Here is a 144,179-nt window from a genome sequence, read left to right as displayed (position 1 = left end):
TCCTTTTAATATGCTTAGGTCTGTTATATAAGCCGTAGAAGTAAACACAGGTATAATATAATGTTGGAAAAGGTTTTCTAAGTGAGTTATCAGAACACAATATATCTCCTATCATTTGCCGCTTTATTTTATTCTAGAAAAGATAAAAGTTACTGTATATCTGAAATTTAAATTTGTTATAATAGTCTTAAAACTGCAGTCGGACATGAATTTAAATATGTTATGTATATGAAATAAATTACATTTATATATACTAGAAATACATATTTCATTTGTAGATTCTATTTGGTTGGTGATCAAATATAATATTATAATTTACACTATTTCCAAAGAAATTAAGCAATAATAATATTAGTAGATATGCCCGCATTTATCTCTAGTATGCGATACGTTTAAAGATATTTTAAGAGAAAGCCGAGTTATAGAATGAAATTGTTTATCTTATTATTTATTGTATTTTACTTTAACAAAGAAACAATGTAATGCGTCATATGCGTGATATCTGAAGTTATTGTATAATTTAGCTGTCCCTATTAGTTTAATCAAGAAGCAGAGTGAATGGAAATTTTAGATTCCCCATGTCTCTATTAACATCTTTATCATCGTCTGGCCATGCCTTGCAATTTCTAGAAGGCTCCAGATTAAAGCAGAAATCTGAATTTGTTTCGAAACTATCTTACCGATTTTTCTATCAGATGTCGCTATTGCGTCCATAACGAAGCCATGTTATTGTTGCTTCCTAATAAGACAGAGAAGATTAATTTTCACGTTAAGAACGGCTATGAATAACTATTGTGATGAGACTTATTAATTCGAAATACGTATCAATAGATACATAGACGCTTTGAACGTGAAATCAAATCTTTTCTGTCATTTTCATTTTACAATAGAATTTATTTTTTATCAGAAATAAACTTCAAATTTTGATAATTGAGTTTCGTTCTGTTTTGTACTTCTTTCCAATAAACATGTTTTAGTATGTTCTTAGACGACATTATGTACATACAGAGCAAACAAGCATATGTGGTTGCTAGTACTCTTTTCATTAACAGACTCAATAATTGAATATCATTCTTAAATAAAAAGAATATATTAATTTGGGTATTTTACATCTTTAGGTATATAGTATATACATCGTCTTGCGCTCACATGATTAGTCGACAAATTATTAATGTAAATAAAAACTTATTTTATAAACTAGATCTAATGTATTATTTTGATTATAAGCGAAAATATAATATTTTATTGTTACAATGTAAAGTGGACAGCAAGATAACATACTTTTTAACGCGTCGCCAATGATCGAATTGAAAATTTCCTAGAATTCATGATGAGCACGTGATTTCTACTATATTTCACCACTTAGGGCTCGTGATTTCGGATGACTAATTTCATTTAATATTTGACATGCATCAGGTAAAGATACACCACCAACAGACATTAGCATCAAAAATTTCCCCACCCAGTCCGTCCTAATTGGTGAACGCGAACTCGCTCTTACTTTGAAGATAACTTTAATGACATTTCATTTTCCTTATGTCATATTAATACTAGCTATTTAATTATATTTCACGACTTACTGTAATAGAGAAGGTAAAAAAACTGCCAGCAAAAGAAAAAATGAAACGTAGGACAAAAAATGTAAAAAAATAAACAGATATGTGAGTGGAACTTAAGTATCTAAAGCATGAAAGTTTATAGAAAACCTCAAAAAGGTTTAAAAAGGAATAAAGAGATTAAACCTCATAAGTATGTTGGAATGGGAAGAATATTACAAATCCCTATTGACGGAAACAAGGCCACATTGGAAAATAAATTACAGAGATTTTAGAACAGATCCTATAGACGAAGACGAAGTATAACCAATCAGTTTGAACGAGATAAGACAATTCTTAAATCAAATAGAAAACGGGAAAGCCACAACACTTGGAACTATCCCATTTCTAGTAGAGTCTTTCCTCTTCTCACAATTTTTTAAAACTACACATTTTCTTTTTTACTTGTGTTTAACAGAGCCACCTACAAAAATTCTACTTTTGCAGTTCTTACATATCCTGTCAATATACAACAATAGTTTATTAACTTTATCTACCCAACTTAATCTCATGAACTTATAACTTATTCTTTTATATTTATCATGTACCTAGTGTTGTTTTATAACAGATAGGGTTTTTCTTCTTAAGTTATAAGCTGAGTAATGTATGATTAACATATTACAAAACCATGTTTTAACCATCAATTTTTTGTTCGTCTCATATATTTGTTAACATACAAAAATAACTAACCAACTTTATTCGGTAACACATAATCAGTTACGTATGTTCATGAACTTGTAACTTATTTTTTTATATTTACCAAGTACCAAATGTTGTTTTTAACATATAGGGCCTTCTATGCCTAAGTTATAAGTTAAATACCACATGAACACTACATTACAAAAGTGTTTTATTGTATTCATGTAATAGCACTTTCAAAAATATTATTTCCTATTTCACCCCTCAACAATAAAGTTTCAAGAATCCAACTTCCCACATATGTCTATTTTATATTTTCCAAATACCAAATGTTGCAAAACATAAAGGGCCTTTTATTAGAATTCGTATCTCATACCAATTTATTAGACCTATGTATAGTTGGTTGCCTGGTTGTCCTAAATTCAGGACAAATTCACAATTTAAAACCACATCATTGATGGTTGCTACTGTTATATAATTTTAATTGTAACTTATTCAATTTTTAAATATTGCTGACTTCTGTCATATGTAGACACAAACATTAAGTTACACTGACTGCTTTGTTCGAACTTCCGTCTTAACATGTCAATTTTGTCATTTCAATCTGCTGCTATCATCAAGTCCTCGTAGGCACTTTGTCTCAGGACCAGCAATTCATGTGAAGTCGTACGTTGCCATGTTATCTAATCCACTGGTAACTTTAACATCCTAATATACAAGATTAAATAATGTAAACAAAATTGTAACCCATAACTTTTAACGAGCTTTTACCCAGATATTTAGTGGCTCTAAACATGTACATCTAGTAAGTATTAACCACCTTTTGTATTAAAATTGGTCAAAATTTAACTTTACGTTCTTTTTAATTAAAGTGGTTATATACTTTTTAGGACACAAAGGTTTTTTAATTAAAGTGGTTATATACTTTTTAGACACAATAACAAATTTTTTTTATCCCATTGAATTAATAAAGCTCGGACCGCCAAGATTAATAGAATTGTTGGCGGAGATGTTTATTAAATGTCTAAATGAACAAGAAAATATTCCAGGATAAAAGAACAAATCAAAAACCAATATGAAGAAATAGAAGATCAAAGTAGATTCCGTGCTGGCAAAAGAAAATTAAGGACTTACCATTAACATAACATAACATAACAAAACACAATAACTAAGAATAAAAGACGAAGAAAGAGACCCCTTATCTATCGATTAGGGATACAAAAGAATGCAAAAAATTTAAATACCTAGGAACAGTGATAACTAAGAAAGGAACATAAACGGAATATGCAGCAAAAAATGTATCAGGGCCAAAATTTGGTATAAACACTAAACTCATCACTTTGGTATCCTAAAATTAATTTACGAACGAACATGGCAATCTACAAGTCGGTTGAAGAACCAATTTTGACGTACGGATCTGAATGTTGACCAATAACGATAAAAGAAAAGAAAAAACTGACAGTGGTAGTATATAAAAAGAGCGTGTCGGATATTCAAAAACGATCACACCCCAAATAAAGAAATAAAAAGAAGAACAGGAAGGATTTACAATACCAGTACAATAGAATCTAGACAACTGTTATGGTAAGGGTATGTAAAGGGAATGAAATATGAACGATGACCAAAACAGGCCTTAAACTATGTTTCATGGAATAAAAAGAAGAAAAGGAAGGTTAAGATTAGAATGCAGAGAAGGAATCAGAGGAATAATGAGAGATAGAGCCATAAATAAGGATGAATGTACTGACTGAAAAAGGTGGAGATTGAAATGCGGGATGCCGCAGAAGCTCTAGGACCATAAATTATAAAATCAAATAAATTAAAACCTACACATACATTTGACTGTATGACTACAATAAGTATAATTACGTATATAATATTTTTCTCTTATATTTTGTGATATTCTGATACATCAAAATATGTCGTAATGTGCATTTATAAAAAATGAAAATAACATGCAGCATATTATATCTATATGCATTACATATATAATTCAGTATTTCATTAATTTTTCTTGCAATATAATGTCTCAATTTATTCGTAAATTCCATTTTTTTCTGTAAAACAAATATATGAGACGTGATAATTCGTTGTGACTATAATATTATAATATAAGTTTATAGAATTAAGTTCTTTGTACGGTATGCATCGATTATATGGAATTGTTTAGCAATTGCAACAAAACGAATCAACAAAAGTATCCCATTATCCAATTTATTAAATTCAATAGATGTTTACTTCGCGAAATGTAAGAGGCTCACTATAAACCGATCATCTTCCACTGTATTTTCGAACATTTTCCTATTACCAGAACTATATCGCTACACTACGATCAAATATCGTTTCCATTAGTGTAGTTCGCTTTTTAAAAAGGCCTATAATTTGTATATTATAATGTCAATTATATTTTTGTTAACTTTGTGCGCGTTTGTGACGTGTATTTATGGTGAAACTAATGATATCGATCCAATGGCAACTACAGGTATTGCAATTTATTAATAAAAAGTCTACTACAAATTATTTAAGATTTTCGCTTAGCTATATGTTATGGTGATCGGAAGTCACATCAACTTTTGTTCTATATTTAAATATTAGGTACATGGAACTAAAAACTTTTTTCCAAAAGGCTTAGTCTGCCATCAATCAGTTTTCCAGAGGAATCTTCATATTTTGAAGATCTAAGTAGATGTTGGCTTTTCATCGAATTATGGGACGCCCAATTTGTCCTAACCAGTTTTACAAGTTTTTGCTTACTAAGTATATTTACGTGCCCTGCTCATTTTAGACTTTTATGTCTTTTACCGACAGGATATAGTTGCCAATGAGATTGATGTCATCCCCGTATGCTAACACCAAGTTAAAACATTAAGCCGTTAGTAGTTTAATATTCATTTCAGCTGTTATAACAACCTTTTATACCATGAAATTTAAATTTAAAATTTGATTATCTGCGTCAGTTTCTTGACTGTTGAGACATCAGCGATCGTATTCGATCGACCATAAGGTTATATATATAAGTCTGTTAAATTTCCAGCCTACCTTTAGAATCTCTACCAATATAAATATTTGCCGATTATTGATCTATTTGTCGTAAAACTAGCCTGGTATTCTCCCGAAATATTTTTAGCACAAGTGGATAATCTGGTAAAAGAAATATTTTAGAGGATGTTGTGAGTGATCTTAAATAATAACATTCTTCTTTTGTTTAAAACATTTCGTTTTGTCTCCGTTTTTGTGCTTTTATCTTGTTAAGAGTACATTTACATTTGACAATAGTAAGTACCTGTTATATTTTCATGTACAGAGTTTTTCATTAAAAATAGTACAAAGAATAACCAAAGTGTTCTGCTTTAAAATAAAATATTTTAACACAAAATTTATTAGGCAAAATCTAGTTTGTTTTTAAGGTATGGAGTTTTTGATTTGAAAATGAAAAAAATAATATTAATTATACTCTTTTTATTTTTCTTAATTTGGTAACTATCTTTTACATAGGACATGCCGGTTAGTGACAAATCTTTTCAATTTGACTTCACCAGTGGCGTCACTATAGTACACAATAGTTTTAAACATATTATAAATAATAATAACATACATACATACATAATCGTTTCTTTTCTACCGGTAGGTATCGAAAGAAATATTAATTATATCATCATCATCATCATTCTCAGCTTAGTCTACCGATTATGGTACAGCCTACCTTATATATCCGTTCTTCATTTCTACCCACGATTTTCTAATATTAGCTTTTCTGTACCATGCTGTACCGGCTTGCTTCCTTGTGCCGAGTCCCATATTAAATTTGTACGGCTTCTTGGTCTCTTAACGTCTCTGGATACCATAGTGTAATTCTAGTGGACCATATTCTCAATTGATTAAAAAAATTCTAACCCTGAAACTGCCATACAACCACAAATCATCATTCCTTTAGGAAATTTTACGATCTGTTTAATACAGTCCTTATAAAAAACCTCATGCTTAGGTACTCTAATTTTAATTCGTCATTAAAAATTATTTGGGGCCAATTTTCAACAGACCAAAACAGTTTAACTCTTTTAAACATGAGCTTGTCTTGCTTTTATTGTGGTGTTTACAGTGGTTTTCTCATTGCCTATAAAAAAATAAAAATTTTTAAACTACGAGTACACTTTTAAATCATTACCTGTAGAGAAACTTTAATCCAGATTTATGTATCCACTTGCGATAACATTCCCTTGAATAATTTAGAGCAGTTTTACGATTTTAGTTATCTGTAACTTGCGTTAGTGTTACTTGTTTGTTTCGCCCTTTTTTTTAAGCTGTTACTAATATTCTCCTATCCTGTTAGAATCTTTGAACGACCTGGTTTTTTCATTAACATACTTTATGGTTCCGCATTATGTTTACAGTAAAACCTCCCTTAACCGAAACCTTGTTAACCGAAACCTCGTTTAACCGAAACGGCTGAGTTTCAATAAAAAGTAAATTTTTATTACAAAACGTAAACAGTTCCATTAATTTCACTCACCGATTGGTACCTATGTGTGTTGGGAAATGAAAAAAAAAAACCAAGAGCTCTAAAAGATATTTCCGAAAAAGCACTTCCAGCTTTTTATAGAGGCCAAAAAAGCTCATGGATGTCGAGCACTTTGTTTTTAGAATGGTTCGAATATGAATTCGCCCCAAGTGTAAAATCCTTTTTAAAATCAAAAACCTTCCATCAAAGCATTGTTGCTTGTTGAAAATGCGCCCACTAACTCTCAAAATCTACAAAATGGTCAGATATTTGTCACGAGCTTAATTCAGCCGTTAGACCAGGGAGTAATAGAGACATTCAACAAATATCATAGAGGAACATTCTTAAGACATCTGTTATTACAGAAGACAAATGAATCCAAAAGTGTTGATTCTCAATCTTTAACAATGAAACATGTTGTTTATTGGTGTGCTGAGTCGTGGGCCAAGATCACATCCTCAAATGCTGGAATAACCTTTTTGATGGGATTTTGATTGACGATCCTGAAAAACGAAATGGTAAATAAATGACAGAAAAAATTTAAAATTTAATAAAAAATTTTGCCGGGATGTGAAGAAATTAACCAAGAAGAGATACTTGAGTGGTTAGCAGCCAATGACTCAGAAAGTGAATTCATCGACCAGGACATCATTGATATGGTTCTTCATTCAGACAACCTGAGCGTATCAGACGACGAAGATGACGACCCAACAGACAATAGGCAGCACGAGACCGCCGACTCGCGCTGCTTTCAATGATTTTCAATACCGTAGAGGTAAGAACTTTATACAGTAGGCCTAATTAGTTAGGTACACGATTAGGTTATTAATTTTTGTTGTCTTTGCATAAAGTTTTGTCCTTTTCAGATTGCTTTATGTTTCGTCGAACAATCGAATGAGGCAAACTCATGACGTTCTGCAAATGAACGATGAAGAAGCCGATAAAGATAGCTGTAAAACATCGTTGTCAAACAAAAACGCAAAAGAAAATAAAAGATTTCTTTAAAAAAGCATGTTAAACTTGTTTATTTTCCTTAATTTTATTACTTTATTCTGTATTTACTTATTAGAAAACATTACGAAATCTTCTCATAGTATTTTTTAATACTAATACTTTGACCAAGAATACTATAAAAAACAATTTTATTTTTAACCGAAATTCTTGTTATCCGAAACGGCCTCTTCCCAAATATTTTGGTTAACGGAGGTTTTACTTTAATTGTTTTTGAACTAAAAGTTTACCTTCACACTTCATAGATAGTTTTTTTTTTGTTTATTACGGCAATAATTCCGAATCGCCAATTTATGAATTTTTAAATTTGTAGAGATACCACGCATCAATTTATTGAAATAATGCAGCCGTTCATTCAATTTTACAAGAAATCAACTGTAGGATATAGTGGCGTTTGCTGGAGTGTCCTGCTGTATTGTTTTCGCAGCCTTTTTACCTTATCTTGCGATAACATTCCTTTGAAAAATTTAGTGCAGTTTTACGATTTGAGTTATCTGTAACTTGCGTTAGTGTTATTTGTTTGTTTTGTCCTTTTTTTAAGCTGTTACTAATATTCTCCTATCCTATCAGAATCTTTGAACGACCTGGTCTTTTATCTTTTTCCATCAACATACTTTATGGTTCCTCATTATGTTTAATTGTATTTTACATTGTAGTTTTTGAACTAAAAGTTTATCTTCACACTTCATAGATAGTTTTTTTTTTGTTTATTACGGCAATAATTTTGGATCGCCAATTTATGAATTTTAAATTTGTAGAGCACGCATCTATTTATTAAAATGATGCAGCCGTTCACTCAATTTTACGAGAAATCAACTGTAGGATATAGTGGCGTTTGCGGGAGTGTCCTGCTGTATTGGTTTTTAGCAGTTACTTCTTACTGTCCCACTAATTAATAATAAAAATAATAAATTAGCACTTTAAGCCAAATAAGCTCATGGCTTTGTTTACAATCTTCATCCATTCATGTTTGTTCTTCGCTTTTTCTTTACAATTATTGAGATACCTCAGGTCGTCAATAACTTCATGACTCTATCTGGTTCGAGGCTTTCCTTTTCTCATTTTACCAGCTATCGTAAAGCTTAACAAAATTTTTGGCAGTTTATCTTGAGTGATTCTTTGGACCATTAGAGAAATAACGTTAAACGACATAAATTTAGAAACAGTAAGCGAATATATCTAGCTGGGACAGATAATGAAGGTTAACAAAGTAAATCAAACTGCCGAAATTACCAGAAGAATAAGGTTAGCGTGGGCAGGATTTGGAGAACTGAGTTGGATCTTGAAAGGCACTCAAATAAAACAATTTTTGAAAACCAGAATATACGATCAGTGTAACCTCCCTATACTCACGTATGATTCACACACGTGGGCATTCACCAAGTCTAATATGGATAAAATAGTAAAGGTACAAAGAGCGATAAAAAATATCAATGCTCGGGGTGAGACCTATAAATAAAAAAAAGTAAACAAATGGATTAGAAGCAAAAACAAAATAAAAGACGTAGGAGAACATGCTGCCAAATTAAAATGGAGCTTTGCAGGACACAATGCCCGACTGAAGGATAAAAGGTGAAACCAGGAAATATAACAGTGGAGACCATGGTTAGGAACGAGAAGCAGAGGAAGACCACAAGTGAGATGGGCTGATGACATTAAGAAGATCTAAGGACACAATTGGAAGCAAGTGGAGCAAAATAGAAAACACTGGATTGATTTGGGAAAGACTTATGTCCAAAGTTGGATTCCTTAAGGCTGAGAAGAAAAAGAAGAATAGGAATGTTTGGACATATCTTACCATCTAAGTATTTGTGCTCTTACTACTGCAATTACGTTAGGTCCTTATATAATTTTCCTAACTCTTTGTTTGTTCTTCTTGTCCACTGATTGTTTTTTCCCAACTATTCTTCAAAGTGAAATAGTCAGTTCAGGTTTGATTTCGTTACAGCGTACCACCATTTGCTGATATGCATATTTCTACCTCTTGGCTTTATCAGAGCAAACTCATGGCAATCTCTTGCTCAAATAAGACCTTTCTCTGACTATAAAAGTAAATATTTAAAAAATATTTACAAACAAAAGCTGCAGCGACATCCACTAATGAGAATATACATCGGAAATCAAATTCAGGATTTAGCCTAAAACTGTGTTTTCGTATCGTTGCAAAACAAGCAGACGACAAATGCACTGGCACGGGGATTTATAATTGTATCCACGTCATGTCAATTTATCTCGACAGAAATCCCTTCGTGAAAACGATTTTCTAGTACTTTATACTAGAGTAAAATAATAAAACTAAAATAGATGGTTTGGGTTTGAGCTCTTGCTATTCTAGTTTTGAGTGGATATTTCCTTTGATGAATATTATGCTAAAAAATAAATTTCTTTAACATTTTGTGCCTGAGCAGAAATCAAGTATGATAGTATGGAAAAATACTTTGGGAGGCACAGTTGTAAGCAGTTTATAAGAGAAAAGTCCATACGTTTTGGGTACAAAATGTGGTTTTTGAACACTAAGGCAGAATATCTCATAAACTTTGATTTGTATCAAGGCAAAAATTCTAATATTACGGACAATGATGAAATGTTGTATGAAAAGGCGACTGCTCCGTTAGTGTAAATATTGAGACAATTCCTCGAGGGTAAAAAAAAACTTTCCTATAAAATATATACTGACAACTTATTTATAAGTCTATTGTTACTTTGCTATATAAGAGATCAAGGCATCATCAATCAGCCAATCCCGTCCACTGCTGGACATAGGCCTCCCTTAGTTCAGATCAAGGCATATGGTGTATTAAATCTATCAGAGATAATCGTTGCCGCGAGATATTCCATTGACAGACAAAAAAGCATTGAAAAAATATTCAAGAGGCGAATATTTCTCAATATTAGATCGCCAAAATGGAATCATTTTCGCCCGTTGCCTTATCAACACTATCGTTACAGTGGCGTCAATGTGTCATGGAGTTGCTCCAATAAGTAATGTAAAACGGTTTTCTCAGGCTAAGACAAAACTTATTTAGGTACCATGTCCACATTTGATTGGAAAATATAATTCGTCAATGGGAGGAACTCATCTTACAAACCAAAATATAGCTAGATACCGAGTAGTAATTTGCTCTAAAAAATGGTAGTGTTGTCTATTTATACGGATGCTGGATATAACTATTCAAAATTTTTGGTCTCTTTGTAACAGATCCCATGATCCTATCCCACAACTAGAATTTCGAAGGGTTAACAATTTTTTTACAATTGGTAGTTAATTTGATTATCTTTTCATCTACTTCAGATAACGATACAGTGTTTTGACACTAAAAAAGTCGAAAACGGTGAACTCAATTATAGATATATCTTAGTTTCACAAAAAATTGAGACTAAACCCTCGACAATTACATTATATCTAAGTGGTATCTCCGTACTAAAAAATTAAATGTATTTATGAACTCAGCAAAAATATTGTCGTTCCACCCCTGAAATGAGCAATGAATTTCAGAGACTACAGAAACACATTACCCGCTATGGTCTCAATGATGATTGTTTCCTGGGTATATTTAGATTTCGTTGTACAGAACTTCAAAATTGCTTTAGTGTTTTATATGAGAGTTAAAGTGGAACTTTCGTTGCTATGACGAATTTTACGTTTTGCTCCCAACTTTTATATATGCAAATCAGAGCAAAAGAGAAAATGAAATAATATCAGCGGAGCTTTTCTAAAGCATGTACTGCGAGTTTGAAAAATGTACAAGTTTAATTTTAAACAACTGGGGAATTTTAACTGTGAGATAAAAGTTTTGGCATTTTTATTTGGATTTTTTATCAAAACTAAATACTAATTTGAACTGGTAAATTTATGTAATTTTTTTGTAAAGGCTTTACTAGAATTCTATTAATAGCAAAGATAAAGCGAGAATATTCATTTTAAATTTGTTTTGACATGTTTATAAGTTTAAAGTAATTTTGTAGTTGGCCATATTCGTTCATTTTCCGCAAAAGCTGTAATGTTTGATTTATTTTTTTATACTGGTTTTCTCTGCACTAATTTGTTTATGAAAAAATGATGTGTCTGGCCAATATATGGTAAGTTCATTATTTATAATTTATTTCCTGAACTTCTAGTCTAGCAGCAAAGTAGCTTTCTTTTCTATGCTGGGAGGAAGGATAGGTGAAAACTGTTCTATCTTATGTATCCCATTTGTGTCCCATATTAAAAGGTGGTACCATTTATTTTTTTATACTGGTTTTCTCTGCAATAATTTGTTTATGTAAATAATGATGTGTCTGGCCAATATATGGTAAGTTTATTATTTATAATTTATTTCCTGAACTTCTAGTCTAGCAGCAAAGTAGCTTTCTTTTCTATGCTGGGAGGAAGGATAGGTGAAAACTGTTCTATCTTATGTATCCCATTGGTGTCACATATTAACCTTTCGCTACCGAAGGGTCAAGTTGTTTTGTAGTTGACGGAGGGGGTAGATTATGTACCCCATACATTTTTATAGATTAAATATTAACATAATGCAATAATTTTAGTTAAAACATAATTAAAACAAATGCAAGTATTTTTTATTGAATATAAGTAACAATAAAAAAATATATGGTGTCTTGAAAAAATTAATTGTTGTGGTTGTTTGATGTTCAGCACAAACAAAGAATTTACAAGAATTGCACGTTTTTCTGCTTTTACGGTCCTTCTTGCGTGGACAAAGTAAACATCGCCCTGAGGATGTTAAGATGGTGGCGTCGTTTTCGCGATTCTCCCTTGGTGGGGGTGGGCATAATTCGTACATCGCGTTTATAATTCGCTTATGGAATTTTTGTGGACTTTGTAGTCGCCTATCGACATGGAACTTTATAAGTTCTTGACCCAGGTTTAGTAAAAATTCTCTGCGTCTGTGAGAAGCTGCATACACACGAATGGAATTCTTTGTCGTCCACAGTACGTATGCATTCAGACCTGCAATGTCTAGAAGATTTTGAAACAGAACAAATGGCCATCTCTTAGAGGCTCTTTTACAAGAATATTCATTTACCATCTTATCCATAGTATCTACGGCACCTTTTGTAGAATTGTAATGCAATATTATGTCTGGCTTATAGTCCGTCTCTTCTCCGCTAATTTTATCGTCGTTATGTTCTGTACTCAATAAAATTACTGCCCTATTCTTTTTAGGAACGTAAGACGCCAGTGTTATTTCCTCAGTGAAGTCAAAAACTGAGAACTTTTCTTGTCTAGAAATATTGGGTGGTAGGGCTGGAGGGATATCCTGCTTGTTTTTTCGAAGTGTTCCACATAATGTTATTTGTCGATCTAGGAGTTGTTTTGCCAAGGGAACACTGGTAAAGAAATTATCAGTAGTGATGCCATAACCAGTTTTTAGAAATGAGACCAAATCAAGTACTACTCTTTTGCCCTGGTCTTTTTCTGGTTTGTTACCATCTTTTCCAGTATAAATCTGAAGGTTAGCAGCATAGGTGATTGTTGCATCAACTAGAGCCCATATTTTGATGCCATACTTGGCTGGTTTTGATTTAATGTAGACTCTAAATTGACACTTACCTCTAAAACTTACAAGTTGTTCATCAGCAGTTAGATGAGAGTGGCACTTAAAACTTTCTTTACAGTGTTCTACAAACTTTGTAAACACTTCCCTAAAAGCTGCTAGTTTGTCAGAACTTCTACGTTCTTCTCTAGTGTTCAAATCATCGAATCGCATAAGTGAAATTAAATCTAGAAATCGGTTGCGTGACATGGCAGCCGGAAAAATAGATCGACTGTACAAAGGGTTTCGACACCACAAAAAGTGCACTGGTTCCCTATTGGCTTTTAGCACACCCGCCGTAATCAAGAGTCCCAAGACCGCATAAATTTCCACTGAATCAGTGGGCAACCAGGTTCTTGTTTTATTAGGATTTTTCCCATTCCAATCCTGAAAGTATTTCTCCGCTTTCTGGTTTGTACATTTGACGATGATGTCTACAATTTTCTCATCTACAAATAATTTGAAGCAATCACTAATTTTAGCGACATTTTTAGATTTTTCTATAAGCCCTGGTTTTTCGAGTTTTTTGTGCGACATCTAGTTTGTCGTAAAGGACGATTTTTCCAAACTGTACCATTCTTGGAAATAAATGTGGAATCTACTGCCCCCAAAACTGGTTTATCAGAATCATTACTGTCGCTCTCAGATGGCTAAAATATAATAAACTCAAGATAGAAATATCGTACATAAAACAAAAATAAAAATGACCTGCAGAATTTCAGGCTCATATTCCGCTACTTCTTAATTGTCATCTAATTCTGAATCATCCGATAAACTATCTCTTTCAGAAAGGTAATCATCATCACTTTCCTCTAACCACTGCACTGCAGTTTCACGATCCTGTTCTTTCCGAAGGTCTAACTTTATTTTTTTCGACATATCGGTAAATCGTGTAATCACAAATGGATAAACTAAAACGGTATGTTAGCACTAAGTCATCCACAGAACTGATTTGTGTGTTATTGCAAACAACAGGTTTGGTGCGCAAAATGTCTGGTTTAGTCAGTGGCGTCGACCGCAATGAACTGTACCGCGGTTGACGGAAGGGGTACAACTTGTACCCCAAGCACAGTGCTGCACTTTTTATAGGTAAAAATATGTCAAATTGAAAACAAATGGTTGGATATGCTTTTACACATCCCAATGAAGAAGTAACTAGAACAGTTAAACAAAATTCCAACATTTTTAAAAATTAGTCATGAAAAATCGAATTCGGGGTACAATCTGTACCCCCCTCCGGTAGCGGAAGGTTAAAAGGTGGTACCAATTTTTATAAACTATTTTTTTATAAATAAATTTAAATATTTTAAAACCAAAAACATGAGTTTTTTTTTCTGGTAAAAACTCAATTTTACCAGTTCCTCTCCTACAAAGTGATGTAGTGCCAATAAGTGCCCCCTTTGAAATTTAATGTCTGTTTTGTCCTTTTAATTGTATTCTGCTTGTCCCTAATTGTCCTTGTTTTAGTTTTAATAATTTTAATATATCTGAAATCACAATTTTCTGCCAAAACCGAAATAAAATGCACTTTATCAAAAATTTGATAATTACAAGTTGAAGAAATTGCACACCTACAAAATTGTACATCTAATTTCATTCACTGTCATACAACATGTCTGTTTTGTCCTTTTAATTGTGTTCTGTTTGTCCCTAGTTGTCCTTGTTTTAGATTTAATAATTGTAATATATCTGACATCACAATTTTCTGCCAAAACAGAAATCAAATGCATTTTATCAAAAATTTGATAATTACAAGTTAAAAAAATTGCACACCTACAAAATTGTACATCTAATTTCATTCACTGTCATACAACTATCCTTTTGTTGTAAAAAATTTCAATAAATTAACACACATTTCTAAAATATATCTCTTGAATAAATATAAATAACTGTTAATAATTTAAATGATATAAAACATCACTTTCATTTAACACACAATCACATATACCTTATTTCTATTTTATTTGTTAACATATCTCCCCTTAAGAAACTTCCCCGCTAATTGTCAGACAGTTACAATATTAACCGTAGATCACTCATCATCATCATTAGATTTACTAATTTATTACAATTCACTAGATTATCTCTTATCAAATTGTGGGGTTTTACTTTGTCTGCTTAATCAATTTTATTCATATTAATAAACACAGACATGTAATATTGGCATAATTACTGTAATTTTTTATCTTTATCTTTATAAGACAGCACCCTAATATAGATTTTATTTTGTACCGTTTGACCTGAAGATACTTTGCAAAGTGTAGATAGCGAAACCGGTCGTTTTGGTAGTAAAATTAAATTGATTGTGAGTAAGTCTTATTTTATTTCTTTAACCTATTTGAAATGGACTCACATAAGCAACACATTCATGATTTTAAAAAGTGAAAATTTACGAAGAAAACAAAATATGCAATATAAAAAAATACGAAAGGTATCAAAAATATCTTACCCTTTGACCGGGGTCTCCAAAAACACACTAGTCGAACCAATTCATTTTATTTCATATTTTCGGCACTACTTTTGAGAGACTATATGTAGCAGCACGTAAACGGTAACTTATTTTCAAAGATACTTTAAAGGTAGCTAAACATATTTACGGTTGTTTTATTGGGAAGTACTATCGGCCTATAATAATTTTTTGGGAACTTTTACAGAGATTAAAATGGATGTACGGGTCATTCTTTAAAATTTCATAAAAAGACGAAAATTGGACAAGATATAAAAACCGTATTGTTGACACATTACATTATATCAGTGTTTTGCCTTCTAAATATCATTAAAAATTTAGTTTTTTTTGTAATGAAAATCTTTCTTTTTTCTGAGATACTCAATATTTCGCTATTTATTTAATAGCTTCCTCAGGAGTAAACTAAAACAATTTGAACATTACAAAAAATGGCGTACAAATACATTTTAAAACACTCACAGAAATTAAAAGATTTCGCAAATAAAAATTGACATTAAAGTATTCGAAATATTGAATGTCAAGATTAAATTGTCTTAAGCACGTTCGTTGCAGCTATACGATAAAAAATTAAAATTATGTCAAATGTAAAAATAAAAATAACAATAAAAGAAACGTTAGAAGAATGATATTTCTTTGATGAATTAATAAGGTTAGTTGTTATTAAGATGAATGTTGGCTATTTTGAATATTATTTATAAATTTTGTTCAATATGTTACAATATATGTAATATAAAAAAAAATAATTGCGCAGTGGTTAAGCACTATGAAAACACTGGTCATATGCTAGACTATAACAAAGCTCACATTTTGGCACAGACTGATACTACAAAAGTAGATTATTTCTTGAGATGTATTACATTAACAAAAATAAAAACACTTTAAATTATAAATCGGACACTGGACAGTTAAGTATATTGTAACATATTGAAAAAAATTTATAAATATTTAAAATAGCCAACATTTATCTTAATAACAACTCACCTTAATAATTCATCAAAGAAATATCCTTCTTCTAACGTTTCTTTTATTGTTATTTTTATTTTTACATTTGAAATAATTTTAATTTTTTATCGTATAGCTGTAACGAACGTGCTTAAGACAATTTAATCTTGACATTTAATATTTCGAATACTTCAATGTAAATTTTTATTTGCGAAATCTTTTAATTTCTGTGTTTTAAAATGTATTTGTACGCCATTTTTTGTAATGTTCAAATTGTTTTAGTTCACTCCTGAGGAAGCTATTAAATAAATAGCGAAATATTGAGTATCTCAGAAAAAAGAAAGATTTTCATTACAGACCACTTTACCCGATAGTTCGAACGTATTTATATATATATATATATATATATATATATATATATATATATATATATATATATATATATATATATATATATATATATAGGAATATTTTGGGTTTTGTAGTCAAATACTGGCCTTTAAATAAAACTCTTTAAGGTTTGTTAAGATTTAGATTTTATTTAACTCTTTCTCAAAAGATACTAAAAATTAAAACAAAAAATCGGTTGCCTGTAAAGTCGGTTTTACGGGCGAAGATTTTACATGACAACGTCTTTTTCTCGGTAGAATATTTATTGATATGAACATTATTAAATTGCACAATAGGAACAAGGAATTGAATGAAAATAAGAATTGCACAAATTTTAACTATAGAAATATATTTTGTTTACTAAAACCTTGTACATGTAAACTTAAACTTAACTAATTTCTATTTGAGTGATTTTGTTGAGGATAGGACGATGATAGGAGAAATATGAAATAAAAGGAAGTGTTTCTGCTGTAATGTGTCTTGAACGCCAAGAACGCTCGAGAAAGACAGAGACACAAGCACGGAAGCACGCACCGATTCAACGCGCCTAATTCTCTAGTGCTGCGCGCGCAGCGGACCGATCATGTTTGAGTGGGAGAGAGACGCAAGGCATTCGCAGGTCCGGCGGGCCTCTCTCTCATTCGGTGACTCACTGTAACAGACGTGAGCGGGCGTTACACTTTTTCATGAATGACTCCGAGCCACAACCTAATTTAAGACGTTGTCACGTCAAAAACTACATTAGACAACGAAGTTGTTGTATCTTTAAGAGGCTTACCCTTGTGAGGATTGTACTAAAAAATTAACAGAATTACTTAACATTTGACATTAGGTATACTATTTAATTTTCTTTTGCTTTCAGTTAAAACTTAATACAATGGTTACCATGTCTCTTCTATTTTTTAAATTCATTTTAGGTTAGTTTGACAGAGGAAATGTCTATGTTTATGCAAAACTTCATTGCAAATTTTGACATAATAATATTACATTTGACATATTATGTAAAAATATTGTATTTGCATTTATTAAACAAACAACAGAGTTTATGTTATTAAGTAATTAAGAAGGAAAGAAAAAACAAAACACAAATAAACAATAAATTTTATCTTATTTGAACTTGGAATAATCCCTTTTTTCTTATTTTTATTTTATTTTTTTTACATTTTTATTTATTTTTTATAATCATTTAAAGAACTGTTATATAGTAGTTGTTTTTTATTTAAAAGAAGTTGATTGTGTATAGCACTAAGGTTTTCAATGTCTTCTCTTTTGTTTAGTACATTCTCCACAACGGTAAGCCTGTTAAAGATATAACAACTTCATTGTATAATGTAGTTTTTTTTTTTAATTTTTAGCATGTTTTGAGAAAGGGTTAAATAAACTAGAAAGCTTAACAAACCTTAAAGAGTTTTACTTAAATGCCAGTATTTGATTACAAAACTCAAAATATCCATATATATTAATACTCACCTAGTCACTAAAGCCCTTTTCAAGAGAATATATATATATATATATATATATATATATATATATATATATATATATATATATATATATATATATATATATATATATATATATATATATATATATATATATATCGTTGTGGTAAACGCCAAATATTTGTGAATAATAATAAAGCAAAGATATCTGAAATCTTTCCTATTTGCTCTAGCTTGTGAATTATTAAAAAATATTCTGACGCTGTGTATTTCTCGCCGGATAAAAGCAAAGAGGTAAGTAGGTTCAATCGAGGCAATAGCCTTAAAAAGCCCAACCCAATTTTCCCAAACGGGATAACTGGGATGAGAGCGCAATGTCTTTATCTGACGGGCCATCTTCGATTCGAAGGAAAACGTCTTTTACGTGACCGGTTTACCATCGTGGTATTTCAACTTTAATATCGGGACAACATTAGCTCTGACAATGCAACCGATGGAGAATGTTATTTCTTTTATGGGGACTGTTTTCATTCACCTTAGCCTTAACGCGGAAAGGCGGAACGTTTACTGAAATACATAATAATAAAAGATGTATATTATATTTAAACGTCATTAAAAAGATTTTAAAAAACTGTGTTATTCAAGAAAGTTTTGACACAAGTAAATTCTTTCATTGACAGATACCTGAAAAATACTTTTGTATTCAAAAAGATATTTAATTTCATAATAATAGAACCTCCTAAAACATTTAATTAAAGGTCTCTGTATAAATATATACACAGAGTTACTAATGTTGAGGTACTTCGTCGCATGTGTAAACAAAAAAATTACTACGAATAATCAAAGAGAGGAAAATGCAATACTTGGGTCATGTGTTGAGAGGCGAAAGATATGAATTACTTCAAGTTATACTGGAAGGAAAAGTACAGGACAAAAGATCAGTAGGAAGACGCCAGAACTCGTGGCTGAAAGACCTGAGGAGATGGTTCGACCGCTCATCCGCAGAGATCTTTCGCGCAGCAGTTTCCAAAACTACAATTGCCATTTGGATGGCCAACCTTCAAAAGGAGACGGCGCAATGAGAAGAAGAAGTATAAATATATGTCAGTAGCACTGGAAAGATGCAGTAATCACACCAAATTAAATCTTTCCTTATGTGAAAATCATCTTGAATGATGCAAGAAATAGAAAAGACCAAGTAATAATTAACCGACTAAAAATTTGGCATTTTGGACTAACCTATAAATTCCAAATAAAAAAAAAATCTTTGTCAACTTGCAGAAGGTGTTCTTTTCCTTTGACTGTGAATCATACTCTAATTGATTGGCAGGTTTTTTTAATTGATCTGCGGTTATGTATTATTTGCTTGATAATTTGTCAAGAACTAGAATATTTTTTTGATCTGTTTTTTTATAGAGTATAGTAATCGTATCTTAAATGTTTCTCTCCTTATCATCTTAACTGCGAATAAAGTCTTTGTCACTAATGTTACTATTTTGATTAGCCTGTTTCAGTAGCAATTTTTGGTACGGGAAATTATTAAAGTAAATATGTATTTTTGTAATGGTCTCTCGAAATATGAATATACTTTATAATTAACAATTTAAAAACCTAATGGGTTTTGTTCTCTCTTTTTCAACCATTTTCCATCCACTCCTGAATGTAGGTCTCTCCCAATTGCTTCCATCTTTCTCTATCTTGCGCCAATCTAATCCACTGTTTGCCTGCCACTGTTCTTATGTCATCTACCCATCTTTTTTGAGGTCTTCCCGTGCTTCTTGTTGTCGTCCTTGGTCTCCATTCTAGAATTCTCCGTGTCCACCTGTTGTCATTATATCGGGCTACGTGACCTGCCCAGCGCCATTTCATTTTTGCAATTTCTTCCACAATATCCCTAATTTTCGTTCTACGTCTTATCTCGGTGTTTCTAATCTTGTCTCTTAGTGATATTCCAAGCATGATTCGTTCCATTGCTCTTTGCGTTGTTTCTAATTTTTTAGCAGATTTTTTGGTAAGGGCTACTGTCTCCAAGCCGTAAGTACAAACTGGTAGTATGCATGTGTTATACACCTTTTTCTTTAGGTTTACAGGAATGGAGGTATTTTTTAAGATATATGCTAATTTGCCGAAAGCGCCCCATGCCAGTTGTGTTCTTCTTTTAATTTCAGCATCTTGATTTGGTTTTCCTAGTTTGATAACATGACCTAGATATACATAATGTTCAACATTTTCTATGGTATGATTTTGTATTGTTATATTTGTCTGGTCTCGGCTCAGTATTTTTGTTTTGTTGTAGTTCATTTTTAAGCCTACCGCTCCTGAAACTGCATTTAATTGTTGTAACATATCATTTAGTTCTTGGATATTATCGGCTATTAAAACTATGTCATCTGCGAATCGCAAGTGGTTTAAATATGATCCGTCGACGTTGATACCCTTATTGTTCTATTCTAGTTTCTTAAAAATGTCTTCTAGAGCAAGGGTAAATAGTTTGGGAGAGATGGTGTCTCCTTGTCTTACTCCCCGTTGTAGTCTTGGGGTTTTGTTACTTCTAGGAAATGTTTCACTTTTAAAGACCTGACGTCTTACAGATACTTTAAATTAAATAAAAGTAAATGAAGGATTGCGTTTGCATTTTAAATGTATTGCAATATGGTTGATACCTGGTCTAATAAAAATACAACATCATCGTCATTATTATCAAACTGTATGCGTCCACTGCAGGAAATTGTTCTCAATTAGCTCTTTTTATCTGTCTCTATCTTGTGCGGCTTGGATACCGTTACTGCTAACAAGCTTCAGGGTTGTCAGTCCATCTGGTTGGTGTGCGTCCTCTGCTCCATGATGCTTCTTGTCTTGGTCTTCACTCTACAATACGTTTTGTCCATCGGTTGTCTAATATACTGGTGACGTATGCTGCGCAATTACATTTTAGCAACGAAATTTTTCCGATAACATCTGTTGTTTTCGTTCTTGGACGTATATCTTCGTTTAAGATTGGGTCTCTCAGAGAAACACCCAACATCTGGTGGTTCATATCCCTCTGAGTCATGCGAATCTTATTCACTACCTTTTTTGTGAGTGTTAATTTTTCCGCTTCATAAGTAAGTACAGGTAACACACATTGGTCAAAGATTTTCTTTTTGAGGCATATGGGCAGGTCGGATTTAAATGCATATTTTAATTAACCAAACGCTGTCCAGTCTAATCCTATGCGACGTGGGGGCTCACATTTCTAGTTATCCTTGTCCAACCGAATTTCATGTCTTAAGTAGGTACTTATACAAACGTCACAGTCTACACGATATCCCTTCCATGAACAGCAATATTTCGATTTAGCACCAAATTAGTCATTATTTGCGTCTTGTTTCTATTAATCTTCACTTTGACCCCCAAGGAAGCTTGATATAATTGTTTAAACAATATTTTTACATCATCCATACGATCGGCTATAACGACAATGTCCTCTGAAAATCTCAAATGACTGAGTTTCTCTCAGAACCGTCTCTTTGAAGAGACGGTTACTCCTTGTCGTACACCCTTGCTGTATACAGAATTTATTTTTTGTTTCTTGTTCAGATAGTCTTAATCTAGCTGCGGCATTTTGGTAGATATATTTGATTATGTTATTGAGCGATAGTCTATTCGGCATTCTGTCAATGCTTTTAACATTTTTTGATGGCTTATGATATCGAATGGTTTCTCGTAGTCCACGAATATCAGTGCCAATGATTTGTTGTATTCTACAGACATCTTTATCAGGTTCTTTAGTGCTAGAAAGTGGTCGTTAGTGCTGTATAGCGATCTAAATCCAGCTTGTTCTCTAGGTTAATAGAAGTCCTAATAACTATGAATGTATTGTGTAATACAATCTGTTTGGGTATGTATCGCTGCTTTTAGGTCCTCGTAAATATCTTCAATTTCTTAATCCAAGTGGGTAGTCGTTAGAGAATATGTCTGGATTAACTTAATATGCTGATACTTATAACTATATTTTGTGTATGCTTTCTATGTATATTGAATCCTACTTCACTAATTTAGAATTCTCCTCTTCGTCTTATTTCGTTGAAGCGGATGATGTCCCGTCTCCAGTTCCATTATCTTTTGGTATAATATAAAAGTTTTAACACGGTATGAAGTAATATGCATTTGCCGCTCTTTGTGGTACCCTAAGGGATTCTTAGCACCCTCTACTCTAAACCTGTTCCAACCGCTACCTTGATTGGGGGTGTTTTAGTACGCCGCCGGAGACTGGGGGCCGTTTAATAGTTTCATATTTCATGGAAAATAACTTTTGAGGTTTAAGGCCACTAAAACGCCACACTAGGCTAATGCGTATTGGCGAGTGAGTTCGGAAGTGTGGGGAGGAAAGGGTGAAGATAGAAATGCTTTTGGTTTGGGCATGGTTTCCCTGTGAATGGGAGGCTGGGGAAATCCATGAGTTCGCGTGGGCAGGTGTGCTACTAATAATAAAGGAACAAAAGGTTACAAATACATAGTTATAACTGGTGTTGATATGAACAAAAGTGCGACTTGTCTTTTCGGCTAAGAAATGCCATATCGATGGTTACGGGTTAAATACTTGCTGCAGAAACAATAGTTAAATTTAACTTTTATTTATAATAGTATATTACTTTATGAGGCGGAGAAGCATGACTTTTCTTGACGCGCCCGATATTACGCGCCGAACGAAGTAAGGCGCGTAATAGAGGGCAAGTCAAGAAAAGTCGCTTCTTTGCCGAATAAAGTATACTATTTTTTCTTCAAACGTAGCAATTTTCAACCATAAATAGTACAATTCATACGCTATTTTTACTCGAAATTAACTGTGACAACTATCAAAGTCGTCTAGATGTTAGAAATTAAAATAATTAAGTCGTCGGTGGGATTTGCGTCTCCCTGGTTACAGTTGTTTGACAGTTGTTTGCAATTATTAAAGACAGCTTATTGTTGTTGCAACCGCAAGCGCAAATTTAGTACGAAAATGGAAAACTTAAACGAAATTGAGTCTGCGGCTAATGATGCAGTAGCACGTTTGGGGCCCTCCAAGTCCGGAATAAAGTATCGGTTAGCGTACAAGCACTTCCAAGAGTGGTGCGATACAAGAGGAGTACGGCAAGTTACCGAAGACGTTTTACTGGCATATTTTAATATAATGGAAAATGAAAATAAATGGAAATCTTCTACAATGTGGTCACGATACTCTATGATAAAATCCGAGTTAGTTATTAGAAAAAATGTGGATATAAGCAAATTTTTAAAGTTACGTGCCCTTCTGAAAAAAACAAGCGAATGATATACTGCAAAGAAGTCTAAAGTTTTCACTAAAGACGAGTTTGATAAATTTTTGTTTGAAGCGCCAGATAAGTTGTATTAAGGATTAAAGGTAAAAAAAATTATATTGTAAAGCATGTAGTATACTCTACTAAATTATAAAAATATTTCAGATTGTTTTGTTAATTGAAGTTACCGGCGCCTGTCGATGCGACGAAATGGTAAAAATGAAGACTGTGGACATTGAGGATAAAGAAAATGTAATAATTATCAAAATCCCAGACAGTAAAACACGACAAATTAGATCTTTTACGATAATTGGTCAAAACTACATTAAGCTGTATAAAAAGTATGCATCACTGCGGCCTGAAAATTTCACAGAAAACCGATTTTTTATCAAGTACCAAAATGGAAAGTGTTACCGAAGCGTCATGGGAATACATTCGATCAGCGCAGTAGCCCAAAAAGTAGCTAGTTATTTAAATTTAAACGATGCAAGCGCATATACGGGTCACTCTTTACGACGAACTTCAGCAACACTTTTAATTGATGGAGGCGGAAATCTAGAATGCCTCAAACGACATGGGGGCTGGAAATCAAGCACGGTTGCCGAAGGATATATAGAGGATTCAATAAGAAATAAGAACGATAATGCTCAAAAAATTTTAAACCCTCATGATTCGCCAACATCGGGAATGATTGCTGAAAGTTGTTCTTGACCATCAGTATCATCAACAATTACCAATGCGTATCAAGAGTTGGGAACATTTTGCACGGTTTCAATTTTGAACATGCCTTATTAACTAATTGTACTTTTAATATTACTATAAATAAAAATGATGTTTAATTGTTGTTAATGACATTTGTATTGTTGCTTTGTGACATGTTTCATATTGTTGCCATGACAACATTTTTCCCTCCGCCGTAAAGAATTGGGAAAAAAAAACTGCTGCCGGCGAAGACATCAAACTTTGACAGGATCAAGTTAGATAAGTAATGTCGTCATTATTTGACGTTTGAAGAAAATAAGTATTTATTATTTATGCACATTCAGTATTCTTTCATACATAAAGATAGCTTATAAAAAACAGTTGGAAACTACATTCCCACACAAATAAACGCAAAGAGAACAATAACAACGATTATATTCACTAAATACTAAAAACGCATTCCTTTGCTTTCCCATTTTCATTTACTAAACGAGCTTTAGTAAGGATGTATTAAAATTTATTACCGACAATAACTATACGTAAGAAAATTTAATAGTGTCATCTAAAACGAGATTTAACGGTCGACAATTCGGCCAAAATCTTACAAATGGATTCAGTATTCCGGCAAGCTTCCGATTTTACCCTAAATTATTAGCAAACTTCCGTACGTGATAACTTCAATTTCCGTTGGACATCTAAATGGATTTACGATCTATCCGCACAAATATGTAATATTCTCTGGCTTATTTTTTTGCTATAAATATTCCGGATAAGATTTTGACGACAACATCATTGAGTTTTAGGAAATCAATAACCAAACTGAAACCAAATACTACTACTAAATGGTAGTATTAATTATGAAATAACGTTAATATATTTTTGTGTTTAGAAAACAGTCTACCTGGCAACTGGAGAAAAGTAATAGTTACTTTGGTTTAAATGGTTATTGCATAATAACACACTATATAAACTGTTAAAAATGTTTAACCAGTCATCTCTAAGCTAAAATAATTATACAGGGTGTCCCATAATTAATTGGACATTAGCTAATGGTTGACAGCTGACATCAAAATAAAGCGTTTGAGCTCAAATTGCTTAGGAAAAATGTTGCTAGTTTTCGTTCTACAGGGAGTTTCGTTCTACATTTTTAGGGATATATTGAAAACTATTTAACCGATTTAAGTGAAATTTAATATCTTGCTATTATTTAGTATGCTTAATAAGAAAATGATATTAGTTTTACCATTGACACTAGGTGGCGCCACCTACTGCAACATTGGTGCATTAATGGGGCCATAATTTTTTTGTCCGCCCTGTATAAACATTCTAGGAAAAAAATGAAATAACATTAAATTCTACACAAAAAAGATATTCTTGTTTCAAATCAAAAAAGTACACCGTTTTCGAAATAAACGTATTTTGTTTTTCGCAAAACAAGCAGGTACCTAGGTATGCTGTGAACTTAATGGCAAAGTCAAGGCGTAAGTACGAATTTGTTTACTATTTGTTGTCAAAGTGCAGTGCGAGTCTATTATTAAAAAAGAATATGTGTGTACTTTGTACGCAGGTAAGAAGTTATACTTCTATTATATGACTTCAACGAAATTAATATATTTTAAACAGTTTATTTGTGTTTTATTTAAATATTAAACTAATTTTAATACTTACAAGTTTCCTAAAAATTTTCTTAAATAATACCGAAAATAAAAAAAAGTAAGCAAGGCTTTATCCCAATAGGAGGCAACCAAACCATAAAACTTTTGGGTCATTGTTCGACAGATTAGGCGAAACAGGGTCATTTCATCCCAAAAACCGGAATGCTGGAAGGCCGAGAGTAATTGATGCGGATATGGAGGATGAAATTGTTGTGCGTGTTGCGGAAGATCCAGAAACCAGTACAAGGCTTGTTTCTGCGGCCACTGGTATAAGCAAATCTACGGTGTCAAGAATAATACGGACAGAAAATCTGTATCCGTATCGTTTTACTCCAGTACAGAATCTTTTACCACAGGATTTTCCAGCAAGGCTCCGATTTAGTCAGTTTTTGATGGAGCGGCATTTAGACGATCCAATGTTTTATAATAAAATTTTATTTACCGATGAACCCACATTTACTAGAAGGGGTGTACTTGAATGGCGCAATAGCCATACCTACGCGACAGAAAATCCTCATGCATTTCAAGAACATCATTTTCAACACGAGTTTTCCATAAATATCTGGTGTGGCATATTTGGGGATTGTATTGTAGGACCATTCGAATTACCAACTAGGCTTGACGGAGTAACGTATCTTAATTTTTTGAGAAAAGATTTACCAACTCTTTTAGAAGACATACCTCTAAATTTGAGACGGAACTCTTGGTACACGCATATGGTGCACCACTATATTATAGCCTAGAAGTTAGAAATTATCTAGATGAAATTTATCCTCAAAGGTGGATTGGTAGAGGTAGTGTATACTCATGGCCAGCACGCAGTCCCGAACTAAATTCCCTAGACTTTCACTTGTGGGGCTACCTAAAGTCACTTGTTTATAAAAAAAAATAAAGAGTTATGGCAAAATATTGTAGAGGGAGTTAACGTAATTAGGACCCAAAGAAACTCATTATTTAAAATAAGACAAAACTTACACAAAATATTTAGATTATGTAGTTTATCTAATGGTGCACATTTTGAACACTTATTGTAATTTTTTTTCGTTTCGTTTTGACTTATTCACTTTGTTAATTGTTTTATATTCACTTCATTGTTTAATTTAATTTCTGATTTTTTTAAAATTTGTTACTGAGTCAAAGGTATAATAAAAATAATTGTTTCAATCATATGCATTTTGTTTGCAAAAATTATCTACCACTAATACATTTAATATTCACTTTTATTTAAGACCTTTTGAATAATGTTTAAATTTACATAAGTTTTTGTAAAATTTTTTTTATTTTATGCACGTCTCTAAAAAATACGTTTATTTCGAAAACGGTGTATTTTTTTGATTTGATATAAGAATACCTTTTTTGTGTAGAATTGAATGTTATTTCATGTTTTTTTCCTAGAATGTTTATACAGGGCGGGAAAAAAATTATGGCCACATTATTGAACCAATGTTATAGTAGGTGGCGCCACCCAGTGTCATCGGTAAAACTAATATCATTTTCATATTAAGCATACTAAATTATAGCAAGATACCAAATTTTACTTAAATCGGTTGAATAGTTTTCAATATATCCCTAAAAATAATATAAAAAAATATTATTGAATCACCCTGTAGAACGAAAACTAGCAACATTTTGCCTAAGCAATTTAAGCTCAAACGCTTTATTTTGATGTCAGCTAACAGCCATTAGCTAATGTCCAATTAATTATGGGACACCCTGTATATGTAGCGCACAGATTAAAGTTGGTTGTGTCATTGCGATGTGCGTAAAGAAAAAACTTCCCTTCAATAGTTGTGTCTGTTGGTTATAGGAGTCAGTGGGACGAATATAATAATTCTCAAGACAAGTATCTACTGTACCAAAAAAAATTTAAAGTATCATCTATAACATTCGAACGACCCATAAGAAACGGTATGTAACAATATATATACCTGTAACAAAATTTGTAGAACTGGGCTTTGTGATATGCTTAATGTAATAAAAATATGGATTTGGCTGATATCGTGGCCATTGTGATAAAACAAGAAAAAATGTAATAAGAATTAGGAATATTTTCACAACACAAAATATGTGAGATTTAATGAGGCTTGACTAGCAGGCTATGCCACAGAATGACCACTTGACACTCAAGGAAGGATTCGGTCAATTTTCATGTAAGTAAAATGCAGTTGACTAAAAATTAATGTAAAAAATAAATAAAAATACATATATAAATATGAGTAAAATTACTGAAATAAGGAATTTACTAAAAAAATGTTGTGGGTGCCAAGAAAGTATCAACGTATACGTTTAAGGTATCTTATAATGCAGCACGAGATGATGTAAACCAATTTCTGAAAATGGAAAAAAGACCATATTTTATGTACAACCCAATTTAACCCCAACTTAGTTTTAGCCAAGATATAGTTACCAATTAAATTTAACTTATGTTGCCCTTCACCTGTTATGTACAGTCTAAACCTAACTTTAAATATATTGAAACACCCAATTATAAACTATAAATCCTAATCTTAATTATTCTTAGTATCAAATTGTAACAATATTACAAGAAAAATAAAGCCCTAGCTATGAAAAAATAATCTACTCGCCTACCATAATGAAGTATGTATACACTTTGGCTATTTGATAAAAAATATATCGCAAGTGAGATGGAAAAGTAATTTGACAGATTAATTCCCAGCCATATATCTATATATTTTTATTAAAAAAAATAACTCTCTGGTTAGATGTGTACACAAATACCTTATAAATGGGTATTACAGCATCCCCTGGTAAATAGTTATGATTATTTAAAATTGTACTTTTATTATTATTAATTATGAATTATGAACATTATTTATGTTCATAATTCATGAATTATGAGTATTATTATCCAGATTTAGCCATACGGCTCACACTCCCTCTAAGGAGTAGAAAATTCACTCTAAGGGGAAAATTTACTCATCCCAAATACCCACGGTATCAAAAGGATTAAGCTCTGGTGGGATTCTTTCCGTGTTATCGAGCCGTAGGTGGCTTGGTTTGCTGGAGTATCTTCCAAAAATTGTCGTACACATCTGAACGTCGCGAAGAGTACGGCTTTCTGCATGGCCTTATAAAAATTTTCATTTAGACCCAGCTGTTTTATGTTCGCTAGGAGGTTTTTGGGAATAACACCAGTAGTAAACAGAATAATAGAATATTAATAATTTCCATTCTCCATTGTCTCCTGATTTTTATGTCTAGATCTCTATAGTTGGCGATCTTTTCATTGTATTTAACATATTATTGGTGTTAAGTATCGCCACATTAATAAGTGTTGTTTACTTGGTAAGTTTATTAACTAGTATAACTTGGACTTGAGGATCTTTAACAATATATTTCAGGTAATTTTTAGTTGGAATAACTTGATCCTAAATGGCAAGTAGAAAATTCTCAGTCTCGTGAAACATCTTTCCTGACGTCAACCAATAGTTCGACGCTGTGTTTTCGACATATTCTTGGCTGATCTCATTAAGATGTCGTCCAAGCAAGGGTTTACTCATCCAGGTGCGCATTTTTTCTTGCTTAGTCAGATGGATTAAGCGCATTTCTTGTTCTCTCAGTTTAAGCGGCGTTGTATCATCTACTGCGCAGATTGCTTGATGTAAAGTAGATGTCTCAGCCTGAACTCGTAAGTTGTTTTTGGCAGCCCATGGAGCCCTTAGCGCATCCTTTTTGTTGAGGCTCTATGATATTGTTCAGGGCACAGTGTTAATAGATATGCTGGGATGTGACTATGCCACACAGGATGTGACCAATTTATACAAAGTGGGAAGACAAGTAATTGGGCGGTACTTGGCTGCATCTTGGGTGTTGTTTTGACCTTTCGGTATTAGATAAGTGGTTCTCTGAGTAAGAAATGACGGTATTTCCTGTGAATAAAAAATAATATTATTAATAAATACTGTTAAAAGCTCATGAACACTCCAAAACTTCTTTAGCTAGAAGTTTTGAACTCCGTCTGGTCCAGGAGATTTCCAGTTATGAAACTCTTTGGTAATGTTCGAGACTTCTTCAGTGTGATAGGTTCATAAGACATTTTAGTTGTAGTTTTGACAGTTGTTTGTCGTGTCTTCAATCCATCCAAAAATTTTTGTTGACACTCATGAATGACATTGAAAACTCATGAATTTCTTCTTGGCTTGGGTGGGATTTATTTACATTTTCAACAGTGGAATTCAGTTTCCTATAGAAAGCCTTCTCTGCATGCTTAAAAAGTATATTGTCGCATTTACGGTTGTTACCAACTTTGTATCTCCTTAGGCTACCTGAATAAACGGAGAGTTTTTGTTTTAATGCATCTAGGCAGTGTTGGGCTGTTTTGTTTTCTGGATCATGTTGTGAGTGTATTGGAGTGTTCAGAATTATTTCTTCAGCTCTTTTAATCACATTTCGACTTCTTACTCCTCGGATGTGTTTCGTAATTTGTCCAATATTCCTGTGCAATAATTTAATTTTGTTACACCCAGGGTGCAATTCTGTTTTCAGTCCTTCCGATATTAGTTCCCCATCGTGTTCTGATCTTAATGCCCATAACATTAACAATTGCTGTTGCTGCACAGTACATCAGCATATGCAAATATTCTAATGTATGTGCTTCCAGGATATAATTGGGTAGGACTTCAGTATTTATAATTTATAACAGCCCTAGTTTCTTACAAGAGTTTATTTTTGGTAGCGGTGGTCTGCTAAGTGGGTTTGTACCATTTAACTCTTGTACGACACGTGCCATTTCTCTTACCAAGCTCTCGTGCAACTCGTTGTCCTGCTGCGTATGACCAGGTTAAGTTTCTTGTATGAGGGGCTCAGGAATGAATAAGTATTATTATTATTACAAAATTTAAATGAGTATATATGACAAAAAACAATATTATATGACAAAACCAAACATGTTGATACATGGTCATACAGTCTATTCCGCATCCCTAGCAGGGACGGCACTAAAGGGAAGGAAGGGAAGTTTTTTCATTCAAACCAATATTTGATTGAAAGGAAAAAACCAACTTCTTGTTACAGCAAAACCAAAACCCAAACTAAAAATGATTATTTCTTCTCCCCATTTGACTTCCGATAAATTTGTCTAATTAATGTAGCATTCGGTGGTGGGTGGCGAAAGGAACCGACTGTTGGCTACCTCCATTATAGGTCTTATACTTAATAGTGTATATTGAAATGGTTGATAAATAGAAAGATATGTTGACTGTATATTTTTAAGAAACTATTTTATTAAAATACTACACTAAAAAAGATTAGTAAGATTTAGATTAGTTAGTAAACAGTAAAATCTAATTAAAATCATCCCAAGTGCACATCCTATATTCTTAGCGCACTATATAAGGATATTATCGTATTTTCATTACCAACTAAGACGAAACTTAGTCATTATCCCGCAGCAGCAGTTCACCGTATGATTTAGAGCAGAAACCAAATACGAGTACGCAGATTTCAGTTTACTTACCATATTTACCTGAATGGGCTAGGTATAGAGGATATAATGAAATAGGAAGATGCACCGTTGTTCTTAGATCAAATACTGTGAGAGAATTCGATGCTTTAGCTGCATTATTGCAAGGCGTTATATATTCCCTCTTATCTCGTCCTAAATGAGTTCACTCCCGTACTTTAGAATCATGTAGAATTTATGCTTAAGCAAGCTTTTCAAGAGCTGAAGCTCGCACTCGGAAAATAAAAGATGTGAAATGTGCTAATACCGCGTCGATTTTAAATATTTTATTTAAATCCATATTCCAAATTTAGAAGACATTATTACTCGTTATAAATAATAAAGCCCGTACTTAAACTGACACCGCTTTGCTCTTGAATATCAATTATATAATTTTGCCTAGAATATTTCGCCTTGCCCAGTCTGTCAATGGTTATGCTTATAAAAATAAATATAAGGAAGTTTAGTTTATGTATTTATAGCGTACATTAATTATCTTATTCGTGGTCATAAAATTTGATGAGCTTAAATTACTGCACTTTTAAATACACTGCTTTACAAAGACAGAAACAATATATACCGTGAATATACATTAAAAATCTACTATGCTTATTCTGGTTTTATAGCATCTTAATGACTTTTAGGATCAGTCAATGAGTGTCACCGAAGTGTAAGATTTCTTGTACTATGATGTACTGATGATGATGTAGAAAACAGAAACGGACACAGAATATAAGACATCAATGAACAGTTAAAATAATGGGAAAACTACATTTCTGAATTATTTGAAGATAAGAGAGTAGAACACTGTACACCGATTGCTATATCAGGTCCATCTATAACAGAAAGTGAGGTTACAAGTTCAATACAAAAAGCAAAAAATGGAAAAGCACTTGGCCCTGATGAAGTAAGTGCTGAAATACTAAAGTTTTTGGGAGAAAATGGAATTAAAGCTCTGTGTAATATCTTTAACAGAATTTATGACACTGGGATATTACCAACTGATTGGTTAAAGTCGACATTTGTCACAATATCTAAGAAACATCGTCCAAAGACATGCGGTGATTATCGGACAATAAGTCTGATGAGTCACGTTTTGAAGATCTTCCTGCGAGTAATACACAGCAATTTACACGCTGTTAGAGGACAGAATTAGCAATACTCAATTTGGGTTTAGGAGTGGCTTGGGTACAAGAGAAGCCTTGTTTAGTATACAGGTGCTAGTACAGAGATGCAGACATATAAATCAAAATGTGTACATTTGTGCAATTGATTTTGAAAAGGCTTTTGACAAAGTCCGACATAACAAAATGTTACAAATATTGGAAACAGCTGGATTGGACGATAAAGATCTACGAATAATTACAAATCTATACTGAACAAGAACTGTCGGATGAAATAAATATAAAAAGAGAAGTGAGCCAAGGCTGTATATGGTCGCCTTTACTTTTTAACTTATATTCGGAAGAAATATTTAGGGAAGCTTTAATGGAGACAACCGAAGGTATTATTGTGAATGGAGTAACAGTCAACAATATTAGATATGCCGACGATACTTTAGTGCTTGCTAATTGCGGAGAAGACCTTCAAAATCTAATGAACAAAATAAAACAGACTTGTAATCAATATGGATTAAAACTCAACGTTAAGAAAACTAAATATATGATAGTTAGCAAACAAGATTATATACAGGATGACGGTATAAAAGTCGGAGATGCCACACTGGACAGAGTAGAGAAACTCGTGTATCTCGGCAGTAATATCAATGAGAGCTGGGATCCAACAGCAGAAATTAAAAGCCGAATAGAACAAACCCGAGCTGCCTTTGTAAAAATGAGAAACGTACTTTGCATTCACGATCTTGGCATTAACCTTAGAGTTCGAATGACATCTTGCTACATCTTTCCTCTCCTGCTGTATGGAGTGGAAGCGTGGACTCTAACTGAGGCTATCCCTAGACGCTTGACAGCCTTTGAGATGTGGGTATACAGACGACTACTGAAAATAAGCTGGGTCGACAGAGTTAGAAATGAGGAGGTTCTTAGATAGCTGAACCAAACAACACAACTGGTCAATATAATAAAGAAACGCAAGCTGGAATACTTCGGTCACATTATGAGACACCCTGAAAAATATGATCTTTTATATGTGATAATTCAGGGAAAGATCCAAGGTAATCGTGGTCCTGGTAGAAGAAGAACATCATGGCTGAAAAATCTAAGGCAATGGTATGGAAAATCAACTACATCGTTATTTAGAGCTGCTGTCAATAAAGTCACGATGGCGAATATGGTAGCCAACATGATATCCAACGATCAATAACGGTCATGGAACTAGAAGAAGATGATGTACTACTTATCCATCAGCTGCCTCGATGCACTCGGAAACTAAAATTTAAAGCTGCTTATTTACAAGAGATCTTAACAAACAAAAGCATTTACAAATACTGAATGGACACCTAGTAACAAGGGAATGGGAAACGGCATATATTTATTCTATCCACAAGAAAGGAGGAAAGACTAAAAATCATAGAGGAATTTCATTAGACAGCATGTTCAATAGACTGTATAGAAAAGGAATAGGAGACCTCATAGAGTCCGAATATACTCAATATAAAAATAAAGAACAAAGTGGATTTAGAGCTGGCCGCTTTTGAAGAGATAATGGATTTTGCCCCATACAAATAATAGACTTCCGAAAAATTCCAAAAGATCTTATGATACTGCACCTCTAAATAAAAAAGTTTTACAGGCATCAGTAATAAATAACACTTTTACCAAGAATTTAAAAAAATCTTTGTGTAGGCTAACAGTTACAAACAAAAATTGGAAATTTCCTTACTAACAAGTTTGTTATATTCAAAAGGAACTGTTGCGAATAATAAGGATAGTATGTTTAAGTACCTGGGAATTTTATTTAATTAAACTGAAACTGACGACAACGATATTAACTCCAGAATTCAATAAGGTAAAAACAGCAATACAATATTGTAATAATATTTTATGGAGTAAAAAAATCGAATAAACTATCTTTCAATAAAGTCGTTCCAGAAACGCAACTCAGCAACATTGGCAATATAATTTTAAAGTCGTCTACTTTAAAATGTATAATATATGTCTGAATTGTCAATATAAATGAGTCAGATAAAATTAAAATATAAGAAGTTTTCACCAAGTAACAAAAACGAAATTTGTTTAATTTATTTATATTTGCATTTTGAGAACGATTTCCGAAGTGGAAATTGAAACGTCAATAAACTTATTTTAAACTTCATTTGTGGCTTATTTCCATTTAAATGGTAATTATAAAAGAAAAGTTTACAATTTTTCGGATTCATTGAAAACTACAAAAGTAACTAAGGTATAAAGGAATTAAAAAGGATGATAAGAATAAGCAGATAAAATTGGGGAAAATAAAATGAATTGGCTTTGGGAAGACAAAACCATTTATTATAAAATTCCAGTAGAGAGTCAATGAAGAGACTGATTTTATAGCTGTTAACTGTATGAAGCAGCTGCCTGGAAGAACACCTCAGAGCTAGATATTGTCAAAATTGACAAAATACTTTTGAGTGACTATGATAATTGAGTTACTATGGAAATGATATCTAGATCAGTGACTAGCAAGTTTATCATTTAGTCATAAATATCATTTAGTTGTTATTTTTATGTATTTTTTGTTTAATTTTTATGCAAAATACATTTATTTCGTATCTATTATATCTTCTTAAATTAATGTTTAAGAAATTACCCGTATTTCTTTAATAAAAACCAATAACTTTGCCCGACGCATGCGACTTTGCAATCAATTGTCATCTAGTCAGCTACAGTCAGTCATTAAATTTTTAAAATAATAAACTTTTTGCATATAATCCAAGTAAATATAAAGTATAATCTGGTGCACTTCTGACCTGACATCATGTTTTTTACTATACCCTAGATATAATATTATATATATATATATGTATATATATATATATATATTGATGGCACGCTATATAAATTATAATGTACTGTATGTATCAGTTCGTTTGATTTGATGTGTCATACTGGTATTAGGCTAGCTTTGTAATCAATCAAAGGCCTTTTTTAGGTCAATAAAGCAAATTTACCTTATATTTACCCTATGCTGTATATATAAAGCAAATATGTCTATTATCATCCATAGTGTCACGTGATATATCGTATGTCGCTAAACGTTCATTAATAACGAAGACGATGTATAGTATACCTTTTCGGTAGTCTCTTTGTTTGTTTTTTCTATCTGAATATATTCGTTATATCCTCCATTTTTATTTCCTATGTCGCATGTTAGGATCCGATTATTTGTTTATTTTGTATTCAGCCAGAGGCCTTCTTTAAGTCATTTAACCAAAAAATTGTCTTATGCTAAATCTATTTGTATTCATAGTACCCTATGCGATCTCGTATGTGGCTATACGTTCATTATTAATGAAGATACTGCGTAGTACCCTTTTGTTAGTCGCATTGATTGTTTTTTCTTACTTGATATATTCTTTATTTCGTCCCTTTTCATTTGTTATTCGCAAGTTAGGATTCGTTAAGTTGTTAATTTTGTACTCATCCAGAGGCCTTCTTTTAGTAAATAAATCAAAATTTGTGTTTTAGTTAAACTGTGTTTTTCCATAGTACCCTATGACATCTCGTATGTTACTATACGTTCATTAATAATGAAGACACTGTCTAGATCCTTTTTACTAGTCACCTTTTTTGATTTTTCTATCTTAATATATTCGTAATATACTTCCCTTTTACTTACTGTATCACACGCTCCAATTGGACCAATACCAAAGAAGATATGATGTAATGCCCTCTTAGCAATCCATATTAGCAACCCCCTTTCGTTTCCAATGATGTTTCATACGTCACGATCCGATGAACTATTTTACTCCCACCACAAAATGTTCAATAAATAAGAGGAGTGAACCTTTGCTAGCATCTTTTTATGGGATTTTACATGGGAAATAAATTAGAAACCGTATAGGAGCGTAGAGATTTTATTTAATTTTACTTAATTTTATTTAATTGTTATTTAATTTTACGTAATTCTGTTTAACTTGATTTCTTCTTCTTCTTTTTCCTACTTTATAAATAGACTTAATGCCTGTTTTACTTCGGTTTTTAGCCTTAATTGACGTTGTCTGACCATCTTTTCCTCGGTCGTCCCAATGATCTTCTTCGATTTGACGATTTGTCTCTTGCTATTCGTACTATTCTATTTTCTGTCATTCTTTCGATGTGTTGATTCCATTCCACTTTTCTTCTTTTGGTCCAAGCATTTATTTCCTCTATACCACATCTCGCTCCTATTTCCGCACTTTTTACTCTGTCTCTTAGATTTTGGTTTGTTATTTTTCGTAAGACTTTCATTTCTGTTGTTACCAGAAGTCTTTGTGTTTTCTCCGTATCTGCTCTTGTTTCCGCTGTGTACGTCTTATGTGGGTCTTATTGTTGATTTATATATCCTGGTTTTCGTTTCCGTTGTGAGGTATTTGTTTCTCCAGATTGTGTTGTTGAGACATCCTGCTTCTTTGTTTGCCATGTTCACTTGTTTTTGTACTTCTTCTCCCACTTTTCCGTAGCTTGACAGTTTTATTCCCAGGTATTCAGTTTCCATCACTTGTTCTATTATTTTGTTATTTACGACTAGTTTACATCGTCTCGGTTCCGCTGATATCACTATCGTTTTAGTTCTCTCTGTTGAGATCTCCATGTTGTACAGAAGCGCCGTATCTTCGAATTCTTTAATTAATCTTAGTAGGTCATCTTTATTTTCGGCTTTTATTATGGCATTGTCGACGTAGCATATTATCCTTATTTCCTTTTCTCCTATTCTATATCCTCTTCTCTTTTAAACTTTCTTTGTGATGTCATATATAATCAGATTAAATATTAATGGGCTCAGCGAATCTCCTTGTCTAATGCCAGTTTCATATTTGATAGGTTCCGATAGTTTTCCTTTACATCTTACCATAGCTATGTTATCTTTATATATATTCTCAATGGTTTTTACTAAATCCAGTGATATTCTCTTTTCATATAATAAATGTATCGCGTCCCAAATTCTCACTGTATCAAACGCTTTCTTCAAATCTATTAGACACATATAATATGTTGGTTTGTTGTATTTCAGCGACTTTGATATAGTTCAGATTTATTCAGTAATATTGATATAAATATGTGAAATTTAAAAAAAAACTATTTAAATATAAAATATATATGATTCCAAAAAATGCACATAAAAACACTACGAACTTAATAATTATGATAACTTGATTGGATTTTAAAATTTTATTTGATCTTTTTGTACTATTACTTACACTTTAACTCTAATGTTCTTAAGACTATCTAAATGTTACTTGTCCCACTTTTTCTCTCAGCCCTTGATATGGTTTAAAAATTATAAATGAAAGAGAAGAACGTTAATTAACTTACATAAAAGAGCGAAACCGGTTTTGTATGAACACATTTTTTAATAAACTAGATAATAGAAGTTTGACCTGGAGAAGCGCAGAAGGAAAAACCAAAAACCAAATTGATTACATATTAGCCAACCGGAGACATATAGTAAAAGATGTATCGGTAGTCAATAGATTTAGTCTCTGAAGTGATTATATAATAATAAGAGCAATAGTAGTAATGAATAAAGAAATTAGAAAGAAACAAATTATGACAAAAATTAACCCTAACTACTAAAGAACTTATGCAAAGCAATATAAATTACCATATACATCTTGAACCTAACCTAAAACCAATAAATCAATTAAGATTAAAATAGACGTTAATGATTTAGAAGAAACGATAATAACAAAAGTTGCATGGGTCGAAATGCACTAGAATATAAGAAAAATAAGGCAATCAGAAAGACAAGACATCAGCGACATGATTGCCGAAAAGATCTAACGTATTTAGAAAAATGAGAGCACAAAAAACAAGTGTTAAAAACTCTAAATAACAATCAGATAAAGGCGAAAATACACCATTTAAATCGGTTGAACAATGTGGATGATTCAATTACATTGTTCAATCAAATCGAAAAGCACGCATACATATACACGCTTTAATTTCTTCTTCATTCAATTCCGTTGATCGATGTGGTTGATTCGAAACGTACGTACCAAACTTATTATATCACAAGTCAAAATGAACTAAACGGTTGAATCGAATAAACGGTTAAATTTGGTTGAACGCTTTTATTGAATTGCAAAATACATCGTTCGTTTTGGTTTAATCATCCACATTGTTCAACCGAATTGAATTTGTATTTGTATTCATACTGTTGAAGAATTCTATACAGAAATATACTCCTCCAGCAAAACTTGAAAACCACGATGTTGTAGTTTCGCAACTGTATATAAATATTGTCTATTTATTAACAGGCTATTTGTTAGCTTTGATTCTCCCCGTGTAGTTAGCCAAGATTTTGCTTACACAAACACAGATACTATTGAACAATTGACGATTCTCAATAAATTGTTGGAATCAAAAGAGTGTTGTTTTATACATTGTATGTTAACAAAGAAGCATAGAAACATTAGTGGATTTCGTTAAAATTGCGATCGCTTTGATAATTTTCGCCCGTACGTACAGAGCGTCAACTTGTAAAAAACATTTTTTGAACTAACCGTGGTTTTTACAGTCAGACGAGAAACGAGTTTCATCTGCCAAACATGACAGTCGTGTCTTGGTTAAGAGATAACGACCTTCTGCGCTATCGCCTATTCTTTTGTGGTTCTTATATATCGTAGAAGACGTCGTTTTCTATTGCGGATGGTGCTATCATTCCATTGGGGTAAAGTACAACCTACAGAAAATAGAAATAAAAATAAATGAAGAAATAGAAATTTTAAATACAATTAAAAACAAGAAAAATGGAATATCTAGGATATATTACACGTAGAGATTTACACCTATCTCCAACTGATTATGCAGGGAAAGATCCAAGGAAAAACAAGCACAGGAAGGCGTAGAATGTCATGACTGCGCAATCTGAGAGAGTGGTACGGATGTACATCAAATGAACTTTTCAGAGCAGCCGTCTCAAAAGTCCGCCGCGGAGATGGCAGTTGAAGAAGACAACCTACACAATTTGTTACCAAAACTGTGTGCTGCTACATCGAGTACCGTGTACTGGTAAATGCATTATTGTTGATGTTATATTTAAATACGTTTATTTCCTATAAATTCAATTTTTCAGTTTATTTAGAATATTTATCTTTAATTTTCAATGGAATATTTTACGTTTATTTAAACACGTATTTCCTATACTGTATAATAACTGTAGTTTTATTTTACCATTTGTATTTGTATCTATATATAGTTTATAATATAATATTATTTGTCTTATATACAAAATCACCCTATTTGCGTACACTGATATTTATGTAACAAATAATATTTAGTTTTCAAAAACAGCTACGTTTTTTACGGTAATTCGTTAACTTTTTATAAAGCAATATGGGTATAAATAACTGCTTCAATTTTGTACCATTATCACGCATATTCTAGTTTGTAAATATTAGGGATTTATATAATTGGTACATATGCATATATATATATATATATATATATATATATATATATATATATATATATATATATATATATATATATAATTTGCTTATTGATTTTGCCTTTTTGCCTTTTAAATATAGTTTTATATAGTCCCCTTGCTTTTATTTTCGATGGTAATATACATACCCAATGCGAAAGGAAGAAATATATATATATATATATATATATATATATATATATATATATATATATATGTACATTCTCCCTTTTTAATTACTATATATGTTATATAAAGGTTATCGCATGTTCAGAAAGCAACAAACGATAAAGAATATTACACCTTGGATCTAAAACATTACCACAGAATATTAGCGAGCAATTTAAATATGCTAAAAATTCCTTGACCATGCGTTCGGTATAATTCCGAACTGTTGAAAACAACGGCATGTTTAATAGGTTAAATAGGTTAAAAGTTAAACATATATAATACAAAACATAAGGCATATACAAAAATAAGCCATATATAGGTTTAAAGTTAAACATCTATAATACAAAATATAAGCAAAATATAATACAAAATATAAGGCATAAACTTGATCAAAATACTACCAAGATAACCAACTACTATATATAGCATTGTGTGAATTTTTTTTAACAAAAACAGGTAAGCTTTTCTACATGAGCTTTACAATTAAGCGGATTGGTTATATATCTAACATTTAATAGGATAGATTATGACTAACTGATGCTTTTCTCTTTTAGCCCCGAATAAGTGAATAAACATTTATAAAAACTTTGTGCCGTATAAGTGATACAAATTGAGAATTTTATTGCGAAATTCTGCCATATTTAAATTAAACTTTACGTTTTAATGTACAAAAATACCTTTAGTTTTTTTGACTTCATCTGATAAAGCTCGCCTTGCAGACGAGATAGAAAATATATCCATTCGTATATCGCTAGTTAATACACAACCTTCCAGTGTGAGTAGTGCAATGTATATCAAATAGAAGCGAAACTAATAATTCTGACATTATGTTCCTTTTCTTAAAAAAGCACTAGATAGCGCACTAGATGTTAGTAGCATAGGGTATTTTTTATTTTTCTTGGCATATCTTAAACTTATAAGTTATGTAGAAATATAAAATTTTAAAACTCAATATCTAACTTTATAAAAAATATTTGATATTTTCTCTCATCGCTTTTGTATAACGTTTTTTTGACAAATTTTAAGAAAAGAAGTAATTTCATTTTATAAAAAACAACATAAGAATTCCATGTATCTCCCGCACCTCCTTTCATTATCTTTCTGTATATTTCTCATCGTCCTGTATAAAACTATTATATAAAAACTTTTTTAATATCTACAGTAATTTTTAAAAATTTTATTATTAAAACTTATTAAAGTTTTCTCTTTGTTATTTCAGAAGCCGACTACACGCTGGATGAATCTTACTGGATTGCGGAAAGCCCTGCGGGTAAGTCTTTTTTAATGATTTTTATATAAATATATTACAATTACAATAACCGTTTAGAGATATTAGTATTACAGTTAGTTACAGTTATTCATTATCATCATTAACGTGGTGCCACAGTTCTTAAAGGGCCTCGACCTTCTTAAACTTGGATATTTTAGTTGGCAAAATCGATCTTCTCAGCATTCGGTGTTACCCCGTCTATTCACTTAAGCTTGGTCTACTCCATCTTCCTATTCTTACCGGTTGCGCTGTTAGAATCTTTTCTATAATATGGTAATATCTTTTCCATTAACGGAAACTTATGGCGATCCAGGTATAACCATGAACTCTATCAACTGTTCAAAGAGGCACCGATCTCAGAATTTGTTTAACTTCAGATACTTCGATGGCCTGGTTATGTAGTGAGAATGGAGACCAGAAGATTGCCCTAGATAGTAAAATTCAGGGCGTAAGACCAAAAAGAAGGACACAAAAAAGGCGGTAGGACAAAGTGGCAACAGACGTGCAAAATTTGCTAGACGTGAGAACCTGGAGAAGATCAACGCGAGACCTGCAGGGTTGAAGGCATAGCTTGGAGAAAGCCAAGGCTTGATTTCTGCTGTAGTGCCATTGAAAAAACAGAATAGCTTTTTCACCAAACTTATACTTGTAGATATTCTGCAGTTCAAAGTTATATCTACGCCTCCCTATTCCGTTCTCACAGATCGCTTCTAATATCTTAAGTAGTACCTTTTTTTCAAAAATCATCAGTTGTCCTTATTCTTTAGGATATTGGCAATCATCACAGCTAATTTTACTCCATCTGCAGCAGTTCTTAAGAGTTTTATTTTTATTTTTCCACTCCACTACTTAAAATTTTTCGACCAGGATGTGCGTCGCCCCCCGGTATTCTCTTTTCTTTCGTTTTCTCTTTTTTAATCGTATGACGATATTGTGATATTTTCCACATTCTTCGATAACACCACATCTCAAAACTGGAAAGTCTTTTTTCAATTTCGTAAGTAAATTCAGTCTAAAATTTTTTTTCTCAATGCTCAGGCTAAAAATCTCAATGTTCATTTAGCTCACATCGCACAAAAAAATTGTATATGGGCCCATTCTCCAAAGCTTTTTTTTAGCGTAGATTGTTTCGTCTTTAATCTTGTTCTTACGGACAATCATGATTTCTGTTTTTTTTGTGTTTAGAGCCATTCCATACCTCTCGCAGTACTGTGTAGTGCGATGAACCAATATTTGCATCCACTCTCTACTGTCCGAAAGAAGTATTGTATCACCAGGTTATACCATCATCGAGTATTACAATAATTAGCCAAGCGAACCAGGTGGCCGAATCGCATTCGTTTTACTGTGAATGATCTAGTGGTCGATGTTTGAGACCCTGACCAGAAAACAAAAAGGCTAGTATGGGGGCTTACGGCTTAGTATATTTTACTTCATATATCCTCACCGGATGAGCGTGTATGTTTAAGAAAACAAAACATAAAAAGAGTAGTACAATAACCGTTTATGTCTTATATTCCGAAGCAGAAGAACGACGCATCAACTACCACGTTTTCATTTCTAAAAATGACGAGCCTTTCACCTTTCTTCGGAGGACACGTAAAGCCATCAGTCTCCCTGGGCTAACGTGCTTCTACACTATATACTTAAAATAGGGTTAAAAATGTAACTGGCGCCGAATCAATCCAAAAGGTTCTCTCTGGCAAAAATGCCATACGATATTTTAGGAGGATAACCAGCCACATAACCTCACTTGTTATTTTAGGAGTTTCCCTTTCGGTTCCCTTTCCGACTTTCTCATCAAAGAAATCTTCTTCTTAGATATGCTTTAGTTTCAAAAGTTTTCTGATATTCTGTTTATTTATTAGCTTATCGTTATTTATATGAATTTGTCGTCATATATTTATCGTCGTTTATCATAGTCGGTTATAACCCGTATAACACAAAACCCTATTGGATCAAAATACAACGTAAATTTAATTATTTTTCTTATAACAAGTTCACCTTCCATATTTCCATTAAACTAGTTTTCATTTTTATGATATTTAACAAACAATGTCTAAAATGACTTAAAACAATATCTGCCAGTGTGGATTATCTGAGGAACAAAATATTGACACCACCATCCCGTATAACATATTTATTAGCAATGCGTTTATGGTAAGTTATGAAAATAGACGTGGATAGAGAGAAATATTCTATATATTATTTAAATAATATTCAATAAGAAAAAGTGTTCTTCTTTTAAAATATTTGTATTTTATTTTAGAGCATAGGTATAGTACCCATGTTCCTGAAAGCAGAAAAACTCGTTAAAAACTGTTCTTTAAGCAAATAGTTGCAGCATTAGTCATTTTCTTGAATTCTCGTATAAATTTTGTATATAACCTGCCTCGTAAAGCCATAGTAAGATTAGTCAACCTCTTTATTGTTGTATTTAGATTGAGATTTGTTCAACATTGCTGAAAAATAGTGGAGATTATAATGAAATCTATTCGTAAAAACCAATATCACTTTTACCAGTAAAATCATTAAAACATTAGAAAAAGTGATTCCATATGACCAATTTGGCTTAAGTAATAAACATTCTACGATTGATAAGGTATACATAATAACTAAAATAATTGAGAAATCATTAGAAGAAAAGAACGTCTTTTCTATAATCTTTTTATAGGCCTATGGATTCCAACGAGGAATTTGTGACGTAATTGATCCCAATTAGCATAATTAGAGCCGCTTCTTTGATTTTTCTCTTTTTACAATTTGTTTCTTCTGGGACTATACTTGAATCGTTCCATTAAACTTTATGTTTATTTTCTCATTCGTGTTTACATATTCTATCTATCCAATTCTCTATTTTTAATATATGATTGATGTTCACTTATTCTAACATTCAATAGTTTTGATGTTTCACCTAAATAAAAATGAAGGTGTTTAATAAACACAATTCATTTTTAATTTTTGTTAAACCTTTGTAAACGGACTTTTTTTTATTATATAAAATGGTGAATAATTTATTTTTAGGACATATGAGGGCAATAGATAAATAAATCAAAGGTTTTTTATATTGTATTTTTAAAATTATTTAAAAAAAGGTGTTATAGTACATCCACTAATAATTTTCCAACATAAACATGTCTTATTCTGGTATCAAAGAGACCGCCTTTCAAATCAAGGTTGTCAGACATATTTCCTAAAATTCCTAAGGTTATATTTAAAAAATATTCTCTATTTTCTATTCGTTATTATTCAATTGCTAGTCAACGAACGACACTCTTAAAAAATAATATGAACTTATTCTCAAAAATATATATAAATTAATTAACTAGGTACTAATATTTCCATGGACTCTTCACTAATGAATTAAAGCAACCGTGAACTTTGTATATATTACTTATATTCTAAGTAATTTTCGAATATTGGCAACATTGTAGTCTGGAGAGAATTTGAACGTTCGACGTTGCCCTGTTGGTGAATTTAGCGGTAATACTTTTATAGATATAATGATCGACTTTTAAGAAATCAGACAACTTTTAAGAATCCAAGTTCTCAAAAACGGTTTCAAGAATTGTATTATTTTTTTCCAAATTTCATTGATTTTATACCTTACCTGGAAACATGAAAAATTGCAGATATATTAATAATGGTATTAAGGTTATATTCACTAATTTTAAACTCATGCATTATGGCAACAGCGCGAAGCGCAAACCAATAAATTCTAATGAACACCTGTTGTCTGCTATGCGATACCCTAAAATATTTCCTATTGCAGAGGCGGGGGCTTATAAGGTATAGGTAATATAAGTTATAAGTAATATTATATTTTTCTAGGATGGCATTTTTTAAGATGCATCAACTTCTGTGTTATCAATAAATAATGACAATTATGTTAATGACAGCTCTGAATTAAAAAATAAAGATTTGCACGTACAATCCCAAAGAATAGTTTTAAATATGTATGAGTGTTTGAAAAAAGAAAATATTGGGATGGCTGATAATGCAATTGTTTCGAGAATTCATGTATTAAAAAAATCGGGTATAAGACGATATATACAATTATTAAATTAGGCACAGTTACAGATCATTCCTTAAAACGAAAGCGACCAAATAAAAAATTGGGTAGGATTGACACTGCTGCAAAAGACGTTATTCAGCGAACAGTTTACAATTTTACAGGCACACTGACGATTCTTTTCAGTCCTTCTAATTAATTTCTTTACAGCTATCGCGATGCATCTTGAACACTAGTATTCATTATTATACAGTGTGTCGCATTTAAGATGAAGACAACTCTATATATCAGCTACTAAAATACATACAGATTTGACATTTTGCACAGTCATACATGTTGTTAGTGCACATTTTTTTAAGATGGTCATCTGAAATTTAAATTTTAAACGCGGCTTACTGCGAATCCACAAACAGGGTAAATTTTCGATATTTTGCTTCGCGTTGGAGAAATCGGAAAAACTTATTTGGAAAAGTTGTTCCACTTATTGTAAACGCACATACCAAATTTCATGACAAAATTCGCAATTTTAGTTTTTCAGTATTATTTGTAATCTCGATCCTAAATCTACAATTGGCTGTCTAAAGATGCATCTCGGGACAGCCAACTGTCCGTTTTAGAATCCTGACTACAATTGAAGAGCTTATTTCCAAAGTGTCTTACATCCATATAATGAAATCCATGAAATTACAGATTTTCATACAAATTTAACATACAAATTATACAATTTTACAATTTTCATATGCACTTTTAAATGGTAAATAAGAAGTTGTTTTGGTACATATAACTTTATTCTAGACTTGAAGAAATCTATAAAGTTTAAAAAAAGAAAATTTAAAAAATCGAAATTTTGGATTTAAGACACTGGAAATAAGCTCTTCAATTAATGAAAAAAGTAAAAGTGCGAATTTTGACATAAAACTTTGTTATGTGGGGTTAAAATAATATTTGGAACATCTTTTCCAAATAACTTTTTCAGATATCTCTAACTCGAAGCAAAATATTGAAGATTCACCCTGTTTGTGCATTAACAGTAGGCCGTGTTTAAAAATTAAATTTCAGTTGACTATCTTAATTGCTGGATAGACAATGTTTTAAAATTTTCTGACAGAATGAGCCATTATTTACAGATAATTGTAAAAAAATATTATGGTTTATGTAAAAACTAAATAATAAGTCCAATATTCTTATAAATCACTAAAATTAACAAGCTTTAATTTGAAAGAATTAATTTGTTATTTATTCGGTGTTGTGAGCCCGCTCCCATTTGAAAAAAAAACTGATTCTGTCCTTTGAAGAGTCCTATTCAAAAATGCCCCGTTTAAACAAATCGAAGGTTGAAGGGTGCCGGACATTTTTGCCGGAAACAATTCAAATTCAAAAGATCACCTTTTTCTGCTACGGAAAATATTGCTCCGATTTCTCACCAAAATCAATGTTGATACTTTAGTTTAGATACTCTTGAATCTCAAAAATACTCATTTACATATTTTTCAAGCCTCGAAAATGCATATTAGGTATCGCATTTTTCGGATTTTAAATCGCTTATATCTCCAAAACTATTAACTTTTGAGAAAAATGACATAGATCTTATTTAGAGTCACCCAAAAACCTAAAAAATATTTTTTGGAGCACAAAAGGTGATATTTTGAATTTGTTTAAAAAATTGTTTAAACAATTTCTGCCCAAAAATTGAGAAATTTTCCTGAATATAATTATGTAAAAATTAATAAAAATTATATGATTTTTCTTGAAATATGCGTTTGATAACTGATCCCTTTTCTTAATTTCCACGCCAATGGTCGGCATCGACATCAAAGAACCTCAAAAGCCGACGCTTGGCAAATTGACAATGGAAAAAGTATACCATGTGGAACCAGTAGGTCACAAATGAAAAAATTATTTAGCGTGAAATGGAATAAAACAATTTTTTTTTCAGATAGACATAAACGTACTTTATATGTAATACAGTGCCATCTTGTATGATGAGGAGTTGCCTTTGTACTGCAGTATGTACAACGTACTTTGGCTCTATGTTGAGGCATATGGGCTAATTTGTCAGTTCTTATTTCTAGAGGAACTTGTTTTTTGAACCTGTTATTGGTGCTTGGTTCGTCCATGGTTCTTCTTTCAAATTTTGGCCTTTGGGGACCTGTTCTGATCAAGAACATCCTACGGCAATTTTGAATTTTGTCAAAGACGCTCTCGTACCTTATTAATTGTTTAAAAATTATATATGTAAAAAATGGAAAAAAATTCTATGCCACCACTTTGTGGATTTTCTTTTTAATTCGTAACAAGATACAATAACAATACAATACCTATCAGACTTGTCTACGAAGCCCATATATTTGTTGTATATTCTTGTGTATGTAATTACTGATGTCCAATTCGTTTTTCTTCACGGTCATATTTTCTTCAGGTTTGTGAAAATTGCTTAGAAAACGAATGAGTTTCTTATCCATCCATTGCAAAGCTAGCATGCCTTCTCCACTCATTCACCAGTTTGAGCTACCCCTTTCTATTTTTTTATTTATTTTAAGTTCATTTGAAAAAACTTTTCTATCTTTTCAAGTTGCTCCACATGCGTAGATTTTGTCTTTTATCATTGTCACAGTGCAATGAAACAGAATTAAAATAGTTATCGGAATAAACTTCATAATTTTTTTCCAACTAAACCTCTTGTAAGATCTTTTATTACTCTTGCCCCGAGGTTTTGCTCCCTTACATCTTTTACTTTTCCGGTATATATTTGGAATTGTAAAACATATACTAACTGATCAGCACGTACCCATACCTTATATTTCCTGTTTATGGATTTATATACATTGGCACATATATTGGCGTAAACTACTTCGTCCCTTGAACACTATCATCGATTCGTCTATCGATTGTTGCCTGCTGGGATAAAATGAGCTTTTATAAGTAGTTAAATATTCCTCTAGCAATGGCCGCAGTTTATAGAGATTATCATAATTGCCATTACCTTTCCTTGGTTGTAATAAATTGTCATTTTTGCAAAGATGAGTAAGCGACCATCCTAATCTGTCACGCGACATATATGAAGAAATAAATTGATCCCTGGTAACAAAATTTGCAGACCAGAAATCTCTATTACTGGGTAACTTTTTACACCCATTAAAAGGTTTATTCCCAAAAAACACTTTATTTCTTCAACTGTTGTGGGAGTGTTGTTTTTGTTATTTTCTTGGGCTACATATAAATTTGTTTAGGAAACAATTGTATTATCAGGTTCTCCCTAAATAAATGAAGAAAGATATTAAGCAGTGTCTAAACTATCAGAAACATTTGGTCCAATGTTTTCTGAGAAAGGATGGAGTTGAGGGGCATTATTTGGGTCGGTTAACTCATCAAGAATGACAACCGATACCTCGTCTTTACCATCACTGTCATGCGCACCGTCTTCATTGTCTGAAAAATATCGTTGTGTTCATCTAAAATAGCTGACTCCAAAGTCATGTGATGGGATATCTGTTAGTGAAGCGTAAGCGTCATTAACTTGTTATTTTACTTAAATGAAGACGTTTTTTTATTTTGGAATTCTGTAAAAAAACATACCTATTAGTTACTGATCGGCCTAGTGGCACCTATTGGGACCACCAATCAATATATCAAAATTCACTTAGTTATCTACGTAGATCATAAAGACTCAATACGGTAATAAATAGATACGTCTATTTATCAACAAATTAACATAAGACGTACATACATACTTACACCTTTTATCGGCAGAAGAATGTTTGTTTATTTACAAAAATAAACAACCTTACTGTCATTCAACAAGTAACAAAAAACAAAATTTGTTTAATGTATTAATATTTTGTATTTTGAGAACGATTTCCAAAGTGAAAATCGCAATGTTAAAAGTAAACTTATTTTAAGCTTAAATTGTGGCTGGTTTTCCAATAAAAATAGTAATTGCATAAGATGCTACAAGAAAGTACCTTTAGAACAATTTAAATAAATCTAAATGAATTCACATTAATGTTACAAGAAAAACAATGAAAACATTCCAATCATAAAAAACCATGCCCAAATAGCACATGCATCTTCCGTAAAATATTCCGTAAGACTTCAGCGGAAAGTTCAGATTAAAAAAAAAGGAGGAACTAGGTATCCGTTACAAGAAAATGTATTAGCTGTTTGGAAGAAATGCAGCATTGTCTATACATATCAAACGACTGTTATACAAACAAATACTGAGACCAGTCTGAACGTTTGATTGCCACCTCTTGGGCTGGAAAATCGTTGGTGCTCTTTAGCATTCTAGAAATGTCGACCTCTACGAGGACCTTAAGATAGCAGATGTACATCTTCTACTTTATTGTCACATTGTTAAGTTTATTGCCACAAACAACGGCTCCATAGTCACGTAAACATGAAGGCGATAAAGTTTCCTGACACTACTAGGTTAGGAAGAAGGCTCAAGCGAAGATAACTATTTGAGATAGTGTACAGTGTTAATTAGTGTAAAACCAGAGCATAGTGCTTTATTGTATTTTAGCTATAGCGCATACTTGTTAAATTAAATAAAAGTACCCATAGAGTAAGATCTTAGAATTTCAGTACCCTTCAGTAAATTAACCCTTTCGCTACTGGTGTACACAATCGTGTACATGGATTTCAAACCTTAAGAAATAAGAGAACTTCTATATATATTCCACAAAAACCATTTGTACATGATCAGGTACACTTCTTTTAATATAATTTGAAGCCACTGGCTCCATCTATGAAAAATCGGTTTAAATAATCATTACCAACCAACATGGCGACCAACAGAAGTTGTGGATCAGGTGAGTACTTTTCATTTATATATTTTTTATTTTTATACAGTTACGTTGTTGCTGTTTTATTATACTGCATGGTTTTATGAATGTTTACGGAATATTTCTTGATAGTAATCTCATCGTTATGTGGTAAAGGTTTTTGAAAAAACTGTATAAAACATTATGTACACGATCGTGTATAATTGTACTGGAAGGTAAATTTCAGTTAGTTGTTTGTGTACACAATCGTCCACAACTGTATTCAGAGGCTATTTTGGATTCCAATCACATGTGTGTTGATTGCAGGCAAAAGTTACAACAAAATTTTTCTTTGCAGGCTTAAGAAACTCAAAAGCATCGATTTTTATGGGAGACATGAGAGTTGACAAATATGTGAAAAATTTGATGCAGAAATTAGACAACGGGGACATTTCGGATCTCTCCGATTTGTCCGAAGGTGAAGCTGATGATGAAGTGTGGAAAGCCGCATTGAAGACATAGTTGCTGCAATGGATCCACAAGATGACAATAATGAAGATGATCTTCGAGAAGATGAAATATTCGACGACGTAAGTGTAATAGGAGAAGATACTATCAACAGAAATGATAAAAATACTCTTGCGTATTTAACGACTAAAAAACAAATTTCAAGAAAGACAAACTGCGCCACTAGCAATGCAAAATTGGACCAAACCTCAAGATGAATATAGCGATACAGAAGTTAAGTTGCCTATTGAATATTTCTCAAGATATATCCCGGCAACTTTATTCGAAAATGTTGCAGAGAAAACAAATCTGTATGCCCAGCAATGTAACGATTTTAATTTTGCACATACGAATTCAAAAGAAATTGAGATCCTTATAGGTTTACACATCATAATAGGATGTTTGAAACTGCCTAGAATACATTTATATTGGGATAATGCTATAGGTATGAGCACTTTTATAAACAGTATGTCCAGAAACAGATTCTATAAACTCAGAACATATTTACACATAGTAAATAACTTAGAAAAAGATCCAGATAATACAGATGTTTTTTATAAAGGTCGACCAGTTTTTGATGCCGTTTTGAAAAGATGCCGAGAATTAGAACATGAGGAGAAGTTATGTGTCGACGAACAGATATGTCCCTTCAAGGGAAAATTATCGGTGAAACAATATATAAAAAGTAAGCCTAATCCATGGGGAATAAAACTGTATCTACTGTGTAGAGAAAGTGGACTGATATATGATTTTATTTTGTATCAGGGAAAAAAGACCGAAATTGACCAAACTTTACAAAACAAATTTGGACATGGTGCTGCAGTTGTAATTCATCTTAGTAAAAGAATTCAAACACTTTATACACAATTATACTTTGACAACTTTTTTTCATCCTATGCGTTATTGCAGTATCTAAAGCAGAATAACATTTATGGTGCCGGAACTGCCAGACTGAATAGATTTGGAAAACCACCTTTTCTCAGTGAAAAAGAATTTTCCAAGAAACCCAGGCGTTACATGGAACAGCTCTGTAGTAAAGACGGTGACGTTATTTTATTCAAATGGATTGATAACAGAATAGTCAATATGGCATCTGACTTTATTGGTATTGGAGATAAAGATATCGTTAAAACATGGGACAAAATAAAAAAAACATTTGTAGATGTTAAAAGACCAGAGGTAATCAAGCGTTATAATTCTTCTATGGTGGGTGTAGATAAAATGGATTTTTTATTAGGCTTATATCGCATATTTATCAGATCGAAGAAATGGACCCTTCGTCTTTTCTTCCACGCAATAGATATGGCAATCTGCAACAGTTGGTTGGAGTACAAAGAAGACTGTTAAAGACTAGGTGTTGACAGCAAGAAAATTCTCGATCTTTTACATTTTCGAATGGATGTTGGAAATTCCTTGGTACTTGCTGGTACAATGTGTGGTAAAGACAAGAAAAGGGGTCGACCAAGTTTACAAGAGTAACTTTAGAAACAAATTCAAACAACACTAAAAGGTGTAGATTTGAAACTCGTCCCATTGACACAGTTCGATTAGATAATGTAGATCATTTGCCTATTCACAGTGGTGAGAAAGGGATTGGGCGCTGCAAACAAAACAACTGTAAAGTTCGTTCACATATCCGGTGCCGCAAGTGTAATGTTTATTTGTGTCTAGGAAAGGAGAGGAACTGCTTTTTGACCTTTCACTCGAAATGACTTTGTATTTGTGTTAGATTTTTTTTAGAAAATTCATAAATTTTCATGTATTTTAATCTTAGATATAAGCTAAATATAAAACAAATAATTATAACTTGTTTCGGTTAATTTTTAAAACTTTTACATAAAAAATAAACATTTTTACCATTTAGCCCAACTACTGTTTGGTACTAATGTACACAAACGTGTACAACAAAATTTTTACATCTGGTAGGGGATTTTTTTTTGTTTCCTTGTATAATCCCATTTATTTATACCTATTTAACTAAAATTCCACCAAAAAAAATTTTTTTCTCTGTCCAATAATATTTCAGTAGCGAAAGGGTTAAGACAAACAAAAACTATTAATTGGTGAACTGTGACCAGATTTCAGTAGTATAAACACAGTTTAGGTGTTTAATAACAAAAAAAAATATACGCAAAATGTACTTTTAAATATGAATTTGTGCAATACATCGAAAATATTATTTCTGATTAATTATATACTTCTGTTAACTTTATAAATCAATATATAATGTTTGTATTTTGAGAACAATTTCTGAAGTGGAAATTGAAACATCAATAAACGTACTTTAACCTTCAATTGTGGCTTATTCCCATTTAAATAGTAATGACTTTGAAATCGTAGTTTAAAAATTTTTCAATGTAAACTCAATGAATTTTTGTTTAACTTCCTAAAAAATAAATTTTTTTTTATTGTACAATGGCTTTGGCATAGCCAATTAGCCAGACTATTTGTGGTAACGTATGGTTCTAAAGTTTTGGGAAAAATTTCAAAAGCATATAACTCTGACCACAATAATCTTATATTTTTATTAAATTATTCAACAATTTAACTTAACCATCCTTATTATAAATCAAAATTCAAATGACAGACAAGGAATGATTATTTTCAATTTGCCTAATAATTCCCCTGACACGTTGCATCATCCTTTGGACGACCTCGGCGTCAATTTCTCAATTTTTGTATATATGCGGCATCTTAACTGTTCCTGATTTTGTGCTTCCCATCGGTTATTATAGACTTTCCGACTCAATATTGCCCAGAACTCTTTAATTGGACGAGCCTAAGGTAGGTTGGGGGGATTGTCTGCTTTCGGTATAAAGGTAATGTTGTTCCGTACCAGTCTCTTGTGATCCTCGCTTAATGACATGAAACAAGATCTGGCCAAAAGATTATTTGATCATTTGCATGATGTGTGTTCACAAACTGAAGCAATTTAGAGAGACATCATTGAATATAAATATTTGCGTTTAAGGCTTCGCCTCGAACAACACCAATGTGGGGCTGTAAAGCCAGCCTCAGAAATTGCACATCATACCAAAATTTTGTCCTCAAATTTTTTCTCACTTTTGAATTTTATTTCATCAGATACATGTTCGTAATCGTTCGTGTAAAACCCATCGTTACTCTTCATGTCACAGTTGGACAAAGTAAAATATTTTTCATCGTCCATCACGATCAATTTGTTGACGAAATGCACTCGCCTTAACGCGCGGCAACATCTCGGAATTCTCTCTAATTGATCTTCTGTGTATTTTGGAGTTTTCCTTCTTTTCCGGTAGATAATATTGTTACTCGATAGGGTCCTGTATACTGTAGTCTTTCCAACATGAAATCTTCTGGCCAGTTTTCGCTGTGAGACCCCAATTTTGTTCTTAGCTGCTTTAATCATTGCCTCTCTTATATGGTTTAAAATCCGCGGTCGACCACTTTTACGCAAGTTAATACACGGTATCCCTTCTTCAAATTCTCTGATTATGCGATAAATTGTCGATTTGCTTATGTTTTGATCTCGATAAATATTAAAAATATCTCGTTTCGACATTCGCCCAACCATATTATAAACACCTCGACGAATATCAATTTTATAAGACATTTTGCAGAGCACAAACCAAAATATTTTGCTTTGTTTATTAAATGTCAATAACTAATAACATTTCAATTCCATGGCCTTCTTTGTTAAATGCATTTTGCTTCCCAATCAGACCAGGTGAAATTTTTCCTAAAACTTTAGGACCATACGTTAGTTACAATTTTTGATTTTATTACCTAAGCCTATTTATAATATAAATTTACAGGAAGTAATATGTTCGTATACACATTCAATTTTTGACATATTTATTAAATTTTTTATTTAAATACCTAAAACTACTTATAATTTAAATTTACAGGATGTTATGTATTCGTAGATACATTTTAATATCTGCTTATTATTTGAAAAAATAATTGTATTTAAATTGACAGGCAATGAACTATTTAGCTCAATTTGTTTTTCATACATCATTTTGATACTTTGTTTGTACTGTCCACACTCCAATATAAAGTGCTGCAGATCTCCCAAAAAATAAAACTTCAACTCTTTTTATATTCTGTGTTGAGTAGTTCTTTAATGCAAACCAAATATTTACTGAAAAAGCTTTCATTCCGAAAACAGAACATCTCGAAGATAGTTTTTGATATTTTCCAGTAAGAGCTGGATGATATTTTACATGAACGGTTCTGAGGAGAGCAGCCAACCTTCAAGAGTTTTCTTTACATTAAGAACTTAGAGTTACCGTAAAGTTTGGATGTATAATCTTGTTTTACTTTGGTAGCAGGTTAAATATTATATGCTAATCTCACCACTTACTATTTGATATTTTTACTAATTTATGGAAAAGCTAAATAAAGTTTTGTAAGTAAATACGGTTTTGGTGGTATTATAGTAGTTACATTATTTGAATATTGGGTAATAAAATACGTTGTGAAAAAGAACTAAATTTGGTATAGTACGGCAATAAATCCAAACATGCGCGAAGTTTATGGATTCAAGAAAATAACTAAATCATATACTGGTTGCAGTAGGTAAACCTACTAACTAACAGGGAAGTGAGAAGACGTAAGAGACACAAACCCTTGGACTTACCAGATTGATTTTCATAAATAAATTGTTTAGAATATAAGCAAATTGTTTAAATATTAATTTTAGTTAAATTTAATAAGGAAGGTACCAGCACTGGCATGTACTCTTCGCTCATGTCAATTTCTCTGTTTAAATTATCAAATTTGATTATTGTCCAAATAGAACAGATTCCAAAACTTTAATTGGAAAATAAATAAATATATATATATATATATATATATATACGATATGTATATATATATATATATATATATATATATATATATATATATATATATATATATATATATATATATTGATACGATTAGGGTTTATAGAAAATAATTTATAAGTTATATACTACATAATATTAGATATTAAAAGTATTTGGTTATTTTAATAAGTTATATACTAGAAAATTTTATAAAAATATATTTATGTGAGGGCATTTTTAAGAAATTAGCATATAATAATTGTAAAAAGTTGTATTTTAGTAATTCTAATGTGGTAGATATATTTAAGTGAGCCATGTGACTAGGCAACCAACTATACATGTGAGTGATAGACAGATATACATACTCTCCAAGTGACATTTTAAATAATTAGGAATTAAAAGTGGGGTTATAATAATAATGTTAGTTTAAAATGTTTAATTTATATATATTTACTGATTTAAGTGTTTATTCTGATCTGAAAAGCCTAAATGTCAACAAAATTATTAATAGAAAAGAACGGAATTCTCTAGATCACCGGAGATGGCCATGTTTGCGAAATGGAATAAATATAAATGCTGTTTGCTGGTTTGCTTGGTGGTGTATAAATGCTGGTGAAGAAAAATATCTTAAATTGGTAGAAGCTAATAATTGGAAAAAGTAATTTCACAAAAACAAGGATAACCGAAGCTGAGAAGAAGACATTTGAGTGGTGATTATAATCTATATAGTGGAAAACAGTTCATTTAGGCATTCAGTGAAAGAAAGGTACAAAATTTTGTTAATATAATTTAGTTAGTGTCATATCAATTTCAATTTTGAAGATAGTTTGTTTAAATTTTACATTATTTATAGAATTTAATTAGTTTCATAAGAATTTCAATCTAAAGATAGTTTATTTTAAATTTACATTGGCTAGGTTAGATACATATGTGTGTTCCATAATAGATATAATAAAGATAATTTAAAAAAGTACTTACAAACTAATTCTTTGAGAACCGCGATAAAAACCCTATATTATTAAAAAAACACTCATTGCTCATCATTCACTCAAACAATACATCATAACAATTTGGCGCGCAACGTGGGGCTCTCTATTTAAAAGAATTAGTTTGGGAAGATAAGTGCTCTCATATAATTAAATTAATTATCAGTAGAAAGGAAAAATTATAGATTTTATTTTTAATTATATTTGAACAAGTAAAGTCTCAAAATGTCTCAAGGAAAGAAAGGTACAAGAAGCAAAAAGAATGAAGAAGATGTGGAAGTAGAAACACAACCTATACAAGAGGAGAGTTTAGTTCAAGTTCCACAAGATACTGCAGAAATGAATCCAGAAAGAGAGGAAAATGTCAATATGGCAGCTTTGATGTCATTAATGATGCAGATGAACAATACAATGGAAGACACTACGAAAAAAATGGAAGAGAATTCAAAAGAAATCAAAGAAGACATAAAAAAATTGGAAGAGAATTCAAAACAAGTCAAAGAAGACATAAAAAAATTGGAAGAGAATTCAAAAGAAGTAAAAGAAGACATGAAAAAAATGGAACAGAAATTAGAAGAGAATTATAGAAAATTAGAAAAGAAAATAGAAGATAATAATAATAAAATTATAAAACAAATAGAAAAACAAATGGATAAAAAACTTGAAGCTGCAGAAAAAAAAGTAGCAAATATACGGAATGAACACAAGAAAAGGATAGAAAATGAGAGGACAGAAGTAAAGAGGATTATTCAAGATAATAAGATAGATATAAAACAGAAAATAGAGTTGCAGAAATGTAACTTAGAAGTAAAAATTAACGAAGACAGGAGAAACACAGAAGAAAAATTAGATGATATACAACAAAATATCCAAATAAATAATAATTATTGAAGATTAAAAAAGTATATTAGAAGAATATTGGTTGGATATTGGTATATTGAAAAGAAGAATAAATATAAATGCTGTTTGCTGGTTTGCTTGGTGGTGTATAAATGCTGGTGAAGAAAAATATCTTAAATTGGTAGAAGCTAATAATTGGAAAAAGTAATTTCACAAAAACAAGGATAACCGAAGCTGAGAAGAAGACATTTGAGTGGTGATTATAATCTATATAGTGGAAAACAGTTCATTTAGGCATTCAGTGACAGAAAGGTACAAAATTTTGTTAATATAATTTAGTTAGTATCATATCAATTTCAATTTTGAAGATAGTTTGTTTAAATTTTACATTATTTATAGAATTTAATTAGTTTCATAAGAATTTCAATCTAAAGATAGTTTATTTTAAATTTACATTGGCTAGGTTAGATACATATGTGTGTTCCATAATAGATATAATAAAGATAATTTAAAAAAGTACTTACAAACTAATTCTTTGAGAACCGCGATAAAAACCCTATATTATTAAAAAAACACTCATTGCTCATCATTCACTCAAACAATACATCATAACAATATATATATATATATATATATATATATATATATATATATATATATATATATATATATATATATATATACGATATATATATATATATATATATATATACGATATATATATATATATATATATATATACGATATATATATATATATATATATATATATATATATATATATATATATATATATATATATATATACTGGTTTCTGCACCCAAAAGTCAGTAATCATATCAAGTTATTAGAAAAGTTTCGTGCCTTTTATATAATATAAATTTATTTATTTACTCTGTCTTTTTCTTTCAATAGTTTATAGGGTTCATTTAATCGGAATTAACTTAATTAACAATGGCAGAAAATTAAGCAGGTAACTGATTGCACGAGACGTCACTTTGTGGCGTTTGTTCTCTTTATTCCAAATTGACTACATGCATGAGCAGCTTGGTGTGAAAATGCGCATTATCCACTTCAGGGTAGATTAAGTCTCGATATCCAATAATGTGTAAGAGATTCACGCTGATAGTTTTAGCTCCGTTTTTAGTAATTGCTAACTTAGAAATTAATTTTGACAAAGACACATCAAATAGAATAATTTGGCATGAATTCAAAAATTTTGAATATTCATACTTTTATTCATCAAATTGTCAAAATTTATAGTTTTTCGAAGTAGTCTTAATGTAAGTATACATAGGATAAGTGATATTCGACCGTTATAACATGATGAAAGTTCAATTTATCCAGAAATAAAACACTAAACTAAACTAAACTTTTATTTCCAACTTTCACAAAATTATTTAAAATTTATTTTTACTTCTCCATATTGTTTCTTTCAGGAAACCTTCCACTCTGTTTGCTGTATTCACCTGATGTTTCACTTATGTTTCAAACTTTCGCTAACTAGTGTGATGACTAAATATTTAAACTCCACCACTTGTTCTATTTTCTGACCTTCCAGCTCCAATTTACATATTAGTAAATTTTCTGTTATAACCATGCATTTTGTCTTTTTTGGGGAAATTTAAATGGTAAATTTTCTGACCGTTATATAAAATTGGTACCGGATACGTTGGAAATCATCCTCACTTTTAGATAGTAGTATTGCGTCGTCTGCATTGCAGGTTACTAACTTGATTTTCTCTCTTTCTTAATTACTACTTTTTTTATTATTTCATTCATAATCTGGTTGAATAATATATGACTCAGGAAATCTCACTGTCTTATCCCAGTGCCAGATTCAATTGGGTCAAATAGTTGTTCTTCTAGTTCAGTTTTATTGTGTTGTTTTGGTAGATATTTTCAAATCTTTTAATTATTACTAGAGGTATCTCTCTCTTTCTTACAATAAGTAGATAATGTCCTTTAATTTGATAATGTCAAGTGCATTCTTAACGTCCACGAAACGTAGATATGCCGGTTTGTTATATTGTAGTCATTTCTCTCTAATGATACTTGTTTAATTATACACAAATAGCGTCGGTTTATGATCTTTTCGGCCTAAAACCTTGTTTTTTTACTAGTGTTTTAATTTTAATCAGTTTATTTGTAATCATTTTGATTCTTGATTTTAGTGTTATGTGTATAATAAATTAATTACTTATTTTGTAATTTTGCGCGTCGAATTTGTCTCCCTTTTGAAGAAAGGTATGAGAATGCTGAATCTCCATTCTCATGGTTATTGATTCTAAATTTTTGATTTTCAAAGGGAAGTAACAAATATAATACAACTATGAAATTACGGCAAAATAAGTAAACACAGCCATGATATTCCCCGATATCCCGAGCGGGTTAGCACCTTAAGTAGCAGAACCAACAGAAAAACCAATTTTATTCAAAAAGACAACTTTATATTAGTGGTAATTTAATGTGCAACCATAATATTTTACCCACAATATAACTTAATATCACAACATTTTATATTTCATAATGCTTATTTCACGATAATATTGAATTTGTACGTAATATAATGAACAAGCCTCGCTTTGTCCGACTTACTTTTATCGTTTATGGCATCAGTACCGTTGCATTAATGTCACGTAAAACTGCAATTACAATCATGAAAAATGAATGTAGGTATTCGGCTTTTATATCTATTCAATTTATCACCGATAATGTTATATTTTCAGAAAACAATATGGAATATTCAACTCTATATTTAAATAACTAAAAAGGGGATCAAAGATAAAAGTAGGTCATCATATAACTTGAAACGCCTTTTAAGTTTATATCTAAAATCAAATGTATGAAAAATATGTAAAAAATAACAAATTTAGCTGAAAAACAAGTTTCGTTGATTTTAAGAAAATATTCAAATTATGTTGAACACATATAATATATATATATATATATATATATATATATATATATATATATATATATATATATACGATAAATTACGATAAATTTTATCAACATTATAATACATCTTCGTTAATACAACCTCATTAAGTTTCTCCCCGATGAAGGACATAACCAATGTCCGAAAGCTTGGATTAAAAATTTAAAAGAGTACACGTTTCATTTTTTACTGCTGCAAACCCACTATTTAACGTTTACTTATATATATATATATATATATATATATATATATATATATATATATATATATATATATATATATATATACAGCAGCATACCGCTGCTCTAAAAAAAATTGTGGTTGTTGCGTTGAACGATGTACGTAAATTTTCCAGCCAGGAAATCCTTCCTTCCTGGTCCACGTTTTCCTTCTACTTTTCCTTGTAGAATTAATTGCAGAAAACCATATATTTCACTCTTCCTTATTACTTAATAAAATTTATTTGTATATCTGTACTGTTTGCTAGTTTACGATGAAATGCAAAAGTGATATTTCACTCTAAAGATATGTCTTTCTTAGAGTGCATGGACTCGACAATACGACTGGTATTTAAATTATGTGAGAATACTGCATTTACAAACAAGTCAATTTTTAAGTTGTTACATATATATTAATATATTAATTAATTAATGTCAATTAATTGAGATGTTCTTCTTCTTCTTAACATGCCATACACCAAAGTGCGTAGGCGACTATCTCATTACTAGAATTCTGTTCTTGGCGGCGTGACACAGCTCGCCTGTATTGTGTATTCCTGTCCATTCTTTAATATTCCTTAACCAGGATAATTGTTTGCGGCCGGCTTCCCTTCGATCTTCCCTTGTAGGATTAACTGTGACATTTCATATTTTGCTCCTCTCAATATGTGCCCAAGGTAACCAATCTTGCGTTTTTAATTAATTTAAAGAGTTCTCTTTCTACGCCGGCTCTCTTAAGGACGTCATCGTTTCAAACTCTATCCACCCAAGGTATGCGCATCATTCTTCTTAATGACCACATTTCAAATGCTTCAAGTTTGTTGATAGATGTTTTTTTCAAAGTCCACGTTTCCATGCCATAAAGCAAGATGGACCATATGTAGCACTTGACCATTGAGATGTTCGTAAATACAGTATTTCAACTGCCCCTACATAGGCCAAACCAACCGTAGAATCCAAAATAAGATTTCTGAACATTCCATTTCTCTTTGCAATTTTAATTCAATTTTAGCTCCAGGTCAACACCGTCTTCATACAGGTCACAAAATTAATTTTGAAACCTCTAGAACCATAGACCCATACAAACCAAGAATTACCAGAGATGCTAAAGAGATTTAAAAACGGTCGAATTTTCTTAACAAAAGAAAGAACGGGACCCTTTCTAGATGAAGACCTCTCTCAAAGAAAACATCGTCTTTTCCACCTACCACTACAAATCCCACCGTCCGGATTCTTCGAGCCAACTTTTAGCCAAACGTAGGGTCAGTAAAAAACGTCACCTCAATAATATAATTAAACCGCCAGCCGGGGCAACAGTAGTACAGGGATTAGTGACCAATATAGAGAAGAGATCTGGGTGCCCAAAATGCTAAGTCTTCCTTCTAAGAGTATGGAGTTGGTAAATGCGCCTAAAAGAAGAAGAGTAAAAACTGTTTACATTCAATATAGTAAGTAAGTAGTACAAAGGTGAAAGGAACTAGTTAAAAGCTACAAATTGTGGTTTTTAGGGAAAAGTAGCACTAGGAATGTGGTTAGTATAATTGCTCATAGTAAGAAAAAGAATTAAGTAAAAGTTGTAAGAACGAATGATAGAATAATATCAGTGAAACTTATACTTGATAAAGAAGTATTGAATGTTGTATGTGTATGCTTTTAAACTGGTCTGAATGAGAGCTTTATAGGATTTATTAGAAAACTTACTGAATAATATTTCATCAGAGAAGAAAATCATAAAAGGAGGTTATTTTAATGCATATGTGGACGAATCGAAGACAGTATATGAAGCAATATATGGTAAACTAGGCTTTAAAACTAGCAGTGAAGCTAAAGATGGCAAGCTGGAATCTCAACAGCATTAAATATGGTAATTATTAACACAATATTTTAAAAGAGAGAAAGCCAGCTTATTATCTAGAAAAGTGAACACAATCACTCCCAAATAGACTACTTTATAACAAAAAAAATATACATGAATGTAAGGATTGTAAGGTAAAATTGAGACTGTAAGTCAAAAATATAAGTTGCTTGTGTTGGATATCGAAGTAAAAGGCAAAACTAATTCAAAATATCGGAGGGGACCTGAAAAAATTAAGTGGTGAATGCTAAAAGATAAGGAATAAAGATTATTCCTTATCTTTCCAGGGAAAAATAGTAGAAAAAATGTATTGGGTTGGTACAATTTTGATGAAAATGACCAGTAGCATTAGAGATAGTGCTATTAAAATACTTAGAAAAACGTCAGTAGAAAAGATTGAGAATAAAGAAACCTGGTGGTAGTCAAATGAAGTTCAAGTACAAATAAAGGAGCAGGAAAAATTATATAAACAGCGACAAGCAAATAGCTCATACACATACCTTCAAAACTATACGGTCGCCAAATAGGAAACGAAAGTACCAATGGCAAAAGCTATGATAATATTGTAAGCGACGAATACAAAAATAAATTAGATATCAATCTTTTTTATATTGAGATTAAGAGAGGTGTTAATACTTTAGACCACATGTCGAGAAAATATATCGACGCGATCGACACGAAGATGGCCACTCTCAGTTTTTTTCACTTTCTTGGATATTGCAGCCATCAATGCGTACTCTCTAGTTATTCTCAATTTTCCAAATTGGAACGAAAATAAGAGCAATCGTCGCCATTTGCTTCTGCAAGAATTAGGACCTGCCTTAATGCTACCGTTTATTGAAAGAAGAACTGCAAATTTAAATGGACTTTATCATTTTGTAGTACATGCCATGGAAAATATACGCAAAAGCAAACTTTTTTAAGTTGTAAATACCTTCACCACCATTCCAACATGAAAAGGAACGATGACATTCTTGTTGCAAATTAGCAAAATCTAGAAGAGAAAAAACCAATAGGTTGACAAAAACAACCATAGTTTGTTCTAAATGCAAAATGCAAAAAAGCGTGTATGCGGTAAGTACAGCAAGAAGTCAAATGTTGGTGTATCCTGCGATGATGCCAATTCAACTAAAGCCAAAGACTCCGGGTAAATTATAAATTCGTATCTTTTTAACTGTTCCATCAACGTCTAGGAATACTTTTTTTATTTGTAAGTAAAAGTGTTATTTTTAAATTACTCTTAATAAATAAGTACGTTTTTGATTAATATATATGTGGACATTTATTGACCCCCTCTTGGTCTTCGCTGTTTCTAATAAAATGTTGGTTCTGCAGGGGTTAAAGATAAAAAAACCCAAAAAAAAATGATAACTTTGGATAGTAAAATGATTATAAAAGTCATAGTTTTAAATATCTAGGATCGGTAATGCAATGTCGACATGGGTATAACCAGAAGTGGTAGAGGGCTCTAAATACTTAAAAATAATTGGGCATATCGAAAAACCCTATATCCTATATTTTCAGATATTAATTATGTCTTATTACTATTTTAATGGGAATAAGCCACAATTGAAGGTTAAACTTTATTGACATTTTAATTTTCACTTCGAAAATCGTTCTCAAAATAAAAACATTAATAAACCTACTATAACATTTAATTGTAGCCTATTCCCATTAAAATAGTAATAACTTTAAAATGTTACAAGAAAATAGCTTCAGAACAATAACTACGTCTAGTTTCTCTAAAAGGTCTAACTGGAACACCCAAAGAATCACCCTGTATATATGTACCTTTATATATGTATATATATATATATAATATATACATATATATATATATATATATATATATATATATATATATATATATATATATATATATATATATATATTTAATGTAGTTTTAAGGTAGGAGTTAAAAAGAGAAATGCAGTATTATACTAAAAGCTCTTTAATTTTATGGCATGATTGTGGAAATGTTTATTACCCTTTTTCATCTAATTAAAAATTACATTAAAGAATAATTGAAAACTGGTGTTAAATTTTATGTTTATAACAATTCAAAAATCGTTAAAACTGAAACTTTTGCATGGTGGGGACATTTCTATTACATAACGTTGACAGCTTTACTACTCACATAAATTAATTTATAAAACGGAAAGATATTATTTAAAAATAATAAAAACTTGTTATTCTACTGTATCAGTATGACGATTTAATTAAAGATGTATATGAAGTACTTACAAAATTGAATAAAAATGAAAAGATAATTACATTATCTTGGGTAAAAAGTCATTGTGGGATAGAATATAATGAGATAGCAGATAGATTAGCAAAAAGGGCTACTACAGAAGGGGAGATGATTAACATGAAGCTACCTTTGAACGATCACGTAAGCCAAATGAAAATAACCATGAAAACTAAATGGCAAGAAAAATACGAAAAATCCAACTCTGGGAAAAAGTTTAAATTGTTGCTTCCAAAACTAAACATAAAACCATGGTTTTTTAATGTACAAAATAGAAATTTTATAAAAACAATTTCACGAATCAGAAGTAACCATGCAATGTATCCGGAATATAAACACCGTTTAGGTATCCATAACGAAGATTATTGCGAATGCGGAAAACATGGTAGTTTAGAACATATTATATTAGAATGCCCTTCTATTCAACAAGAGATCTCTACACTACTTAGTAATCTATATAAATTAAAAATAGACACACCTTTTAACTTATCGAGCTTACTTGCAACTGAAGATATACGAGTATATGAGGTTATTTATGTACATACAGTTAAATGTAAATTTAAATTATAAGCACACTAACATAAATCCCACTCTTTTGTATCCATTCCAGGGGTCCCCTCCCCCGTGTTATAAAACCCCGCCGAGACGACCCTTCGGCAAATTAGCGGCAAAAAAAAAAAAAAAAACAAATAATAAATCAAAAACCAAACAATATAGTTAAAAAAAAACAGTTACATTATAAGGATAATCAATAATATAATATTGAGTATTATGTATAATAATATGTGTTGTTCATTAAATATAAGATAATATTAGATACGCATTAAGTGAAAATTAATATTTAACTGAAGCATTTTCCTTATAACTTTCACACATTTGTTCTGGCTAATTGGCTTAGTTCCAGTGCCATAAAACAAAACACACACACACACATTATTGTTTTAATCAAATGACGGTATTTGTAATTATCTTGTACAATAACTGCATTTTTTATTTGAACCAAAACTTACTTCTAGTTTATACAGCTGTTCTCGATTTGATAAACGTAATTTTCACTGTTCAATTTAGACAAACTGTTTTGTCGCTTCACGCTCAGCCAGGATACAAATTAATATGTTTCTGTTAGAATCACTTCTGTAATGTAATTTATCTAGACAGTTATTTAGAACTTTTACAAAAATATTATTTTTCAAGGCCTTTATAGGAAACAAAATTTGAATAGAAATAATTTTTTTCGACATTTTAGTGTTTACGATTCAATAATTTAAGATTCATTTTTATTTTATTTATTTATTTAATATAAGTTTTAATAATATTTTTATTGCAATAAATAATTTAGGTATTAAAAATGGTCTAAACTAAATCTAAAAATCACTAAATGTGACAGTCGCTAGCACGTTTTTTTAAACACAAGAACATACACAAGGTAACCGGGACCTTTCCTGACGGAAGAACAACGAGTCAGATTGATCACATATTAATAGATTCATGGAATAGGCGTAATATACTGCAAACGTTATAGAGGCGCAAACATAGACTCAGATCATTGCCTAGTGATCTCAACCTTGAGGGCTTGAATTTCAAATATCAATAAGGAAAATAAAATTGATACAAAAATGGAATGTGCAAAAGCTGAGAGATGCGACAATTGCAGAACGGTACTCGAAAAACATCACCAACAGGCTAAGGAATCAAAATGTAAATGAGGAAGGCCAGACAGATATAAACTTCCATTGAACCAGACTAAAGGAAGACGTTGAAGCAGCAGCGAAAGATGAAATAGGAACAGAAATTTGTGACTTGTGATTTGTGACGTAAAAATCGACGAACTAGAATAACTGTAGAGTATTGCCAGACAAAGAGAAGAGAAGAAAAGATGATACACAAAAGAAAAAAACTAAACGATTTAAATAAGAAACTTAAATATGTAGAAAACCTTAACAGAGAGAAAGAATTCAGATTATTCTATAAGAAAGTTAACATCAACAGAAAAGAATTAAAGACAACCACAAGTCAATTCAGAACTGAGAATGGTGACCTATTAACAACAAGAAAAGATGTGTTGGGTGGAATACTTTAATCAGGCACTTAATATAGTGAAAAAAAAAAAGAAAACCTGGAAGACGAAAGAAATGAGGTAAGGGGAACAGACGAAACGAAAGAGGAACCACTAACGATTCTTGAAGTTATAGAAGCAGTTAAAAAACTAGCCAGAAACAAATCACCTAAAATATATAGTCTTCCAGCTAAACTATATGAAGAAGGTGGTCACAATACCATAATGGCATTACAGAAGCTCATAAAAGAAATATGGACACAGAAATTCCTCCCCAGTGATTGGAATATTGGAATACTTTGTACCACACACTAAAAAGGAGATATCTTTAAATGCTCTAACCACAGAAAATAACGCTTCTAAATGCAGCGTATAAAATATTTTTCACAGCACTATCACCGTATGGCACCATATGCAGAACGGATAGTAAGAAAATATTAGGCTGGTTACAGAAAAACACCAAATACCAAATTACCAAATAGGAATACCAAATAAGTTGGTAAATTTAACAAAACTAACACTTGAACATTTGGCTGTGCCTCTCTCCTGTATACTGTTTAATATGGCTCTGGAAAAATTTTTACATATGTCACAAATCACAACCATTAGTTCAATATATAATAAATCTGTGCAAATCCTTGCCTATGCTGATGATATTAATATTGTTGGGAAAACGGAAAACGCTGCTCGCGTGGCGTATGTAGCAATAAAAGAATCTGCTACCAAAAAGAGTTTATTAATAAAAACCATCAAAACAAAGAATATGAAAATAAGCACGCTATTACAAATGCCTCTTCCCATGGCGCCGTCTCCTTTCAAAGGTTGGCGATCCAAATGGCAATTGTAGTTTTGGAAACTGCTGCGCGAAATATTTCTACGGATGAGCGGTCGAACCATCTCCTTAGGTCTTTAAGCCACGAGTTCTGGCGTCTTTTCTCTCTTTGATTATTCTTAGTAATTCTTTTTTTTTTACACATGCGACGAAGTACGTCAACATTAGTAACTCTTTGTACCCATGGAATTCTCAACATTCGTCTGTATATGTTCATTTCAAAGGCATCTATTCTTTTTTCTATTTCAGAGTCCATTGTCTAACTCTCACAGCCATACAGTAGGACAAAAAAAAAACGTAATATCTGGTCATTCGAATTCTAAGCTGTAGACTAAGGTCTGATCTTGTAAAAAATATTTTCATGTTTTCCTTGCTTGTTCGATTCTTGATAGGATTTCTTTTTTTGGATTACAATGACTATTAATATTTGCTCACAAATATTTTATGGAATTTACCTGTTCTATTATTTGACCCTTGGCATAGACCTGTACGTTTATTGGTGTCTTTGAAAATACTAAAGTTTTAGTTTTGGAAACGTTTAGATGTAAACCGAACATTTCGCAGTGGTGAACTACCGCATTTATTATATTTTGTAGTTCTTGTGCGTTGCTTGCTATTAAGACGGTATCATCAGCATATCTAATGTTGTCTATGCTGATTCCGTTAATCGTAATTCCGCCTTGGACCTCTTCTAATGCTTCTCTGAATATAGACTCCAAACACAAATTAAACAGTAGCGGTGATAAGACGCATCCTTGTCTCACTTCTCGTCGGATTTGTATGTCCTCGGATGTTGTGTGCTCTATTTCAATTGTTGCCGTTTGGTGCCAGTATAGTTCTAAGATAATTCGCAAGTCTTGTTCGTCAACTCCAGTTGTTCTGAGTATTTCGATTATCTTTTGATGGTTAACGCAGTCAAATGCTTTTCGAGTAATAGTAATAGTCAATAAAACATGCATATACATCTACATTCATATCTCTGCATCGTTGCGTTAACACATTTAAAGCGAAAAGAGCCTCTCGTGTTCCTAGTCCGTTTCGAAATCCGAATTGAGTGTCACTCATCTGGAACTCGCACTTCTTGTAAATTCGTGTATGGATAATTTTGACAAAAGTTTTAAGGACATGAGACATCAAGCTTAATATTCGAGAATCATCGCATTGTGAGGAATTCGGTTTTTTTGGTAATGCTACGAATGTTGATTTTAGCCAGTCTGTTGGTATTTTACCTGTGTCATATATCTTATTGAATAGTGCTGTTATTAAAACTAAGCTTTTACTTTTTTTATCTGCAATTAGTTTTAGTATTTCGACATTGATATTGCCTGGACAGGTGGATTTTCCATCTTTCTGAGATTTTACTGCGTGAATCACTTCTTCTTTGGTTATTTCTGGGCCTTTTTCATTTATTCGATTTTCTGTGAATGGTGAAGAACAAGGTCTATCGTCGTCAAAAAGAGTTTGTATGTATTCTTTTCATCTCTCTAGTTTGTCTTCTGTTTCCATAATTATTTCGTTATTACAGACATACTAATCCTACGACCACTTAATATAGAAAACTACGTCATCGAGGCAGTGAACGAATTTGTATTCCTGGAAGCGTTCCTTACCACTGAAAATAATACTACCGCAGATATAAGCCGCTGAATTTGCGCGACCAACAGATGCTTTTTTGGTCTCATTCTCCTTCGTAAATCCACAATTATATCAAGAAATAAAAAAATAAATAAAATAAACAAAATAAAATAAATAAATAGATAGGGATGACTGGAAAGAAATTCTTGAGGAAGCTAGGACCCACGCCGATGTGTAAATCGAAAACGATGATGATTAAAAATTATGTATTAACGTGTAAAACTTATAGTTTTAGTCTCAATTTCATAAATTTTTAAGAATATTCAACAAGGGTATGTGGTATGGAAATATAATCTTTCAGAACAGTAATTGACAATGTTGTCAAATAGTTAAGTAAGTAAATTTATGGAATTCCCTGACAGACTATCTCAGGATGGTTATACTCTACTTCCATAAGCGTCAGTATGTATTAATAAACCTAGAAAAGAAATTATATTGTTGGTATAAAAAAACTGGTCCATTACAATCTAATAATGGGAGATTTTAGCAAACTCGTTTCGAGAATCGTTACGAATTGATTTTAGTATCCATTTTTTATTTTTCCGTTTGTTTTACTATCTTATATTGACAAATATACTTTTAGTTTCATACTTTTCAATTCACATCTACACTTGTTAGTTGTTTTTCATGTAGTTTTTAATTTAAATAAGAATAAAGTAAAAAAGAACTATACAAGCTCAGAGACAAAGACTAAAAGGCAACAAAAGATAAACAGTTTATTCTGAAGATAACTAAGGAGTTTTATATAGACCTTTATACCAGCCAACAACCACAAGATAATATTCCGACAGTAGTAAGTAAGGACTTAAGGCTTTTATACATCAGGGATCTGAAGTAATTTTACCCATTACAGTGTCAGAAATAAGAATAGCTTTAAGGGGAATGCAGAACCCTCGATCCTTTGGTGATAATGAACTAGTTATTGAGACAATAAATGCAGTAGGCGAAATCCTATTAAAATCAGTAAGCCAAATGTTTAATAAATGGTTTCATTATTGTACGATTCCAAATGACTGGAACGATGCTGTGATCTTGTAACACAAAAGATATTGTGTTGAATTGTAATTTTTTCGGTTTAGATCTTTGTTAGACTTGTAAAGTATTTATCGGAGGTCTGCATAGTCGGTACCACAAAGAAAATCGATTGTAGAATTTAGCTGGTTTATCAGCTATTTTTATATTTAGCTAGTTTTTCCTTACAGTACTTCTACCGGCGACTAATAATAACAGTAATTATTTGGAAATTCAGCTTTCACTTGCATTAAGCAATAAATTTATTTTTCGAATTTAAGTCGCTTTAACACAAAATTAATCATTTAGTCAATTCTCTTTGTCATGTAAATTAACTTTCTAACGATATTGTATTGTAAAGACACGTTTAATTTAAACACTTCATAATTTTTAAGGCTTATAGTTCCAGTATATCATAGTAAACCTGTCGGTTCTATATATACACTCATGGACAAAAATATCGAATATTTTGTAATTTTCCAATTTTTTTTTGTAGTCACTATTATTTCAAAATAATTTTAGATTACTGATAATCCTCATATAGTAGGCTGATGTACTAAACTGGTTTGAAATATTTTGATGTTTATTTTGACGTTCATTCAGTGGTTAGTTTCATTCATACATTTTATCATTAAAAATCTTGTTCACGTGAAGGAAAAATCATACTAATTTGGTTATTTTTAATTTAATTTATTAACTAAATATTGTTTTGATTTAACTAAGTTTAGAACAAGTATCCCACCAATTCGGCACTGCGATGAAGTCCAAGTAGTGTTGCCGAGAGGGGGCATTTGGGCCTGTAGGACCCATCGCCGGCTCTTCGGGCTTCTTCCTATCCCCGGAATTGGATCGGGTATTCACCATCTTTGGTTTGTCGCTGGTAGAAAGGTTAAATACTACCGCTGTTATAAATAACAGTTCCAGTGACAAATATCTGTTATAGGTAACGGTTCCAAGGAACAGTTACAAAGTAACAGAGCAAAAATGGAGAACAGATAGGTTAAAATGATCTAAGTGTTCCTTGGCTTACGAAAGGAATAACTTAGTAAACATTTTAACCTATCTGTTTTCCATTTTTGCTCTGTTACTTTGTAACTGTTCCTTGGAACCGTTACCTATAACAGATATTTGTCACTGGAACTGTTATTTATAACAGCGGTAGTATTTAACCTTTCTACCAGCGACAAACCAAAGATGGTGAATACCCGATCCAATTCCGGGGATAGGAAGAAGCCCGAAGAGCCGGCGATGGGTCCTACAGGCCCAAATGCCCCCTCTCGGCAACATGGCGCCCAACAAAAACCCGAACTCACGACCTCAGGACCGTCTTCAAGCCAGCCTTCCACAGCTGACTTCATCTCTGCCCTAATGCAAGCGATGACGGCCCTATCCACTACTCAAGGCACTACACCCCAGATGCCTCAACCTGAGCCACCGAAGCCCAGGATTACATATATGAAGCCCCCTCAATTCTCAGGCCGGGACACTGAAAACCCTCTCAACTTTCTGACAAAATCTAAAAATTTCTTAACCAAATACGACGTAGACGAGGACAACTGGATAGACTATCTCATCGACAACTCACTCCACGGCGCCGCGAAGAAATGGGCCCAGAAGTTTTCACACACGGACCTGCCGTACGACACATTCCGAGACCGTCTCCTAAGGAAATACAACGACCCTGCCGTGATTTCAGCCTTGACGTCAAAACTTCATGGAGAGCATCAACGGAAGGATGAACCCACGGAGGACTTTATCAACGGTAAATCAGCCTTATTCAGACGTCTCGCACCTTACACCCCTGAGGACCAGAGGTGTATCACCATCGTAAACTTACTGAGACCCGACATCGCGATCTGCCTGAGAGCGAACATCCCCAGGACAGAGGAAGACCTTCTGACAATCGCCCAGGGCATAGAATCTGACATCCGCCGGACCGGCAAACCCCAGCAGCAGCAACAACAACCGTACCGTCCCCCACGTTAGGATAACGCTCTACGACACCCTGAGGCGATAGACGAATGGAGGAACCCCAGTGGACAGTATAGGATGCCATCAATGAACCAACCACCACCTCCAACAACACAGAACCAGGGAAACGCCAATCGGGGCGCCAACTGAACCCTGTTGTGACGATGGTGCCCCAACTAAATCCTATTCAGGTACAACCCTCGACAGCAGGCCTCCCCCAACTCTATGGAAGGATCAACGGGCAGCAAGTGAAGATTTTGGTCGACACCGGTGCCTCCGGGAACTTCGTTCACCAGAGGCAAGCCAAACCACAACAGCTGGAATTCCATCAAACCCCATCCCAACAAGCAGAGCAGTCAACCCAAGAGGACAATGAAATATTAGACAACCGTCCACGTCAGCCGACCACTGAAGAAACCGAAACAGCGGACATCAGTACAGGCACACCCGAAGAAGAAGAAGAAGAAGCCTACGGCGTTCCATTACTAGAGACGATGGAGGACGTCGACGAGGAGGAAGAATCTAGCCTGACAGCAGAGGACATGCCAGACGCCGAATGCCTTCTATTGATAGAGACAATGGAGCACAGCGACGAGGAGGAGGACACCGACCCCATCCTCGACGGTCCGGTCGACATACCACTCCGAGAGGAAATCCGGAGAAGTCACCGGACACACAAGAGAAAGAAACGACTTCGAAGACACGAGCAGCAAACCTCAGAAGACGTACCCAGGAGCGAGATTGAAGAGAATCTCCTCCAAGAGTTCACGATGGTCGACGATGCTGACCATAGGACCCTGACCCCTCCGGACGGACGGGATGAAGGAACCACAGCGCAGCCGACCGCCAAAGATGAACAAGGATAAGGTCCCATTACGACACGTGGAGATATCAAGGTGAATTGAGTAGCCTTATATCTTCACGACGTCGTAGGACCTCCTCAGGGTGAATAAAGTAGCCCTGACGGAAGCAGACGAGCCACCCGGCACACCTGGACCACCTGGACCACCTGGGCCTACTGGACCATATACAATTAAGTTCAAATATCTTAAGTACAATATCTTAGTTTTTTTTTTATCTTAAGTCTTTTACATTATATTCTTTTAGGGTAAAAATTTTATTATTGTATTTTTTTTTTATTCTTAAATTGTATTTTTCTATTGTTTTAATAAATTTTCTTAGCACCGTTAGGTCTTTCAGAGGAGGGGGGATGTCCTCGACGCATCAAGGAATTTGGATATCGGTTAAAATACTTGGGAATTCCAAGGTTGGCCAAATCCAAATTTCTAATTGATTTGATGCAGGGAAATTCCACTTTCGCTACGTAAAACAAAGGATTTGTTTTACATAAAAGCAGGTAGATTTTCTCTAATCGGTCAGTCGAGCTTGCCTCTTCTACTGTAGACCTAGTCGGTGCTATTATTGTTCCTACTAAGTTATTGTTTTATTTCTGATTTTTTTATATACCATTTTATTTTAGCATTATTGTATATTCAGACCTTTTCAGGTTAGAATAATATATTGATCTATATTTGTTTTGATTGTTTATTTTTCTTGTATTTTGTGTCTAAGTTGTTCTTCCGTAAGTTAAGAACACTTAGAAATATTTATCTTGCTTTTTCTATTTTATATTTTGATTTGTACTTTGTCTAAGTAGTTCTTTCCGGTAAGTCAAAGAACTCTTAGAAATATTTCCCTGAATATTTGACTTGTTATTTTAATTGTGCGTTTAAGCCGTTCTTTTCCGGTAAGTCAAAAGAACACTTAGAAATATTTTCATAATCATTGTTGCATTATTATTTCCGATATTTTATTTAAGATATTTTCTTCCTTAAGTTAAGAAAATACTTAATACATTTGTCTCTTTCATTTTCTATTTTATGCTAAGTTGTTTCTTCCGTAAGTCAAGAAACACTTAGAAATATTTCTATACCTTGTTTCATATTTACATATTTCATTTATCTGTATTTCTGTCCTAAGTTGTTTCTTCCGTAAGACAAGAAACACTTAGGAATATTTCTGCACTTTTCTATTCTTTTATCTTGTGTATTTTACTTTTCATTCTAAGTTGTTTCTTCCGTAAGTCAAGAAACACTTAGAAACATTTTCTTTGCATTGTACTTTTATACCATTTTATTTTTCTTGTTTACTAAGTTATTCCTTCCGTAAGTCAAGGAATACTTAGACTATTTTACCTGTTCTGTTTTCTATTTTTGATCTGTTATTTTGTAACTGCTCCTTGGAACTGTTACCTATAACAGATACTTGTCACGGTAACCGTTATTTTATACCAGTAGAAGTATTAAACCATTTTATCAGTGACAAGCAAAGATGGTCAACACCCGGTCTAATTCCGAGGACAGGAAGAAATCCGCAGAGCCGGCGATGGGTCCTACAGGCCCAAACGCCCCCTCTCGGCAACAGTAGCACATATTGTAATTTTGTACGAGGAAAGATATGCACAAAAAGGTATCGCACGACGTCTCAGCAGAACCGAATCTATAGTTTCAAATACTCTAGAAAGGTACCGCGAAACAGGAAATCTTGTACGAAGGCCTGCTCAAGGACGCCCAAGGTGCACAACCTCAATTGATGACCGTTTTTTGGTTCTTAATTCTACACGAAATCGTTCATTGACATCGATGCACCTCAGATATGAGCTATTAAATGTTAGACAAGTTAATGTGAGTTCACAAACAGTTAGACGAATATCAAAAGAAGCAAACTTAAAGCCCAGACGCCCCGCCAAAGTTCCACGTCTTCTCCAAAATCATAAAGCTCGTCGTTTAGAATTTGCAAGAACACATATTTAGTGGAATATCGACAAATGGAAAAACGTTCTTTTCACTGATGAGACCAGAATCCTAATATGGAAGCCAGATGGTCAAAACTACGTCTACAGAAGAGTTAGAGAACGATTCACCAGCTGCAGTCTCGGCCAGACCGTTAGTTTTAGAGTTGATGGCATAATTCTTTGGGAAGGTATTAGTTGGGAGGTACATACCGCACTTGTGGAAGTGATTGGATGGATGACTGGTAATTCTTACGTTTAAAACATCCTGCAAGATCATGTTTTGTCATATTTTGGTTACATTGGATATGAAAGATTCACGTTAATGCACGATAATGCTCGACCACATGCCGCTGTCATAGTGAGTTACTATCTTAATGAGGTCCAAATTCGAAATTTGGATTGGCCACCGTCTAGCCCGGATTTAAATCCAATAGAGCACATGTATGATCACCTAAAACGCAGCATACGACAAAGAAATCCTGTTCCAAATACGATAGAGCAGCTTCGGCTTGCTGCACAGGATAAATGAAATGCAATTTCCCAAGGATATGTCCAAAGTGTACTTGCAAGCATGCTGAGAAAGATGCAAGCAGTAATAAGAGCTACGAGGGGGGAATACTCGTTACTGATCATGCACTTCTTTCGGTTTAAATCAGTTGTTTAAGCAATTTAAATTATCATTTAAATTTAGAGTAAAATAACCTTATTCACCTATATTAAACATTTATTTTTTTCACAATTTTCTCCGCATAAAAACTTAACATTGTTCAATAAACATTGTTAAAATATACTCTATTTTAAAATAAACTACTTGCTTGACCAGAATTTGTTTTAAAAAAACAAAAATTTGAAAATTCGAAAATATTCGATATTTTCGTCCATGAGTATAATAAAAATTCAAAATGTGACACTAAAATGCCAGTATTAGGTTGCCAAAATTTAATTGTGACTTTAAAACTGGCTATATTGTCATAACTCTTAAATTTTTATTATTTGGTAATAGAACTCTGTTTTATTCGAAGATTTAATTACCATTAAACAGTAGTACTAGTAAATATTTCAATATGTATAAACATATATTTGTCCTTCGACTATTTATTAAAAGTAAAATAGATAAAAGTATGAAAAATAAAATACGATACACTTTTTGTTTAAAGCTATATAAAAAATTGGTATTATAATTCCTTAAGACAAGCAAGATCACATAACTGTCACATAACATTTAAAAGTTAAGAAGATAATCTCACTACTATAGACAACATTGATATATTATATATTTTTTAAGTAATAAAAAAGATGCTAATATTCCGAAAAACTTTCGTGAGAGGATTCGTCTTCTTTGTCGAACTTACGGAAACTTTTTGTATTATCAGAAAGAAAGAGAACTTTTCTGTCTCTGAAGTCAATATGATCAAACTCTTACAACACACAAAATATTAACAAGTTTCCTCCGAAGTTTTGTCATTCTTTAACAGATTTCAATAACAATGTACAAGCTATTCAAGATTCTTTATGAAAGTTGTTAATTTGTGATTTTGTAAAGTAAAAAAAGAACGATAATCAGGAGTTGCTTCAGGCCTTTTATTAAATGCACTATTCTTACACAGAAGTATTTTAGATCTAATTATTATTTTACATGTTTACTGTTTCTTATACATTATACGTGACATTATTTGTTATAAAAAATTTACTCCAAATAAAACAATGAAATTTAACTAAATACAAACTACAATTTTCAGATTTTTTTGATCAAAAATTTAACTAGGATTATGATAATTGTCATTTCATTTAAATAAAAATCCAAATATTATATATGTATATGTATATATATATATATATATATATATATATATATATATATATATATATATATATATATATATATATATATATATATATATATATATCTATATATATAAATGTTTTGGAAGGGTTGGGAGTCAATAAAAGGGGATATTGGTTAACTATTTAAATAATACAAAAATGTCTTAATCTAATAAATGCTTCTCTGAAATTTTTAGTATAATTTTGAAAACATTTTCTTAACACATGAAAAAATTGAATTTGTAAATAAGTTACAATAGCGACCAATTACAAATAAGCCTTAATGTCGTAAATGCCAACTTAATATTTTTTTTATTTTTTTTTTATTTTTGGCAATTATATAGCCAAAAAAAAATTTTGTTTAAAAATTCTTTTTTGTTTAGTAACAAAAAAGAAGAAGATTTATGCACCATTGATAGATGTCTGAAAAAATGTAACAGATATATGGAAAATTAAATCGTTTTTTTAATCCTGTTATAAGCTTCATTTTCATCTTATTTCGATGATGACAGTAATATCTTATAAATCTATTACTACATATGGGTTTTCTGAATCATCTGGTTTTCAACATATTGTCTGTATTTCTTACAATTCTCATGTCAAGGAATGGTAGAGAATTATCTACCTCTTCCTCAACTGTAAATTCTATATGTTGATTATGACTGTTAAAAATGTTGACTGTTTCATGAATTTTGTGTTTAGGAAGTGCCAAAACTAAATCATCTACTATATCTTTTAATAAAAGGAATGAAAAAAGTGCAATTGCTAATACAATCACTGATAACATCATCCATGACATAGCCACTTAGAATGGGTGAAAAATACAGACAATATGTTGAAAACCAGGTGGTTCAGAAAACACATATGTAGTAATAGATTTATAAGCTATTACTCTCATCATCCAAATAAGATGAAAATAAACCTTATAACAGGATTAAAAGAACGTGTTTTAAAGCTTTCTCATCCAGATTATCTACAAGAAGATCTTCAATTGTTAAAAAATGTTTTAATTGAAAACTCTTATCCTCCAGATATGCTACATAAGATGCTTTTTTCCAATATTGTTAATATAAATAACAACACCATTTTTTGCTAAATCTCAAAACATTGTATCTAACAATCAGAACATCTATTATCATTCACTACCTTTTATACCATCATTAACACCTAAATTAATACAAAGACTAAAGGTTATTGACAGTATAAAAATAGCAACAAATCAAAACTATTTCATCTTTATATTCCAAAACTAAATATCCTATAGACAAATTTGAAAAAACGAATATAGTATACAGCATTAGTTGTACTCAGTGTGAAGCTGAATATGTTGGTGAGACCGGAAGAAATCTTTCAAACCGCATTATTTCTCACAAAAGTGATTGCAGAATTAAAAAACCATCTTGTGCTTTGGCAGAGCATGTAATCGATAAAGACCATTATTATGGATTTTGATAACATTAAAATTTTATGTAGTGAATGTAATAAATTCAAAAGGACTTTTTTGGAAATGGTTTGTATTAGCAAAAGTGATAATAATTTAAACAAAAGATCAGAAATTCAAAATCTAAGCAAAATTTATAATTATATTATTTCTTTATAATTTATGTATAAAACTTGTAAAATATCACATTTTGATTTAATTTTCCATAGATATGTTACATTTTTTCAGACATCTATCAATGGTGAATAAATATTCTTCTTTTTTGCTACTAAACAAAAGAAAACAAAAGAAAACAAAAGAATTTTTAAACAAAATTTAATTTTTGGCAATATAATTGTCAAAAATAAAAAAAAAATTAACTTGGCATTTATGACATTGAGGCTTATTTGTAATTAGTCGCTATTTTAACTTATTTATAAATTAAATTTTTTCTTGTGATAAGAAAATGTTTTTAAAATTATACTAAAAATTTCAGAGACGCACAAGGGTTGTAGGATCTGTGGGATTGAAACTATATGTCTGAACGAATTTACTAGTCCAGGTCTTGGTGAGGTCAGAAGACTAAATACTGGGTTAATCGGATTCGGTGAAATTCTGCTAGCATAAGATAGGAGTAGTTGCTGCCTCCGAAGGTAAAGGGGGAATTTATGAGATCTGCAAGAGAGACTTTCAGCGGGACTGGATCTCAGGCCCAAGCATATTCGGAGAGCAGTGTTGTGAAGAGAGTTTAACGATAGGAATACATTATTGGATGGGCCAAGAAGTACTTAATGATGAGCCAGAAATCTTCGATGTTCCCAAAAGTTATACATATACTACATACTTTACAAGCCAAGTTGTTTTGTTATGAATATTTATTTATTTTTATATGATAGATGTAGAATATGCAATAAACTTAAAAGCTGACAAAGACGATTGCATTTTATTTTTGTTTAAACTACCATGAGTGCTCCTGATGAGAGTTAAATAACTCGAAATACGTGTACAGTAACAGTAAAGTCCAAACTAAAAGGAAATGCAATAGTCTAATTTCATTCTAAAGTTGTTTTTTCTACGTAACGTCAACAGACATAATTGTAATTGCGTTGTAGATATACGTTTTTACAGACTATAGCCAAATTAGCTCCTGAAACATAATACGTAGATCAGTTTTGTAATATGTAAAACAAACATCCAAGTTTTTTTTTTCATTTTTCAAATTTTTAATGCCAAAAAAGAAATATATTATAAAATAAAACAAGATACGTTTTATTAAGTTTCAGAAATAGAATATTAGATAGGAATATATATATATATATATATATATATATATATATATATATACATATATATATATATATATATATATATATATATATATATATATATATATACATATACAGATTGAACCAATTTAAAACGGAACATACAATTTAATATATGTCTGTTTGAACTGCATTTGAAATAGTGGACCAATATAAAACTTGGACAAAAATAAATCCATACCCGGTGATAGACATTGTGTAAAATATCGTTCAACTATCTGTCTTCTTTAAATGAAAGAGGAGCTTGCCTAATAGTCGGAGAGATAGAGCCGAAATTTTGAACTGATCAGTAATATGACATTTCTCTACTGGAATATATTCATTGTAACTGGGTTAAGACTTTGCCTTACAGGCGGACGCCCGTCGTGGTACAGGGGGTGGCTATACAGGGATAAAGTTGTCATTTTTTTCGGAAAAATTAACGATCGATAATATGGCTGAAAATTTGCCCAGAGTAAGATCATAAAGATCTTGGTATAACTAGACGAAATCTCAAAGGGCGGACGCAAGAGCGGATACATAAGGGGTGGCGCACAGGGGTGAAGTTGCAATTTTTTGGGGAAAAATTAACGATAATTAATATGTCCGCCATTTTCATGGCTCATTATTTAGCCCCTAAAAACTCTAAATCCAAAAGGGCGGACAGCTGGGTTGGTACAGGGATAAAACTTGCCCCATAAAACGGGGTCAAATGTACCACTTGCCTGCGCATTTTAGGTCTCGGTAACAATTTTTAAACTGATTTTAGTATGATATTTTTATACCGATTGATTTGAAAATTTGTATGCTTACTTCTGTTACTATTCTGAAAAGCGTCAAGTAGAGTTTTCCTCAAAATTTTTTAAAAAAATCTCCGCAAATGAAAATTTTCGTAATTTTTTGAGGTAAAATCCAATTTGTAGAATCCTTTCGATTTTCTGTCAGTTATACCATGATTTTTTTCCAAAAATTTTTAAACAATTTTTCCGATAAGAAAAAAAAATTTAGAAAAACTTTAAAAATTTCGTCATTTTTCTCACTCTCATTGATGTCATAACATTCATCATCTTCGTCACTTTCACTTTCAATAATATCACATTCATTATCTGCTTCATTTTCAATCACTAATTCTCGAACTGATTCTGGCATCTGAGGTCCACTAAACCATTTGAATTTATATGTTTCATCTTCAAACTCCCAACCATGTTCTTCAACAATAAATTCTGTTGGTACTTTTTTATGAGCATTTGTCCAAATATTTGAAATATAATGAGCTCGCAGTAGATGTTGGTGTAATTCATCTTGACATGGTGATAAGCTTGAAGCATCGAAATTTTTTAGTTTTTTTTTTAAGGCTCGTTCACATCATGCAACTTATACTGCCGGTTAAATAGTAAAAATCTGACATCGTTTACTTTTCTTTTTGGAATTGTTCTCGTCAGTCCTGTTCCATATAAGTGACATATGAAAGTTTCTAAGGTTTCAAAAACTTCATTACAATCGAAGCCAGTTTCACCAAGTTGAATAAAAGCATCTTGATACTTATTACAGTTAGCGCATGCGTCTAGAATTACTGATCTAAATAAACGCGCATCATTATTATTTTAATATTTTAAAATAATAATGATACAAAATTAATGTCCAAACAGAATTTGTAAAATTATAATTAACTAATGAAAAAAAAATTCAATCAATTTGAAAGTTAAAATAATATTGAAAATATCTACAAAGTAAATTTCAAAACTTAAAAAATTGATAATTCCACTATTAAATTGATTTTTATTAATAATTATTTGTAAAATGTTAAAGGAATTCTACAAATTGAATTTTACCTATTGATAAATAGAAATAATATATTTTGTATTTGATTATTAATGTAATAATAAATCAAATTTTTCTTATATCTGAACAATCATTATTTATGTAAAAAATTAATTCGTAAAATATTTATATTTAAGAAAAAAATGTGATTTGTAAAGTAAATATGACTTTAGTTTGAAAAAAAAAAAAAAACATTATCATAATATCATTTTAAAACTACAAAATATTCTATAAAAGATTCAGACGATGACGTAGAGTTTTATCAAATGTTTTAGAAAAGTTTTTATAAATTTTTTTTCTTATCGGAAAAATCGTTTGAATTTTTGGAAAAAAATCATGGTATAACTTACAGAAAATCGAAAGGATTCTACAAATTAGATTTTACCTCCAAAATTACTAAAATTTTAATTTACGGAATTTTTTTGGAAAATTTTGAGGAAAACTCTACTTGACGCTTCTCAGAATAGTAACAGAAGTGAGCATACAAATTTTCAAATCAATCGGTATAAAAGTATCATAATAAAATCAGTTTGAAAGTTGTTACCGAGTCCTAAAATGTGCAGGCAAGTGGTACATTTGACCACGTTTTGTGGCTCTCTGTACCAACCCAGCAGTCCGCCCTTTTGGATTTAAAGTTTTTAGACAACATAATAACTGCTTGTTTAGTCTAGTTTTTTCAGTGATTCTAGGCAACCTATTTGGGTGGAGTTTTGACTTGCTCTTGAATGAGTTCCGAATCCAGCAGCCCGCTGAAGTATTGGATTTTTATAATATAATTATTTGACAACCTTTTGTTGGCCAACCACCTAGAGCGGAGTTGATCCGAAATACATTGATTTCGTATGTTCCGTTTTAAATTCGTTCAATCTGTATATATATATATATATATATATATATATATATATATATATAAATGATTTAATGCTTTATTACGCTATCTACGCTTTTGATATGAGTTAGAACATATTTATATTTCTGTGGGCAATTAAAAGTAACATAATTTAACTAAATTAGATAGGGAGATCAGTAAAATAAACAAATTTATTATTTACTAGTTTAGTAACTTTATGTCACATTAGGAGAATCCTATCAACTGCGCCAAATAGTCTCGCCCGTTTAAACATTTGATCCTCAGTTAATCGTAAGGTAGCTACTTTAAAAGTTTCAAAGAGACCTATTAGTCTTCCCGCCGAAACAAAGACGCTTAACATGACTAATGGGGAGGCAATAAGCAGCCAATCCAGAGGGTCGACACGTCCGAGTTCTAGATTGGCGTTGTTTGCCAAACGATCACGTATGCTCATCAATCTCGGCGTCACTTTAGCCGGTAGTATCTGATCTCATTTCGGTTTACACGTTATATATGAAAATTCAGAGACATAATTGGCAGCTTTATGTCACACGAAAACTTCTATGGGGTCAAATTAAGCCGGGTGTGCTAAGATCGATCTTAACGGCTGTGCCTGGCGTGATAACCTTTGTTATAAGCAGTATTTTAAATATTATTAACTGTGGTTTAAAATTATTGGGTGTTTAAAGTGACAAATAACTTAAAAATTGATGTTTGTAATATTTCTCTCTCATCAGTATCTCGTATGCTTTTATTGATGTAATATTTATATATATTATGTAAGGTTTTTTATCAGCAAACTTTAAAATAAACTCAACTGTGTTTCTCTGTAAAAAAGTAAACTTTATTATTTTCTGTACAATATTAATTATTAACAAATACATCACCTGTAAAAAAGAAACAACATTTAAAGCTTATATTCTAATTTTACAAATTACAGGCAAAAGTAGTAATGGCCAGAAAATTGACAATCTTAAAATTAATGAATTGTCGCTGTCAAAACACCTCACAAGTATGTCTAACATGAAAACAAAAAGAAGAACTTAATGTTTTGACAGTGGCGTAACAAAATGAGAATATAAATATAAATAATATTAATGGAAAACAAAACAATAGTTTTTCTTTACATATATATTATATATATATATATATATATTAAACTTAGAGCTAAGAATAATACTATTATAAAAATTAATATTAAACTCACCAGTCTTCCGGGTTGAACCGCGTCGATATCCATTTTGCCGAGCTGTCGACATCCTCTCTGATGTCTTCTTCAGGGCTTCCGAGGTCTCAGTCTCTCGAGCCCCCAGACACTACTACACTCACTAGTCACTTCTAGTTCACTCACTAGTTCACTACTCAGTAGTAAAAGCTACTAAAAGTAGTAAAACTACTAAAACTAGTAAAGAAAATTATTTTTTACTGAGCTAAATAAACTTCCATTCCACTATTGTCGGAAAACTACAGATAGGTTGTATCTGGAATAAATATTTCAGTCATGGCTTGATGTGTATAAGATTTACGACAAACAGTGCAAAGAGGAAAATCATAAAATACTTTCTCTAAAGCTATTCAAGAACGTGGCAAACCACATACAAATTTCTTTATTTCAGCCTCGCAAAGATCAATGCGATATTTGTTTTATGTATAAAAATGGCAATTTTGAACAAGAAAATTGCGGAAAACATATTTCAAAGAAAAATGTGGCAAGATCTGAACAAGAACAAGATAAGGAGAAAGCATGAAAAGAAAAATGCTATTTATAAACTATGGATGTTCAAGCAGTGAAATTGTCGCCACAAATACCTGCAAGCCGCACTTTATTATAAGACTAAATTGTGTTGCACAACTTTACATTGTGTAACTTGGTAACAAAAAAAGTTGTTTGCTATTGGTTTAATAAGACAGAAGCTGAAGGCCAAGCTTCAACCTCTTGCCTTTTGCCTCTTCATGCCTCTTTTTTAATAGAATGCCTAGAGGGAGAATTTTTGAACAAAGATAAATTACCTATAATTATATATTCGGACGGCTGTACTGCCCAAAATAGAAATTCAATACTTTCTGATGTCCTACTCTACCTTAGCTGACAAATATAAGGTATTAATTGTTCTAAAATTGCTTGAAAAGGGTTTTACGAAAGTCTATAAGACCTTCAAGATTACGGGTATTCGTGCGATTCAGTACAAAGATGGTAACATTTCATTCAAAGTGGACTTTTGTGAAGAGTTTCAGGAAATACCAATCCGGCCTGATAAAGTTTACTTTTAATCTGTGATATTTCCTCCTCTGTACAATTCCAGAGATCCAAGAACGAAAAATAAATGTGACCACCTTTAGGCGATAAAAAAGTCTTCCACGTGACTGTTTTTATTTTTATGATTCATTACCTTATAATAATAAAGAAAAATAGTTAACTCGTGAACCGAGTTTTATGAAAAAATACAACTTCTTCCAGAATTTATTTGCTACTTTTGAATTAAGACAACGTTAATATGTTATTTTGCTTATAAATTATTAATTATTATTATTATTGTAATAAATTATTCAAAGACATAAAGTTGTTTTTCTTATTTTAAATCTGAGCATTACCTAGTAAGTAAACTCTTAGATAAAACATTACCTCGTAACTGGTGTAATTTCACTTAAATTCAAAATTACTCTAAAAAATATTTGTTTCTTTTATTTTGCTCACCAAAGGTAATTCTATTGCACAAAAAACATAATAAAATGGACCCTAAATGAAAAATACGGTTTGTTTGGTCTCCTGTAAAATCATCATCTTGCAACTTACGAGTTCCTGCTTTTCCGCCATCGATAAGTATTTTTGGATTCATTTCTTTGTAGTTACCCCTTCTAGTCCCTCTTTTATTCACTTACTTACGACCCAGCTCTTCAACCAAACCAAGAGTGGCCGTTCGCAAAAGTTTCGGTTTGTTTGCTTACCCTATCTCCAGCCCAGTAATTGCCTGTTATTGCTGTTATAATTGGCTATGTCCAGCTGGGTAATCCACTTTCAACCCACCATATACGTGAAACCCAATGTGGTAGGCAAAATAAACCGCTACAATGTTATGGAATGCAACTTTTAGATATCCTATTACTCTCTTACATCTTTGGCATCGTCTGTTTTGCGTTGTAATTTATAAAAGGCATAGATTAAAGCAAAAATATGAATTTTGGTTTTGTTAATAGAAATCTTCGCATTTCTACTTTGGTAATTTATTCTTAGATGTCGCCATATCGTCTATATTGAAACCATTTTATTGTTGCTTCTTTTGACGAAAAAAAAAATGGATTTTACGTTTAGAGCTCCTGTACCAGTCGCTTTGACTTCGCTTAAGTTTTTATGGGTCCACGAAACCAATTCGCCAAAGATGTTTACTTAGATGAGAAGATATGTTATGAGATGCAACTTTTAGATCCTCCATATCTCTCTTACATATTAAGGATCGTCTGTATTCTTCTGTCTGTATAGGATATTTAAATTTAGATTGTAAAGAATGCGTTTATTTCTTCGACCGACTTTTTTCGTGTGCTCTGCAACTAAGATGATAAAAGCTTTAGGTATATACCCCCAAAACCAGTTTTAAGCCAATCTTAAACAGTCATTTGACAAAATAATCTAAATTTAATTTTTTTTATAATAAATAGAAATCTTTCTTAAACTGGGTTAATATACTCGTATCTAACTATAAAATCTATGTATGTAAAGTTGTACTAATTGTTACATGTGTGTGCCTTGTGCGTGAGTGTTTGATTCATGCAAACCTATTAGTGAAAAAGGTATATTTATAATAGACTACAATCTCATGGAATATTTTTAATGGGTCATTTGACCCAGCATGAATCATATATAAAACAATACTACAATGTGTAATAAGAACTTATACTACAGTAATTTAATTTAATATAAATTGTTAAAAATTTAGAAATGTGCACTAGTTAATTATAAACAAAAATATATTTAAAAAAAACCATTTTCTTGTCCAATTTTCTCAAATTGTGTAACATTTTCTTTAGTTAATACCAAAAAGAAGATTAGAAAAGTATATTAAAACCACACTCGTGCTTAAATCAATATTTTAATCTGAATTTAATAAATCTACTTTTACTAAACTTATTAAAGATTCTTTCCAATTTTTTAAGCATTTTTTTTTGCTTTTGGATCGCCACTGTGCTTAAATTTAGAGAAAAATAATTCAACAGTAATGTTGGAGGAGAATTTTGCCAGTTCTCGTAAACCCTCATATTCTTCTCTCGATTAAGGCAGTCGTTCTAAAATAAAAAAATGGGAGATTTTATTGCAGTTGGCCTAATTTTTAGAATTTTTAATATGGGCTCTAAATTTATTGTTAGTAAAAAACAAATGTTTTTTTATTAGAGCGTTTACTATAATAATATTAAAAATTATCTTGTGTGCACCAATAATAATTTTTACTCAAAGCTTACCTCCACAAGATGAATCAGAAGGGGAAGTTGGTTTGATTGTAAGTTATTTTCCCTCTGATAAAGTAATGACAGTCGTTTCTCAAGCTCCAGAAAAAGTATTTCTGTAGTGCATAAGCCTTTCTGTCGTTTAGGTACACTTAATTTCTCTTAATGGTCTTATTTTGACAGTGAGCTTCTTTACATTTTCTTCTTATGATGCCCTATCCAATTAGTGGATATTGGCGACAATTCTGGCACACTCCTCTCGGTCTAATGTGGCTCTAAAGAGTGCATGGGCTTCGATGTTTGTCAAATCCCTTATGTTTTTAGGTCATGAGTATTTCATTCTTTCGATGTCCCGTTTTCCTTCTATCTTCCCTTCCATAATAAGCTTTAAGAACTAGTATTAACTAATATGACCCAGATAAGCAGTTTTTCTTCTTTTTATTATTGGCAGCAATTCTCGTTCTCTGCCCATTCGATTTAATACTTCGACATTTGTTGTGTGATCTGTTCAGGGAATTTTAAGTAGTCTTCTAAATACCCACATTTCAAAGGCCTCCAATCGGTTCATCACATTGGTCTTTATAGTCCATGTTTCTACACCATGTAGTAGTATGAAGTAAATGTAACATTTTACAAAGCGATATCAAATTTAAGTTAAGGCTGCTGTTGCTTAGCAAGGTTATATTAGTAAATGCTGTTCAGTCTTGTTCAATCCTGCTACGTATCTCTATGTCTGGATCTAGATCTTCAGTTATCCAACTACCAATATATCTGAACTTGGGGACCTTCTTAACATAGACAAGAATAATATGTGTACTCTACTTCCGCCAAAATCTGTGTAGGAAATCTATTTCTTTAACAATGTATTGTATATCTTTTTCTACAATCTCCTATGTGCGGGGCCCACTTATAAGGCAGTTCAGCTCTAAAATTTTGCTTTATTAAATCCATGTTTTTAATATTTTCCATATATGTGAATGTCTCCTATTGGGGAAAGTCACCTAAACCAATTTAAACCTCCTTTGTACATGCACCTTATTCTGTCTTCTGTAAGAGTCAGCGAAGATGTGCAGATTTTTAACACTTTGTGTTAATTATTTATTTAAAAAAAAGAATAACACATAAGTAACATTATCACTGTTTTTTACCCTCTGAGCTCTGGTGCAGGTAAAATACACTTTTACTTACTTAAAGCACATTAAAACAAAATACTTACAGTTGTCTTTTGTATTAGACATCATTAATTGTTACATTGAGTTTTTTCCAAAATCTGCACAGATTGATTCAAAAGAATCTGTCATCTTATCAGGTAGTCTTTCTTTACGCTTAAAGTTATATAACTTTTTTGCTTTCAACTTGTGCAGTTTTAACTCACTATTTGCTGCTCTTATTTTTGATTTCAACTTGTTTCTTTTCATCTTCAGTTCAGAATTTTTTAAGTAATTTTCCAACCAGTGATTTTTAACATGCATTTAGTCACAGAAACTGCAGCTGTTCTTTCTAGGATACCCGAAAGAAATATTGTAACATGTATTAAAAATATTTTTGTATGAGTCAACACAAAGCTGAATATTTGGGTTAGCCACTTTAAAAAGCTGGAACAGTTTTAATACTTTAAGGTCTTCCGATAGATACTTTTTTCAGAGTCCTTAAGACAATAATGAGCTCCACGCATATTGAATGATAATATTGTTGTTTTATGAGCCAATCTTTTTTTTTATAGCTTACGATTTCTGTGAAATTGTTTACCTCGCTGGTCCTTAGGACATACCAATCATTTTTAATGAGTTTATCAAGTACTCAATTTTTTCTTTTGAAACCCCATGAATTGCCAAAAAAGCTTTTTTGCAAACATCAAATTATCTTTGTTGTTTTATATGTGATTCAAGCTGGGTCCAATGACCCATTAAAAATCTCCCATGGGCTCGTAGACTATAACATTGCCTGTTGTTCTGTCGATGGCAATGCAAAACCGATAGTAAGTATATTTAAAAAATTATTATTGTACTGAAGCTAGTTTCTTGTGGCATTTTAAAGTAATTACTATTTTAATGGAAATAAGCCACAATTAAAGGTTAAAGTACGTTTATTGACGTTTCAATTTCCACTTCGGAAATCGTTCGGAATCGTCATCGTCAGGTTCAACTTTTGGCTTAGAATCAAGGAGAAATTTCCCATATGATCAAAACTCATATTTAAAAAATCTATAAAAAAAGTTTATATCATTGAAATATATAGTAAACATAATCAGTAGATTACTTCCAATTATAAATTACATAAATATTTTTTATTTACCGCAGAAATAAAATATTTTAAAATTGAATCTTACCTGAAGATTTGTAACAACTTGTATAATGTGCCGACTTAAGTTCAATATAGCAGCAGAACTAAATGCACTAGACAACTCTCACAACTGTACTGAATAAAGTAACCCGTCACTTAAAGTTAGCGAGCACCCCGCGACCGAAATCATAATTAATCGTTCGAAATCGACAAATAATTCGACAAGCGAACTCATCGTCAGCACGTTAACTCTTAAAGGTTAATCAATATTTCACACATTTAGAGTTAAAAATTAAACAACAATGAATTTCCGCTAAAGTGGTTACCAAAATTTAACCTTAATTAAGGCAAAAAGTGCATTTTTGACTATGAGCTCCTTGTTCAAGAGCCATGACCTCACCCTAAAAACAAAAATAAGGCTATTTAAATGTAACGTGTATTCAGTGCTTCTGAACGGAGTAGAAAAGTGGACATTGAAAGCGAAAGTTCTATCAAAACTTCAGGTTTTTGAGCTATGGCTATACAGAGGGATCCTGAAAATACCATGGACAGACAAAGTTACCAATGAAGACGTACTGCGGAGGATGAACATAACCGCGGATTTGGTCAATATCGTTAAGGGCCGTAAGCTGCAGTACTTGGGACATATAATGTGAAATCAATGCAGATATGAGCTACTCCAATCAATTTTGCAATGTAAAATTAAAGGAGAAAGAGCCCCAGGACGAAGAAAAATATCCTGGCAGAGCATGATATAGAAAGACCTAAATACAGCTATTCCGTATAGCAACCAACAAAGTCATCCTAGCCAGAATGATCGCCAATGTTCGGAATGAACAGGCACCCTAAGTAGAAGAAACTTCATTCATCGTTTATACCAAATACTATATCTATCAATAATGATCTTTGATGAAATTGAAATTTAATATTTTGCAATAACTAGCTGACTCAGATGTATCATTGTATTTGCTTTAATATAAACCGTAAAAAGATCAAATCAGATGCCACAAATATAAAACAAATAATTTTACATTTTTATTCGCAAAAACAAAAAATTGATAAATTGATAAAAATTTAAGAAAATAAGCAAAGCTCTTCTTTAAAAATAGAGATAAATAAAACTTTTTATAAAAGGGTATAAAAATATTCTTCTTTTTTGTGTGCTGTGCTTGTTTTCAAGCGCTGACTATCGTGGTAATAACAAGCTAATGTCTCAAATTTTTCTCGGTCGGTAGCTAAATGAAACAATTTATAGACCATTCCACCTGTCCATCGTCTAATATTACGTAGCCAGACCAGTTGCATTCTTCCGATCCAGTCATTTCCCTTGATTTTCTTGAATTTTTTTTTCTGAATTTTCCTATTTTGACGATGTTGATCAATTCTCGCTGTTTGTGCATGGTCTTTAGCACAAGTTCGTTAGATATGTGTGGTGACCATTGAATTCTGAGCATGCGACAGTAACACCACAACTCGAATGCTTCTAATTAATTTACAATAATTTTTTATTATTGTTGTCCAACAAAGCGGACCAGCACTTTAATACTGTTAGATGTGTGGTCAATGATAGACTTAAATTGCACAATGCAGAACGCCAGTTAATATATGTTTAAATCTTATGAGGCCACACAAATATTTAACAACTGCAGCTCAGGAGGACCTAACCATCTAATTGAGAGGCCACACAATCACCCATCGATGCCATAAGTATTGCCAAATTTATTTATTGTAAAGCATTGGCAGGGTTGATTGTTTTTTTTATTTTTAATTAATATGTCCAGTTAAATAATTGTTTTATTTGCTATCAGCTAAGAGTTCATGGTTTAATTCCTAGTTTAAGACAAGACGAATTCACACTTGAGATACTGAGCTAGGCGAAGCATAGACGATAAGCTCCCATGGTTGATTGAGGTATTATTTTTATAATAGTATTTAAATTTTCTTTGGTAGTCTTATGGCTACACATTGGCAATGATTCCTGATTATCAGTCTATCATAAAAAAACTTAGATATTGAATCGTTTCGCTAGTTGTGTTTTTTTATCATTAATTTGTATTATTGTAATATTGTACAGTAATAAGTGTACTTTCAAAAAATTGTAACCAAATCTGTCAAAATCTTTCAGATTTTCTTCGAGAATACCTTTGTTTTTTTTTTATCTTAATCCTGTATTGCAATCCATTTACCAGATATGAGAAAGAGCCATTTTCACCACTTTTTCATATACCAAGTATTGTGTATTATAAAATTCAGTTTCTGTACCATCCTCAAGCTTAAATAATATTGTAATATTACTACAGTATTTTAAAAAGCAATACAAAGCTAACATTTACATGCTCGTTGTATTTTTATGCAAAACGCAAGTTAATATAGGTATTACGTGTACACATATTTTAAAAAGAAACTCAGCATCTTTTCCACATGATAAATTTTTATGCTTTAACATCATAAATAAAACGGCTGACTGGTTTTAAGCCGCATTTTCCTTAGATTTTGTATTAAAATAAATTTGCCATATTATATTGAGGAACACTATATTATGCTGTCTTTGTACTTTCTAAGTTTCATCATATTTAAACGGGGAGTCTGCTCGGAATAACTAAACATTAACCTATATAGATAATGAGATTTATGGTAAATAAATCCCAGTTTTTATCAGCAAAAATAAGTTGAACCAAGTTGGTAGGACAAATTTACCTTTAACTTTAATATCGCCTATATTATTTAAGGGGCTGAGCAATATTTAAAAAGTCCAAGAAAACCTAATACTGCAATTCTGATAGAAACTTATACATGTGGCAACATTTTTGCAGAAATTTAACATTTAACGACAACATCGTAAAGTTTCTTATTTTAACGCAGTACGTGCTGACAACTGCGTTTACTAGTTGCATACAAAAAGATTATAGAAAATGTCTTCTAGGCATTTTATCTATCTCATTATATTTATATGTGTTTATTACAAATGAATTGATACCGGCTACATTAATTATTGCAGAATAAAAAATGATCATAGGCCATCGACGAGTAGCTCGAGCGCAATTGTAGGCGGCACACATTTAATTAACTAGATCTACTCCTCCTTTGGATTTATTATAGTCAATGAGGACTTTTGGCTTGCCCGTTACCTCTAGCAAGTCGTCGACAATATCGTAAAGTTTCTTATTTTAACACTGTACGTGCTGACATCTGCTATGGTTATTGTTAATTTTTGTTAAATTAAAATTTTTGCTACTTGTTACCTCTTATTATTGGTTAAAGTATCGAACGTTATAAAAAATATGTATATGTAGGATATCTAAAATAAGCTAGTTCATTAAAAAAGTTCCGAATGTAAATAGTTCTGAAAGTAAAAGATCTGGAATATTCTGGGTGGACAAATCGATCAATACTCGATCCGATAAGGAGCGAAAAGTGACTAATCAATACTTAGTCACAAAACAGTTTCGTCATCAGCACTCTAAGACTGGATTCGGTAGCTGCCACTGGGTCCATATTCTAGCAGAAGAGGTTAGCAGTCAGGTAATATTTTAGGGCCGATGGAGTTGTTTCCAGATCAACATTCTGATAGAACTTCCAGGACGGTTGGCCTTTGATTAACATTGTCCAAAGGCTCAATGGAGTTCCCACCATATTGGTACTCTGACGAAACTCGATTCACTTTTGGGCGTACGTTGTTTTACACCGATGTCGGTCTACCATCTCCAACGTCCATCGATGGAAGTTGAATTTAGTGGTCGGAGTCCGTGCGTATAGAGAAGAGGTGATCTGACAGATGTAGCTGGCGATCGATTTCCTGTGATACCTCACATGTCATTCTACAAACCTAATGCCTCTTTGTCTGGTCGCCATGTTTGATTTTTGTTATTGTATTCTTTAGGTTATATTCTTTTCGGCGATACATGAATTGCTTCGACTTTCTAACTATACTCTGTATATTTCAAGAAGTGATAGACGGAAAGAAGAAAAACGATGATACGTCATAGTATGTCATACTCTTGATATTACGCTAGTCTGTTTTAAAATAACCTACTTGTATACTTATTACTAAGGAAGATATTTGGACCAACCCAATGTACCGATGGTTCGTGGAGAATTAAAATAAACCACGAGCTGGATGAACTAATGCAGAGCGCAGATATAGTTAGATTTGTGAAGTCACAAGGACTAAACTGGCTTGGTCACCTAGAAAGAATGCCAGATAATCAAGCTGTAAAAGTAGTCCAGAGATGGAAGTCCCAAGGAAACAGAACAAGAGAAAGGCCCCGAAGAGATGGATAGACGACGTAGAGAGGGATCTTAAAACCATGAACATCAGGCAGTGGCGAAGGAAAGTATCCGACAGGGCAGAATGGAAGAACGTTGTTAAGCAGGCCAAGACTCACAAACGGTTGTAGCGCCATTAAAATAAGAAGAAGAAGACTTGTATACTTATAAGTAATAATATTACTTAATCTATACGCTGTTCGATGTATCCTATACTTAACACCACGTTACCATTCCCGTCGTGGGGGTATGGGGCACGGAGATACGTCGGGGTGTGGAGCGAGGGCCGTGGAGCCGACAAGGGCGTGGGGCCAAGAATACGTATTGGTCAGGGGCGCGTGACGAGACATGAAGATACGTAAGTGTGATGTCTGCCATCTTGAAAAGCGAAACACGAAAAAGAAGAAGTGTGAAAAGAAGAGGAATTGACGCTATCTTTACGTTTAAGAGAGGACAGACGAAAAAAATAAATTGACGCTATTTTTACGATTGAGAGTTGACAGTTGACATGACGGTTGACATTTGACATGACAGTTGACAGCTGTCGTCCGCCTTCTTGGCGGACGGGGCTTGTGACGTCAGTGGGCAGGACTTGTTATGTCAGAGTGGAAGTGGAGGGGGTCTACCCAAGTGGCCCATTCTCTGCTTCGTTACATGAGTTTGACCCAACACCTGCCATACTCGACAAATCTAAACAGTCATCTTCTTCAAACTTATAGGTTTACTTTATATCTTTTATTGGCTTAGGGTCCTAAATGTATTGTTTTGCTTGATGTTTGATGTATGTTGTGTGTTTGTGAATTAAGTAGTTTAATAAGGAGCTTATATTAACAATTATTTCTAACAAATTATTTAAAACCCCTAGCTTCCGATAGGGGACAGGTCCGTGCATATTTCACAATTACCTATCCTTTAACATTTTTAAGTAGTTTTAATGAAAGTTTCAGTTGCTAACCGTGATTTGACTTGTGATACTTGATTGTCTAATTATTCTTTTGTTTTTCAGCTGAGAAATAAACCAAATTAATAAAGATTCTCTAATTCTTCATGACTGTCAATGATTTCCTTTGTCTAAAAACTAGAAGCTGATAGAACTGATACTCTTAATACCAAATATGTTTAAAAATTTTAAATTTATGTTATAGATATTGAAAAGATAGTAAGTTATGTTAAGAACGAATGTTGGATATTACATCTACTTTATATTTATTATTGGTAATGATAAACTTTTCTGTCAGATTCCCTTATATCTGTTAGATTCGGTTTGGGTAAGGAGATACCTTATGCATATCGTTACGAAAATGAACATTCTAGAAATTGTTCACTACTTAATAAGAAAATATGTCTATAATTAACTCACCATCATTATCTTTGCATTGATCCCCATGCATGGTCGGCTTTCGTAATTACATTTCTCCATAAGTTTAAATCATCGTTAACATCAACAATAATACTATTTTCCAATATGTCGTACCTAAACATCTCCGCAAGTCTTCTTTGGTCTTTCTCTATTTCAAATTGGGTGAGTAACACATCGATGTTGAACTTAACCAAATCATCTTAACTGATGCTCTTATTTTGGCAATAATTGGTGCCACCCTTATAATTTCTCTAATATGGACATTCTTAACCCTTAACTAATATGTTAAAAAAACGTTTAAGATATGGCTGAGTCAAATTAGACCTTTGAATTTTTTGCGTAAATAAAACAGAAAATAAATAGACACAAGTAAAAAAATAGTATATTGCAAATAATAAAGCTCAATAATAATAAGAGTCAATAACAAAAAAAGGGTTAGTGTACTACAACCCTATTTTTTTGCATGCATTACCATCTATTTATTCCATTACTGTGCAATACCAATCCCAGGTAGTTATAAAGCTATTACTTTTCACAATTATTTCACTATTGAAAGGTATTTCACTATTTTATTTGTAGTAACTCCAAGTCGATTACCTGACATTCGTTCTTTATTCCACACTTAACCATGGGAGTGCTCTGATTTCTTTTCATATTGTTGGTCGCTTGTAGACATTTGATTCTTTTTGACGTACATCTGATAGAATTTTTAAGGGTTTTAAAGTTACCGATTTTCAACGGTTGCCCCGTTGCCTCTCGGTACAATAAATATCGGCCACTTCTAAGAAAAACGGACCGTAACTAATAGTCGCGTTTTCTACTTGGCATTTTTAAATAGAATTAATAATATATTTCGTCGACAGTAGGTGTCCCTGTTAAACAAAATCTAGAGAAATGCCAATTGACGACAAAAACATCAATCTGATGGCCTTATCTACTAAAAATATCCATTTTATATCGGTACCTCGGAGGTAAAGGACACTATGTCCATTTTCTTACTTTTTCAGGAGAGCAGTTTTAAAATTTTTTAAATTTGTAATCAGTAAATACTCAAATGTTTTTTATATTTAACCAAGATTAATATATTATTATTGTGGTGTGTATAATCCTTTTTCATTCCATGAAGTGTTATATACCTGAGGTTTACCGTTCATTATTTAAATTTTTTTTTTAATGTGTAGTTGGACATAGTGTTGTTTACCTCTAACAACTTTTTTAAATAATGTTGCATTGCATGTTAAGGTCTTTACGAAATAAACAATACAAACACATTAAACAGCCTATACTATTATTTTATTACAGATAAATATTATAATGTTATAATAATTAAGTAAAATTATAGACGACAAGTTTCAAAATTGTTAAAGATGCTCCATATCATCTTCATCTTCTTGTGGGTAATCGTTTGTGGCTACATCGCTATGTGTTAAATTTTGATAAAACGCATGACAAACTGACGGAACAAAAGGCAGTAGTGCAATTAAGTCATTGTATTTTTGTTTTGTAATTGGTAATGGGATTACTGAGACTTGATTTAATGGGGCCGTAAACGTTACTTGCCGTCTTCGATATCTCATGAAGTCCATGATATCCTTCATACATATTTTGATTATTGAAATCGGTTTTTTAAAAGAACTTTCCAATGTGTTCTTGTTGGACTTGTAGGAAAACAAATGTTGACAGTAGAACAGGGTCTTTATTAACATTTTTTTTTCTACTTACAAAAGAGGGATTGGATGACAATTTCTTATCGAACAGCGTTTTGAAGTTTTTGAAATCTGCGTATTTACTATTGTGCACTGTGTATTTTAAACAAAGTAAATGAAGTAAGTGAAAGATTTGGACTTCAAGTAAATATAACAAAAACTAAATTTATGATCATCAGCAAAAATAAAGTTAGAGACGCTCAACTACTTATCAATAATACACCAGTGGACCGAGTAAAACAGTATAACTATCTTGGAACAACAGTAAATGAACAATGGGATCACTCACAGGAAATAAAATGTAGAATAGAGAAGGCTAGGAGTGCATTCAATAACATGGTCAAACTCTTTAAAAGCCACAATCTTAATCTGGAGATAAAAGTAAGGCTCCTACGATGTTATATCTTCTCAATATTGTATTACGGAGTTGAATCCTGGACACTAACTGAAGCAATGGAGAAAAAACTTGAAGCCTTCGAGATGTGGCTGTACAGGCGAATTCTAAGGATATTATGGACAGACAAGATAACCAACGAGACCGTATTACGAAGAGTGGGCAAAGAAAGAGAGGTGATGTATACCATTAAAAGGAGAAAGTTGGAATATCTCGGACATATAATGAGAAACAGCACTAAATACAGATTACTGAAGGTAATCCTACAGGGTAAAGTATTCGGAAAGCGAGGAATTGGGAGAAGGAGAATATCATGGTTGAAGAACCTGAGGAAATGGTTCTCCACAACAACAACGAATCTATTTAAAGCATCAGTCAATAAAATAATTATAGCCAGAATGATTGCCAATATTCGGAACGAATAGGCACTGAAAGAAGAAGAAGAAGAACTGTGTATTTACCTGATGCTTGCCTAACTAGTTGTTGCCAGTCCCATGGTGTTAAAATGGCCAAATTGGAGACTTTCTTTCTTTTTCTTTCGATTAAAGCATGAACAGTGTCTACTTCCATATGTGTGTGCCCTTTCAGTAAAAACTTTTGAGTGATCGTCTTTATTTGCAGTATCCAAAAATAGCACATTATAATACTTATATTTTTATTTTGTCCATAGCAGTTATCGGTTAAAAAAGTGATGTCCTCTACTTGACTACCTGGAATTGTATTGTCAGCCCATTTCAAAATTGACGAGGCAATTTCGTTTGCACCTCGAGCCCCTTTCGATTCGTCCCACATTATACATTGTACAGAAGAATCACTGGCATCATGTAATGTAAAATTTAATGTCCAAAACTTCCTTTTGTAGAAACTAATACAATTGTTTGTTAGTGGTGAAGGCAACCATTTTTGCAAATCACCAGATAGTACTTTGTATTTTGGTGAATCTTTAGCTATTATAAAGTCCAATTGTTTTAAGTTATACCGAGTTTTAGATTCAATTAGGTGAGCATCATGATCAGCCTGTACACTGGTTAGTTCATCTGCAGTAAGATTATTTTTTAATTGAGCGGTGAATGTACTGCATGTATCGCAAATGTCTCTTTCGGGCGGTTTAAACGACAACTTGAAGTCTTTATTAAAAATATCTGCGTACAACCACTTTTTTGCTCTGAGCTTTGGATCTACATGTCTTTCATTGCATTCATCAATGTACAGTTGATACATCTTTTTTGTTGTAAGTTCTGTGCCAAGATAATCCCTCTTACTCCTTTCTCTGGAATAATAACTCTCGTATTTTGGGAATGATTTAATATGTTGATGTATACTATTTATGGTTTGGGTAGGAGTTTTATTGGTTGGCGTGTGTCTACCTCTTTGATCAGCTTTTATTAAACCTCCTTGCTCAATTTTTTTCAACATATTTACTACTACTAAATTAGATATACAAAGTGTATTTAAAAAACATAACCTTGCACACCTTCAATAGCTGATGGTTCACTGTAAAATGGTAGTGCAGTGTATTATTTTTAGACTTGGTAGAATTTAGATCTTTTTTTCTTGATCGAAGAGTAGGTTGGATGTCGATACATGAAAAGATAAATTGCTTTTTAAGATCTGAAACGTTTGTCTCAGTCCAGTATGAGTTGAAAATTTTTTGTCTTTCGTATTCTGGCAATCTTTTAGAGCATTTCATGCGACACATGCAAGGAGGCTTTAACATTTTTGCAGGCATATCTTTGCCTCTTTTACTGAGATACTCTTTCCCATTAGCTATTTTTCGTTTGCGAACATTACAGGCCCAATTTTGTTCATTTACTACACGTTTTTTACCTTTTTGTTTGTACTTAGCTATATTTTGTACCTTTCTTTTAACACTTTTTTCTTCGTCTAAAATAACTTCATTATGTTCATTGAAATTGCCTGCATCACTGCTTAGGGATAAACCGTCCTGAAGAAGATTTTTTTTATTGTCCCACTAATCGTAGGAGTAATAATAGCTTTGTCTTTTACCTTTATTTTCGCTGGTTTATTTATACGTCTCATACCATTGTCTTCCGATTCTGAGCTTTTAACACTTAGAGGTGCATAGATTTTATCAATATCCGAATTTTCATCTCCAAACAAATTATCATTTTCGTCCATTTCTTTCTTAAAACGAATATATTATATCAAACCAGCTAAAAGAAGGACTTGAATCGTGTTGTATTCTAATTTATGAAAATATTTTAATTCAAAAATAATGTTAAAAAATAAAAAACTTAGACATGACTTTAAATTATTATGTTTAATTTCAAATCGAGAGCTGTCATTCGTTTCTCGTAAAGTGTAGCACAAAACTGTATTGAGTTGTGGCATACTAGAATAAATAAAACACACTGGAAAAATTAAAAATTTAGTTTGAAATTAATACAAAACGAATAACTTTTACAGTGAACAAGTGTGGAATTTAAATATATGTATTATAATTCGAAACTGCTGAAATAATAGTATTTTGTCATATCTCCATTATTAAAAAATTCTTCAAACATTTTGGACATTAACTTAACCGTCTCTCTTGTTATTAAATTTATTAGATACCATTTTTTGTTGTTAATAATAAAAATATTTGTCTAAACACATTTTTGAACGTTATTTTTTATTTAGATTTAGTGCAATTCCCTTATCTGTGATAGCAACAATGAATTGTTTCACGAACCATTGTCTCCAGTCTGAACCAGGGATATGTAGGAGAGACTCTCTTATATATCTCTGGTCTGAACACTGATTTACATTGGGAAAAAAAAGTGTACCATTTTTATATGACGGGAAGTGTACAAGGGTACATAACACTATGTCCGGATGGTAAATGACGGTGCACATATATAGTAGAGGTAAACAACACCAAGTCCACATGGTGTTGTTTACCTCTGACTGGAAGTGGACTTGGTGTTTATTAAAATGTCGGTAACTTGCCGTAAAATTCTCTCTGGACATAGTATGGTTTACCTATATGTAGAGCCAGAAAAGGTATATTCAAAACTGCAATAATCTAAATTTTGATAAAAATGGACATAGTGTCCTTTACCTCCGGGGTACACATATATGAATGGCCTTTTTTCGCTTAAAATTAATAGAACGACTGTAAAAAAAATTTAATTTTTTAATCATTGTGATGCTTTTTAGTTTAGTTGAGTAAAAAATTATTTCTTAAAAATTTCCACTGCCAAATATTAGTATCACTGTCGCGTTTATAACTTTAAGCATATCTTAATCATACACGTGTAAAAATTCCTTTAAACTAATAAAAATTCCAATTTTAAATAATCTAGTAACTTTAAAGAATATCGAACTACGTGAAAACTGGGAAAAATAGTAAATAATTAATAGTTTCTAATAAGTTGTTTAAGCCAGCAACTCGCAACACAGGTGCATGTTTTGAAATAAACTAGTTAAATAAACTAAAAAACACGTCTTTGGTGCCAAACACGTCTCGAAAATTTAAAATGAGATACTCCACTAATTAAACTCTTGATTAGTCCACGGCATTGGACCAAACGACATCTAATTTTGAACCCTAGCCGGTGAAATTCTCAAACTTTCTTGATAACCTTACGCTGCATTACCCTTTCAACGATCTATTAATAAAAGTTTCCCTTCAGGCAAACAACATTGAGAGTGTGCCTTCATCCTATTAAAAAACTTATTTCGGCTTGAGCATTATTTTCGCTTTGGTAACCAAATCGGTACATGCAAAGAATAATTAACAGGCTTTCTGATAAATAAAGTCACTAGTTATGGTTCGGGAGCTGTGCATACAAGTATAATACATGGGAAAAACGTTATTTGATTAATTTTGTCTTGGGTTTTTCCTATTTGATATATAAGCAGCTTTATTCTGTATGCTGGTAATACAAACTTTGGAAATATTTTAAAATACAGTCAGACTCAAAAGCGTACTCATCCACTGGAAGTAAACAAGGAGCAGAAAAAAATATGCTTAAAAGGTCCAAAAGGACACCAAGAATTCCTAATAAAAGAGAAGAATATAAAAATTCTTTTTAAAACTTTGAAACGGAAATAAGACGAATAGAATCAGACTTAAAACATATACAGGCTATTAAAAAGGAGATGTAAGAAATGCGATAGGACGTTGAGAATTATAAACAAGATATACAAGAAAAGAAAACAAAATACTAAAAAAACATACAGATTAAAAAGGAAAACTAAAAAATGCAAAAAAGATAGTAAGTGGTAAAAACAGGCTGAAAATATAACTATTTAAGTTATGTGTTGCGATCGATTCTGTCAACTGATCAATCCTTTGAAAAAGCAGTGGTAGAAAGAAGCACGTGCCTAATTAAATTAAAAAATAATGGTGACAAAAAAACTGGTTATACAAAACAAAAAATAATTAAATAATGGCAAGGGAAAGCGAATATACATTAATCATGACATAATTAAACAAGAACAAGAAATACAAAAAAAAAACGAAAACTTGCAGGGGAGGAGAAAGAACAAGGGAAATAGGTTAAGGTATGCTACAGGAAGATAACGATAGACACTTAGGCTCTGAGTGAAAAACAACCTTCGGCTCTGTTTGTGATATTATCCGGTCCTGTTGCTTTTTTGCATTTGACATCTTAGTATCCTTCTTATTATGCTTCTCTAACTTATCCTTAGTATCCCATCTTATTGGTCCTTTGATTTCTTCCCCCCGAAGAAATCTATTCTTCCGCCTATTCTTTCCGTCTCTCTTTTTAGCCTTCTGGTCGCGTTTTTAATTTCTTACCTGAAGTCTATATATCTTCGTAGGGGTGGTAGTTGTTTCTACACGGTCTTTCTATTTCGGCTTTTAATACCTCCGCTTTGTCTTACTACTAAACCTTGTACGCTCGCTCCTACTAAAGCACACGACTGCACTGCTCGACCTCCGCTGTCGAACCTGACGCCAAACAGTCCTTTAATTTCTTTTTAAAGAGCCGAGTTTATTGACAAAGTGACCTAAATGACCAATGGGAAGGTCTAATGGGCAGGGTTTACAGACCACGTGACCTTTCCATTGGTCACGTGGTCGACAAATCTGGCAAACTAAAAAGAGAAGCAGGGACTGCTTTCTGTCAGTTTTCTCTGTCGCACTGAGGGATTGCAACGAGCAAATACGAGCCAGGTATTGCAACGATCAGTCTATCTTGTATTATATATGTTTATCGTAATATATGTCTACGAAAATAACTTATAATGAAATAACCTTCTACAATATAATATAATTACATTGACACAACATAAACATAGACATAAGTAAATATAAGTGACAGAAGTGAGTAAAGGTGATTAACAATAGTTACATTAAACAACTATTGACAACGTTTTTCTATTTTATAGAACAACTGTATAGTCAACACTGGATGTAAGTCCAGAGAACATCCCAACTGAACTAATTAAATACATATAATAAAATTGTGCAAAATTTAAGCAAAACTATTCTATAATGACATTAGTGAAACATAATTACCATTAAAACGGAAGACATCTTTCAGATTTATGTAATATTTTTCAAAAATGTAATATTTCAATTTCCAATGTTATGCTTAAGCAACAAAATTTTAGTATTATAGTTAGCAATTTCGCATAACAAAACTATACATTGTAGAATGTACCGTATCAGACTAAAAACGTTACCTTTGTGTTTCTAATAAAGTTTTGCTGCGAAATTCATCGATATTGAAGGAAGGACCACTTTTACCACTTCCAAAGTTTTGTCCTTGCGTTTAGCTTTGTAGTTCAAGAGTGGTCCTTTCAAATACTGAACAACTCGTTAGCCAAATATTCAGAATATCCTTTGATTACTCTTTCATTCTATTTCGTACAAAGAATTTTCGCTTTAACCCTAAATTTAGAATTTTGGTTAGGTACGAAGATTTACTATACACTGTGTTCAAAATTTAACGCATAAAGTTCATAAAACACAAAAACAAGTCGATTTTTATTTTAAAATTGTATTGTTTTTTTAGATATCGTTAGAAATTAGATAGACTTTATAACAATTAACAAACGATTCCGTAACGCAATAATATCAGCCAAAACATATCCTGGAGCTGATATAAACTCTGATCATAATCCTCTTGTAGCCCAATTACGAGTCAGACTAAAAACTTTAATCCAGAAACAGAACAACAAAAGATTAGATATGGATCAACTTAGAAATCCCGAGATAAAAGTCAAGCTTACAAATAGCATTAATAGTAATGTTGCTTTAACAACCAATACTGATGATATTAAAAGAGACCGGATCAACTTAAGGGACGCTATATGCAACGGTGCGAAAGTCATTTGTGACTACGAGCGGAAGAAGAAGAACGAATGGATGACAGATGACATGTTACACCTTATGGACAAAAGGAGGGAAAATAAGAATAATCCCGAACAATATAAAGAACTGGATAAAACTGTCAGCAGAAAGATAAAAGAATCCAAAGAGAAATGGTTACAAGAAAAATGTCAAGAGATATAAGAGCCAGAACGAAGACACGATAGTTTTAATATGCATAAAAATATCAAGGAGTTTACTTATAGTTAGAAGAAAAAACAGTTTAGTAGGTTAATAGACGAGAACAACAAACTTATTGTAGATAAAGAAGAACAGTTGCAGACTTGGGCAAATTACATAAAAGATTTGTTTACGGATTATCGTTATATTTGTATGAACACTCTTGATCTGAATGGACCAAAAATATTGAAAAGTGAGGTGATAAAAGCTATAGATCAAACGAAAAATGGGAAAGCAACAGGATGCGATAAAATATCAGTCGAATTTTTAAAAGTTTTTAACGAGAACAACATGAATGTAGTATTGGAACTGTTTAAGATATACGATACTAGTCAAATTCCATCGGACTGGTTGAAATCTACATTTGTGCCTCTTCCCAAGAAATCAAATTCTAAGACGTGTAGTGAATATCGCCTTATAAGTTTAATGAGTCACACCCTTAAAGTATTCTTGCGTACTATCCATTCTCCAGAATACGAGCAAAATTAGAACACAGCATAAGTAAAACACAGTTTGGTTTTAGATGCGGTTTTGGAACTCGAGAGCCGCTCTTTGCAATACAAGGGTGTAGACAATACATTTTTAAAAATGTCTGTATCAACAGAAAGATGTTTACGCCTGTTTCATCGACTATGAGAAAGCATTCGATACTATCAAACATGACAAACTCATAGAACTATTACATCTTACAGGACTTGATACTAAGGACATCCAGATTATAAAAAATCTATATTGGAATCAAACAGCCCACATGAAGAATGGACATATGGTGAGTGAAAATGTAACCATTTCGAGAGGGGTTAGACAGGGCTGTATTCTTTCGCCACTGCTTTTTAACCTGTACACGGAACAAATATTTCTAGAGGCACTGGAAGAGTACAACGAGGGCATCAAGATTAATGGTGTACCAATAAGTAATTTTCGATATGCAGATGATACTGTTATACTGGCTGATAACATCGAAGATTTACAGATAATGTTAAATAGAGTAAATACAAGTGGCAACCAATTTGGACTAAAGATCAATAGAAAGAAAACTAAGTTTATGGTGATCAGTAAAAAGAACATTCAACATATCGACCTGAATATTGAAGCCGAACGTATTGAAAGAGTACACCGATTTAAATATCTGGGATATACAGTAAATAATAAGTGGAACCCAGATGTAGAGATTAAGATCCGAATTGAAATAGCAAGAACCAAATTCAACAAAATGAGAAAGCTCTTGAGCAACCGCCACCTAAACGTAACCTCCGATGGCGCGCCACGAAATGCTACGTACTCTCTACGCTACTTTACGGAGTTGAAGGGTGGACGTTAACAGCAGCAACTATAAAAAAGTTAGTGGCTCTAGAAATGTGGCTGTATCGACGCATACTGAAAATACCTTGGACAGACAGAGTGACCAACACAGAGGTATTAAGACGAATGGGTAAAGAGGTGGAATTGTTAACAACTGTTAAAAGGAGGAAAGCGTTATACCTGGGCCATGTGTTCCGTAATGATAAGTACAGTCTGCTACAGCTTATCGTGGAAGGAAAGATTGAAGGTAAAAGAGGTATGGGCAGAAAGAAGAAATCCTGGCTGAAAAACTTGAGGGAATGGTTTCAAATACCAGAAGCTGAGAACATAATACATGCGGCACAAAACAGAGAAACCTATCGTTTGATGGTCGCCAACCTTCGGTAGAAGACGGCACATAAAGAAGAATTGATTTTTTGTTGCGAATCTAATATTTTTTGTTTGATTCGTCGAATATATGTCGTTGTATATTTTTATGGGACATTTTGTATCTAGTCCTGTCGAAACAAATTCGACCATCAGAATGTTGAAACAAAATGAGGATGTTCGACCATCAGTTAAGTCTTGTTGAAAAATCTTGTGCCTCATTTACCCTAAAGTTAACAATTTTAGATTGCCAAAATCTGCAGAACACTGAAGCGTTTGTAAAAAAATTGCACTCTTGTTCGAATAAGATACCGGCGTTGAAAACTGAATGAAATCATTATCAAATAAAATACACCACAATAAATCCACATTAGTTTTAAGCAGGTCATACAAAACTGCCACCAGATGTTATTATTTAAGTTGAGATTATATACTAGGTGCCAAAAGGGTATTTACTTTTTAAAAAAATAATAAAAAACACTTTGACATTGGCTGTTTTTGACTAAAATAAAAAAAATCCCACGTTTTGCTGTGAATATTTTATTAACCAGAATATAGATGACAATATAGTTAAGTCGGTTCGCTATATTTACGCGGGTTTCGGAATAAACCCAAATAAGTACCCAGTTTTAATTACCTGCTCTTTGTGGAAATATCAACTGTTCAAATGAAATGAAAAATAATCCATAACTTTTTTTAATTAAATAATAATGGTAAATCTTTTATATAATTGACAGTATAATAAGGAGAATTACTTCATTAATGGAGTTTAATGTGGCTAATATAAACCTAATAATAATTTTATATTATATGTATGTTTGTTCCATGGAGAGAATTTCTAATGAAAAATAAAAAAATTTAACTTGCCAACAAAAATGAAAATCAGTCATTATCTTTTATATAATTGACAGTATAATAAGGAGAATTACTTCATTAATGGAGTCTAATGTGGCTAATATAAACCTAATAATAATTTTATATTACACTTTCTACAGAAAATATGGTCTATGTATATTTGTTCCATGGTGAGAATTTCTAATGAAAAATAAAAAAATTTAACTTGCCAACAAAAATGAAAATCAGTCATTATCATCAAAAATATCATAATCGTCATCATCATCACTGTCATCACCATTAATTGTTATTATGATTGGACTTATTTCGTTTATTTTATTTTCACGAGTCCACCAATCTTCTATTACTTTCTCGCACTTGAATATACAGTTGCACCACATTTCTGGAGTTACAATTGAAAGTGCCTTTCGCTAAGTTTCCCGAACTGCGTCGTCGCTATAACCATTAGGTCCAATATGGTTGTCATAATATTGTTTTGCTATTCCCCATATATATTCGATGGGATTAAACTGGCAATGATACGGTGGCAGACGTAAAACTTGATGACCGTAACTTTCAATAATCTAATCCACAACAAAGGTTTTTGGTTTTGCGTGGATATTTGCCAAGCGTAATAATTCTGATTTTAAAATATGTTGTGTAAATGGTATATGTTCCTTTGTCAACCATTCTTTAATTTTATTAACAGTCCAAGAATTCGTTGGACTTTTGTTTAATACTTCAGAATGGTAAGGTGCATTGTCTAAAATAATTACGCTGGGCTCACTTAAACCTGGGAGAAGTTTTTCATGTAACCATTTTACAAACATCTCTGTGTTTATATTATCGTGATAGTCACTTGATTTTGATTTAGATGAAAATATTAAATCAGCAACTTCTATAAAACCCGATATCCCTCATGCATGTAAAATTATGTGTCGCTTCCCTTTTCCATCAGTATGTTTGATAGACTTTACGTTATCATCTTGCCATATTCTCTTGGTTGCACCCCTAGAAAATATCCATGTTTCGTCTAAATATATAAAATTTGCCATTTTTTCTTTTAATTTAGAATATCTTCTTAGAAAGTTAATTATTTTATGCACAACAGAACTTCTTTCATAAAGGGCTTTTCTGTTATCCTCCTTTTGAAATTTGAAACCCAAATTATGTATCACTTGCCATAGACTTGTTCTGCCAATTTCGTCAAATTTTCTATCTTTTAATTCCGATAGAATTGTATTTAAGGTCACATGTTCCTTGTTGGCTCGCATTCGATAAACGGTATCACGAATTTTAATTTTTTTTTCCATCTGGAATATCTTTCGTGATCGTGAGTTTTTCGGTGATCTTCTTTCGGCCGTTCATTATTGCGATTTTGTAATACTCCTTTTAGTTTGGTTTCACTAGTTCCTAGAGCATCACATACGCGTTATTGAACAGACATTACCGATTTTAAAGGACCGCCATTTTCTTTTTCATCCGTAAAATACTTATGTACACTACAAATTAGACTATCTACTTCTAACACACGTCTAGGCATTTTTAAATATTTCCACCAAACATACAATGTCAACACTGGCAAAGAATTAATTCAACTGCAATATCGTAACAAATTTATACCTACCCTAATGTTATTTTAATGTATTTTAAAATATGACCATTAATGCAGTTTTTACCTAATTTTCTGGGAAGTCCTTTACTGCAACTGGTTATCAATGAGTCATTAGCATAATTTTGTTAATCCGAAACCCGCGTAAATATAGCGAACTGACTATACGTTGTTTAAAAAATTTAAGTTACTCGCATCCACTGCTAGCGTCATCTTCATCAACGTCAACAGTTGGTGCCGTTTCTGTGGCTCGAAATTTTTGATAAAAGGGAATGCTTTTAGAGTTTTCTAAAAGTACAGATAGTGATACAATATTCTGAATTTTCACAGAATCAATAGGAGCACTAGGACACTCATAATACAAATTTAAGTCTATAGTATTAGATAATGCTCTCTTATTTCGAACACCACAATGACTCCATGGACAGAATATGTACTACGCGCTTAAACGTATGAAGATACTATAGATATCTTGATAATACGTGCTTCTCTAAGACTCAATTCTGATCTTGAAATCATTAGAAAGTATTGAGAACATGCTTTATTTACATCAAAAAAATTTCCTGAGTGATATTAACCACCTTAAATGGAGACGGCTTTTCTCTTGATTGACGTATTAGTTCATCCCAATCTTCTGAAACTTCTGGACAATATATTTCCTTTTTTTCTCAATCAGGGCATACTCCTAGTCATTTGGAAGGAAGGAATGGCACCTGAAGGGAAATATGTGGGTTATTTTTTTAAAAATCTTTAAAGAATGCTCATCAGCTTATATTGTAAATAAACCATAACATGGCTTTTATGCTGGCCGGAACATCCATCACTTAAGATAACTAAATGATCATTAAATAGATCTTTATGATTAAGATAATGCAAAAGCATAGAAGTTACATCGTTGGACCCTTTCTTTGCAATATCTTTAGTATAGACGTGAATGTCAAATATATAGTACTACAGTTGGCTTTTTTATATGCAATAATGGTAGGTTTTGTTTAATGTCAAACGATATAGCCATATATCTACCTGCTCGTGCTTTTAATTTATAATGTCTTTTTAATTATATAAATTTACTGGCTCTTCTTAAGTGCAACTCTTTTTCCAATACCAACTGATTTTTAATATTCTCATTACTACTAGTTTCTATTTGTAAAATCAGTTCATCACAACGTGAACAAGTGTCTGTTCTTAGCACACCAAAGGAAATGTTGAAGTCGTTTGTAAAAACATTATAATAAACATGTCATATCCCGGTAATTTGGATTTCCTGCAAAAACGTTTTGTACAATTTTTTACACTAAAACTTTTTGTGTTTACAAAAACACTTTGTCAGAATTCTCTGCAAGATTTAATGTGTTGTCGTATAAGGTATAGAGCTTTATCTGGGGTTTTAGAGTCCCTATTATCATGCTCTCCTCGTCCATCGGAAGGTGGTATTCCGGAAGTTATAATATAATCCTGAATTCTCCTGAGTCAACCTCTGGCAATACCATTGGAGTTTAAAAAATCCGTGTGACACACTTGTTCTTTCTTATCGTGATTCCGAACTTTGTAACGAAAGGCTATAGAATGATCAACAGAAAGACCGTCATCTTCATCTACATTGTGGTCACGGCGTAGCCTTCTTCGTTCTACGCTTTGAAATGAAATAAGAGCAGAAAGTTAGCAATCTTGCTGATTACTTGAAGACAGGAAATTGAATTTTTCCACAATGTGTCCATTGTTCAGATCCAGTTTTCTCGAAGTACTTAAAACGTTTACATTTGAAACAAAAAAAGTATTCTTTAACTAAGTACGCAGTAAATAAGCTATGACATGTCTGTATGTAAGTAAATATAATATTAGACCCTTAAAATTTTTACCTACAGTCTATTTCTGTAACTCTGGCAGGCATTTAAACGCCCTTATGGTTAACATAAGCTTCTCCTGATACCCTTTGTTTCTTGATAACATCACTTTTCCTCGGCTTTCTTTTACGTTTAACCGGCTACTCAACATTCGATTCAGGGTCTTTTAACACTTTTGATAACATAGCAATAATAATTCTTAGTTGTACACCAAACATTAATATAATAAGATAAACAAAACTAAATATACACGTTATTGGCATCGGTTGTTTTTAAAATAAAACCTTGAATTTAAATGCAGATGCTTACTTAGACATTGTACTTCTTGACTTCATCCCAAAAATAGGAGTCATAATTTCTTATGAAGAAGATCTGGATTTACCTCATCGACTTAGAATCTATGGAGAAGCTATGAGCATAGTAACGTGTGTATTAAAAATGTCGTCAGTAGGTGTGGCTAACGATGATACTGTTACGTTTTTTATTAATTCTAATTTATTTATTAAAGGTTATATTTATAACACTTAAAAGTTTATCAAAGTCTTTATTTTGTACTAATTTATTTTAAATACACTTATATAATTTATTATAATTCGTGCGTTACAATTTAAACGCGGCGTGCGATCTTCAGATATTAACTGTTTTCTTCCCAACAAAATTTCTCTTTTTATATAAAACTCCGTTAGTTTCGGAATTCCCTATAGCAGACATGAATTTACTCGAACATTGGGGAAGACCGGTTGTTGATGGTGTTGACAAGAATAACGGGAACTCCATCGAATAGACTGGTATTTTGGCGAAGGCGGACTTCGGCTAAAACTAGTTTTTCAACTAGAACAGAACAGATATTAGTCATAATATATTGACAGTTTTATACGAAATAATTATTGTAACAATACCAATATGGCGGTGAGATCAGGGCCTGACTCAATAATATTAAAACTGTTATACAAATGTGACTAGTTATTCAGAAGATTTAAACATAATCTAAAAAAGTGCAATACATTTTTAATAAACTATGATTTATTTCTCCCGCCGTAAACACCAAAAACACGACATACCTATTATAAATAAAGATAAATTAATACAGTCAAATAACAAGTTCTATCTGAAAGAGATAATAATATAAATAATATTTTAAAGGGTAAAATGAACATACGGTATGAAATAAAAAAAATACGTTCGTTTTACAACTTTGATAACTACAAATTAACTGACACTTAAAAATTTAGTTTAATTATTAACAAAGTTAGAAAAGTTACTATTAAAAAAACAAAATTGAATATCTGCCGAATATCATAATGGAAATACCGTGTAGAAATAAAAATAATTATATTGCAGTAGTTAATAAAAGTTTTTAAGATATTTTGGATGAAGATATTTGAGTATTCTAAAGAATATCACGATCTATCTTACTTTTTTAAGATTTTTTTTATGAATAAGTACTATTAATTTATACTCTGAAGTACGGGCTATTACTTTGTTTACATATTTGTATACTAACCTGTGGAGATTATTCCCGAAGATTTTTTATTAACATTGCTTCTGATACTGCAACTACGTTGAGAACAAGAAACCATTATTATGCACATATCACAATATAATATTAGAGTTTTTATAAAAGTTTTATAAAACTAAAGATATTCAAAAAAACAACCAGTTTTTATAAAAGTATTATAAAACTAAAGATATTCAAAAAAACAACCAATGTAAACAATTATAAACGATCTGTCAAAACGATCATAACAATATGGCCGAAGTGATGTCGTTTTTAGTCACGTGATGCCTTCTCCATAGATTCTAACTCGATGATTTACCTCTAATAACATCTGGTTTTAATAACCCTGTACCTTGCCTTTTTTAAAAAATGATGTGCGGAATTATCTTCATATTTACAAATCTATAAATATATATATATATATATATATATATATATATATATATATATATATATATTGTGACGATTGGGGTTTATAGAAAATAATTTATAAGTTATATATATTATATATAAGTTATATATATACTACATAATATTAGATATAAAAAAGTATTGATTATTTTAAGAACTAGAGAATTTATAAAAATATATTTATGTGAGGGCATTTTAAGAAATTAGCATATAATAATTGTAAAAAGTTGTATTTTAGTAATTATAATGTGGTAGATATATGTAAGTGAGCCATGTGACTAGGCAACCAACTATACAGTGAGTGATAGACAGATATTTATACTCTGAAGTGACGTTTAAGAATATTTACGAATATAAAGTGGGGTTATAATAATATATTGTTTGAAATGTGTATTTTATTAAATTAGAGTGTTAGTTACTAATTTGAATGTTTATTCTGATCTGAAAAGCCTAAATGTCAACAAAATTATCAATGGAACATTAACGAATTCTCCAGAGTGCAGAGTGTGACCATTGTTTACAGTCGAACATTCTGGAATAATGATTATGTCGGTGGATAGAACAGATATTTTTTTCGAGAACATCGATATCGAAGAAATAGAACAAATTGGAACATGATCTCTTACCAGATGGTTCTGGAATATCCAAAAGGATATAAATACCCGTGATTTGGATTCAAGATGGAAGTTTTTAGTCAGAAGTCAAGCAGTTTATTATGAAAGTTAGTAGATTAGTTAGTGAAGTCAATTGTTCACAGTTTTAGTAAGTCAGTCAAGCAGTTTAATAAGAAATATGAAAGTTAGTTGGAGATAGTCCAATTGTTTAATATAGTGAGTTAAAAGAAGATTAAAAATTATGCATATATTTAATGCACATTTATAATTATACACAAATAATTATTGAAGATTATAAAAGTATATTAGAAGAATATTGGATGGACATTGGAAGGAATTAAAATTATATTATGATTGGAGATTAGTATAAATTAACTTATAATAATTGGATATTGGTATATTGAAAAGAAGAATAAATATAAATGGTGTTTGGTGGTGGTGTATAAATGCTGGTGAAGAAAACTATATCTTAAATTGGTAGAAGCTGATAATTGGAAAAAGTAATTTCACAAAAACAAGGATAACCGAAGTACGAAGACATTCAGTGGTGATTAGAATCTATATAGTGGAAAACAGTTCATTTAGGCATTCAGTGAAAGAAAGGTACAACATTTTGTTAATATAATTTAGTTAATGTCATAACAATTTCAATTTTGAAGATAGTTTGTTTAAATTTTACATTGTCTATAGAATTTAATTAGTTTTATAAGAGTATCAATTTAAAGATAGTTTATTTTAAATTTACATTGGCTAGGTTAGATATATATGTGTGTTCCATAATAGTTATAATAAAGATAATTTAAAAAAGTACTTACAAACTAATTCTTTGAGAACCGCGATAAAAACCCTATATTATTAAAAATACTCATTGCTCATCATTCAAACAAAAAACACATCATAACAATATATATATATATATATATATATATATATATATATATATATATATATATATATATATATATATATATATAAGAAAAAAGAAGTACTTGTGACTCGTTTTTTGGAACAAATATATAACTGTTTTGGATGGGTTGGAGTCAATAATATTATTGACTCCAACCCATCCAAAACAGTTATATATTTATATATATATATATATATATATATATATATATATATATATATATATATATATATATGTATATATATATTTTAATTTCTTCTTTATTTTAAGTGCATTTTATATTAGATATATAAAATAATTAGATAAGCTCATATCATAATTTATTTCAACGCAGTATTTCTCACTTCATTTCCTTTTGTGATTGGATTATCACCGTCATAAACATACCTTAGTGTGGGGCTAGTAGTGATATCGATTTTAAATATAGGTTGTGTAGTTGGCCCTTTGGCGTCCCTGGAGAGCTGGTAATGATAAGATTACGGCCTATAACGTCTACTTCAATTAACCTTTAGGTGGTACTTAACGCACAATCGGATTTTACTTTCTCTGATGTCATAAGGAGAAAGGGACAATGTGAAAACGAGCTTTGGGCGGAAATTCGGAAGGCCGTGTATGAGATCAGCAGAAATTTGTAATTGTCTGGTTTCAACAAGTCTACGAGTCTCAGAAGAATTTTTTTTAATACACATACATAGTCAATAATTAGCTTAATAACATAAGCATGATATAAAACAATTTACCAGTGGAGATAATCAATTTTATAAAATCAAAGATATATTTTTTATATAAAAACTCTGAACAAAATTTGAAAACTTTTCTTTAATATTTTTTATTATTTAGAATAAAATTACCAAATTTGATATCAAATTTACAAAATAGAGAATTATTATAATTTACTTAAAATCACCCTTAGTTTTTACGTTTAGCTTTACTGGTAAATGCACCCTAACATTCGTTTTTCTATTAACATTATTGATGGAAATAAAACGCCAAACGCATTTTGTTTTCGCTTATCAAAAGTTTAATCGAAAATGATATAAATGAGACATGGTTTTTTCTCTTTTAGTGGCTATTAATGTTTTGTATATTATATATGCGTCTACAATTGCAGAATCTAAAAGGTAGACGAACAGTTTCATCCACCATTTACGACTTTTTCATGTGATGGAGTAGGAAGCAAGTTATTGATTAAAAAGATCAATTTCACCCATGAATTTGTTGTATTTAGCTTCTAATTGTGTACAGGGTACTTTCTCTTATTTTCTTCTTTGTTTGTTTGATATCAGCAACATCAACTTTCAATGAAGGATCATGAAGAGAACTAATTACGACCACACACTTTTTGCCTTTGGCATACCATTTGGAAACTTCAACAATTGGCACATTTTCAGATGAAATAGTAGCACTTACAAGCCACAAACACATTAACATAGCTACACAATAACTCCAAGACTATTTGTATGAGCTTGAAAACTGGCTAAAAAATGGAAAATAAAAATAAATGAAAACAAGTCAACCCACGTAACTTTCACTTTACGACGAGGAACACCACCACCACCACCAATATATATCTACAATGAGGAAATACCCAGGACTAAAACAACCAAATACCTAGGGCTACACCTGAAACAAATCATGAGTTGGAAAGAACACATCACCAAAATTAGAAAACAAATACAACTAAGACAAAAAGAAATCAATTGGTTAATTGGGAAAAACTACAAGCTGTCAATAAATACTAAAATTCTAATTTATAAAACAGTTATCAAACCAATATGGACATATGGCATAGAAATGTGGGGCTGTCGTAGTAAATCGAATATGGCTTTATGGAAAGATGCCAATCAAAAATCTTAAGAGCAATTGTTGATGCACCCTGTTACGTAACCAACCGAAGAATCTATAAGGATCTCAATATCTCAACAGTGAAAGAAGTATACCAGCAAAAGAAATTAGAATACATTCAAAAAGTGAACACACACTCCAATCCATTAATTAATTTCTGCAATATCTCAACATCGAGTTATCAGAATACTAAAGCGACGTTGGCCAACAGACCAGTAACATGGACCCATGATTCTCTCACTGGAGGGGACCACATCACGCCAGAATCAAGGGACAGGACCTAAACTCATCACATTAACTTATAGAATACATTGTTTTATTCTGATTGTTAATTTATTAGTTTTTTTTTATTTATTTATTTTTATGGCCTTGGCATAGCCAATTGTCCAGACTATTTTGTAATTTGTATTGACAGAACAACAATCAGAGTTCGAGTTAGTACTAAATGTAAGTTTTATTTTTTTTTTGTTAATTTTATCTTTATTTATTTTTTTTTTATTTTCTTTTATTACTTTTTGATATTGTATGTAATATGTATATATATTTTTTATTTTGTTTTGGTCATCTTTTGTAATAATTTTTTTTTATATTTTTTTTTGTTTTTTTTCATATTTTTTTTATTTTTTTCTTCATTTTTTTATTTTTTTTTTTATTTTTTTATTTTTTTTTTCGTATTAAAAGGTTTATTACATGATTGGTATGTTCGCAAATTGCTTACAAGTTTCATCTTTATTCTATGGTTAGTACATTATATTGTTTAAAGTTTATATTTACAATTTCTTATTACCTGAGAAATACAATTATAGATTTCTACGTTTCCAAAAAAATTAATTCATTTATGTGAAATGAATTAATTTTCTAATTTTAGTTATAATAAAAATAATTTAACCGTATGCCCTAAAATATAATATAAATCAGTACTATAAACAAAAATCAAACAAATCAGTCTTATCTCAAAATGTAACGGTAACTATAACGTCGGATTTTGGGACCGAATCGTACATAATATTCAAAATTCCTAGTAAACGATATACACTGACAACTTGCTAAACTACAACCGACTCTGTGCGAGAGACATAACGTTATAAGCGAAAGGTTAATGGAAAAAAATTTAAAAAAATAGATCATTCCAAAAGCATGTTTTTGATTTGGTAAAAAAATATTTGAAGGAGACCAGACGTATACTTAAGCTGCAAAATTGTTTTCTTATATATATTTAGTTGGTTTTCTGAAAGTGAAAAAAAGCACACTTAGGTGGATTGTCAAATAAACGATACAATTACGCATTAATATGAACGTAACAAGTTTTTGGTGTGTAGCCAGTTTAGTACGTTGTTGTACTTTTCTTAAATATACACCGGCCTTAAATACACCGACATCATTAATTTTCATTATTGTGATTTTCCACTAAATTTGTGTTTAGTATAATGTTATTAACAGTGGGTTTAATGTGTTAATAATGTTTATTTAATGCAATGAAATATATTATTTTCCTCACTTATTTGATATATATTTCAATGTTGTTAATTCAATTTTAGAATTCCCATTACGCTTTACTAATTTGTTCACAAAATAAATCGTTTATATCTATTTAATACTAAACTTTTATAATTAATGAATTAATACATTAATTACACTAATAACTTATATCTGTATTTACAGGTTTTGATCAATATATGGTCAGCTTATTTATTTAGTTGCTGTAGTGGTCAAATACTTGATGAAAATTAACCCATTAACGCCCAAATTATTTTTTGCATTTTTAACGTAATTTTTTGTTTCGTAATATATTTTGAGGTACAAAATGATGTCCCATCAAAATTTTTGTTTTTTGTGTTCAAATTTTTGGAAAAACACCTTTCCTCATTTGAGGACGCTGGGCTAAACTACTATAAAATTAAAGACAAAATTTAGTTTAACAAAATAAGTTTATTTAGTTGTTTTTCAAATTATTTTCATGTTATACACTATGGAGATAAAAAATGTTTATATAAATCCTATATTTTTTTATGAAATTGTTCAAAACAAATTGATACGCAAAGCGTTACATTACATTTTTTGGCAATATGTTCGTGGTTTTGACGTACAGTCTTGATTTTGACATCTTCGTTGTTTTTCCCGTTTTGCTATAACGTGATTTTTACTATCATATCTAATGTCTTCACAGATATTGCTTCTTGATGTACTTGGAAGACTAAGTGGTCGACCTTTGCTTATTCTTACGCCATGACCACGTTTTAGATACGAAGTAGCTATTTGTCGCCTGTAGTCTTTGATGAATATATTTTTTTCTCCTTTATGTATCATATTATACAGCACGCACCCATTTACTATAGCCATATCTATCATTCGTGTAAAAAGACACCAATACCATTTTTTTCCTCTGACAGATATATGGTGTTTTTCTAATAGCCAGGCATGGTGATCCACACCACCCATATGTTTGTTATAATTGGAAAAAGCGGATGGTTGGCTCACTTGTACTTTATTTTTTTCCTTCTTACTCCATTGTTGAACCTGATTGGTGGGAAAAACCGTATCATAGTTAGTTCCAACAGAAACACAATTACTGTCGTTCCATTTGCATATTAGTATTTTGTTGTTTCTGTCAAAGCACCAGTCATACGCGCCTCGAGGTTCTTTTTGTAGGTCGTTTGATTGTTTAGTAGGACACTTTGCAGTTCGGTTTTCTCTAATAGTTCCCGTAGCGCGATACCCCTTTTCTTTTAATTGGCAAAGGAGACTGTAACTTGTAAAAAAGTTATCAAAATATTACAATATGTCTCTGTGGGTTTTCTACGATACTCAGCATGTTAGAAACAACTCTTGTACCTAAAGGCTCAGTTGATTCCTCTCCCAAAGCTTGTCCACAATAAAGATCAAAATTGTAACAATAACCATTATCGCCACACAGCGCACACAGTTTAAAACCAAATCGAATTGGTTTGGCCCTAATGAATTGTTTTAGTGAATTATGGCCGTAATACTTCACTATCATTTCATCTACTGATAGATGTTGGTGAAACACTCCCCATTGTTGGAACCGAGCATTTAGAAGATTTAGCAAAGGTCTAATTTTGAATGACTTATCATGTTTGTTATTGTCAGCTTCGGAATTATTTGCAAAATGGATTAGATGCTTTATTTCTTAATATCCATTACGACTTAATGCATTTTTTACAAACGGTATTCCCAAGTCTTCTTGTTCAGACCAGTAGTCCCTCTCGCTGGGTAATTGGTGGTATCCAGTAAAAATTAGAAATCCGATAAAAATTTTAATTTCTTCAGCTGTTATTGAGTAACCATGTTTATTTTTTTGCTCTGTAGCATAGCGTTGTGTTTCTGTTATGATATGGTTGTAAACAACTTCATCAAAAAACATTTCAAAAATTTGTAGTGGAGTGTATTGACGTACCTGCCTCTTTACATTTTCATATACTTCTTTAGCACTTTCATTTTCAATGTGTTCATATTGTGGATCCGATTTACTCCAGTTAGGTACAAACGGTTTTTTGGATTCATATTTTTTCCTTTTGGTTATTGGTACAAGTCATCTTCATCATCAAGATTTTGATCATCTTCTTCCTCAATAAAAACTTCAGTCACTCCGGGTATGTCTTCCACCTCAGCAACGCCTAATTCATCGTCATTGATTTCGTCCTCGTCTATTAAATCATCGACTTCGGGGGGCAATGCAGCTATATCAGCATCTATTTGTTCAGAATTTAAATAATCAATGGCCTCTTCAAGATTACGAAAATATCTTTGACTCATCCTAAAATAGAAAAAAACAATTATTTAATCAATATACCCGTATAGACTTTTTACACAAAATATATGAATTTATAATTAAGTGTTATAATTTTTTTGACATTTTTTTTACTGGGCAGTCATTTTTGAATTTTTTTGTGTAAGTTGTGGATCTAACCTAATAAAAAATACAAATTTTTAGAACTCATCTTTGCAAGTAAAAAAGTTATGCACGTCGATGTAAGTATAGTTCAATAAACTTGAAAATCGTACTTTTAACCTTGGGCCAGTATCTCGTCAAATAAAAATAAAGCGCCGACACATACACTTCTGTATAGGATAGTGCTTGTACTAAACCACTGCGGTAAGAAATCACCAAATATTCACGCAGACATTGTTTTATCCCCACCTAAACAAGCCATCGTCAAACGAGGACGCTGGGCGCTAACGGGTTAATATTACAAATAGAACGCTAAACATGTAGGTCTTATTGTTTATAAAACTTAATAATAACCACCAAATGAATTAAATCTTAAAGTCTTCGAAATATTGTGTCTGTTATTGGAAAATCAGAAAGAAATTAATTCTAAATATTAAACCTTAATGCGAGAAGTAAACGTAGATTTGTTAAAAAAATTAGGATGGCGATCTTCCTACCATTTAGAGCGTACTAAGTCATGTAATTACTTTCAACTTAAAGGACTACCCACTGGCGTGGAAAATAAGAACACGCAGTTTAAACAATACGTAATTTGTTAATTGAATGTTACTACAACTAAGTTAATATCTAGCCAAAGTTTCAGCGCAAGTTCTTTTATTGAAACCGCCGATCACTGTCCACCTTACACTAGTCCGCGATACACTACACAAGCACTTAAACAAATTAAAATTATACTAATAATTATCACTTCTACTACGGATCTTTTCCTCAATATTAATGTACTTGAGAATGGGCGTTTAGCTTTTAACTATAAGCTATGTTATAATAACTAGGTATACTCAATACGCGAGAGTATAAAACTTTTAAACCAGAAATGCCTCGAAACTGATCGAATACAACAATAACACTAACTAATATGCGAGAGGTAAACCTCTAACCAAGAAGCGATCAGCCAAGCTGAGACACAATTTTTTACTAAATACTTAAAATCCTGATTGCCATGCCTAACTATTGCCAAGGGATTTACGGGGGACAACTTTGATATTTCTATACAGAGGTAGGTAAAACCCACCTTTTGAATTCTTTCTAACAGAAACATTTTGGGAATTGGTGGGAGTAAGTTTATCTGTGGGTAAAAATATCTTTTAAATATATTATCGTCTTTCATGAGAATTTGCTGGAGAATTTACCTCGATAGATTTTAAGACGTGTAAGGTAATTGCTACCAGTGGCGTAGCAATACTTAGATATATTTCTTATAGAAATTTATTCACTTAATTTGTCTATTTTATTCCTTCAAACAATAAACCGATGGATCTTAGACATAACATATATTACAAAAAGTCCTGAAATTAACATTCCTAATAATTACAGTCTCACTAAATTCTCTAGAAATTATCTCTAAAATCTATTCTTCTCATCTTGTGGCCAAACTCATTAGACAAGAATTCCACAATCTAAATCAAAGAAACATTGCTTTCCTGTGGGTGTCATCTCATATTGGAATCACTGAAAATGATCTGGCAGATAAAGATATTGTGTTCTATCCAAACACTCCAGAGACAGATCTTAATTTCAACAAAATTTCAACCATGGTATGATAGTTCTACCAATCGTTTTTCTAAGATGATCATCACGCGACTGCGGCTTGGTTATAGTTTGCCTTACGCATGGAAATATTATGACAGGAGATCCCCAATCGGAATGTTATGACTGCAATACCCTGCTAACGATAAAACACCTTCTAGTGGAGTGAACTTTTAACAGTGCGAAAATAGGTAATTCGGAATCCTGGAGAATTTAAACGAACGATCCTTAAAGTGCTTTGCCAAATTGACTATTCAATATTTTAAAGCAATAAACAATTTAAACAAAATTTGATTGTTTTACTATTCTATGGATGTTAATATTTTTTTTCCGCTAATGGCCATACAGGCTGGTGCAAGTTTGTAGATAAAAAAAATATTACATATTACAAAAATATATCATTTTATTTGGGAAAAAATCATTGATTTTATGTAAAAATCTTAAACAGATATGTGAAAATTCTATGGTATATTTCAATGAGGGGTAGCTGATGAAAAATCCATAAAGACGTACAGATGATTTTTCATTGTTTTTGTTTTAAATAATAATACAAAGTGAAAAAGTAATTTTTTGACATTTTTTCTTATCCAGTTTAGAGAAAAATGGTTTAAATCAAAGATTGTAGATGTTAAAAAGCTTTCCAATTTGCGAATCTCTAAATTAAAATTCATAAACAATTCAAAAAAAACTTGATGAAATAAAATGAAAAAAATACCTTAATTTTGCTATTTTATAAAGGTTAATTTTTAAGGTTTATTAAAAAATCTGCAACATTTTATTACTATTGTTAAAAAAAATAGTTTTAAAAAAAGGTGTGACTTTTAAACTTTTTACAATTATAATATCTTTAATATTCTTTATGCCTAATACTTGTTAGTGGCTTAATGTAAAGCTAGAGAAAAAAAAACACTTTTCAAAAAAAAAATAACGGAACTTTCTATGAAAAATCACTTTTACATTGTTTATTAACATTAACGTCTGAATATTAAACAGATTATGAACAAAGATATAAAGCTTATGATCAATGTTGTATAATATGGTATATACGGAACGCAGTAAAAAGTTATTACCCGTTAATGTGACGGTACTTGTAAAATACTATGAACTACAAAAATTTTATTTATATTTATAAGCATCTTCATTAAATCCAGTTACAATACAATGAATTATTTTGTTGAAAAAAAAACTATAAAATTAAATAAATGAAATAAATGTATTGTATTAACTGATAATTAATATTATATATTTATATAAATAATATACTATTATCAATAAAATTTAAATATTTCAAACTAATAGTATAATAGTAAAATTCAATAACCTAATAAAAAAATTTAATTATTTTTTTCCTGCATTTTCCAGGAGGTGAAAATAACAGAAAACTTATTATTTTGTTGAGCTAATGTAGTTAAAAAAAAATGAAGATTCTACGGACCATAAAAGCCGAGATATTGTAAAATTTTGCCAGAGTGCTTGGATTTGAAGTTCGAATCTAAAAACAAACCGAGCTCGGACAGTTCTCGCCTTCACTTTTCTATGGCAGTATTTTACGAGTACCACCATTTTAACGGGTCTTTCCACTTCTTCACTATGTGATCTATTATTATATCGCACCTACGGTGTTATAACGTTACTTATGGATCTGATTTAAGTTTTCAGGTCAAGCGTTTGAAAATTCAACATCCTATTACATTGTATAGTTCTTTTCGAATAAAAAATAAAATGATAATATTTAAACTACAACTTTAAACTTTATTTTAACATAACAGAAAAACATCTTACTAATTAATATTATAAAAATATACACGTTTAAAAATTACTACTCTCGCAGGAGTGACGTTTTGGGTCTAGAAAATAATTTATTTGTCAATTATGTCAAAATGAATAAACACGAAATCATACATTTCTAAAAAAATTATTATTAAAATAGCAAAAACTAACAACACTAGTCTTGATAACACTGCCATTGACATAATTTTTTGTCATATTAAAGTTTATGTTCTCTTCAAGTGATTTCAAATCGACAAAATCGTTAAAGTTTATTTTATTTACCACAAACGGTTTGCCAGTCTTTTTTGCTTCACGAATTAGAGAAATGCCTATTGATCGGGAACGTAAATACATTCAGCATTTTTGGCTCTAGTTACAGATTTGTCTATTACTGAGTGAGCTGTATCACCTTCGTTACTCTCACTCACTGATAGTGGTACATTGCAAAAACAAACCTATTTTTTTGCTTACCACAATAATTGTCAGAGTAAATAATGACATCGTAACCTGGTTTTTCAAATGCAATCTGCTCTAAGTATTTATACACACACGACTCTATTTGGATGCCTATTCCTTCTTGCCAAAAATAACAGGTTGTGTCTTGCTTATTTGCATTAGATATCGTTAAATATAACCATTCAGTCTTGATTTGTAGTAAAAAGAGGACAACAGGACATGGTAACACCGCAAATAACACAGAATGGGAGTTTCCCGATTCGCTACAGTAGTATCCTTCTGGGGGGTAGTTGTTGTTGGGTCATATAGGTTGGACGGTGATACTTGATCCTCGGAATTTGTATTATAACACGATGAATTTTTTGGATTAGAATATGGTATCCTTGTCAAGTTGGCTAAATTTTCAACTTCAACCCAGTTTTGAAGTGCAAGTAGCACAAGGTTTTTGCTGAGTTGGTTCATTCTGAAAAAAAAAACAAAATACAAAATAGTAATAATAAATATCTAACCAAAAAATATGACATCAAAATAAATGATTGACTGATTTATCACCATTATGATTTTTAATTACCACGAAATAATTACTTGTTAGATTTGTTAACGGCAGTAGCGGCTGTGTCTTTAATGCGTTTGTGAGTCAAACCACCACATTAACAATACAAATACTAATTATAATAAAATTTCAAACAAAACAAATGATTACTTAAAAATAAAGAATATTAATAAAATGAAATTTTCTTAAAATTAGCTAAACAACCGATACCATTTCTCAATTTAGCTCAAGAATGTACATAAATTATTATCTAAACATTTAACATCAACTTAACAATTCATTTAAAAATTCGGGCTAAAAAGATATCATAATTTATATCTTCCCATCAATTCATCATGTCGGAACAATTATCATAAAATTAATAATAAAAAACATAATCCTACTATACTGGAGCAATATCTTCACAAGGCTTAATCTAATGTTTAACTTTAAACCATAAAATACAAAGTTTGGGAAAACAACGTCACTTTTTCACTACACAAGTGTCGTTATTGTTCCAAAAACTTAAAAATAAATTATCACAATTACCTTAGTAATATTGTAGCTCCAGGAGACTGCACAAGTGTCGTTATTGCTCCAAAAACATAAACATAAATTGTCACAATTATCTTAATAACGTTGTAGCTCCAGGCGACTGCTTTTCGTGCGGAAACCGCGCACAATTGACCAATGTAACGTTGTTTCTCCTAGTGCCTTCCGGATTCATGCCAAAACCGTAACGACACAAATGCCCACACAAGGAAGCTATGCGTACTACAGAAATGACAATAACACACCAAGTAAAGACGTGGATTAGAAGTATTTTTTCATACTCAGTTCAGTTTTGACAAAAAATTGCATAAGTGACGTTATTGCACCGTAGGTGCGATATGCTAAGTTTAATCATAGAATTTAGATTTTCATTTAGAATAATTTTAATTTTTGGTTGGTAATTTTATTAAACAATGAAAGTATGAGCGTAAGAATAAAATGCTAATTTGTTTCCATTGATTCGATTGAAGTTGTTGCCTCACATAAAGTCCTCACGGAAAAGTCCAAAGGTAGGAGAGCGAGGTGGCATTTTTATGGTAACTTTTTTAAACTCTATTTGGAAACGTAAAACTTGAAAAATTTAATACTGTCTGTGCATTGTGAGCTGGATAGCCGTCTTACTAAAACCAAATTTCATCCTTATTGTTAGGTAATGCTCAAACTGCTGGTATTATGTGATTGCTCAGGAGATCTAGGTATTTACGAAGACAAAAATTACCCACAATAAAAAAGGGAGAAATACGGCAGTTTACGCTGTTCCCGTTCTTTATTAATTGCACGAGCTGGTTTATTTTTATCATACTCACTATCCGTGCATTTTCTATAATTGAAGAACATTATTTCAAAACTTACCAAGTCCAAACTTGTGATTTTTCAGTACGATCGAATTTCTGTTGCTATTGATTTGCATTTGGTAGAGAAAAGATTTTTTGCAGATTTATTAATCATAACCTTCTAATTAACCACAATTAATCAAATTTAGGTTTAATTTGTTTTTGTCTTTACAATAAAATAAAAAAGATTATATAATATTCCAAGTTAAACTAAGTCCATAGACTTAAGGTACATTTGAAAAATTATTAAGAGATTAAGTTAACTAAAACAACAAAAAAAGAAACGAATACACTATGAATTACACTAAATAAATACTTCCTTATTGTCCACGACTTCTTCCGCAACTTCTTCATTGACATTGCCAACATTCTGCAGTGCACGTTTGTAGAACATCTTTTCCTCATCGGTTAACTTGACAAATTTTAAAAGATGTCTGAGATTTGTCTTTTTGGCAGCACTAATTTTGTTAACAGCTGGTAACAATGTAGCTGTTGCTAAAGTACGTGACATATTAACACTGTTACTTTTCAATAAACTGTGTGAACATGCATTGCCGGTGTAAGTGTTTTGCATAGAAACTGTTTTCTTTCCTTTGTAATAAGTAAAGATTCGTTGCTCAGTTAACTTAAACGCAAACTTTATTTTTAATAATTTTGATTAAAATCCTTTGTATAAAAAGGTATATAAAAAACCCAGTTGGGCTATGTTAAATTGGCAAAACTTTATTGCCCAGTTGCTTTATTGAAGTCCTCGTAGACATACCGTCTCAGGACTTGCAACTTATTGCAGAGTCATATGTCACCATGTTACCAATCCAACGGTAACTTTACCATCTAAATTGTAAAACAGACATTATGTAAACTAAATTTCAATTAGCAATTTTTAAAGGGTTTGTAACCCCATATTTAGTGGCTACATCCATGTATTAACTTGGTACTGATGATGGAATACTTATTCCGAAAACGTTTTGCCAATTTAACATAGCCCAACTGGGTTTTTTATATACCTTTTTATACAAAGGATTTTAATCAAAATTTTTAATATATGGTATACAGCCAAACACAGGAATTTAGTTTCCTTGTGGATTATATTTTTAACACTTTGCAGGCCAAAGCTTTGTAGTCTTTAATAACCCATTGTTGACCATTTTGCCTCACTTCGCAATTTTTATCAAAAATATTGTAATAACCTTGAGGACTCAAAATTTGTTCTTGTTTCCTTATTATTTTTTCAGATCGTCCAAAGACGCGTTCAGCCTGCATAAAACTATGGCCTCTTATTGGAAATATGTGCTGAATTTCCTTAAATATGCTATTTTGTACATAACATAATAGCGTAAACATAACTGCAGAATTTTTATTTTGACCAGGACAAGAATCAGAATATAGTTTTAAGATTTGGGGCCTTTCATCTTGGTTTAAACAAAGGTACTTTGCTTCTAATAAATGAAGAAAATGCATTACTGCGGAACTTACTTCATTTGACCCTTTACCACTTTCGTTTTCAGTCCAAGTGTAAGCAGAACAATTTTCCTTGTTCTGATTTGTTTCTAGTATTACAAAAGTAAGATTATATAACCACAACTGTCGCATATAATAAACATGATAAATGCTTAGTTTTGGTAAAGGTTGATTTTGTTGCATATCAAAACAAACTTTAACCACTTCGCTGGTCTATTTTTTTTTTCTAGGTGTTGATAAAACTTTTTCGCTCGTAGCTTATGCAATTTCAGTTAGGTTGGGATTTTGTTACTAACATCAATGCTTGTCGCAGCTGTTAGTTTTATCTTTTTTAATTCACAAAAAGAACATACGTCTGTCCGTGGAGACCAAAACCCAAGTTAAATTGTTTCGAAAATATTTTATAATACTTGGAGTAGGAAGTTATTGGAGCTTTCATTGTGTTTCTAATGCTACACCACAAATTATATAACTTTTTCACTGACAATTTAGGTGGTAAATAACCTCGAACACTTTTGTTTCGACCATAATGACTACTTCTACAAATTAAATTTTTTATATGATCTATTATTGATAAAGTTGTTTCATTGTCTTTAAGTGTGACTCTAGAACTCCCTCTTCTTTCTGGTCTTGAAGAACCTACACTGAAAAAATAAGCAGCAATGGATTTTATTTTGGAATGCGACATCTAAGTAACTGACTGAAAAGTAGTAACGCATACACGTAGGAAATTACCATCGATTTTTTCGTATAAAATAATCATTGCGCTGTCGTTTCTTAGGATTATCTGTTCTAGGACGATGTCGTTGTGGAGTCTGTGGTTGTATAAATTTTGTAAGAAAGTTTTTTTGCAACGCAGCCGATTTATGTTCGTATAGCTTATTAAAGAAAGCTAAAATAAAAATACCAAACATAAGAATACTTTATATACCTATATAAACTAGAACACTTACCTTGGATATTTTCTTGAGTCAATTCATTTTTGGAGTTTTACCCACTGCCCTATTACGCAACGTAGACTTAATCGGTTTCTTCCAATTATCTTTATTTTCTTTTTTACGTCGCCCCTTTGAAGAAAGTCAAACAGTCTCTTCATAATTTTCACTCATTATTAAAAATATTTAATGCACAATAACTACTTCCAGCCAAAAGCCAAAAAAGCCAGATCCATATTCACTAAAATGAAGAGAGTGTTCTGCGGAAGAGATTTGAGCCTTGAAATGAAACTTCGCCTGATGAGATGTTACGTACTTTCTGTGCTGTTCTACGGAATGGAGTCATGGACGTTGAAAAAGATTGATACCAAAAAATTAGAGGCATTTGAACTGTGGATGTATCGCAGAATCCTGAGAATATCATGGACCGAGAGAGTCACAAATGTCGAGGTCTTGAGAAGAATGAATAAAGAAAAGGAAGTCATATTTACGATCAAAAAACGAAAACTGCAATACTTGGGACACATTACAAGAGGCGAAAGATATGAACTGCTTCGAATAATTATGCAAGGGAAAATAGCAGGAAAAAGGTCCATAGGAAGAAGACGAAACTCCTGGCTAAAGAATCTACGGGAATGGTATAGCTGTAGCAGCAACGAATTGTTTCGGTCAGCAGTTTCGAAAATACGTATAGCCCTGATGATCGCCAACCTTCGGAACGAAGATGGCACTTGAAGAAGAAGAAGAACTACTTCCAAATGTCACAACGGTCACAACAGTTCCACTTAAAAGAGAGACTATAATTTACCCTCAATTCATGCGCAGTTGCAATCATAGCGGATGCCCAGAGGACTTAGTAAATTTTGGAATAAATTTATTTTTGACTTAAGTTTATTTTGGAAACAAACTTAAAAGTATGTATTAATTTTGACTAGGACTTGACCATATTTTGTAAAACATGAATGATTATATCGTTAAAGGCGATTCTTGGTGATACGATGCGGATAAAATCACAATTTTCGATTTTTTGGACATAGTAAGTTTTGGAATAACGCTCTTCAATTCTTGAGTCAACCATTTTTCAAATTAAAAAATAATGTTGTGAATTGTAGATTTTGTTGGTACAGGACCTATGAATGAAAACAAAAACCTACCGAATATATCGTCGGCACTACCTCCAGAGTAATGCCATTTAATAATTTGAATTTCATGTTAAGTTTTAAAGTCTACCATTTTCCTAACGGCACTTTGACAAAACTAAAATTCAATCTAATGGGTGTTAAAAACAAGCTCGTATGTTGGTACTAATTTCATACCATATTCGGTCTCTCTTTGTTAGCTGAACAGCCTCATACCGTTTTTTTCGCGTAAAACATAAAAATTAGATATTATATAAAACACTTAAAAAGGAGGCTTTCATAAAATTAAACTATATTTTTACTTACATACTAATAGCGCTGTGTCTTTTCACCAGTCTTCTCTTCCAGTCCATCCTGGATTATCTATCTAGTTTCGCCTTTTCCACTTCCAGCTTGTGATAAACATTTCTATTATTCAGTTCCAGATCAGAAGATCAGCATAATTTGGAGAATCGCCATGTATTATAAGAAGATCGGCATGTGGTATTAAAGGGATCTTAGGGAGTTTATTAAGTATTTATCACTAATTTACATTTTAAACACTGTATTTATTTTTAAACATTAGTTAAACGACTGTTTGCAATATTATTCGTAACGTATAAACAATAACAATATCGACCTAAGCTAACAGTTTTTCTTCTTTTTTTTCCTCTTTATAAGTAATTCTGCTTGTTCATTGGCGGATTAATACCTCTATGGAAGGTTGTCACGCCATCTTTTGCGCGGTCGTCCGATAATTCTTTTGCCAATAGGTTACTTATCTCTTGCTATTTTGACCACACGGTCTCCTCCATTCTGCTTATGTGGTTATTCTATTCTTTATTTTCATTTTTTGTCCATTTATTTGGATCTTCAAATTTGGGTGTTTTTATTTCTTTCTTTTCCATTCTGTAACCTATTCCTTTGTTAATGCTTTTGATGATTTTATCCATAATTAAATTAAAGAGCATGGAGCATGGTTCTGTAAGTTGTCCATATATTCTGACTTCCATTTTGATTGTTTTGGTAAATACTTTTAATAGTTTTTATAATAGTTAGAAAATCTTCTTTATTATACAGAAGATGGAATATATTTTTGAGTTTTACTCTGTCAAACGCTTTCTTTAGGTCAATCAGACACAGAAATGCTGGTCTACTATACTCTAGTGATTTCTCAGTAATTAGCTTTGGTTATAAAACAAAATGCTAACGGTTGTAAAACAATATTTTAATATTCCCCTGTATGTATCGTATTTATACCTATAAATATCTAAAGACTTGTGTCTTTTCAATGTCAGCTTAGATGTTATTGCTTATGAACCGAAGACACTGTCTGGGCCAGCAATACGTCCTTTTAACTCGAGTCAATGGATTAAAACATATATATATATATATATATATATATATATATATATATATATATATATATATATAAACACAGAATCTAAATACGTATTAAGGATAATATTATTCTTTGACATTTCAAAAAATACAATTCTCTTTAAAAATGGCAACGATCCGTTTTGGAGCAAACATTTCTCGTTTAAAATATAAATATATTTATTGACGCTTTGGTCTGAACGTCTCTGATCGTTCTGATATGCGGGTGAGCGAATTGAGTAATAGCAACCTGTCAATTATACAATTTTTGTCTATTTAAAGCGTAATTGGCCAGTGGGGCGGCTGGTGTTGAACGCTGCGGGCAGACTGCATGAAAGGGTGATATGGAGAGGTAACGATACCTTTCACTTTGATGTAATAAATGTGATGTGTTGACAAGCAAGCTGTAAAACAGGCCCTTTACATCCCTATAACGATCCACGCTAAGGTGACAAAAGCAATAAAACCAGAATGATAAATGAAAATAAAGAGGGTGTAAATAGGTTTCGTGGAATATGTTGCTTCCTTCATTATTTCATAAATAACAGGCGAAAGGCAAAGAGATTGCTTCGAAACATTTTTCATTGTCATGGCAACGTAACGTAGCGGCTTGGCGGCCAGAGAGAAAACAGGAAAGCGAGAAAAGTAACATAAATTTTGAGAATTTACCATCGGATGCAGACCACCAACAACACATTCATAATTTAACCTTTCTTGCTATAAAACCAAGGTTTAATCTCGCGGAAACTTTTAATGTACAAGGTACGTGATAAGATCATTTTTATCTATGTCAGAAAATATGTAAGAAAAATTTTAACATTAAATTAAATTGGATCCATAAACAATAGTTCTTTTGCAGTTAGATATACGTGGTGAGAGTGTTTTTTATATAATGTGATTGGATACAGGTAAGTATTATTTTACATGAACATTAAATTTTGTTGGGCATAATTTGAGATTAAGTATTAAATGCGGCCAAGTTCTATATTTTGATTATATTAATAAATAGTTTTTTTGCCACAGCTTTTGATTGTTCGACAAAATATAACACAGAAGACTGGACAACATATAACGGAACACAAAAATAGTCATCGGGTTGTAAGAATCGTGTCAAATTTATATCCATATCAGCAAACCATGATACGAGTAAACCAACAAAAATCTAATGAGATATCTCTAGGAAGAGAAGTACGACAAGGACGGGTACTATCCCATTTACTTTTTAATATGTTCGCAGAAGAGATGTTTAAAGACTCACTAGAAGACATTAATAAAGGCATATCAACTAATGGAACACTAGTGAAAAAGTTCAGATATGCAGACGATATAATACTCCTTGCAAACAGCCGAGAATGGCACAAAACACAAAAAAAAATTATGATTGTCAGTAACAACAAGATTGGGGACAAAATAATCTACGTTAAATGGAATGTGCAAGAGTTGAGATGCGACAATGGCAGAACAATGGCAGATATTTTAATTACCATTCAAATTACAACTTCAACATAAAAAAGTAATAATCAAATTTTTATATACAAGATTTTAAAATACTTTTTTTTTAGAAAAAAACTTGTTAATATCTACTCTAATAAAAAAATTATTATCAATTATCAATTAGAAATAAGAGATCTACAAGGAAAATAAAATGCCTGTTGTTGGCTGTATACTATAAATCACAAAAGTTTTATTTAAAAAATCCTTTATAAAAGGTATATAATTTTTAGGACCCTTTCGGGCTACATCACAGAATGTTTTTAGACTAAAAAGTCCATCATCAGTGTATTACCAGGTATGCATGAGTCAAGCCATTGAATATTTGGGTAAAAACCGGTAAAACCTTTTAAAAATTTGTTGAAAAAGTGACTTTCGTATATCCAAACACTAATATAACATATTTAACAGTGGTGGAGTTTTAAAAGTTTTGATTTGTATTCAAATTTTTCCATGCTTTTTTTTGGCCGCAATCTTCAGAATCGCAGTGTTTTCAGATGACAAACTCTAAAACTGTGAAAATAAGTTGCATCTTGTGTTGGCAATAATATGTTAAATGTATTGTTGGTCACTGTCTTGAAAATCATTTTTATCTCATGCTTTCAGAGATTTGTCTTTATTACCATCACAAAAAGAGAAAAAAAACGTTCGCCAACGACAGTGAGTAAAGATGGCCCGGTTTTCTCACAGAGAAATAAGTATGCTCCACTAAGTGCTTAATTTAGTAAAACAACGTAAGCTTGACTGCCTCGGCCATGTGATGTGGAACGAAGAAAAATATCGAATTCTTCAACTCGTTATGTAGGGTAAAGTATTTGGCAGGAGAGGACCGAGACGCCGTCGTATCTCGTGGTTGAAAAACCTCCGACAATGGTTTCGGATGACCTTCGCGGAGCTGTTTCACATAGCAGTCAACAATACCATTATAGCCTTGATGATCGCCAACATCCGGACCGGATAAGGTACTGAAGAAGAATAATAGAAGTTATTTTTGTTTATATTTACTAAGTTTTGGCCACTCTTCTCTGCATGATTAAGGATTCTTGTTCCTTTTTTTATAAACTTATATTATAGGTATATAACTGGTCGATCTTAGTACAACTTATTTCAGACGTAAACTGCGTCGATATGACTGGTAGCTCTTTAGAAAACCCATTACCTCTACATATACGTACCTGAAGTCCCGAAAGGGTTAGGTATTAAGATAAGTCCGTATAAATATTATATTTATGTTGGTAAAAATAACATTCAGAACACCTGATTGATTGCTAGTAACAAGAAATTCTAGATATCAAGGACCTGTTGAGATTGTGCTAAACATTTTGGTCCTGTATATCTTTATTTATTGTTTCTGCCTATGGTACTCATGGAGTCAATTTAAACTTTTGCTAGAGTTATACAGACAAGTATGACGATTTAGATATAAATAGATAAATGAAGACTCTTTTAAAAAGATATCGATTATATTCACATAGGTATAGGGCGCAATAAAAAGTAAATATAGAATGACTTCTACTTGGAATTAAAAATCGAATATCGAAGGATTGTATCATAAATTCAATAAGATATGACATAATTATCATATTTCTTTCATTTACAACACATTTTATAGTATAAGCTTTATATGCATTTTAACGATCTCGAAAATATTTCCATCCTACAATAAATAAATTTTAATAATTCAAAAACAAAAACCAAACTACCATCTATACACTTTTTAGACGAATATAATTTTATCGAGAGCTGCATATGATTTAGTAGGTTATCCGCCATAATGTCTGTGTAACTTTCATTGTTTTTCTCTTGCTTTATAAATCTTTTAAGGGCGTGATACATCTAGATTTTACGGCAGCAATTTCAGCACTCTTAGTGAAAGAGAATGGCGAAATAAATCTGAAGTAGGTTAAAAGCAAAACTTACGATATTGCAGCTATAACGATCGGTCACAAAGCGATGATACTTGATAATACTGAAAAGCTAGTATTTGTAGTTGAAATGCTTTTATTCATAGTAAGAAATTTATGACAGAAGTTTATACGCGTAAATCTGGGAAATACTATAGACAATTTTCGTCGCTATAAATAATTAGTAACCAAAATTAAATTGTTGGGAAAAAATACAATTAGAATCATTTTAAATATTTTTTATAGTGTTTGGATATACGAAAGTCACTTTTTTAACAATGTTTAAAAGGTTGTAAACACACACACACATTATATATATATATATATATATATATATATATATATATATATATATATATATATATATATATATATATATATATATATATATATATATATATATATAATTTGGAATATATTCAATGGTTGAATACCAGAGGTTTTATCGGTCATTAATTGGCAAATAAAAGACGTCAACCACTTTATTGCTTTATTCGAATACGTTTCGCTTTTATTTTTAAAAGCATCATCAGTTCACTACAAATAAAAAAGATTTTAGAATATAAGTAAACAAACCAACAGGGTTCATACTTACAAAAACAATTTGTAGGGTTTTTTTTAAAGATGTTATAAAAACTCTACGATAACTTAACATTAAAGATTAAAAACTAAACGGGAGAAACGAAACAAAATTTGTTTCGTTTAGTACACCACTAATAATATCTCAGTTATTCCTATACTTTGCCACAACCACGAATGTGGTTAAAGGCTAGGAGATGGTGGGAAGGAGATATGCACTTTCACGACAGTCAGCATATATTGTTCATTTGCAATGCGTTCATCGCGTTTGTACCAATTCGTGTTTGTGGATTTTGCATTTGTTTTACATTCGTTAACTAAATATTCTCAGTTTTGTGTGTAAAAATAAATGCCCACATATTATGGAAAACATGTTCCACATAATAAATGGAAAGATGATGATAAACTGCTGATTTGTGAGCACATTCTTTTATTTCCAGCAGTAAAGTCTCATTATTGTGGGGCCTCCAGTGCCAAAAGTGTTTTGACCATTTACTAAACGTCTCTATTTACAAAAAATGTTCAAATCAAAGTGCTTAGAATTAAATGTTTATCCAGTTTCTTTCGAAAAGTATCGGCGAGTGTTAAGAACTTAAAACTTGGGCTTCCATAAATCCTAAAAGGACCAGTTAAAAAGTGCTTAAACTATACGAATACGACAAAAAAGGAAAAAAAACACACGAATAGCCCGATCACAAACACATGCTAAGGAAACAATTAGCTCGTGAGGCTCGAGACGAAAATAAAGAAATTGTAAAGAATAATTAGAGATACTATCGCTTAACTTTGACCTCGGAAGTCCAAAAAAAACGAAAAGGACAAATATTTTACCTACATAAATTGGTTATTTACCACCTAACTATCTACAACTTAGGAAATCAGGAGGGAATCTTTTACCTTTGGAACGAAAAATGTGAGTAAAACGAGGTATTTACGTGTATTTACAAGTACGTTATCAATCAATCAAACATTACTGATGTTCGAATGATTTCGGACGGGAATGGTAAGCATAAAAAAATTCACATTTTGCTGCTATGTGCTTGAAACTTCTTACGAATCACACTAACTTAAAAACTATGGATCACAAGTTTTTTGAATCAGCACACACCGAGATAAAGTGTGATTTACTCCACTCGAAAATCGAACAGCAAGTAAAATATGTTCCGGTTTATTTATTATATAATGGGCTCAGATGACACGAAATGCTCGAACACGTCCACGTCCTTTTGGTGTCAGATTTATAATGTTTGATGACATCTTTTATTTCTAATTCTTTGGAATACAGAACTATAAAGTAAACAAAATTCCCTGGCAACAAGTATGCTGGTTACGATACATTAAAGCCGATGCTGTGCTGACAATGTTTTATACCCAAAAACGTTAACTTGAACAAAGCTTATGATAAGCAGTTGCCAATTGTGATTACTAAAATAAATATAAAGATCTGCAAAAAATATGTAATCATTTAACAATTCCAAAGAACTATCATAACTTTTATAATTCTATAAATGCTGATAAAAATATAAGAGACAATTTACCGGAGCCAAATGAAAGCGATGATTCAGACGAAAATTAAATTATGCTAAAACATGATTTAAGTGGTTTACTATATTAATATTTTTATTTTTGTAGTTTTCAATATTTGAAAGTTGTTTTTGTTGCACTTTGACCGTAATAAAGGTTGATATAATTTTACGTACATGCAGTTTATTGCAATATCTACAATGCCACAATCACGAATATATTTTTTTCCAAAAATTGATGGATATTTAATATGCATAACATCTGTTAATAAAGATACAAAAAAAATGTCGCAATAAATCCTTAATTTTGGCAACTAATTGAAAGTTTAAAAGTGGGATATCTGCTAACGCCTATTTTGCACATTCGTGGGTGTGGTATTGCACCGACGATATTACTTTTAGGGAGGTCCTGCAAGTTCTGAATTTGGTTTGTGATATCCTGATTTTGAATAATTAGTAAGCAAACGTCTAATTACGACGCAAATTATACAGTATGCTACACTTTTATATTATGACAACCAGGGGAATTTTTCCGCCCCTTTTGTCCTAAATCGCAAAGTAAGTTTTGTAGAAAAGGGAAACTTATAATCCTTAGATGCAATCCAAAACTGTTTAGTTTGGCCTTTAGATACTCATTCTCGATTCTGTCTTTATGCGCACATACAAGCCAACATCAAATTTAGCAGAATTAAGAAATTACGTAACATATGTAATAATTAGTAATGAATGACACAGACAAACACCTGTTTCAAAAAATTCCTGCAAGTCTGTATAAAACCCTGATAGTCCCCGTTTTCACATACCTATGCGGCATACACCGTAATTAAAACCTAATCGTAATCTCTATATCGATTTTTTTAGGAGCGGTAATACGCAGAATATTCTGAGCAGTCGGTCAAAACAGAATATGGAGGCATAGATATAACTTTGAACTACAGAGTATCTACAAGCATAAGTTTAAGGCAAAAGATATTACCACTATAATTAAGCAAAACCATCTGCAGAGGACATTGCGGACCTCGGAATCGAACATGAAAAAAATTATTTTAACAGCGCAACAGGTGGGAGGTAAGCAGACAAGGCAGATCAAAGCTGAGGTGGATAGATAAGGTAACACAGGATGCTGTGAAAATAGGTGTTACCAACTGGAAAATCCAAGTAAGGGACAGAGCTGGAAGGCGTAAAAAGCTTGAGAAGGTCGGAGTTCTAAGAGCTATAGCACCGTGATGATAATGATAATGAATACGATATGCCGCATGCCCATCCTTGTTTTAATTGGATGAATGTTAATATCTTAAATTTTCGGTGGGTTTTAAGCCCACAAAAACCTCCCCTTTTCTACACCTGTATATATAGGTACATAAAAATTACACACAGGATATTAAATAAATATACTAAAAATATTAGTTTGGTCACAAACTGCTAAATGCATAAAAACAATGTCATTAAATAAACCTTTACTTACTGTCATTCCCACTAAATTGTTAAACATACAACATAAAAGGAAATACATGTTTATTTTCGACGAAATCCAGCTTCAGTGCTTGAAATAGATCTATGTAACGAAATACAAGCCAGAGGAAAAATACATAAAAAAACTAAAAGGAACGCTGCGCTGATGTATACAAAATTGGGTTAATGCCCATCAACGCAATTGAATCTACATTTTGTTTATTCTACCGCATCAGACGCGGATTAGTACTCGAGCTGGAAAGCTAACGGAAAGCAATACTGTTAAAAACTGTTACATCGAGTTGGTATACTGTATGCAGGTTTTTTAATTTGAAAATAAAAACATAAAAAAGAAAATTGATTAAAACTATTTAAGTGTGAACGCAAAATAGGCTTTTTTAAGAACATTTCTTTACCTAGTAAATCGTTGTCTATAAGCTGATATAAAAAAGTTTGTGAAATTTTTAAACAAAATACTAGATCAATTAAATTTTTTTCGGAGCATTTTCCCAGATACCTAATTGTTTATGAAAAACGTATTGAGATCGTTGCTTTAATATTAAATAATAATAAATAACTGCAAAAAGTGCAAAAAATACATACTTTTAAACCATCAGTCAAAAGTGTGCCTATATTGCATTAATATACAAATAATTAATAGATATGAATGTGAAACCATTATATAGAACAATTTGGTACTTTTTCAAATATATTTGATTTTTTACAAACATTAGTTTTATATTTGGGGTACATCTGTAGTCGGGGTAGTAAAATAAGACAATTTTTGATGGGTAGTAATTCAGGCTTAAATTCCACAATGTAAGAAAGCCTAACGCAGTGGCTTCAACCGCAGGATGAAAATAGATTACATAAAAAGCTTAGACGAATCACAATATAAATGATACGTAGGTCAATAAATAGTTTTTTTAGACAAAAATTATTTAAATTTTTAAATGATTTTTTACCTTACTAATATCTTCGTTGTTTGCCCATGACATGAAAATAAAATAGTGATTATTACTACAGTAGTGACTCTCAGAATTCGATAGAAATCCATTGGAGCCAAGCCATATTTTCTGATTTAAAAAAAAAATCGCTGTAAGCTTGATATAAAACTTATATTTAAATCCGTATTAACAACTTTTGACCACCGCAAACGTACATTTCTCATTATATGCGTTGTCTTTGAAAACAGCAAACAGTTACAGAAAAAACAATTCCCTTCGATACCTTCCCAACTCTAGTCAGCAGATAGTTTCAGTCATGCAAACCGGGTTTTTCTCTATTGTTTCTGATGTAGTTTAGGGCAATTGCAATAAAATTTCAGCATGTGTGAAGCTTTAAATGTATGGTTCGGGCTACTTTGGAAATTGCTATGGACTCTATTTTATTAACTTTGCAGTAATAGCAACTGAGTTATAAAGATCCCGTGTGGTATATTTTAGTTTATTATGCGGGAATTTATATAAATGTTAATAGGCTTATTATATACATACATATAGCATTCGGTATAAAATAGTAGTTTATAATCTTTTGTATATAAATTTGTACCTGTTATTAAAAGTCTTTTCTTGTCAAAAATTTGAGTTTAATATTATGTTTATATGAGATTTAACTACAGTTGATTGTAATGAAAAGTATCTTTTTATATAAAAGGCTATGATGACAGGTCACACCGTTTGTCCAGTTGGGTAACGACGCCATCTAGGAAAGAAATATGAACTACCATATTTCAATCATATTTTGTTCTTAAAACGATAGTTTTAATTAATAATACCGTATTAATTACATATGAATATAATTATTAATCAATTTTAATAATATTTTTAAAAGGTAGAATCTAACACAAAATAATTTAAAGCTTTATGTTAGTTTAGATATAAAATCCTAACGCATCCCTGAATTAAATAATTTTTTCGTAAATTGGTTAAAATATAGGTTACCGTAATTTTAAGTTAAGATCAATGACGAAAAATATATATTTATTATATGTCACGGGGTAAGATACATATACACTTACTATACAAATAAAACGACGTTTAACACACGTCAACGCTTTACCAAAATAAAATAAAATAAAATAAAAACTAAAAAAGGTTAAATAAAATTAAGTAAAGGTAAATAAAATTAAATATTATATTATTAAATTATAAATAGAATTATGTAGAATTAAATAATTATTTGATAATTTTGTGAGGGGGCTCGAATAGTTTGTCGAAACGTGACATCGTATGATACATAATTGGAAAAGAGAAGCGGTAGCGAATATGTTGAGACAGAAAAAACACGTATTGCAGCATTGCTCAGAGACCATTACATTATATCTGCTTTGTGTTTGGTCCAATTGAAGCGTGTAATACATTAAATGAAAGGGAAGTATATCATGAATGAAGGATATTAAGATAGAAAAAACAAACAAAGCGACTACCAAAAGGGCTCTATGCAGTGTCTTCATTATTAATTAAAGTATAATTACATACGAGATGTCTTAGGGCACTATGCATAAAAATAGTTTAACTAAAAGACAAATTTTGATTTATTGACTTAAAGAAGGCTTCTGGCAGAGTACAAAATAAACAATTAAACGAATTTTAACATGCGATATAGCAAATGAAAGGGGAGGATATAACGAATATATTCAGATAGAAAAAACAATCAAGGCGACTACCAAAAGGGCACTACACAGTACCTTAATTATTAATCAAAGTATAGCGACTCACGAGGTATGATAGGGCACTTAAGATAAAAATATATTAACATAAGACAAATTTTGATATATTAATTTTAAGAAGGCCTCTGGCTGAATACAAAATGAACAACTGATCGAATGCTAAGATGCGACATAGCAAATGAAGGAAAAGGATATAACGAATACATTCAAATACAAAAAACATATAAGACGACTACCAATAGGACACTACACAGTATCTTCGTTATTAATGAACGTATAGCAAAATACGAGATATCATAATACACTTCAGATAAAAATACATTCATTGACTTAGAGAAGGCCTCAGGCTGAGTACAAAATAAACAACTGACCGAATCCTAACATGCGACATAGCAAATAAAACGAGAGGATATAACGAATATATTAAGATAGAAAAAACAAACAAACAGACTATCAAAAGGGCACAATACATAGTCTTCGTTAATATTGAACACATGACACTATGAATGATAATAGACATATTTGCCTTATATATAAAGCATAAGGTAAATATAAGGTAAATTTACTTTATTGGCCTGAAAAGGGTCTCTGACTGATTACAAAATAAACAACTAGTGTATGACACATCAAATCAAATGACGTGAGACGTATAGTACATATTATGTATATTGCGTACCATGAATATATATATACAAAGAATAGTAAAAAAACCATGACGTCAGGTGAGAAGTGTACCAGATCATATTTTATATAATTTATATTTTTATATTTACTTGGATTATTTTGGAAAATGTTTACTATTTTAAAAATTTAATGACTAGCTGTAGATGACAATTGAATGGATCCCCCGGGCAAATTTGCTAGTATTTTATAATTATACTTCTACATTTTGAGTTCCACTTCGGAATCGTTTTCAAAAAAGACTATTTGAAAAAATGGAGTTGGCAGACAGTATGACTAAAAGTTATTAGGCGGTTATATTTTCCAAATGACGGGTTACTTAATGTATATAGCCTTGATCTTGTAGACAAATAATCGTGACTTCTTAGAAGAAAACCAAAAAATATACACTTTCCCTCTAGACATAGCCAATATTCAGTCTAATATTTTTAAAAGATTCTTATTTAATGATGTTCTTCCGCCAGATTTCTTGACCAAAAAGGAAAGGGCTAAATCCAAAGGTTGATATATTGCCTGATGACCTGTCTTCTTTAAATTATCCCATATCCGTTGAGGAATTAGAATACTCACTCAATAGTACTAAAAACTTTTCTTCCCATACTGATAACACCCCTACCATATTTCTTTAAAAACTACCTTCGTCTACAAAGAAACACTGCATATCTACAATAATACATGAAGATACAGTAAGTTCCCAAAAATCTGGAGTTTATCTCTCATTATCCCTATTTATAAACAAAATTAAAGAAAATTTTTGTCACATTCATATAGACCTATTGTCTTTTGTTCAATACAGGATATTCTTAATAGTGTACAGTATGAGAATCATCATGCAGTGACATGTGGAGAAAAATGTACGGCAGTAATGTAATGACACGGTAAGGTTAGCAAGCGTCTTTACTCGAAGACTGTCCTGCCCACAGTCCTTATCTTGCGTTCCAAATTTAACAAGCTAAAAAAAAATAGAGGAATATCCCCCACTCAAAAATGACAACTTGCCTAAGAGAAGACCAGTAAGTAACGGGACTCTTGTAACTTCGGTTCTTAGGTCCTTTCAGAAAAATACTATAAAGAGCTTTTACGACTGTGTTTACCAAATTTATCCAAAAGAACCCGCCTGGAACCGAAAAAGATCAACAAAGCTCTACCATAAAAAATTCTTCTTCGGCCTCTTTTGATGAGTACGACCATCTATACTTTGAGAACTCCGTGATAGTCAGTATGTTCCAATACAATTTGCTAAGGGTGAGCAAACCCACGCGCATATCTATTTACGGATACGGCCATGGGCGTATCAGCAACAGGGGTAAAGGGATTAAAAGTTATTTACTATTTTAATTATAAAAAATATTACCTTGGAAATCAACCCCAATTAAGCGTTTACATCAGACAATAATATCTCCTCGAATAATAGACCACAACGCCTTTACCCATAAATATCTGCTGGAGAATGAATTATAAACAACATACTTCTACCATTAACAGATATAAATATAATATCAGTAAAAATATTGCAAACTTAGTTGGCAACGGTTATACAACCAACGTATAACAGGAAGAAATTTTAAAAATTTTCAACCACTAATTCCCAATGAGATATGGTTTAAGTATGAGTCAAATAGGTTATTTATAAAAACAATAAACAGAATAAGATCAAATCACGCACTTTTTGCATACAAACACAGAATAGGTATCACTGATAAACCATATTGCTCCTGTGGTAGAATGAAAGAACTACAGCGCGTTATATTGGAGTGTGGATAGTATAGACAAAGTATCAAAATACTGTAGGCAAGGCTAATTGAACTAAATTGTCCTTCACCTCTCAATTTAAATACAATTATTTTTTCAAATAATAAGCAGACATTAAAATGTATCTAGGAATATATTACGTCTAGTAAATTTAAATTATAAGTAGGCTTAGGTAATAAAATTAAAAATTAAAAATACGTCATACAAAAAAAAATATACACTTCTCCCAGAAATTAACGCACCACTTCAATAATTTAATTTTATTTGTAAACAGACAAATAATAAAAAATATAACTTCACCAGATTTACTCTACATTTTATTAGTAATTATAACAATTTGTCTAATCATCAGAACATGTTGAAGTACAGGAGAAAAAAAAAATAAAATGGAAAATTCTAAAAAAATAATGATAACAAAAGTAAACTAAAATATGAAGAAAGTCTTAATAACGAGTGTTTCCACCTCTACTACGTATAATAGCCTCACATCGTTGGCCCATACTTAAAATTAATTGCCTTATTTCATTTTCGTCTAGTTCTCTCCTTATCTGGATCAGCCTCTCTCCCACTTCCTGTAAGTTGTTTGGTTAGATCGGTGTCGCTCTTAATCGCCTACCAAGGATATCCCAGAGATTTTCAATCGGATTTAAATCCGGACTATGTGCTGGCCATTCCATAGTGTTAATTTCTACCTCTTCTAGATAATTTCTGACGATCTGTGCAGCGTGTAGTCTGGCATTATCTTGCATTAGTAAGAAATTTTCACCGATATAAGAAGCGAATGGTAATACATGTTGCTACAGGATCTCCAATATGTACGTTTCAGCTGTAACAGTTTCATTTTCTATGACCACTAGGTCCGTACGTGCGTTCAAAAAATACCACCCCACAACATAACGGATCCTCCACCAAAAAATGTGGTGTGTGAGAAGTTACACTGAGCATATCGTTCGATGGGTCGTCGCAACACACGAACACGTCTATCGTTATTGTACAAACAAAATCGGGATTCATCAGTAAATAGCACTCGTTCCCAGTCAGCCTCTAACCAATTAACGTATTCTCTGGCAAAATATAGTCTCCCCCTTCGATGGTCTGCAGTTAATAGAGGACTCCGGACGGCAATCCTAGGTGTTAAGTTGAATTCCCTAAGTCGCTGGCGAACAGTTTCAGTACTAATTTGTATAGCATGCACGTCTCGAAGCTGAATTTGTAGACTTCGATGTGTTACAAAACGTTCTCGAAGAGCAAAAATTCTTAAAAATCGATCTTGAATAGGGGTAGTTACCCGGTTTCGTCCTTGCCCTGGTCTGCGTGTATGATCCCCTGTTTCGAAGAATCTTTCTAACAGCCGTGAGACGGATGTGTGGGACACATTAAACCTACAAACAATTCTCCGGTAACTCCAACCTTCTTCCGACAGTATCACTGCTTGGGCACATTCATCTCGGGTTAAATTACGTGATTGACGCTCCCTAATAAACACAATTACCAGTAATCAACAATTAAACAGTAGCCGAATAAAATTCGTGAAAACTTGAAAATTAGTATATTTATAGAATAAGTACAATTTTTGCTTCTTTTTGTTTTGTTGCAAAAAAAACTATAGCGATAAAACACAGTCGATAAATATAGAGTGTACGAATAGCAATATACAAGGGGCTTGCAAAATATAACATTACAATGGAAATTTGTATTAACGCTAATAAAATATTTTAATATTTCAAAGTGGTGCGTTAATTTCTTGGAGAAGTGTATATATATATATATATATATATATATATATATATATATATATATATATATATATATATATATATATATTAACGAAAAAGAATAATAAAAAAAGAATAAAAAAAGTATAAAAATAAATTAATAGAAATAAATAATAGAAAACAAAAAAAAAATAATTATATAAAAAAATAAATCAAAAAAAGATTAAAATCGCATAAAAATTAGAAAAATTAGAAAAAAGTTATATTAAAAAATAATCTTTAGATTTAATAGAAAAACATAATTAATATTTACAATGTAATGTCAGTAAATTTATTGTATACAAAAAAAGATAAACTAAATTACCACAAATAGTCTACCCAACTGGCTAAGTGAAAGCCATTATACAAAAAATGATCTCTTGATCTCTTATTATTTGTCTGAAACAGCATAAAAGTAGGACGCATAAGTTAAAAAATATAAAATCGTATACAAAAAAAATTGCAACACCAAATTAAATTACGCTTAACGTACTATTTACATTATCATTATTTCTAAACTCGACCGTCTTTAACTTTCGCGTTAAAATTGACAGAGTTTTTACGTCTACCGGTTTCAATAAATTCGAATATGCCTCGTATATCCTAATATTTATTTTTACCTGCGTTCGAGAAGCTGTTGTGGACCCTTTTTATCTTGTATACCAAGGATTGTCGAGTGGTAATAGAGTTTTTCATTCGAAGGTGAAATGTTCGAAATAAAGTACGGTAATCAATCAGCGGGTTGATTCGCGTGACAAATAACCGAAACGTCGGTTTTTGCGCCTTCAGTAATGGGAAAGCGTCACGCGAAATGAAGGATAATTAATTTATTTGGTCGGGAAATACCGTGTATGATTGATACGAAATGTAGTGTTACGGTTCACATAGATTTATTAGTAACATTGTTACCATAATCATAGAACTTATGAATCAATGATGTTCTCTGTACGGTTATTTCAAAGTTAATCATAAAACGTTTATGTCCTGTTTCACGATATTACTTCAAATAATATTAAAAAATCTTTTAATTAACTGCTCAATGAATAAATTGGGTTTCGGTATTATTACAAACAGACAATATTAACTGTTTTATTAGGAATATCTAAAAAAAAAACTATAAAAAAATTACAGCAATCAAATTTTAAATAATAAAATAAAACCATCTCTAAAATCTAAGTAGGAAATTGTTTTTTATTACATTTTTGATTTTATTGAATACGTGATCAAACATCAGATCTTAAATATCTTTGATTGTCTGCTTTATAACACTGGAAAATGATACTACTGGCTTGTGTATTG

The sequence above is a fragment of the Diabrotica undecimpunctata genome, chromosome 1 (genome assembly GCF_040954645.1).
Source record: "Diabrotica undecimpunctata isolate CICGRU chromosome 1, icDiaUnde3, whole genome shotgun sequence".
NCBI classification, from domain to species: Eukaryota; Metazoa; Arthropoda; class Insecta; order Coleoptera; family Chrysomelidae; genus Diabrotica; species Diabrotica undecimpunctata.
This window is presented reverse-complemented; position numbering follows the sequence as displayed.